Here is a 144,179-nt window from a genome sequence, read left to right on the forward strand (position 1 = left end):
TGTGACCCCTCTGATTCTCCTGTAAGTGAATGCTAAGTGAAATGAGTAAGGCCAGCAAAGTTTCAACAGTTTGTTTTGCATAATGACAAATAGGAGTGATTTAATCTCCTATCTGGAATGGGGGACACAAGCACTTTTTGTTCACATTCAGAGTCACCTCTAGAAAAAGAAGAAGTGGGCAAACATTATATCCCTACTATTGGTTCAGTTCAAACATCATGTTCCCAGTCCTCTAAATTATGGTATGCAGGACCAGAAACATCCGTGCCCACCTGCCAATCATAGAATCATAGAATTGTAGAGTTGGAAGAGACCACAGGGGTCAACTGGTCCAACCCCCAGCAATGCAAAAGTCTTTTGCCCAATGTAGGGTTCAAACCCACTACCCTAAGATTAAGAGCATCTTGCTTTACTGACCAAGCATGGTGTGTTGTATGCTTTAACATCTGAACCAAGCAACCTAATATATAATACATATTGCTTCAGAAAGTGCTTTCTGAAACTCTTTAAAGTGCTAAATGAACAAAAAAACCTCCCTCATTCCTAATATAGGCACTTGAGACTACAGTACTGGGAAAGAAGATGCAAAGGTATATTTATACAATACCTTGAGCACTTTTACAAATAAACAGTAGTCACTGTTGTAGTGAGGGTGGTAGTCGGGTAAAAACACACACACACACACACACACACATCCCAAAAACTTGCTTCTGTAACTACTATGTATCCCATGCAGAGTTAAAGTGACATCCTTCTTTCATTTATGGGATTTTCACTCTGTTCTTGAATGCACACAGACTTTACAAGAGATCTTGAAAGATCGCCTGCTAGTTACAGTGTGTATTAAAGGAAAAAAGAGCAAGGCTATAAAAGATAAGAGACAAAAGCGTAGCTATTCCTCTGAGAATAAGCAATAGCTCTGTACAGCTAAAAATTTTATAGAGAGAGATATATATGCACAATGACATCTTTCAATTAAAAGACTGTGGTTTTGGTATTCTTTTAAGTTTGCAAGCTGTGCTGATAACACCATGATGATAATCTGCTATGAACATCATGATAGATAGATGTCTTCCTCCTATTCTCTGTTGATTTGAATAAGAAAATATTGCTTGAGGACATACTCCATTGCGCTACATGATACCAGAGAGCCTGGACCCATCTCTATTTATGTAAGTGAGATCTAATATTTCACGACACATATTTAAAAACAGCTCCAAAGTCAAATAAAAATACTGAATGTGCCATCAGCATGTCTGTTCAATGTATAAATGACATGCTAGCCAGTTTTCTGTCATTGATATCTGTCTATATTCTCTCTCTCTTTCTCTCTCTCTGTGTAGACACACACACACACATCTATTGCTTGTATCCTTTAACCATCTACAAAACCCATTATTGTTTGTTGTCTGTTCATATCCCCACACAGAAGACCAGAATCACATAGTGACCAAGTCTTTACTAGAGGCACAAGCAACCTATGGCCCTGCAGATGTTGTTAGACTCCAACTCTTATCAGTTCCAACCTGCATGGCCAATGGTGTGGAATGATGGGAGTTGGAGTCTAACCACCTCATTGGAGGGGGGCAGTAGAACTCTGCTTTACTGTCTGCTCTGTTTCAAGGAAATAGGATGTCAAAGCCTGCATTTATTTACTGCATTTATCACCTTCCTTCCATCATGGGACACAAGGTAGCATACATGGGTTCCTTCCTAGACAATCTATCTCCAGTCACAAGTCCAAGCCTGCAATGTGGCTGTAAAACTCCTGGCTGTTTCACCATCTCTTCTACCCCTGCAGCCCTGGCAAAGATGAGGGGGAGTCTGAGATATGGCCTGAAATATTGTATGGGGTCATCCAGGGTTATCACTCCAATGGCTCTTCAAAGTCACTGACAGTGTGAAGATCTTCTGTGGGGTCCTACACATCTCCTAAGGAGAATTCAGGTTCAAGGAAGTACCCTGCTAATTTATGCCCTCAGACCATGGCCTGGTAACATTATGCCCATCATGTGAAAGTCTACCTGTAGTGTGATAAAGTACAGCTCAAAGTCAGGCTGACCACTTAGTGAGCTTGGTATACCCCTCCTCCCCATTAACACCAGAATTCTTTATCAGGCTAACTAGCATGTGTTATAACTTTATCTGCATGTTCCATCTCAACTTATCTTCCTGCCGCAAACCTCAGACTCCCTGAACTCGAATTCTTGCTTATTAACAGCAACATACTTTAGCGGTGTCTCAGCACAGCAGGTTCCTCAACTCTCATCACATCACGTTTGAAAGCAGAGGCCAATAAGTGACAGCAAGCATATTATGTAAAGCAGCTTCAATATACAGTACATCTGCAGAAGCAGAAAAATTAGTAATAATTGCATAGTTGCAAAATGAGAGCCAGCTACAGGGATTCTTGTTCCAATTAATAGCTTTAATCAGACAGCTACATATTTGTTTGTTTGTTTGTTTGTTTGTTTATTAAATTTGTATACCACCTTTCATCAAAAGATCACAGGGTGGTTCACAACATAAGAATGCAATTTTTACTATTTAATCAAGTTGTATATGTATTGTAGAATTTGCTACCTGCTTAGACTGTAAGTTTGTTGTTTATATGTATTCTAATAAACCAACTTTCCATGCCGATTATCCCGGATCAATCCATGATATTTCCATGCAGGAATGGGAAAGACTCATGTATGAAAACCTGGAAACCTACTGTCAGCTACTGTAGACAATACAGAACTAGATGGAGCAATGTTCTGACTTGGTATAAGGCAGCTTCACGTATTCCGAACTTTATCCCACCTTGAGTTCCACAGAATAAAGGTGGGCTCTAAGTGTAGTTTGAAGAATCAATCCCCATTATGTCCGGAAAATAAGGGCCAAGTTCATTCAAGAGCAAAGCTATTTAGCATCAAGTGGAAGGCTATAATCAAACAAAGTTCAGGAGCCATTTGAGATTCACCGAGTTTGGCAAGCTCTAGGAAGTATTAAGTGTCACTGAAACCGTGTGATGGAAAAGAAGGCACTTTCCCATGGCAGAGAAGAAATCAATACATGCCTTTAGTTTTTCCCCTCTCTTCTTCTTCTTCTTCTTCTTCTTCTGAAAGGCTATTTGGTGTAGGCACTTCCAAGATGAAAACAAAATGCATCAGTTAGTCAATCAGGAAGAGGCCAAAGAGTGAAGCCCAGGAGGGGGTGTGCATTGCATAACTTGCAGGAGGAATGTGAGGCAACCTTTGCAGACAGCAAAAAGGAAAGGCTGAATTCTTCTATTGGTATTCACATCCACACTTGAACTAAGTGCACGTAGAGAGCACTAACAGCTACCACAATCAATAGGGTACTTTCTCAGAGGGACATGACCAGAAGTATTGGTTGTGTGTATGTGGATGGAGGGGGGGTGGAGTGAGGGAGAGAAATAATTGCTATTTACTTTGAAAGAGAATGTATGCAGGGCACCCGAAAGAAACTGATTGTGCAACTTCCTTGACTGCCATTGTATTAGCCCAAGGCCATTGAAGAAAAAGCAGGCATCTTCAAGCCTGCTGGTTATAGTGCTCCGGCAAGGATGTAATTTGTGTTGTGTCATTTGACACAACGTAACTTTCCTATATCTTTTTTACCCCTCTAGCCTGTGTTACATATATTGGGGAAAGGAAGGTTGACAGGATATTGCTGCTCAGTCTCTTTCATAAATGCAAAACACAACGGAGTTCTTGGTGTGTATTTTTAATAGCTGTGTTATACTACAAGTTGTAGGCAATCAATCCTGTGGAGCCAAGTGCAGATCACAAAGAGTAAGTATAAGAAAGCCACACACTGAATCAATGGCCAGCATGTGGTGCTTGGAATTTTTCAGTGTGGTCCTTGCCAACAAATTATCACCTGCCACCTGGAATGTTTGTAGGTTAGTTTCTCATTAATCAATGAGAGTTTCAGAGGAGATAAGGCTTTATCATTAGAAAATTGCACCTAGTCTGCTGAAGATTGATTGGCACATACAGAATCTTTCAGAATCTTGATTTGTGTCATCATTTTTTGGGGTGGAGGGGAGGGATTGGTGATGTTTGGTTTTACCAGCATCTGATATCAAACCAAAGCAAACTGTACTTGATAATTCCATTAACAGTTGACTCCAACTATAAGTTGCCCTGGGACTTGAGAGTTGAAAGTAAGCACAAACAAGGAACTAAGGTCCACTGGGAATTTGCAACTCCAGTCTCTCAGGAAGAACTCATTGGCAAATAGAAGGCCGGTCTGGCCCCAACTATCAGCCCAAGAGAAGTGTTACCAGGACAAGAAGCATGTTTCCCTTCCCTCTGCCAGAAAGAACACTTGGCTCCAACTGCTATTTGCTTCAGGGCTGCAGAAATGAGGGGAAGCATGTTCTGGCCTTTTCTATCAGCCAGGGCACCCAAAGATATTAAGCAACCCACATATCTCTTTAGAGAGCTACAATGACCACAGTTCTGTTGGGAGAATTTATCGCTAAACAATTCTGGGAATTATCATTCTGTGAAGGGAATAGGGATCACCAACAACTCTCAGCACCCTTGACAAACTGCAGTTGCTAGGATTCTCATGGAGGAAACCACAACTATTTAAAGTGGTATGATACTGTTTTAAATGTATTTAATTGAGGTGCTTTGAATACAATCCTTTAAAGGTGGTTGTGGTGGGGAGAGGAAACTTACCTGTGGCATTCAGGTGGCAGTTCCTAGACCAAAACAGAAAAGAGAGTCTGGCATTTGAAAGGAAAGGAAAGGAAAGGACAGTACAGTACAGTACAGTGGTACCTCGGGTTACATACGCTTCAGGTTGCATACGCTTCAGGTTACAGACCTAACCCAGAAATAGTGCTTCAGGTTAAGAACTTTGCTTCAGGATGAGAACAGAAATCGTGCTCTGGCGGTGCAGCAGCAGGAGGAGGTCCCATTAGCTAAAGTGGTGCTTCAGGTTAAGAACAGTTTCAGGTTAAGTACATGTGAAAAGGATCTAGGAGTCTTGGTTGACCACAAACTTGACATGAGCCAACAGTGTGACGCGGCAGCTAAAAAAGCCAATGCAATTCTGGGATGCATCAATAGGAGTATAGCATCTAGATCAAGGGAAGTAATAGTGCCCTTGTATTCTGCTCTGGTCAGACCTCACCTGGAGGACTGTGTCCAGTTCTGGGCACCACAGTTCAAGAAGGACACTGACAAACTGGAACGTGTCCAGAGGAGGGCAACCAAAATGGTCAAAGGCCTGGAAACAATGCCTTATGAGGAACGGCTAAGGGAGCTGGGCATGTTTAGCCTGGAGAAGAGGAGGTTAAGGGGTGATATGATAGCCATGTTCAAATATATAAAAGGATGCAACATAGAAGAGGGAGAAAGGTTGTTTTCTGCTGCTCCAGAGAAGCAGACACGGAGCAATGGATCCAAACTACAAGAAAGAAGATTCCACCTAAACATTAGGAAGAACTTCCTGACAGTAAGAGCTGTTTGACAGTGGAATTTGCTGCCAAGGAGTGTGGTGGAGTCTCCTTCTTTGGAGGTCTTTAAGCAGAGGCTTGACAACCATATGTCAGGAGTGCACTGATGGTGTTTCCTGCTTGGCAGGGGGTTGGACTTGATGGCCCTTGTGGTCTCTTCCAACTCTATGATTCTATGATTCTATAAGTACGGACCTCCGGAACGAATTAAGTACTTAACCAGAGGTACCACTGTACCTTGGAGAGTAGTGGAGAAGCAGTTTATTGCTATGAGCCAGCAATCAGGAATGGTAGCAGGTTTGTGTCTCCCATGCTAACTGTTAAGTGTTTCCTGAGCAGGGGGAATACCAGGATTCTTTGAAAATGTTCAATCCAAGACTTGGTACTGTAATTCTTTAAATTATAACTGCTGAACTTGCCATGGAATGAAGACTGTGAAAGTATTGAGGTGATTGTTGTTAACCAAAGAAACAGCAGCAGGAGAAAATGAAAAGGATTGCAGCCTTACAAAGTGACTGGCTCACAGAACCTTCAAGCACTTCAGTCTGTTTACTTTCATTCACATATATATATGACTTGCACATGACAGCATGGGTCAAGTTAACTCCCATCTTCAAAGGTTTGGATACAGAGATGTAAAATGATGTTCAGGAGCAGTGGCTACATACCGTGGAGACAGCATGTCATACATACAATGGTGCAGCAGGTCTGAATTGCTTCTGAAAGCAAAACCTATGACATATGTTATCTTTGAGTTTCCAAAAGTCTCACATCAGCTTTTGAAGACATGTTCAATAATAAGATACAGACTCCAGGCAGGAAATGATTCAGTAAGGAGACCAAATGGAACCTATGGGACAAAGAGTAATGTGAGAGCAGAGATGGCAAGCTCAAAGCTTAATGAAATGAGGGATCTGAGGGAAATGTTTTTTTGTTGTTGTTGTTGTTTAGTCGTTTAGTCGTGTCCGATTCTTCGTGACCCCATGGACCAGAGAACGCCAGGCACCTCTGTCCTCCACTGCCTCCCGCAGTTTGGTCAAACTCATGCTGGTAACCTCGAAAACACTATCCAACCATCTCGTCCTCTGTCGTCCCCTTCTCCTTGTGCCCTCCATCTTTCCCAACATCAGGGTCTTCTCCAGGGAGTCTTCTCTTCTCATGAGGTGGCCAAAGTACTGGAGCCTCAGCTTCACAATCTGTCCTTCCAGTGAGCACTCCGGGTTGATTTCCTTCAGTATAGAGAGGTTTGATCTTCTTGCAGTCCATGGGACTCTCAAGAGTCTCCTCCAGCACCATAATTCAAAAGCATCAATTCTTCGGCGAGCAGCCTTCTTTATGGTCCAGCTCTCACTTCCATACATCACCACTGGGAAAACCATAGCTTTAACTATACGAACCTTTGTTGGCAAGGTCATGTCTCTACTTCTCAAGATGCTGTCTAGGCTTGTCATTGCCCTTCTCCCAAGAAGCAGGAGTCCTTTAATTTCGTGGCTGCTGTCACCATCTGCAGTGATCATTGAGCCCAAGAAAGTAAAATCTCTCACTACCTCCATTTCTTCCCCTTCTATTTGCCAGGAGGTGATGGGACCAGTGGCCATGATCTTCGTTTTTTTGATGTTGAGCTTCAGACCATATTTTGCGCTCTCCTCTTTCACCCTCATTAAAAGGTTCTTTAATTCCTCCTCACTTTCTGCCATCAAGGTTGTGTCATCTGCATATCTGAGGTTGTTGATATTTCTTCCGGCAATCTTAATTCCGGCTAGGGATTCATCCAGCCCAGCCTTTCGCATGATGAATTCTGCATATAAGTTAAATAAGCAGGGAGACAAAATACAGCCTTGTCGTACTCCTTTCCCAATTTTGAACCAATCAGTTGTTCCATATCCAGTTCTAACTGTAGCTTCTTGTCCCACATAGAGATTTCTCAGGAGACAGATGAGGTGATCTGGCACTCCCATTTCTTTAAGAACTTGCCATAGTTTGCCGTGGTCGACACAGTCAAAGGCTTTTGCATAGTCAATGAAGCAGAAGTAGATGTCTTTCTGGAACTCTCTAGCTTTCTCCATAATCCAGCGCATGTTTGCAATTTGGTCTCTGGTTCCTCTGCCTCTTCTAAATCCAGCTTGCACTTCTGGGAGTTCTCGGTCCACATACTGCTTGAGCCTTCCTTGTAGAATTTTAAGCATAACCTTGCTAGCGTGTGAAATGAGTGCAATTGTGCGGTAGTTGGAGCATTCTTTGGCACTGCCCTTCTTTGGGATTGGGATGTAGACTGATCTTCTCCAATCTTCTGGCCACTGCTGAGTTTTCCAAACTTGCTGGCATATTGAGTGTAGCACCTTAACAGCATCATCTTTTAAAATTTTAAATAATTCAGCTGGAATACCATCACTTCCACTGGCCTTGTTATTTGCAGTGCTTTCTAAGGCCCATTTGACTTCACTTTCCAGGATGTCTGGCTCAAGGTCAGCCACCACGCTACCTGGGGTATACGAGACATCCATTTCTTTCTGGTATAATTCCTCTGTGTATTCTTGCCACCTCTTCTTGATGTCTTCTGCTTCTGTTATGTCCTTTCCACTTTTGTCCTTTATTATAGAAATCTTTGTACGAAATGTTCCTTTCATATCTCCAATTTTCTTGAACAGATCTCTGGTTCTTCCCATTCTATTGCTTTCCTCTATTTCTTTGCATTGCTCGTTTAAGAAGGTCTTCTTGTCTCTCCTTGCTATTCTTTGGAAATCTGCATTCAATTTCCTGTATCTTTCACCATCTCCCTCGCATTTTGCTTGCCTTCTCTCCCCCGCTATTTGTAAGGCCTCATTGGACAGCCACTTTGCTTTCTTGCATTTCCTTTTCATTGGGATGGTTTTCGTTGCTGCCTCCTGTATAATGTTACGAGCCTCCATCCATAGTTCTTCAGGCATTCTGTCCACCAAATCTAAATCCTTAAACCTGTTCCTCACTTCCACTGTGTATTCATAAGGGATTTGACTTAGATTGTATCTTACCGGCCCAGTGGTTTTTCCTACTTTCTTCAGTTTAAGCTTGAATTTTGCTATAAGAAGCTGATGATCTGAGCCACAGTCAGCTCCAGGTCTTGTTTTTGCTGACTGTATAGAGCTTCTCCATCTTTGGCTGCAGAGAATATAATCAATCTGATTTCGATGCTGCCCATCTGGTGATGTCCATGTGTAGAGTCGTCTCTTGTGTTGTTGGAAAAGCGTGTTTGTGATGACCAGCTTGTTCTCTTGACAGAACTCTATTAGCCTTTGCCCTGCTTCGTTTTGATCTCCAAGGCCAAACTTGCCAGTTGTTCCTTTTATCTCTTGACTCCCTACTTTAGCATTCCAATCCCCTATAATGAGAAGAACATCCTTCTTTGGTGTCACTTCTATAAGGTCTTGTAAGTCTTCATAGAATTGGTCAATTTCAGTTTCTTCAGCACAAGTAGTTGGTGCATAAACTTGGATTACTGTGATGTTAAAAGGTCTGCCTTGGATTCGTATCGAGATCATTCTATCATTTTTGAGATTGCATCCCAGTACAGCTTTCGCCACTCTTTTGTTGACTATGAGGGCCACTCCATTTCTTTTACGGGTTTCTTGCCCACAGTAGTAGATATGATGGTCATCCGAACTGAATTCACCTATTCCCGTCTATTTTAGTTCACTGATGCCCAGGATGTCAATATTTATTCTTGCCATCTCATTTTTGACCACCTCCAACTTACCCAGGTTCATGGTTCTTACATTCCAGGTTCCTATGCAATATTTTTCTTTACAGCATTGGACTTTCCTTTCGCTTCCAGGCATATCCGCAACTGAGCGTCCTTTCGGCTTTGGCCCAGCCGCTTCATCAGCTCTGGATCTACTTGTGCTTGCCCTCCGCTCTTCCCCAGTAGCATGTTGGACGCCTTCCGACCTGAGGGGCTCATCTTCCAGCGTCATAACTTTTATATGCCTGTTGTCTTTGTCCATGGAGTTTTCTTGGCAGGGATACTGGAGTGGCTTGCCGGTTCCTCCTCCAGGTGGATCACGTTTGGTCAAAACTCTCCACTATGACCTGTTCATCTTGGGTGCCCTGCTCGGCATAGTTCATAGCTTCTCTGAGTTCTTCAAGCCCCTTCGCCACGGCAAGGCAGTGATCCATGAAGGGGAATGTTTTTTTACCTCATTTTTAAGAACAAGCATTTCTGATGAAGCTAGGGGGTAGTGTTTATATTCTGCCTTTTGGAATGTAGCATTTCCCATTGAATTTAATGTGTTTCCTGGAATATGAGTGCAAGCCAGGCGTAGCAAACCCTTTACAGCCTGAGGGCCACATTTCTTCCTGGACCACCTTCTGGGGGCCACATATCAGTGGAGACCAGGGCCAGAGGCCAAAGTGAGCAGAACAGTACATGTGATTCTCCCCCTGGTCCCCACACAGTAGGCTAGTGTCTTTCTACACTCTCACTCCCTCTTGATCCTCTACCCACCTGAGAAGGAGCATTATCCAAGGATGCACTGCAGCCAGGAAAAAACACTGAAGGAGGGTACAAAGCAGGGATAATGTGGGGTGTGGCCTGGGAAAGTCCTGAAAGGCATTTGGCTCCAAGGCCTGAGGGTCTCTATTCCTGCTCCTAAAGCAAAATTAAGTAATGTAAATGAATCAGGGCTGTCACACAACTAAAGGAATGTGCAGTGATGAATAACCTTTGTTTTAGTTAGGGCTGCAATGATGAATCAATTAGTTTGAGGAACTGATTCAAGAATTTAATCGACTACAAATGAAAAACACACTTTGAAGCCTCCATGTGATTGGGAACCCTCATAATGCTGGCTGAAATCATCTTAAACTGCTTGGATTATAGGATCTTTATGCTGTTCTATCTTGGTAATAAAGAAAATAAAAATAGTAATAGTAATAGTAATAAATAATATGCCACCTTAAAAACCTCCAAGGGAGGAGAGTCCACTACCTTTTGAGATAGTCAAACAGCTCTTACTACTGAAAGCAGAGATGCTGTATGTACACTGTAACCCAAGAAAATATTTAATAAAAATAATTTTTTTAAAAAGCTCTTTCTGATGTTTAATTGGAATCTCCTTTCTAGTATCTTGAATCCTGCTCCCTCCAGAGCAGGAAAAAATAAGCTTGCTCCATCTTCCACGTGACTGTCCTTTAAATATTTGAATGTATGCAACAGCAGCAGCAAGGATACTCGTCGCTAAGCATTGGAAAACCCAAGATCTACCCACACTGGAAGAATGGCAGACGCAACTGATAGACTACATGGAATTGGCTGAGATGACTGGCAGAATCCGAGACCTGGGAGAGGAGACGATAGAAGAAGACTGGAAAAAATTTAAGATTTATTTGCAAAAATATTATAAATTGTATGAATGCTAAATAGGATGCTTGATTATAATTAACCTGGCACCACTTAAACAGATGAAGTGAAGTATGAAGATAAGTTAAATTTAAGAAAAAACAAACTTTTAGATAATGATTAGGCTAAAATTAAATTTTTCTTTTAAGGAGTGAAACAAATGTATCTAAAACTTGAGAGATAATATTGGAAAATCAGATAGAAAGAATGGAGACAAGGTGATAAATTGCTGGTTTAATGTTTATAACTTGGAACGCAGGAGCGGGAGATGCGAGGAAGTCCAAAGGAATTAAGAAAATATGTTATGATATGCAACACCTTTGTTTGTTTATTTATATTGTAATTGAAAAACCCTGAATAAATATTTATAAAAAAATAAATAAATATTTGAATATGGCTAGCATATCTCCTCCCAGTCAGTCCCACCTTTTCCAGGCTAAACATAAACTCCCTCAACTGTTCCTCATAAGGCTTGGTTTCCGTCTATATCAGGCATAGACAAATTCGGCCCTCCAGATGTTTTGGGACCACAGCTCCCATCATCACTGCCCACTGGTCCTGTTACCTAGGGATGATGGGAGTTGTAGTCCCAAAAAATCTGGAGGGCCGAGTTTGCCTATGCCTGGTTTACACACATGTAATGCAAGTAAAATCCCCATGTAACATAATACAGTGATATACATGAATGCATAAACCTAGATTAAGTGCTGCAATTTCAGGAACCAATTTCTACAGTCACTCTTATTATATTTTTCTACCCTCCTGTTTTAATGCAGATAGAGAACTGCTAAACCATTTTTTTTAAAAAGTCATTTCTGTATTGTTCTTTAAAAGTAAGCTTTCCCATCACTTGAGGATCTGCAATCCAATTATCCTTGTTCCTCATTTGAATATGAAGAACAGTAAAAGAAGCGGATGACACTATTGTCAAGCTGTCAAATGGGAGTTAAATTTTTGATGCACACTCCCAGTGCTGTGAAATGATGACTCCTTGGAAAGCTCACCTGCATGGGTAGGCCAGATGGTTTGAACTGAAAACACTTTTCAATATCACATGCCATCAATAGGTATACAGGGTCCGGGGGGGGGGGGCTTTCTAGCATGTTCATCAACATAAGTCAACCCAAACAAGTGCATAGCCTGCATATTAATGCAGACTACTTCACTGTACATTTTCTTACCCACACAATAGTGTACAGGTCATATAACCTCAGCAGCTTCAGCTTGTAATTTCACACACTATTATATATGTATAGTAGACCTCTTTTGGGTGTTTCTTTTTACTCCAATGTTTGGATTTTTCAATTTAATCACCAAGCTGTTATTTTCTGTGATCTCACGTTTAACCAGAAATTCTTCAGTTTCTGGCTCAGTTTCCTATGATGACCGTATTACTTGCCTAATAATATAAGAAGAGCCCAGCTGGATGAGGTCAAAGATCTGTCTGTTCCAACAGACTGTGGTCAGCCATATGCCTATGGGAAGCTGCAAGCATACCCCAGAGTGCAACTGCACTCTCCAGACAAACACTTCTTCAAACAATGTGTCAATCGAAATTCAACTGCCCTTTGAAAATCACACTTCTTTGAATTTTGCATAATGTGCATAAATATATGTATATTATTGGAAAGTGTACAGAAATGCACACATCAGTGAAAATGCACTTTAAATTGGAAAAAAATAGACGATCAGAGAAACTGACAGATCCATCCCTGCCGCACTGTCATACTGCTTCTCTCATTTTAATGTGCATGCTGACCCTCTGAACTGAGAACACAGGTAACTTGTTTTTAATCAGGTTTGTATCCCAAATTACTTACCCCACCTCATTTTATCCTCACAACAAATTTTTGAACCAGATTAAGCTGGCAGGCAGCAACTAGCCCCAGGTCACACATTGAGGCTTATGGATGAGCAATGTTTTGAACCTGGATCTTACCGATCCTAGACTAACATTCTAAGCATTGCACCGCACTGGATCTCAGTGCCAATTTGGTTTTATTCAGCCAACTCTTTACAGTCATATCTATTCTTTTGCAAACAGGAGAGTCATGTGTCCATTTTGTATACCAGAATGTCTCCTGATTCTACTGCATTGATGTTTGGTGCATTTTCATTCTTATTATTATGCCTGGCAAATACTGGAAGGAAATTGCAATGCAGGTGTGATTGTAGACCTCTCCAGAGAATTCAAACCTTTCTTTATAGATGTGCTTTATTTATGCTTGCTGGAACAAATAGTAACTGGTATGAATGATGTATAACATGTAATTGCAAGTTGTGGGGGAAGAGATTTGACCTTTCTCTGTAGTATAGAATGTCACTGTGTAAATTCTTCACGTGGGAAGTTTCAAATTACAGGCAAATGCAAAATGTGTAAGACTCTAATTGAGGGGTGGGAAAATAGTTCTGGCCAGTGGCCTTCATCCTGACCTCCCCAGCTCCTGTGTGCCAGGTTTGGCAGGTGGGTGGGGCTGTCCACTTGTCAATCACCCAATGTCATTATGACATCAGTTAACAACTTCAAAGGGGCTCACTCTCAGCACTGGTCAACTGATCAGCACTGAGAACAATCTTATTTGAAAGCATGTTATCAGTGGCCAATCAGCATGATTTCAAAGGAGCCATTTGATGTGCATTTGCAGGTGCAGTTTGCATCCAAAACCTGGGGACAAACATGCATTTTCTGTACAATTATCTTTGAGAGCGATTTATTGTTATCAAGTCCCACGGCTCTCAGGGGGACTTGCACATTGCAGTTTGGGTCTCATACATTTGCTGCCCCAGACTGTGGACTGTTCTGTGACTTGTTTTGGAGCACTTGTCAGTATTTAACTTAGTGTTTCCATGTGGATTTTGAATAATTTCCCTTTTAAAATCTGCATGAAATGGGAGAGATGAGACTTTCATGGGTACATCCAATCCTGTTCTTATCTGATGTTTTTGTGGCCACTTAGTCTCTTACTTTATGGCAGCATTGTCCCAGGCAAAGTTATAACACCCTGTTGATTTGAAAATTTTCACATTCATGCAGTTTATAACTAATCATATGACACTAGAGAAATTAAAAGAGGAATAAGCAAAATGTCAGGATATAAAGCACTTGAGGTAGGTTAAAAGCTGAAAGCTTTCTAAAGATAGACCACTCATGATGGTATTACACCCATTATATCTGGTTCTGTCCTCTGAGGCAACAGCAACAAGTTCTGTGAGGATCTATTGATATTTTAATGATGCCCTCATTGATTAAAGTGGATAAAGATTGCCATTTTAAGGACCGTTTCAATTCAGTCCTACAATATCACAACATTTACAATGAACACAATTCATTAGGTGTTTCTGATGCATAAGTTCCATTGAAATTAATGGGAATTGCACTCAGCCACAATGGGGCTTTTGCTGAAAAGCCATTTATTTCAGTGGGGCTTCTGGTGAATATACCCAGCAATTAAAGCTAAAAGAAGGCTGTGGAGGAGGTTTTTCTATTTAATTTTCAAAAAGGTCCATCTGTCCTCATAGTCAAACATTATGTACAGTCCCATGGGGGTTGGGAATAGATCAAATTCTGATTCTTTTTTTTTTTTTTTTGCTACATATTTACATGCATGTTCATCCTTGATATTACTTAACAACAACTGTAAGTAGGAGAGGTGGAAGAAATAACACCAGGAATGTTCAGCGTTCCTCTGAGTATTTCACATTTAATAGATATTTAAAATCAAAAAGTAAGCTGTGAAATTTCAGCTATGGCTGCAGGGATTCCCTTCATCAGATTGGAAAGAGTCCAAAATCCCTCCGACTAGATGGTGATTTAATATTGCCTCATCATAATCCTGTAGGCTGGAACCTTAGGGAGTTAATCAGATTTCTCCCCCTGTCCTGCCCACTTTATTTAATTAAATCGCTGAGGGTTTTTTTTAAAAAAAACAAAATAAAATTAATACAAACGATAATGAAATATGCTAAAATGAAAATAGCAAAGGAAAGATATTGAAGTATACTTTTGCAGAGCTTGCTGTATTGTGTACTATTTACGTGTGTGTGTGTTTTCAGGAGAGAAAGGACTACGCTTATGAACATCTGTGGTTTTGATCATTTGTGACTCTCCTACATTTCTATTATGTCCCTTAGGGCTTCTTTGGATGCTGCATAGAAGCCTCATCATAAGCTACTGTTTTACAGAGGTGTTCAAATATGTCGCAAAAGGTAGATTGTCCCATCACATGCATAATTCCCATACCATTGATAACATAAGGCAGGGGTAGAGAACCATTTTCCAACCTGTGGGCCACATTGCATTCTGAGAATCATAGAATCACAGAATTGTAGAGCTGGAAGGACCCCCCAAGGTCATCTAGCCCCATCTCTGCACTGCAGGAATGTCAACTAAAGCATCCATGGCAGATGGCCATCTAACCTCTGCTTAAAAACTTCCAAGGAAGGAGAGTCCACCACCACCTGAGGGAGTCTCTTCCACTGTCGAACAGTTCTTACCATCAGAAAGTTCTTCCTGATATTTAGTCAGAATCTCCTTTCTTGTAACTTGTTGAAGCCATCGGTTTGAGCCCTACTCTCTGGAGTAGGAGAAAACAATGTTGCTCCATCTTCCCTGTGACAGTACTTTAAATATTTGAAGATGGCTATCATATCTCCTCTCAGTCTCCTCTTTTCCAGCTGAATGTAGCCAGCTCCCTCAACCGTTCCTCATAAGGCTTGGTTTGCAGATCTTTTATCATCTTGGCCACCCTCCTCTGAAAATGTTCCAGCTTGTCAATATCTTTCTTATATTGTGGCACCCAGAAATGGACACAGTATTCCAGGTGGGGTCTGACCAAGGCAGAAGTACTATGACTTCCATTGATTGGGACATTATATTTCTGCTGTTGCACCCTTGAATAGCATTAGCATTTTTTTCTCCCACTGCATCACATTGTTGACTCATGTTAAGTTTGGGGTACTACTGTATTACTGGCAACCCAGGTGTCCCAAACCTCATATTTGTGCAGCTGGTTATTCCTGCCTAATTGCAAAACCTTACATTTGTTGTTTTTTGGTCCAGGAGCCATATGTCAGTAGTGGGTGGGGCTGGAAGCAAAAGTAAGTGGAACAATGGGTATAAAGTTTACATTTGTATGCCATGGTAATGTTTATACCCACTCCAGCATCTCTTTTAACTTCCACCCAGGCAAGCAAGATTCATTATCATAGCTCAATGACACTTTCCAGCCAAGCAACAATACTCAAGGAGGATGTGAAACAAGGTCACTGAAGAGTGTAGCCTGGGAGAATGTGGCTGGGGAGAAGGGTGTGGCCTGGGCATAGTCCCATTGGTCAGATAAAGATCCCTGAAGGTGTACATTGTCCCCTGGGACTGAAGTTCCCTACCCCTGTTCCAAGTGGAGGTGGTTTCTGGTAACTTGAAATGAGATTCATAGTAAGTGGACTGGCTCTGTAAATTAAAAAGCTGGAATGCTCTCCTAAATGCATTGAGTCCAAATGAAAATCCCACCTCCAGATTTGATGTATTTTAGGACAGGATCATCATCCATGAATAAAGTCAGTCATTGGGCCCCAGTGGAAGAAAGGGACTAGGATCATGAATATTGCAATTTTCCAGGTAAGTGAATTTACACTGGATGAATTTACACAAAGCAATGGTGACTAATCACCCTGCTTTGCTTCCTGTCTTTGCCCTCTTCTCTTTATAACCAGCTAGATTCCCCATTCTCTGTTAGTATTATTTTATTAGAATCAATGGGACTTAGGGCTCAGACACACTTCTATTTGTCCCATGATTTTTGGCATGGGTCTGAGAGGTTCTTCTTTAGTCTCAAAACTGACTTCTCCATACCATAGACTTGATGACCTTGCTGGTGAGTTACACAAAATGGTGCCAGTATGGTTGTCTGCCCATTCCACCTCAGCACCGACGAATGAGGCAGATTCAGTGTTCCCTCAAAGCATATGCCATTGACCTGGACCAACCCAGGAGTACAGCTGATGTTTGTTTGTTTGGTGGGTGGTGGGGTGCGGAATTGTAGGCTGCTTCTGTTACACTGTTCTCTCCACGTGTATCTGTCTTCATTGTGATTATAATCCTGGGTGTTAGTTATGAATGTGACAGGCAAAAAGAGAAGAAAGGATTACCTTCCAGCCAGCACTGAAAACTTTGCTGGAGTTCTTAAACTATATACATATATATAGTTATATATGTACAAATGCTGTGAAAATACCTTGCCTTTGTAGCATTTAAATCTTTAAGAGCAATATCCAAGAGCAAACTTTTATATATTGCTCAGAATACTGCCTCACTAACTGAAAACTCTTTATTCCCCTTCCAACCTCCCATCTCTACCACCATCAGGATCTAACTTTTGAATATGTATCTGTTTTCACAGGGCACAACACTGCTTATTTATTCCTCTCAAAATATTTCTCTGTATCCCCAAAGTACCATAACTCCTATGGCTTGCAGGAAGTGCCACATGTTAGATACACATTTCTTCTTTCAGTGCTAGAGTAAACAGATGCTCCAGCAAGTGAGCCTTCCATTGACACAGGGTTTTCTTTTCCTTTTTTTGTCATTGTTGCTCTTGGTTTAGCTGTTGTCAGTTTGTTACTGCAGCCCTGGGGCCTAACTTTCATTTTTTGTCCTAACTTGATGCTTCATTCAAAGCAGTCTTCCCTCCCTCCCCAGTCTCTGTCATTCCATAGGTGGAAATAAAGTTTTGCACACAAACTGGAAAGGTTTCCCTGCTGCCAAATAACAAAGAGAATTGGTGGTTTCTATAAAGTATAGAAGGAAAAATAGTGAGACAAAAGTATAGTACCTGTTTTCAGTGCTAGGGTCTCATTCCCATCTGGGCATTGGTGGGAAGGGCATGTTAACATTTGTGACTGTAAACACTGTTTTATAAAATTGAAAGGATATATACCCTGCTTGTCATGACTATTTTTTACCTGGTGCTAGATGCTGTGCACTTGGCAGACACCCCACGGGCCAAGAAATGTGAGGAACAAGGATGTCCTCCTGGATCTAATGTTGAAGGAGCCTCTGGTTGATACCATATGAAGGGCCCTAGGATTGTCAGAGGAGGTGAGAGAGACACTCCCTGGTTCTTGACAGCACTGGCAGAAAAAGCTTTGGATCCAGGCAGAACATCTGTAGTTAGGGCGTGGTTTAGGAGGCCAAAGTAAATAAGATCTCCTTTTTGAGATACTCCAGTTGATTGAAAGAAACAGGTCTCTGTCTCTGGTTTGTAGCATTCCCTCCTTGCTGAACTCTCTGTGGTATTGTCTTTGGCTTGTTGAGACTATGCTCAACCTTGGTTGCTTTGGTAGAAGGCTTTGCCTTCTTTGGACTGAGGGCACCCTCATTCCCCCCTCCCCCATCAGAGTGCCACTGTATCAGCTTGGCCTCTTTGAGAACAGGATAATCGCCTAGATGGGTTTTTGATTTGAGCCAGAAGGGGTGCTCTTATGGCACAGAGGTAGACACAGAAAGGAGCCTGCCCTGTTTGTGTAGCGAATTGTTGCTAAGAGCTTGTAGAATTGTTGGAAAATGTAACATATGTACCCTCTGTCCCACCTAATAATCCTGCCCCATAAATGTTCCCCATTGTTACAAGGGAGAAATGGGATTTTAAAACATTTTGTCTAGTTACATCAAGTAGTTCTTCCTCCTCAAGTGGTTAAGTTTTCCTGTGATTTAATCCAAAATAATATTCTTGACCTCAGCTCTCCTAATTGACTCTAGTGGTGCTTTACAGGGGTGATTTGGGCCCTGTGTGGGTTTTTTTTTTAAAAAAAATTGCAGTAATTGAGTTTTATGGCCTAGGTTAGCTAATGATGACTCCGCTAGTAAGAATATGCATACTTGCCAATCTGTGATTCCCTTAGTTCATAACTAGAAGTAATTAGGCTATAGTAAGTTGTCTTAAAGGAGCTGCATATTGCATAATTAATTGAGCAGAGTGTTTTAAAATGAACATGACAATTTTTTGGAAGTTCAGTTTTCTTGTTTTTTGTTTCCCTCGTCCATTCTGGATAGTTGGTCATTTGCTGCTGGCTGTATTTCCTCTTTAAAATGTTTGCTGCAGGACATGAATGTATCTACCAGGGTTCAGACAATGTAACAGGATACGGTACTTGGAAAATGTGGTGTCATTCTTAACATAACAGAAGTCAGAGATAGGTGCCAACAATTACCCCATCTTTACAGCACAAGAATAGATCTGCTAATGTGATTAGGCCTAATTAATATGAAAGTGCAATAAGGTTAAGATGCAGCTATGATTCACTCAGGAAAAAATAAATAAATCATGAGATCCAGTTGTCAGCATCGCCCTTGAGCCAGTACCACCAACTGGACTCATGCACTTCAGCCCTGACTGGGCTAGGCGAGCTGGGTAGCACTTCCAGAGACCACCTTCTGGACAGGAACAGGTCAAAGTGCTGTGGACTCACAGCTTAGAGTTGTGAGCACCGGATTCACTTCCACAAGAAGACAGTCGTCGCACAGCAGAGTAAAGCAGAGTACAGCAGAGTATAAACAACTCGGAGAGCAGCTCTGTAGAATATCTTCTTTATTCTATCTACAACTATTATACACAACTATATACAGAGCTAAATAGGTCTAAGCATAAATGAATGCTGCACTGCACTGAGTGTCTGCAGCTGCTCTTAGCAGCAACCTTATCTATACACACAATCTCTAACACTCAGTCTCTCTCTCTCCGACACGCTGACTGACTGACTCTTTGATGAGGTGCTGGAGCAGAATAAGTAGAGAGCAGAACACGCCCCCCCCTTCTCTGGAGAATCAGCAGACTCATCAGGAGATTCTTGGATATGGGAGGGATGAAATCTCCTCACCAGTTATAAAGAATGATACTCCAGCATTACATTACAGTCCTTTAACAAGGGCAAAACCAGGGACAAAATACGATCTGTGATTCATCAGTCATAGGTACAAAAAATGAAATAAATGAAAAAGAGTCTGCTGGACCGGGCCAAAGGCCCATCTAGTACAGCATCCTGTTCTCACAGTGGACCATCAAATGCCTGTGGGAGGAGGGCATGCAGGACCTGAGTGCATCGGTACCCTCTTTACTTGTGATGCCTAGCAATGGCTTACTGCCTCTGATAGTGGAGGCAGAACAGGGCCATTGTGTCTCATAGCTATTGGTGGCCTTATACTCAATGAATTTGCCTAATCCTGTTTTAAGGCCATACAAGTTGGTGCATAGTTTATGTGCAGCTGCATGAAGTAGTACCTCTTTTTGTCTGTCCTGAATCTTCCGGCAGGCAGGTTCGTTGCATGGCCCTGTCTTCAAGTATTATACACGAGGGACAAAAACCTTTCCCTGTTCACACCGTGCATAGGTAGGACCATAGGGGACACAAACCAAGGATCTGTTGATAATTTCTTGCTTGTTGTTTCAGTCAAACAAATAAAGGCCAGTCCTACTGATAAAGCATATAGAGGATATATCACAAATTGCCTGATAATCTGGAATTGGTTCTCTCTCATATGCATACCGCACGGACGCACACACACACAAAACATGCAAGCTCTGTTTTCCCCACCCTAGCCTGCCATATTCCTAATGAGATGAATCATGAGGGGGAAGAAAGCCAGGTTAATGTTCCAAAGGGCCTAATTAGAATCAGGTGAGAGCTGGAAAAGGCAACTAAGGTGATTTCAGTCACAGTCCATATGAAAAGCTCTAATTAAGAAGAATGATGTCCTTTGCTTCAAGATCCCTGGAGAATTTCCAGTGCTATCTTTAACTCCTTCTGACCTAATAGCAACAATGATACAAAAAACAGAATATATATCACGAACTAAAAGAAGGAAAATGGTTCACGTTCATTTCAGGGGAATGTTGTACAGGTAGGGTTGACCTAATCAAACAATTTCAGTTCCTTACATTACTTCCCCATGCCCCCACATTTCTCTCCACATTTCTACATCAGTTTGTGATTATTATTATTATTATTTTAAATCTCATGAAAATTAATCATTTCAGTCTTCATTTCTTCTAAATTTTCTGTGTGAATTTCTGTGTGAATATTTAGTGTTCATTTCTTCTATATATTGCCTAAATATATACATTTTTTTTCAAAGCATTGCATCAGTAACATCTGTATTTTCTCCAACATAAAGCATTTCTGTATGTTATTTTCACTAATATATGCATTTATATGGACATTTTATCCTAGTATATGCATTCTTGTACACATTACTTCGCTAGAGAATTTTGCAATGGAAAATTTGATAATATGTTTGGCTTCTTGTATCGTTTTGGAAAATGCAGATTAGGTATGTTCACCTTTAAGTGCAAACTGGAATGAATTTCTCCCCAATTGCTCTCTCCAGTATTAGGTATCAGCTTTTATGCTACGCTCTCTGAACTACAAAGCCTGAATTGTGGGCTCAGCTGCCTATGCATCCAGTTTCTTTACTGTGAGGTAGCTTCCTCTTCCTTCAGCTCCCAACATATAGCCCAACCATGAAAACCCCCATCAACCAAGGCCAATCAGACTGGCATGCAGCAAATTCATAGCTGGTCACGGAGCAACCAGTAACACCTACTACTACTTGTACTACTAGTAGTAGTAGTAGTAGTAATTATTTCTTGCCTGTGGGGTCTCAGAGTGTGGTACAACAATGCACAAATGTGAAATTGTGATCAGTTTAAAACAAATATACCATACTTTTCCATCTATAAGATGAGGGGTTTTTTTTACTCAAAAATAAAGTTTAAAATGGGGGGGGGTCTTATACATGGGTAGTGCAGAGGGAGGATGTGCGATTGGTTGCAACTGGGAGCAGGATCTTGCTATTGAGTGGGTGAATGGTGTCTGCTGCAAGGGCTGCTTTGGATTGGCTGCTGCTTTGTCAAATAGGTGGGTTATTTGCGGATGCAGCAAGTGCTTATTTGGATTGGTTGCTGCTTCGGCAATTATGCTTGCTTTGTGGTTGTTAGCGTCTGTCAGTTGGGTGAGTGATTTTCGGCAACCACACTGGTTAATCCTCCCCACAACAACTTTGGGCAATCTTCCCCAATGGGCATATTATACAGAGAAAAGTACAGTAGCCAGGACAGTTAAGTGGGTTCTAAAATCTACCCCTCCCTTAGGTGTCAAAAATCAGGAGAAAGAATTGCTTCTCCAGCAGACAACAGAAGTGATTTAATGAAGATAGCTCTGAAGTTAGGGGTGGGGGGTGCGGTGTGTGGGGAGTCTACAGTTTATACTACTTCCTCAAGGTCAGTACTTGGGTGGCGCCGTGGTCTAAACCACTGAGCCCAGGGCTTGCCAATCGGAAGGTCGGCGGGGTGAGCTCCTGTTGCTCGGTCCCTGCTCCTGCCAACCTAGCAGTTTGAAAGCACACCCCCAAAAAGTGCAAATAGCTAAATAGGTACTGCTCCAGCGGGAAGGTAAACAGTATTTCTGTGCGCTGCTCTGGTTTCACCAGAAGCAGCTTAGTAATTCAGGCCTGGAAAAACTGGCTGCGGACAAATGTCCGCTCCCTCAGCCAGTACAGCGAGATGAGTGCCACAACCCCAGAGTTGTTCGCAAATGGACTTAACTGTCAGGGTCCTTTACCTTTACAGGATCTGGAGGGCAGGTTCACACATCCTCAAAGGTGGGCTGGGTGGGGTGGGGTGGATTAATTTAAGTTCATTAATTTCTGAGGAGGAGTTAGTTCCAACCCATATCCTCTTCATTTGGCTGATTGGGCTTGGAAGAAAGGCAGGCTAAAGCAAGCAAACACACAAATGGGATCTGTGACATGAATGCTACTTGTTCAAGGTTCTAGCCAGGCAGTCATAACATTTTCCAGGATTCTCTGTCACCTCCACCAGGTTTGCCATTTCTCCAATGTGACTTCTTTTGGGGTTCCTAATATGATTTTTCGTTGTTTTAAGAAATGTTTGCTCCTGCAAACTTGGGGTGGGGGTGTTCCCCTGAACTTGCTCTTGTGGCTCTTTCTTGTTTGAGCTACATAAGGATGAAATGGCAGAGAGTGAATTTTCTATTAGTATATAGGATTATACTGTGCTCACCAATATGTAATGAATAGGGTGCTCTTACAGCAGAGCAAATGAAACAGAACACAGCAGGCGATACACAGAACTAACTACAAGCTCAGTGTTCAGAGCAAATTTAGAAAAGGCAATAAAATGAAGCAGGAAGATAATCCAAAAGTGATTGAAAATTGAAGAATATTTCTAATTACTAATATGGCATTTATATCAGAAAGCCAGTTTGGCAGATTATGAAACAGTTTACAGCTAAAGTGTGTTGGCATCCCTTTTTAATTTGCTTTAATACACAGCCTTGTTCTGAATTAATTTAGCAATTGCAGCCATCTTAAAAATTCACATAAGCTCTAAATGTACCACTCCAGTTAAGTTATCTACCCAATCCCCTGAAAAGGAAGTATACTGAGAATTTTAGAAGTGGGTGTGAGGGATATGTGCAAAAATATTTCCAGACACAATCTTCCGTCTTCCGAATAAATTAACTGCAAAAAGGAAGGGTGGGGAAATCCCCTGGTCACGTCAGTGTGTGACATTTCATTTTCTAATCTGTTTAATGCCATGGCTTCTGTGTGATGCATTCTGATGCACTTTTATGTTCTCAGACTAAAAAGGCACATCATAATTGCATTCAGGATTGTTTTACAGATAATATAACTTGTTAAATCTGCATTTCCAGGGAGAAAAATAATAATGAAGATCTATCTTTTATCAAAGGACGCAGGTGGCGCTGTGGGTTAAAGCCTCAGCGCCTAGGACTTGCCGATCGAAAGGTCGGCGGTTCGAATCCCTGCGGCGGGGTGCGCTCCCGCTGCTCGGTCCCAGCGCCTGCCAACCTAGCAGTTCGAAAGCACCTCCGGGTGCAAGTAGATAAATAGGGACCGCTTACCAGCGGGAAGGTAAACGGCGTTTCCGTGTGCGGCTCTGGCTCGCCAGAGCAGCGATGTCACGCTGGCCACGTGACCCGGAAGTGTCTCCGGACAGCGCTGGCCCCTGGCCTCTTAAGTGAGATGGGCGCACAACCCCAGAGTCTGTCAAGACTGGCCCGTACGGGCAGGGGTACCTTTACCTTTACCTTTATCTTTTATCAAACCCAATCTGGGTAAAATACAGATCGATCCTTCCCCCAATCTGTCATAAGTGTCTTGACATCATCACCACCACCATTCAGGGGTCTAAATAATATAATCTATTAGCTATTGCGTTTGTGTTGAATTGAATTAACACCCTAAAAGTCACTGCTAGACTGACATCAATTAATATCCTCATAATTGAAGACCCAATTTATGCAGTTTTAAAAGACTGTTTTCCATGCATTATCTGCCTTTTTCATGGAGCAAAAAAATCAATATTTTTATTATTATTCTTTTCCAGGATCCGGGAGAAAATCCGGCTCTAAGAAGAAACAAAGGGAATAAAGGAAATAACCTGTATACACAAGTAAGAGGTAGGAGAATAGGTCCCTTAGACCAGATACATACTAGGCAGGTGAGGGACAAAATGTCAGCCCTCCGCCTCTGAGAGGAGTGTCACTGCTGAAAAAGTGAATTTAACTCATAACCACACATATTCTCCTCCGTTGTGTAGGTTTATTATCATTATTTTACTATTTATTTATTTATTTATTTATTTAACCAATTTATGTTTTCACCTGCTGCCTAAAGATACGCAATGAAAGCACCATGCAAGCCTCCCTGAGGAGAGCATTCCACAAATGGAGAGCCACTACAGAAAATGCCCCTTGTCATTTTGCCTCTCTCCATATTCTTCTTGGAGGATGCGCACACACAAAAAGGGCCTCACATTGTGATCACAGGGTCTGGGTTCATTCATACGAGGAGAGGTTATGAAAGTGTAGGTGAGATGAGAAGGGAGATTTCAGCTCAGCATTTAGGGGCATTTGAATTCAGCATTTCTCCTTGTTCTCTTTCTCCTTTGTGGCTTCAAGCAACTTGTATTTAAAAACATAAATACATTACACCATATAAACAGCATATAAAACATACACATATGATTCATTAAAACGCATACACCTATAACAGCTCCAGGAAACTTTGGCAGCTCACTAACATAGTGTAGAAGAAAACAAGCTCATTCCATTACAGGCCTGAAGGAAAAAGTAAGCCTTTACCTAGTACTTCACATGTCAGTGAAGGCTCCGGGTGCCCTCACTGGAGAGGGAATTCCACACATGGGAAGTCACAACAGAAATGTAATTGCATACGGCTTCTCCACACTTTCCCTGCTGCTTTCCCCTGAGGAAATCTGATCTTTAGTGCTGAATAGGAACAAATGGAAATCAGGTTTTCAGCAGATTGCTGGGTCGGAGTCCCCCCCCCCCCAATTTATTGCTAAAGAGCAGTGTTTTTACTGGAAAGCAGCAGGTCAAAGACAAAACTGCTTGGACCCATGCCGAGAAAGTGTGGGACAAGTGGAAAACCTCTCAGACCCATGTTTTCTAGGCATGGGACAAAGTGGCAGTGTGCATAAGCCCATAGACGGAGCATGGAACATTGTTGTTGTTGTTTAGTCGGGTCCAACTCTTCATGACCCCATGGACCAGAGCACACCAGGCACTCCTGTCTTCCACTGCCTCCCGCAGTTTGGTCAAACTCATTCTGGTAGTTTGAGAACACTCTCCAACACTATCCCCTTCATGGATCACTGCCTTGCCGTGGTGAAGGGGCTTGAATAACTCAGAGAAGCTATGAACTATGCCTAGCAGGGCACCCAAGATGGACAGGTCATAGTGGAGAGTTTTGACCAAATGTGATCCACCTGGAGCAGGGACCGGCAAGCCACTCCAATATCCCTGCCAAGAAAACTCCATAGATAAAGACAACAGGCATGGGACATATAATGATATAAACCACTATTTTTAGCTGAACACAAAATTAGGTGGTTCATTTATGGTTACATTATCTGTTTGGCTCACATACTATTGGAACTGTTTCCCAATTAAATAAGTCAATTACTTCTATGAGTTTCAGCTTGTATGGGTATTTGTATTCTAACCAGGTGATGGTCCTGTGAGCTCCCTGAACCATTCATGATTTTCAAGGGGTATGTTTTCTTCCTCATACCTTCAAGTTGTCTTTTTTTTTTACCCTCTCTAATTAACCATTTTTACTTGAGGGAAAGAAACAAGAAAATTCAGGAAATGCAATGAAGAACATGTCCTATATAGAAGAGTCAACTGCATAATGCAGACTGCTTTAAACTACATCATAGGATCCTGCTCTGGGAGTCTGCTGTAGATTATATTGACTGAGAACCAAGAAAAATCCCACATAGAATTGTTTGATCAATCTTGCTAGGGGCAATGTGCCTCCCTTCCCTCAAGCACCCACACTACCCCCTGCTTAAAATCCCTTCTTTCAGTATTTACAAAGCATCTTCTTTCCCTTTCCCTTTCCGTTCTCTTCAGCTATTGATTTGCATAAGGTCTTTGCTGTAAATTCACATGAGCTTCTTCAGTCAATTGACCTTTTTATGATCAGATTTTCCTTAAGGAGAAAGGCAGACATGGCTATTTAGGGCCACAAATGTGGGCTGATTACAAAAGTAGCATCAACTGCGGTTTTTACATTACACTCAAGAGTGTCCTGTGGGCAGGCAAAATATTTTAGTAGCTTGGTGTGTGTGTGAATATATATCATTCAAGAAGGTCCAAAAGCACATTCTAATATGCATTTGAGGGCATAAGCATGCAACGTGGGGTGGCTGGTCTTGTTTTATAACACACCCTAAAGCTGACCATTCTGCCATCCCATCAGATATAATAATAATAATAATAATAATAATAATAATAATAATAATAATAATAATAATAATAATAATGTATACCCTGCCAATCTGGGTGGGCTTCCCCAGCCATTCTGGGTGGGTTCCAATTTATTTCCTTCCTTTCTATTTATTTCCTCATTATATTTCCTGGCTGTTGGAAGTGAATTGCTTCATGTTCCCTCCTTCTATGTAGTTTCAGAACAACTGAAAAGGCAGTAGATGTATAAAGTGACTACATAGAATCATAGTATTACAGAGTTGAAAGATACTCCAAGGGTCATCTAGTCCCATCCCGTGAAATGCAGGAATCTCAACTAGCTCATACATGACAGGTGACCATCTATTTGTCTTCTTTTTGAGAAAGCCATGCTCCATCATAGTAAACATAGCATCCTTTTCTAAGTACTCACAGACTGACATAGATATGTAAAGTTATTTTCACTTCTTTGCTAGGACAGTAACTGTATTGATCCATTGTAGTAAAACAAACAAACAAATTACTCGTCTACCACCCTGGGTTCAGAGGGCCTAAACCAACCTTTGGCTTAGCTGCCATACTACTACTACTGCTACTACTACTACTACAATAATTTATTTATACCCCACCCATCTGGCTAGGTTTCCCCAGCCGCTCTGGGCAGCTCCCAATCGAATATTAAAAACACAATACAGCATTAAACATTAAAAACTTCCCTAAGCAGGGCTGCCTTCAAATATCTTTTAAAAGTAGGATTGTTGCTTATTTCCTTGACATCTGATGTGAGGTTGTTCTACAGGGCAGGCACCACCACTGAGAAGGCCCTCTGCCTGGTTCCCTGTAACCTCACTTCTTGCAGTGGGGGGACCACTAGAAGGCCCTCAGTGCTAAAAGGATTGGGGAGGAGCAAAGTAGACTGGGGGAAGTCTTAGGAAGCCAGGACATTTGTGCTAAGCCATGGTTTGCCTTCGCATTGGGTGCAAATGCAGCCAGTGTGGAGAGCCCAGGTATTGGTAGTGTAAACTTGATATTTTATTAAACAAGCTGTCTTGTGCAGTGCCATTCCTGCTCCTCATGTGTGGGCATTTTTCCCCCTGACTCAAAGAAAACTTGGGAGATTGAATCCCGAACAGAGTGGGTTGGAGGAGGGAGTTGTGCAGGCTTTTAGGACTAATCAGCAAGGAGCTGGAGCCTGGTTTTATATGCCTGCTCTACCCCACAACTTGTTCTCTTCCATTTTAATGCAATACACGCTTGGGCTGAGAAAGATTCTTTGGTGCAGGGGAAGATTTCCTTTATTGGCCTTTAAAAGGTAAAGGGACCCCTGACCATTAGGTCCAGTCATGACCGACTCTGGGGTTGCACCGCTCATCTCGCTTTATTGGTTGAGGGAGCCGGCGTACAGCTTCCGAGTCATGTGGCCAGCATGACTAAGCCGCTTCTGGTGAACCAGAGCAGCGCACGAAAACGCCGTTTACCTTCCCGCCAGAGTGGTACCTGTTTATCTATTTGCACTTTGACGTGCTTTCGAACTGCTAGGTTGGCAGGAGCAGGGACCGAACAATGGGAGCTCACCCCATTGTGGGGATTCGAACCGCTGACCTTCTGATTGGCAAGTCCTAGACTCTGAGGTTTAACCCACAGCACCACTCATGTCCTGTTATTGGCCTTTAGGATCCCTCTTTTTGTCCTACACCACACGGTTGGCACATTCTGGCTTCAAAGGCTTCTGCTTTGTTTGACATTCAGTCTGGGGAAGAGAAGAACATAAGCATTAGGCACACTGACACATTTGGGTTTATGGGCACCCTTTAAACCTGACATTGTCTCCTAGGTGAATGCTGGACATTGGGACGTGTGTGTGTGTGTGTGTGTGTGTTGGGTCCACATAGTCCCAAGACTCACATACTAAGGAGAGACTATTTTTCTCTCAGTCCTTGGCTTGGGAAACAGCAGCTTCATACACATCCAGTGGAACACATGCTCAGATTTATACAAATTGTTATGTTAATATAGGCTTTCTTTTACCAACACTGCCTCATGAGTGGGTGCAGGGGCACATCAAACACCTGCATCTGCCCCACCCCTACCCACAACACAATTCTCCCAGCACCCTTCCTATGTGATGTCTCAAAATTCTATATATTGAGTGCATGAGGGCCCTTGTATTATTCAGGATGCGTAGGCATATTTAGAGAGATGTGAATACTCACAGCTTTGTGCCTATGTAAAGACAATTGAATGACTCTGGCAATGTGCATTGCAGCCAAACAGCAAGAGCACCTTCAGCATACTTCAGCTAGCAATCTTGCTCCATTGATTTTCCTTGTGACTTTTCTTTGCCATGCATGCAGGCAACACTTGGTGGCCATAGCTGGGGGAGGAGAGAAGGGAGGGGGAGGAAACCTACCTTTAAAAGAAAAACCATCATGATGAGTTAATCCCCATGGTTGAAAAACCTCTCAGACGAAAGTGACCCAATTAAAAATTTTATCTAGACAAAGTGCACTAGAGGGAGAAGCTGTCTTAAAAAAACCCCAGCGCAGCAGCACTAGGAGGTGAGAAGAGGAGGAGAGAAAGAGAGACTGAGATAAATCCCTCCCCAGCATGGCTCTTTAGGCTATGCAAGTCTGCCTCACTAACTGCAGCATTAAGATTTGCTGCCATCTTAAATAACAGGAATCACAGTGCAACATAGCAGTAGTACTTTTATGACCTTGAAGTATTTCTTAAATATTTTTTAAAAACTGGGATATGTTTGGTCAGAATAATTCCCACAGGCCTATCTGTCTTTGTCAGCACAAATATCCATATTTTTTAGTGTGGATTTTTCCTAAAATATACATTTTTTTCATGCAATTTGGCCTAACATATGCATTTTTGCAAGCATATAATACAGTTTTTCACATTGTTTCCATTAATATTTGTGCATAATTTTTGGTTGAAAAAGTGTACAGTTTGGGTTTGTTCATTGGTTCAGTGTGGACCTAATCAAAAAAAGTGTGGATTAGGTAGGTTTACGTGAACCGTCCTTGGCTGGAAATGAAAATGAACTGTACTGGAGCAGCAGTATCACTTGACTAAAACCATACCACTTACCCAGCTATTAAAGTGTGTTTCTGGACAGAAAATGAAAAGGTCTTATTTTCTGTTCAGAAATTGTTCTGCCAGATAAGATTGGCAGATTTTAGAGGATGTGGTGTATAAAAACATTTAGTAAGCAATCTTATACTATCTTACATAGAGTCCCAAAGCACTGTTGGAATTGGGGTTGGATTGGAAGGTTCTGATGCAGGAGGAGGAAGAAACGGGGGGTGGGGGTTGAATGGTAGACTTCCAGCACCCCGGTCACTGACCATGCAGTCTGAGGCTAATGAGAGTTGGAGTCATACTAATGCTAGTGTTCTCCCCATCCTCTTCCCTGCTGACTTTGGTAAGAGCAACAATGAGAATAAAAAGGAGTAAAATAACAGCCCCTGCTATTCCACGAACCTGTTGTAGGTAAGGAAGCAGGCAGGTAGGGACTAGCTGAGGATAGACCAAGGTTGATGGAGCAATGCACCAATCTCCCCAGTAGACCAGACTCCCTTGGTGGTCAGAGATTAAAGTTAGGTTTCCAAACAAGCTAGGGGATGAGATTTGAGCTGGATATATCTTTAGCGCTGATATATAATTTTTAATAGAGTTTGCATGAGGGGCATTTAGTGCGGAGTAAGGAAGTGGTACCCATTCATGTGTAAGCCAGACTTGAGATTCTTTTCACTGAACCCAAGGAACTTTGGATCAAAGCACTGAGGTGGGGTAGAGAAATTATGTGGTAAATGCATATCCTTAATTTCCTCACACATCCTCTCCCATAAAGAAAAGGCAGTTTCTTCACCATATAGATTCCGTCTATAAACATGTGATTCACCATTTGCTAAGTCATTAGCCACTAGATTGGCAATGCTCACAGTAATAGAGAATTTCTAAGGCAATGCGAAGGAAAAGAGAGTTTATTGGAATTCAGGAGAGAGAAAAATCTAATAGGGAATGTATAAAAATGGATGAAGTGATTGAAAACAGCTATTTACACAGCACTTTTCTCCTTCATTTTCTTTCCTATTATGTGTGGGGATTGAAAAGGGGGGGGGGGGAAATAAAACAATTTCATAAAAATCTTCTTGAGAAGAAATTAGGGTTGGGGTGGGAGTGGGGGAGAATGAATCACACCAAAGTCTATGAAAACTGCCAGAGGCTAAAAAAGGGGGGAAGTAGATGTGGAAGAGGCAAAGAATTGAGAAAAGAGTGTCCCCCAACTATTCAGCATACCGAGGTGTAAATAACTCTAAAAAAACTATATCACCAGTCACTTTTGATTGCATACATCCAGCATTTGATACATGCAGTCAGTTGTGACCATTAAAATAGTTCACTAGTAGGAATGATACATCTGCTTTAGGGTACTTAGGCTGGGTGAGTTCTTACCATAACATAATGTGTCAGGAACTGCTGGTACCTGTTTTATATAGCACAGTGCACAAGTGCAGCCTCTCAATGCATATCTTTCCAAGCTCTGAGTTTGATCCACCTATCAGGCCATTGACCCTACTCTGGCAGGAAAGATCAGAAGTACCTCAGCTCTGCTGTTTTGTGTTCCTAGTCTTGCTCTTTGGCTTTGTATCCTGGTTTCCCTCTGAACCCAACTGCTCTTGGGTCGTGTTCTTGTCTTGTGTTCCTTGTCTTTGCCTTTTGGTCATGGCTCCTTAGTGCCCATGGCTGAGCCCTTGTACGCAGAGAGGAGATATGGAGACTGCTACAGTAAGCATCTTCCAGGATCTGTCTTGAATTTCCCAACATTTAGCTTCATTGGCTGTCCCTGTGCTAATTAACTGTATGTCTGGCCCCACTGGAGGGCAGTGGACAGTTGATATTCCCTGAGTTGACAACTGTGAAGACAAATAAAGAACTGATGGGAATAGTGGTAGGGTATAACAACTCACTATTCCTGGGACCTACAAAAATCTGGAGCATTGCCTATACTGACATAAGGCGAGTCTGCTACATCAGACCCATCTAATCCAGCATCCTGTTCTCAACAGTGGCCAACCAGATGCTCTAGGAGAAGCCCTTAGAAGGACTTGAGCACAACAGCACTCTCAACCCATTATGATAGCAGCTCATTATATATATCTTCTATTCTAAAACTTAAAAGGAGCAGGAAACTAAATTCCATTCATGCTGGTTATAGAAGTCTATGGCTCACCTTTACAAAAAAACATTTTCTATTCAGTGAAAGAGCATTGGTGCTAGATACACAGTCAGGGCTAGCCTCTGTTTGTAAAGTTAAAAGGTCATGCACACACATGCATGTATGGGCCTAGACAGAAGCCCAATAATGTTGATCCCTAGCACCAGTCCTGACTACAGCCATTCATCCTATCATCTCCGCAATGCAAATGCATTTTTGAAGCATAATCCATTCTGAAGAAGGCAGGGACAGAAGCTTCTTAGAAGTTCATGCATTGTATGGTGGAACACACATGCACATATAGAATTGCAGATAAACAGCCTTGTTCAGTGCATAATTTCTGAAAGAGAGCACAGCTTAGAAGTGACCTCGAGAAAGACTCTTCCCATTTTGTTGTTTCATACTTTTCCTGAGAACTATTGCCTTTGAAACAGAATATAATTTGCATTTCTAAATGCTCAACATAAATGCTTCCAACAATTATCTGGACTGCCTAAGTCACCTAGAGGGTTTTGTTTTTTAAGCACATTGTTTTTGCCATCTGTTTTGGTTTGTTTTCCCTGCTTTCATATCAGAAGTTCCCCTTGTAGATTTCTTGATTGCAAGACCCTCAACACGCTTCAGGTAATGTTGATTTTTAAAATAATGTTGGTGATCTCTCCCTGATGGCTTCTCCTGTCTTGTTCACTGGCAGTTAATCTTAAAGTTCTGGCTTAGACTTAAAACCACCAGTGGGAGGGCAAAGTCAGGAGTTATGTGGTTATATTGTAGCCAATTCTTGCTTCAGTTAAGGCTCTTAACATTCCAGTTCAGAACTGCCAGAGACTCCGGGTAATTCCTTTAATTTTGCTTTTCCACAAGCAAAAGTCTCACACAGGTCCAGTCATTTACATGTAACTTTCAATAAGTGTACAGTTTGTGTAGCTGTGTACAAAACAGGTGAGCTGTAAAAATTATCAAGTGTATACTTTTCCCCACAAACACCCATACATGTCTAGAGGCATATTGTACCTGGGCACAGTGTATATGTGAGATAGTGATGCAGGATAAATGCATTCATTTTGTATTTTAATGCATTTCTGAAGCAACATGTGAACTAAAACACAACCATTTTTGAAATTTGTACTTCTCTGAATTTTACACTAGAGTTCTCCAGTCAAGTAACCTGTACAAGAGAGCAAATACTAACAGGGAATATGAATATAAATGCATTTATTAGTGAAAATGGCATGGGGAAATGCATTATATTATGGGAAACTGCCTTGTAAAAATGTGTACAAATGGCACCTCGGGTTACAGATGCTTCAGGTTACAGACGCTTCAGGTTAGAGGCTCCGCTAACCCAGAAATAGTACCTCAGATTAAGAGCTTTGCTTCAGGATGAGAACAGAAATTGCACAGTGGCAGCAGGAGGCCCCATTAGCTAAAGTGGTACCTCAGGTTAAGAGCAGTTTCAGGTTAAAAACAGACTTCCAGAACGAATTAAGTTCTTAACCCGAGGTACCACTGTACATTGGACAACACTGTATACATAATGTTTCTGTTAAGCGAAATTCAAACTAGAATGCTGACGAATTTTCACAAGGTCATTCTTTTAAAGCCAAACTTATATGAAAATGTAGAGAACTGAAGTTAAGAGTGGAAAATGAAAACTAAGAGAAATGAAAAGAGACAGATTCACTCATCCCTAATTGGATGAGCCTATTATCTTGGATCATCAAGGAGGTTGAAAGTTTTCTAAGCAGCATGCACTCATGACAATATCTCTATTTAGATGTTGTAATGCCTCATTCATTCAATGAAAGAAAGTGAGACAAGCATATGATCTATCATCACCCTTTATAACTTGAAGGCAAATGCCTTCAGCACAAAATGTTTTCTATTTTTGTAGGCCCTTTGTACAATTTAGAACTGTGATCTTCCAGGTTTCTAGATCACACAGGAATCCTACATGAGTAGTGCAGGCCTCCAAAGCAGCTTCTGCAAGGAAGCAAATGAGGGCAATGAAGATGGGAATGGGGATAATACATATCTCCACACTCTCTCACATGCTTCTACATCTGTGGGGAGGATAGGTCTGCCTTTGGGACCACTTTTAGTTTATTGATTGTGATACCCAAATACATCCTAAAAACAGGTTGGGCACCATTCAGAAATGCAAAAGATGGTTTAACTTGAAGGTTTGAACTACTGTCCTCTATCATGTGCTGTAGCTCAATTTAGTTTTAATTTTAAACTGGAGTTTTTTTCCACATTGGCTGCAATTAGGCCACTGGAAATAAAGTATAAAGCAGCTTGAGAGATCTGTGCTCTTTTTACCCTGAACTTGTGCCCTGTGGGACAAATTAGACTGCCAACAGTATATTTGTTAATTGCTATCTGTGCATTCCAAAATGCTTCTTGGAGCTTATGTTGAGCATCTAAATATAATTCCCTTTTAGTACTGTGAAAGGTGCTCTCATGAAAATGGCAGTGACCTTCTCCTTATCAAGAACATTGTCTCTGAAGGATAGTGATAAGTGGTTGAGGGCTCCTATGCCACTTCAGAGCCTATGACCACAACCTTTTCCATAGAGGAGGGGGAGGCTCACATTCATAATTATATTCATTTAACTCTGTGGAAATTTAATACTTGATCATAACCTCGCATATGAGTTTAAATTGCTACCACACCTAAAAGAAGACTCGGGACACAGTATTATGGAGAAAAGGTTATATTTATTAAATATACCAGCATGGAGGATCTGCAAATCAAATTAGAACTAGCCAAATCAAAATATATTTCAGGCAGGAAGTTCCCTAAAACAGAAATAACCAGGTCACTCGCCTCTCCTTGGCATCCTTACATGCAATGCCTGCAGCCTCAGAGCAAAGGGTTGGGAAGAATACTTCCTCTTCCTTCCATGAACCTTGGATATGTGACTTGACAAGCACACAGTGGCCCTGCTGGCTAGGTATTATTATTCCTCTTATTATTTATTAAATTTGTTTTCTGTTCTTCATCCTAAGATCCCAGGGCAGTTCACAATAAAAAACAAAACAAAATGAGAATACAAAATATGCACTAAAACCAAAGAAAAGCAAACCAATAACCCCCCTTCCACAAACACATTTACAAAACCATAGAGTGTTAATCAAACTAATGCCTGCTTGAAGAGAGAGGTTTTTGCCAGGCATGCTCCTGTAGGCGGCGCACGTGTCCTGGGGGGAGTGCTGCCTGCTGGGGTGGGGCGCCCAGCGTGGGTGGGGGACAGCCATGATGGCACCCCACCGGGATCGTGCTGCTGGGGGTGGTGCATTCCCTCCACACTCCTCTTCCTCCTCCAGTGAGGCACCCTAAAGAGAAGACTGGAGTGCTTGGAAAGGAGCAAAGCTTTAAAAGTGTCTGCTCCTCTCCCTATCTGATTGGTCCATGCTCTCACATGGGCCTCCTAAATTCCTTCCCTGGAAGAGACCACCTGACTTTTCTTTCCCAAGGGGAATTTGGATGTGCAGTATGCCCCCCCTATTGGCCATGCTGATGTGGTCCAAAATAAAACAAAGCAATATGTTTGGCACCAGCTTGGTATCAGAAGTTGCTAGAAGTACACGTACAAGATACGATCCAACCATCTTAGGGATTCAATTCCATATTTTTGTAGAATTTACTCCTAAGCCTTTCCTTCCTCCAAAGATATCCTGCGAGGCTGTGGGGATTTAGGATAAGAGTTTTCCTTCTCCTAGATGGGCTACCTTCCCAAGTTGATGAGCCCCATTTGCCCCTCACTTGCAAAAACCACGTTCTTGACCATTGGTCACATTATTGGTCTTATCCACTCAATCCACCAGAACCTGCCTACAGGGGAAGTCCCTAATTCATCAAGAGTTTGAGACTTGTTGGCTACTCTCACCTGGTTTAGTTGGCCAGTCAAATCCACACCCAGGGTGTGGCTTTTGTCACATGCTGACAGCTTCTAGGAGCCACAGGTGAGAGCCGAGTGCAGGGTGGGGACCAAAGGTGAACAAACTACTACTCCAGAAGGAACATGGTGTTTTCCCCCACCAGAGGTACTACCCCTCCCCTAACACACCATGCATTGAAATTAATGAACCTAAGCTAGTAATTACCATTAACTTCAGTGGTCTACTATGAGTAGAACTAACCTTGAATATAGCTTCATACCACTCTCTGTGGTGCCTTACATCATGTGCATTTAAGAAAATGATTGAGTTAAGCAACAAGTGTGTCCAGTGCTTTTTATCTGGGAATATGCAGGGGTACACATACCCCTAAACATTTTGTGAATCCTTGTACTTTTGTCCATTTACTGTATTTCTTTTCCCCGATCTGAACTATAAAATGGTGATTTTCTTGAGTCAAAATGAGAGTACCCCTAAACATTTTAAAGAAAAAAAGCACTGGATGTGTCTCTTGGTGTAGTAGACTATATTCCAGCAATGCAAAAGTCAGGTTTTAACACTACCCCATCCATCCTGCACCCAGGCAAGCAAGATGCATTATCACAACTGAATAAAACATTCCAGTGGAAAAGATTCTTATGCTCCGGTCACTCAAATGCTGATAACACCTCAGGTTTTGATTGCAAGAATGCGGAGAGCAGATATTACACCAACAATATACCTCACAAAGAGGAAAATATGGGATATAAAAATAATGAAAAGAAATCACAAGATATAAACAGATATGGGAGAGAAGGATACAAACAGATAGAGATGTTTAGGAAAGATTGGAAGCCATTTCTGTTGCATTGGAATCAATATAAACCAAATGAAGCTGTAACCATGGATGCATTACACATGATATAACTAACTGCAAATTTCCATATGCTTAGAATCATGAACTGTGTGAAAATTCTTCTTGAAAATTCTTTTAAAAGAGCCACATTCCAGCCAGGCAAAAGCACTTGAGGAGGGTGTGGAGGGGCATGGTCTGGAGAGAAAGTCATGGAGGCATTGTGCCATCAAATGCAATTTGCCTTCAGTGAGATCCCACCTCCCTGCCTTCTTATTTACATCCAGTCCAGGAGGTGACCCTGCCTACCAGCTTCTTCCCACTTAATCTTAGTGCTGCCCCTGGTAAAAAGCAGCAAGGAGGAGGAGGAGGAGGATGTGGAGGGCACAGTTAGAATTGGCTGGCTCTGCCTGTCATTGACTCTGATTCCTCCTACAATTGGTTTCAATGCGTTCAGCTCTACCAGTCCCAATGGGAACCATGCACCACTGGAGTCAAGGACTGAGCAGAGAGGCCTTCAGAGTCACAGGCACCTCACATTCCTTAGGATCTAAGGGTGACCAAGGATGCTTAGTCTTCAAGACCTCACTGTTGAGTGCACAGCCAGGCTTTAGTAAGCTACTTTTACAAAATACACTCGTTTTCTCCCATAAAAGGGCTGTTAACCTCTACAAGTTAACAGACCCCACATGATTCACTAAAAGATTATTCCACTGGTGCATAACCCAAACTTATTAAAAGGAGTATCTTATTTCCATTTTGATTTTCAGCAAATATGTTATCCCCTTTACAGATCAGACACTAATCTCTTTTATTTTGTTTCTACATTGTTCCACATAGAATAAGGTGTCCATTAAAATCTGGATGTGACTTTGAATATTGTTCATTGCTCACTGGTGAAGTTTTTCTTTTCTATTCTATTTTTCATGGAAGACATTTAAAGTGTCCTCAAGTGCACCATCCTGCTCCTGCTTTCATTAAGATGGGGAAATCTAGGGTGGGAAAAGGAAGATAAAAATTTGATTGTATTTCTATATAAAATTCAGATGTTCAAAGGTGTTGTTTGCAGGCTTCCCACGGGCATATGGTTGGCGACAATGAGAACAGTGAGTTTGACAAGATGGGTCCTTAGTCAGATTCAGCAGGGCTGTTATGTACCGTATTTTTCGCTCCATAACACACATTTTTTTTCCTCCTAAAAAGTAAGGGGAAATGTCTGTGCATCTTATGGAGCAAATGTGTGGTCCCTGGAGCTGAATTGCCCAGGGGCAAAAAGCAGATCGTGCTTTTTTTTTTTTTAGAAAGAGGGAAGGGGGTGTTGAAACAAAGCCGCTGATCAGCAAGCGATCAGGAGGGGAGATAAGGGACTCTAGTGATAAAGGAGGCTGCCTGGGAGAGGGGAGGTAAAGACAGAAAACTTGCAAGGAGAGGAGACAGGAAGATTAAAGCAATAAGGAGAGAAATTAGAAGAAGAGGAGGAGCAAAAAAATTGCTCCAGCTATGGAAAAGACACTAAGGCAAACAAGAGGGCAGGGGGTGTTGAAACAAAGCCGCTGAACAGCTGATCAGCAAGGGATCAGGAGGAAGATAAGGGACTCTAGAGATAAAGGAGGCTGCCTGGGAGGGGTGAAGTAAAAGCACATGGATCCTCAGGATTTTTGCTCTGGGTCACCCCAAATTCACCATCAGTTCGCATAGCATGTCCATGGCTATAGCCTGCATCAACCCCACCCCCCACATGCACTGTTGCATGCTGCCGCAATGGTGCAAAAACGTGGTTACAAAGCACGTATCCACATGGATCCTCAGGATTTTTGCATTGGGCTACCCCAAACTCACTGTCAAATTACATAACATGTCTTTGGCAACATCCACTATTTCATTCAGAATATTTTTTTTCTTGTTTTCCTCCTTTAAAAACTAGGTGTGTCTTATGGCCAGGTGCGTCTTATGGAGCGAAAGATACGGTACTTACATCATTTTCATTGCGAAGAGTGGTATTTAATGCTAGTCCTACTAAGAGTGGACCTGTTGAAGTTAACAAACATATTTTCTGTTGGTCTGCTCAGAGTATGACTTACCAGTAGCTGAATACCACCCAATGAACTTTATGTTATGGGGTGGCATATAAATGTCAAAAGCAAATGATAAGACATGATGCTTGAAGTGGTGTTTTGTTCTGTTTTTATTATTAACAATTGCCACGGTGGGATTTCCTCTCCCCTTCTGCTACATTCCCTTTGAAAATTACCCTCCCCAATGGTGGGCTGTTGTCCCGGAGGTCATGTGTCACATTTAGGGTGCAGTCCTAACATCACCCACTGTCTGATGATACTTAATGGAGCAGCAGGGCCACCACTGAAGGGGAGCAAACAGACCAGAGATGGTTGCAGAGATGGGTTCTGAATCAGGCCTAAAGCTGCCATGTGACAGTAGTGGAATTGGCATTCTTGATACAACAGATTCTGGGCTGGTTCAGCCCCTCCCAGAATGCCCCATTGTGAGGCCTTCTGCTGCCTGATGACAGCAGGAGACTTGCCACTGGTACTTCCCTCTACCCAGATTTACATTGACAGAGGCTGGCAGGACTACGTGGAGGGACTCCTTCACCTAATCCAAAATCCTGCCTCTCCCTCCCCAACCTGGTACAAAGGGGGTGTTGGATTGCTCTGCCAATTAGTGAGCATTGACTTTCCCCCCCCTTTGGAAAAATACCAAAGTGAATGTTGGGCATAGGGTGAAGTTATAAATTCAGTGTATCTGGGCTTATATGATGACGAATTGTCCCCCCCTTTTTTTTGCTGGCATTCCATATGCCAGCTATTATTCTGAAGTTGATTTTGAAGCCCTGTTTAAAAAACAAAACATGAAGTATTTTGATGGCCACAAATCAAATAAGTGGGGAAATCAATTCATTTAACTGAGGATGCTTGCATAAACTACTAATCCTTGCCGTGTTTCCCCCTGCAAATAACCCCAGCCATCAACATATTGTGCACTGACATGAAAATGGATTACACTATCTATGAAATTAAAAATGGATCTGTATGTATGTTTTCCCCAAGATATTCGCTTGTCATCTAGCCTTCGATCAATCTTCACCTGCTTTTTATTACTATTGATGGAGCAGCACATTATCCAGAAATAGCTGATCAATATTAGCATCAGCTCCTAAGCCTCTCTTGGGGGTATCCTGTTGTCATTTGCTTTTAAAAGTTCAGATTACAAATGGTTATCAATGAATTTTCAGGTTTCTGCTCCTAGAACAATGCATGTAGCATGCACAGGAGAAAGTTTACAGATAACCTCCTGTGGATGTTACATGCATTGCTTCTCTTAGGAAGCAATGCTTTTTTTTGGTTGTGTAATATTCAGAATATTGCTCTCCTGGAAAAAAATAGCATGTTACAGCAAAAGCTACTTGGTGGGACTTTATTTCATACACAACTGCAGAACAATTACAACAGTCCTTGCCACTTGCTCTATTGGATGTTTGGAATATATTAGTCTTATTTTTATTTTTATGTTTTTTAAAAGCATTTAGGGAAACTATTATTTATTTGCTGTTTATTGATGCCCTTGACAAATATGTTTATGATCACCTCTCTTATTATTATATTTTGTTTCTTGCTGATGCCACTCTGCCTGTGAGTCTTGGGGAGGACCGCTCCCTCTTGAAGCCCATCTTCCACCTTGGGCCTTGGGGCGAGCGCCATACGCACCACCACAGCCTATAAGGCTCCAAGGGGGCCTCGGGTGTGTGGGGGGGGAGGTGGGGGTGTTTAGTCGGGTGTGGGAATTTGTTTAATTATCATGTGTTTCTAACTTTTACTGCTTTTGGTTTTTATTGTTTTATTGTTTTGTTAGTTTGTTTTTTGTATAGGTTTTAATTTGATTTTAAGGGGAGGGGTCAGGGCTGCCTGGGAGTGGGTCCCAGCAAACAAAATGGCTGGGGCATGTTCCAAAGGGGGGATGCACTGGGACAACTGATCTCAGTGATCATGGCTAGGAGGAGTAGTTATGCTAAGACCAGACCATGTCATTACCGAGAAAGCAGGCTTAGTTGTTTAAGGACTAGCCCTGCTTCCGGGTCTGGTCTTGCCTGGATGGATACTGGAATCAGCAAGGGATATCCACATAACCTGAAGGTGCTGCTGTGCAATGCCAGGTCAATGATCCATAAGACGATTGCCATCCATGACTTGATTGTGGATGGAGGACTTGACCTGGCATGTGTAACAGAGACTTGGTTGGATGAAGCAGATGGGCCTGTCCTTGCCACTGCTTATCCACCAGGTTTCTCTTACGCACAGCAACCCAGGCCTTGTGGGCGGGGAGGGGTGGTTGCAGTGATTTTTAGGAAGTCATTAGTTTGCACCAGGTGTCCTATTGGGAAGACCCAGTTCTCTGAGTGCATGTTCTGGAAGTTGGGCAATAGGGGCAGTACAGGATTCCTTTTGGTGTACCAACCTCCTCGCTGCACCAAGGATTCCCTGCCCAAGCTGCTTCAGGTCGTGGCGGATGTTCTCCTGCAGACACCGAGTCTGGTTGTCCTAGGGGATTTTAACATCCACACCAACATGACCCTACAAGGGGCCGCTTGGGACTTCATGGAAAGCATGTCCTCCATGGGGCTGTCCCTGAATAAGTCTAGCCCACCTCATAGCCGCGGACATGCTTTAGACCTGGTTTTCACCTAGTGATCTGACACTAGGTAAAAATGAAACTAAAGAAGTGCTATGGTTAGATCACTTCCTGGTGCAACTGGACTTCTCCGCAATTCAAAGTGTTGGTGTTGACCTTAAAGCCCTAAACAGCCTCAGCCCAGTATATTTGAAGGAGCATCTCCACCCCCATCGTTTTACCCAGACACTGAGGTCCAGTGCCGAGGGCCTTCTGGTGCTCCCCTCACCTCGAGAAGCCAAGTTACAGGGAACCAGACAGAGGGCCTTCTCGGTAGTGGTGCCTTCCCTGTGGAACGCTCTCCCACCAGATGTCAAAGAGAACAACAACTACCAGACATCTGAAGGCAGCCCTGTTTAGGGAAGCTTTTAATGTTTGATGTATTACAGCATTTAATATTTTGTTGGAAGCTGCCCAGAGTGGCTGGGGTAGCCCAGCCAGATGGGCGGGGTATAAATAAATAATAATAATAATAATAATAATAATAATAATAATAATAATAATAATAATTATTTGGGGGGATTTGTTGTTTCTTGAATATTTTTGCTTATCTGAAAATCAATAAAGATATTTTTTTAGGGAAGCCTGAAACACATCTAACTTATGGGACTAAGGACTGATTATTGCTATAACTTTCTGCCATCATACCGCTCCCCTCCAGTGCTGTAATTCCTGACTTTCCATTTTCACTTAGAAGTGAATATTTGGTCATTCAGTTTTCCTTGGTCCTGCTGCTGCCTTGGAATTGAGATGGGGAAGGGGACTTACTTGGTTAGCATTTTAATGCAAACCTACCTGGTGTGCACTTCCCCAAAGCAATATACAAATCTAACTGGAGTTATCCTTCAAAAATGGCACTTCTCTAAATTTTCTGATGCAGTGCTCTAACCTAAAGAGGTGTATGAAAAGGCATTTATTAGGAGAAAGTGCATTCAGTCATACCTCGGGTTACGAACGCTGTGGGTTGCAAGTTCTTGGGTTGCGGACCACACCAAATCTGGAAGCACCGGAACGGGTTACTTCCGGGTTTTGGCACTTGCGCATGCACAGAAGCACAAAAATGACATCACGCACATGTGCAGAAGCACCGAATCACGTCACACACATGCGCAGGTGTGGCTCTTCAGGCTGTGAATGCTGCGGGTTGCGAATGTGCCTCCCACACAGATCACATTCGCAACCCGAGGTATGACTGTACATGAATACATATATTATTGAAAATATACCATAGTATAGTATTTATTCATTACATTTTATCCCACCTTTTTCTTAAGAAGCCCAAGGTGGTGTACATGGCTGTCCATCTCCTCCTTCAGTCCCCATAACAACCCTGTGAGGTAGGTTAGGCTAAGAGGCAGTGACTGGTTCAAGGTTGCCCAGTGAACTTGAAATGTGGGTTATTATATTTGGGGAAATTGCTTTTTAGAAATGTCTGTATAAGAGGAGATTGTGTAAAAATAAAAAGTATACTAGGAGATTTGTGCATGAAAATGTGTTCAATTTACTCTTTTTTGAAAATGCAAGCTGATGCAGAAAAATGCAAGCTGAATTTAAGATTAGAAAAATGAAAAATGGAGAGAAGCTGAAATTGGCAGCCTTACACATGATTATCACAGTCAGGACCCCGAATTTAATGTTATTACTGACAAACTTACTTGTTTGTTTATGTTTGGAAATCTGAATTGCAACTGAGATAAAGTATAGTCACTGGGTTTAAGAGTTTTCAGTCCTCACAAAGCAGATTATGAGTTGATTCTTAAGACAATGTTCTGTAATCATATTTCCTTTATGCTGTTATTCTCTACTTTTATTTTTTTACTTAAAAGTAAATGGTTTGGTTTTTTAAATTTCATTTGGTGCTAGTGCTCTAATGTCCAGTAACCTCACCTGGAGATTCAACACCTCCCCCTGTCACATGGAGATGGCCAGGCAAACTTGGAAACTTCAGGTCAGCCCTGGAGGTCTGGCAGCCCTAAGCTCCACCTCCTTGATATCACAGGGCTTGGTTTCCTAATATGCTGAAATCATAACACTTCTCCTGATTAAGAGGTGGTGGGTCGAGGAAGAGAAGCCCTGGTGCCACTCCTAACACAGTGTAAATGTCTTGCCAAGAAGTGCAGCCCTGTAGATGTAATTAAAAACCATCCAATCCCAAGTCAGAAAGCAGGTAGGGAGAGAGCTTCCCTGCCTGAAGAAGTATTTCTCCATTGGCCCATCCATCTTGCAGATAAAAATTAATTCCTCTGCTCCGTGGTCATATATCACTTCTATTGTGACCTTGGGGGCTGCCTTTTGTGTGCAGGGCAGGAACAGGATTCCAAAAGAAGCGAACAACAGCCACCAAAACAAAGACCATTTCTTAGGCAAAATTTCCTCATTGCTGAATCTCATCAAATGAAGCGCCTCCCATGGCACACTGTAAAATGCAGTTCAATTGTCTTATAATGATAATTGTCTCCTGGTTGTGTTCTATAATTGTTTTGTTTCAGATCCTCCCAGCTGTTTCACTGTTGTGAACCTGCCCATTAAAACTGACCATTTGGAAAGAACGTGCTGCCTTTTTGACCCAGGCACTCCTCAATATTACATCAAGCACTCCGTTTAATGTAGCACTTTCCATATTAAAGACTTAAGTTATTATTCAGAATAATCCATTTGCATCTGGGAATGGGATTCCCCCCCCTCCCACAGACAAAGTTAATTGTTGGCACAAAGGACTTGGGAGGAGTTCATATTTGACTCCCTTGCTGGTCTGGTCACCCCAATTTATTTCCATGATGAAGATTGTTGGGAAACAATGGGAAGGGGGAGGACTGCAAGCTGTGCTGCTCTGAGCAGATGAAGGATTCACACAAACTCTAAATATTGCAATGATGGCATCATCTACTGAAGGCTGCTTCTTCATCTCTCTCCATCTCTCTGTACTCCTCACATGCATAATGTCAGGTATTTCCCTGCTGGTCTGCAAACACAAGCACAACCTCACTTGGTGTGAGATAAACAAATGTCTCAGCTGTATTTACTGGGCTGCAAAGTAAATAGGGGCATAGGGTATCCCCTTAGTCCATTGGTCCATTGATTCTATCTCATTCCCCAGGCAGTTGCATTATGTGACCCATGAAGGTAGGAAAGTAACCAGACTGTACAACATGGATGGGATAAAATCAAGTCAAATCTTTATTGACAGCAGCAGGCAAAGTAAGGGTTGGCATGACATTGGGACCGGATGAGTTCATTGTTCCACAAATCCCACGTTGATTGAATGAGTACACTGTGTTTGGACTGCTCCAAACCCGTACTATGGGAGTCAGTCTGTGTTGAACCTTGCTGTGGTGCAAACCAAGAAAGCAAAGTCTTAATGGGTGACCAGGGTACAGATTCCAACCAGGCAGATATCCCAATCCAAGCTTTCAGCTGCCATGGACAATCCTCCCCTCAGATTGCATGTCGGGGGGGGGGGGGCTATACTATGTTGATAATGCCTAATGTCATTTCTGCCCTCAACAAACAACATTCTTCTGCTTAACAAAAGAAGACCATAATTCCACTGAGGGAAAGGCAGAAAAATCCCCTAGCAAAGTGCCAATCAGGTTAAGATAAAAAAAAAATCCTTTCTGGATATGTCAACCAGTGACCCAAAATTGCTCAACTCAAGCCATTGGCATAGCCTGGGGGGCAGCTGCCCCCCCTAAATCCAGTAAATAAAATAATAATAATACTTAATTAACTGAGCTTTGCCTCCCTAACATAAAGCCTCCCCTTCCCAACATAAATCCTGGCTACACCCATCAGTAGGAAGCTCTAGGGCATGGGTAGGCAAACTAAGGCCCAGGGACCGGATGTGGCCCAATCGCTTTCTAAATCCGGCCCATGGACGGTCCGGGAATCAGCGTGTTTTTACATGAGTAGAATGTGTCCTTTTATTTAAAATGCATCTCTGGGTTATTTGTGGGGCCTGCCTGGTGTTTTTACATGAGTAGAATGTGTGCTTTTATTTAAAATGCATCTCTGGGTTATTTGTGGTGCACAGGAATTTGTTCATTTATTTTTTTCAAAATATAGTCCAGCCCCCCACAAGGTCTGAGGGACAGTGGACCGGCACCCTACTGAAAAAGTTTGCTGACTTCTGCTCTAAGGGCAAATTGGCCCTGAGCTCCATAGGAAGTAGTCTTATATAGGCTTTCCCCTCCCTTCTGCAAGGGCTCATGGGACTTTTCCCCCATGAGCCCATTGTGCGGACAAGATACTGGGCAAATCTCTTCTAGAATTTTGCTGCAAACTATGGGTCCCAGTGCCACAAGGCAAAGGCCTCTGTGACAAGTGGCTCACAGCCCCTGTTGCCCTTATATTAATGTAGATAGAATTTTCTGCACATAACCTTCCCCACTTCAGATGTTCATGCTAACACATGGGTGGGAGGTTAGGTGGATTGTCATTGGGGCATGGGAGAAGGTGCAGAGGCCTGTCATGGACTTGTTGGATGCACGTGAATGATGGAAGGAGCCAGCTGGGGAATCACAAGAGAAGAAGGCTAAGAGCCCAGAGAGTGGTGATGGAACTATGCTGATGGGGAAGAGGGGGAAGAGAAGGTGTCAGAAGCTGTAGGGGTAACAGGGCTTAATGATCTGGGAGAGTCTGTGGCAGAGAGAATCCCAGGATCAGAGTCAGAAGCTGAAGCAGATGAGTGGGAGGTGGGAGGTCAAGAGGCAGAGATAAGTCAGGCTGGTGAAGAGTCACGGGTGTTTCCCCCTCCTGCTGTGACAAGCTTCCCTCCCCACCTGACTCTCAGAACCAGAAGAGGCATAAAATGGGAGGAGCAAAGACAGGCATACAGGCACAGTCTCTGATTGCTTGGAAAAAGCCATGGAGAGGAGGAGACACAGATGGCTGTGGGGAAACAGGGACCTTTAGTTTCATTAAGTAAGACCTACAAGGAATTAGCTGCTGTGCCTGACACTCAGCCAAGAATGTGAAAATAGTGTTTTTGCTCATAAAGAGTTAACTTAAACTTTGAACTGTGTAATTTACTGGCTGGCTTGCTCTGTGGCAAGGCCCCATCCAAACTTCCTTTAATCATGTGATGTCTCTTCCTGTGAAGAAGGTGAAAAGGATGTGCAGGCCACACCTATTTTCCATTCCTTCAAACTCATCTTCATATTCATGACCTTGCTCACAACTATTTCAGGCACTGGTGCTTCTTTTCATCAGTGACAGGTGCTGGGAAATTCCTTCTACGGTTCATTCTACAGGCCACTTTTTCTTTTGCACCCTTTCTGCTATAGACTCTATTCTTATGACGCCTGGCCTCTTTGTATTGGAACTACACTAGCAGGGATGACTAAGTGCACTCAACCTGCCTTCTGCGCCTTCATTGAAATAAGATATTTTATTAGATAGCATGCAAAATTGCCTTTGCTGTTCTTTGCATAATCTTACTCAGTTGTCTTGAGAAAGTCTTTAGACTTGCAATGCCTTGAACTCCAAAACAATCCAAGCCGAACATTCTCTGGTGAACCATATTTTCAACTGGATTGCACTTTTGAGGTTTTCCACCTTCTGTTGTCTCCTGTAGCAATGCTTTCCTACGATACTAACAACACAAACACACAAACCACAAAGTACATTTACTTAGAAGTGTTCAGTGGAGTTTATTCTTGGGCAAACGTGCATAGGATTGCAGCCAAGAAGAACTCATATTTTATCAGATATTATATATTCAACAGCTGTTCTTGAATGTGCCCCCTTTCCTGAAATATCTTGCCTGCATTCCAGAATCTGAAATGGAAGCCTTGTAGGAAGAATAGATTTTCCCTTCTTCACATCAGAAGACTGTACAGACGCAACAAGAAATGCCACAGGTGGGTGTTCATCAGTAGCGACACAGATGTCCTCCCCAAGGAATGCTGAAGCAGGTGTTACTGGCTTAAAAAGGCTAATGTTTTTACAGAAATAGAAGAAAACAACACTCAACGACTGTGTAACTGTGCAACAGCCCATGTAAAGGAGCGACTACTCCAGATGGTTTATTTATTATTGTACTGGCGAGTTCCCAATTAGACAACTTGTCTAATTCGTAACCATATCCCAAAGGTTCAGGTTGGGTATAGCTATTATATAGTCTGTAGCAGTGCAATAACTAGAATAGTCATTGTATAACAACTGCATAATAGATCTACTCTCTGGCAATTTTAATATTAGTCTAACATAAGAGCTTAAGAAGAGCCTGTTGAATCAAGCTGATGGCCTGTTGAGTCCAGCATGGTATTATCACAGTGGCCAACCAGATGCTTATTTGAAGTCCATCAATAGGACCTGGGTGCAATAATGCCCTCCTCTCTGGCCAGTTTTCAACAACTGGTATTCAGAAGTATAATACTGATTGTGGAAGCAGAGCATAGCTATTATGGCTAGTTGTCAATGATAGTCATTGGGACCCTTAACATCAAAATCAAGCGAGTGAAGTTTGGTCTGGTATGGAAAGAAAATGGTGGGGAAAGTTTGGCCTGAATATTTTATCTTTGTTGGACTGCTGATAAAGGCACAGAACAGGAAGAATGCCTAGTTTAGAAAATGCACCATCTAAAAGTAAGTAGTAAGAACAAAGGAGGCTGAAAACAAATAAATGCAATCACTCTGAGTGTTTCCTTTCTCCCACTTTATGGATACTGTTCATTAGTTCAGCAAGAAGGAAACTTGTTCTCACCTTCCAATATCTTGGTCAATGTATTCAACAGCATTGGAGTAACAGATAAATAAAACACCCTTGAAAATTAAATGTCATCATACAGATATGTAACACATTTAAGGCTTCTACTCTGTATCCAGTTATCTGGGTGTAAGCTGGATGTGGAAGTTACTTCTCAGCAGAGCTCATAGGATTGTGCTGTAAATAACTTTCAATGCAGCCAGGAACTTTTATTCAAGTTCTGGATGTTCAGCATTGATCCTAACCTACTCTGTACCCTTGCTCCTCTGGTGCACCCTTGGGCCTCTTAACCACAAAAGAACTTTGTCCATCAGTTCATGCCAAGCCCAGAAGTCATTCACTGCCAGTTTCCCAGTATTATAATCTTGGCCCATTCTTGGTGGCTAACAATTTATCCCTGATGCCAGTTTATTAGATCAATTATGCAAGGTCAGTCCTAATTGGCAGGATTGGTCATCCTTCACTGCTCTGAAGCATAATCTTCCCCCTTCAGTATTCAAAGTTCAGTGAACTATGTAGCTGATAAGATTCCTAACCTATCTCATGACAATAGCAATGTGATCATAGCTTTATGAATACATCAGGCATAGCACTTCCAGCATAAAAATACAATTTATGGCTCATCAAATTTTATTGATAAAACACAGATGTAGTTATTTCCACAAGGCTTGGAAATCTAGTTTTCCAGGACAGGAAGGGAAGAGGGAAGAAAGATTGCCTGTTTAGCATAATCTTTATGTTCTTCTTATGGGATCAGTGATTGTCTCATATAAGTTTTAAATGCTCCAGGAGTTGAGATGTTGATATTGTTTGTTTGTGTTTTTTTTGTGTGTGTGTGTTATAATAGCACATGTGATGCTGCACATTTATAGCTACTGTAGTTTTCTCCAAATATGACATTTCATGGGAACAAACTGGGATGGCATAACAATTTAAGCTGGAAGTGTATAAACAGAACATGAGAGGGGGATGTACCTGCTTAATGCCTATCTTTTCACAAGTACCTTATATTTCTGATTGTCTCCAGCTGGTGGCTGGAGTGCTGGACTGAGGCCTGACAGGTCTGGTTTTGAATCACTGCTGGTCATCAAGCTTAATGGGTGACATTGTGAAAATCATGTGTTATTTGCCTAGCCTATCTCATGCTGTTGTTATAGGGATACAAACGGGTTATAAAATCGACATTTTATCCAATCCCATCACAGACAGAACTTTTATCGAGAGCAGGACCAAATCAGTGCAAATGTTTCAGAAATCATCTACATTGTTCTTTTCAGCAAAAACTAAAGACCTATGCCTCTGCAGAAGATAGCAGACAGCTTGATAAGGTTCTGGATGGAAGGAATTCATTGTTTTGCAAAGGTGTCCCCCCCCCCAACAAAGTGTGGCAAAAAAAACCCCACACCCCTTCATTAGATCAGGGGATGAACATCTGCTGAAGTAGACAATGTGATGATATATACTAGAGGTTTTTTAATGGAGATTGTGGCCATCTATCTGTGATTCCTGCATTGCAGGGGGTTGGTCTAGATGACTCTCAGGCTCTCTTCCTACTCTATAATTCTAATAGATAATTAGATGATAGATGATAGATAGAGAGATAGATAGATAGATAGATAGATAGATAGATAGATAGATAGATGATAGATAGATAGATGATAGGTAGGTAGATAGATAGATAGATAGATAGATAGATAGATAGATAGATAATGGATAGATAGATGATAGACAGATAGATGATAGATAGATAGATAGATAGATAGATAGATAGATAGATGATAGATAGATAGATAGATAGATAGATAGATAGATAGATGATAGATAGATGATAGATGATAGATAGATGATAGATAGATAGATGATGATAGATAGATAGATAGATAGATAGATAGATAGATAGATAGATGATAGATAGATAGATGATAGATATAGATACACACTCCTGATGACATTAGCAGAGGAGCTCATGGAAAGTGCCTGCGAACAACATAAGGAGCTAGGAACATTCCTCCCTGCTCTTCCTGCAGTCTTTGAAACTCATTTGAAGCAGCTTAAATCTGGCTAGTTCACAAATGTGATGGTGATGATGTTACTCATAATATTCATGACCCACATAGATTTATAATGAATTGAGCCTATGTATAACATTGCTGTTTCATATGGCAACTAATTTGCCAAATATTTTGCCCATCTACCAGCAAATGTTTCATTTGAATGTGAAATGTAATTGCATTCCTCTGGAAGTCAGGTTGCCACAATGTAGTTTTGAAACCTGCCACATTGGAAACATTTGAACTCTTGCTTATCCATCATCCTTTCAACAAAGGGATTCATGGTAGTGACTCTGCAATCTTTTTTAACATTTCACATTACTGGGGGGACATAGAATCTTGGAGAATGCAACTATAACATTCATGGCCAATGGTCATGTAGATACTATTTAAATAAACTCATGCTCAATAACATTCCCACAAACAACCCCTAAATGCTGAAGTGACTGAAGTGAACAATTCATGATTTCAGTAAGCACCGTGAAGACTGTAATGTGGATGGGCAAGTCAGTCAGTTTCTTATTTTTTCCTGTCTTACATTAAGTTCTCTGTATTTCTGCATCACTTGCATTTTTTAAAAAAATACTTCATGACAATTCATCAGCAATTTTCTCCCAATATACTGCATTTTAATTAATGTTTTCATCAATATATGTATCCTTATGCACACTTTATTCTATTGTACTTTTTTTTTACATATGACGTGGCTGAAGAACTGCACTGCAAAATTCAGAAAAGAGTGAATTTTGAAGGATGTTTGTGTTCCAGTTCTCCCATTGTTTCAGAAAGGGCAAATTCTATAGGTTAGCCTTGAAATGTGAACTGAATTGAAGTTCTCCTTCATCCTTTTAACATGCCATTATTTTAGTATCCAGTATTCAAGACCCATTGTGCAAAAGGAAATGAAGAAATGATTTAATGATATAATACACTGAGTTCCATAAAGCAGAGAAAGAAGAGATTATTTGCATCTCAAAGTTACTTGGAGTGCCCAAGTGCAGAGTCTGTTATTTGTTTATGATCATCTTTAGAATGTCAAGGAAAACACAAGAGGTTCAAACATGACATATTTGAATTGGTTTATATTTTATTAAACTTTGTGAGAGAGTCTCCTACTGATATATGTATTCTTAAACCAACCTAAAAAGAGCATATTCTGTGCTGAACAAACATTAAATTAATCTTCAGTCATATATCCAGTTTTGCATGGATTGGCAGTGTATTTTAAAAGTGTAAACTGAAATAACTTTTCCACCCTCCTGGAAGGCCAAAAGTATATGGAATTCATTTGAACTGCAACTTTGCCAGATGAAATCAAATATGCCAAAATTCAGCTGGTTATCCATTGGATCTTTGGTTCCCCTCTCAATTCCAAACTCACAGTTTATTTCCTGATGTCATAGGAACAAATGGAGACATTATTTCCTGCGAGGTGAAGAAAAGGCACCTAAGATGGATGAAGCTCAGATTGACTCAGACAGTTTCTTCCCAATTTAACTGATTTTTTAGGAAGAGTGTTGACAACTTTCAGGTTAAGCTGGGGGCAATTTTGGAGACCTCACCCATCTCTAATGAAAAAGTTGTAGGCCATGAAATACCTCAACCTGAAACGTTTGAGAGTTGCTGACAAGCAGTAGACTACAGCTGGGCAAGTTTGGCTTGGGGACTGCATTTGATCCCAACCTCATTTTATCCTTGCCCCCGGAGCCTCCTGAAGCAGTTCCAGTAAGAACTCAAGAAGATCCCTGCTTGATCAGATCAAAGGTCTATCTAATCCAGCATCCTGTTCTCACTGTGGCCAAACAAGCAGGACCACAGTGCAATAGCACTCTCCCTTCCAGCAACTTATATTCAGAAGCATACTGCCTCCAGCAAAGGAAATGGAGCCCTAATTCTCCCCCCCCCCCACCGCCCGTGTGTGTTTAAGCTATCCAAGTTGGTGGTCATCATTGCACCTTGTGGTAATGGAATCCATAGATCTGTGCTGGTTGAAGTAGTACTTCTTTGCTTCCATTCTTTTAAGCTACTTGGTTCCCACTTGTCTCTATTTTTCATGGCTTTTAAGTGTTTCTCTTTCCATGAAAGCTGTTTCCGCAATGGGCATTTACTTTGGAATAGCAACGCTTTGTTGACTCATGTTTTACAAAGGATGTGTGTGACATGGTGGAATATCTCAGTCAGTAGAGTATAAGACTCTTATTCTCAGGGTTGTGGGTTTGAGCCCCACTTTGGACAAACCATTCCTACATTGCAGGGAATTGGACTAGATGACCCTTGGGATCCCTTCCAACTCTACAGTTCTATGAAGAAAATAAGTCCCCCCCCCCCATATTTTCCTATCCTGTTTACAAGTATTTACCTTTTTTCCAGCTCTCAGAAAATTTTACTTCCCTTAACAAAATGGAACAGATTCACAATTTCCCATGATACAGATGACAAAACACCATGCACCTATTATGTCTGTATATATTGCTCTAGCTATTTCCTCTCTGTGGTCTGCTTCTACTCTCTAGGAATCAGCTCTGTCACTTAACCACTTAAACCATACCTTTCCAAAGAACATTGTATTTATATCAATTTCTTTCCCCTCCAAATTACAGTTGTTGACGTGAGAAAACATGACCAGTGGTGTAGTGAAAGAAGACTAGAGATTTTACCAGTTTCCCAATTATAGCCTCAATGAAAACTATCCCCCTCCCTGATACACAGCCCCTGAAAGATGACACCCACTGGAATGTAGTCATCAGCAGTAGAAACCAACACTTGTCCACCCCTTTTATTGAGTTGGATTGGCCAAATACATTACTGAATAAAATGACTTTTCATATTTGAGCGCTACAATTGGACATGTTCCTATGTTCTAAAGTGCGTTTGGTTTCACTGAACCATGTGGATTTATTTCCTGTGGTGGAGGGAGGACTATAATGGTAGGCTAACTTAAAACTTAGCATATATTTATATTCCAGTCATTCGTGTATGGAAGCGGCCAACTCATCCCTCAGGCATATTTTCTTGTGTCTGAGAAAGTATGTAAATGGTCAAAATTGGATAAGTGCCTGTCTTCCAGCTAGCTGTAATTGTAAGTTCTTTTAAGCCAAATCATAATGAATGGTAGATAGCAATTGGCTGGAACCAAGTTAGTCAAATATCCAAGGATATGGCTGAATTAGCTCTGAATAATTGGCTATAGGAGCAACTTTGTTATTCCAAAACTCGAAGATCAGGTGTTGCATTAATTTCCTAATGCAATGGCCAAAGGGGGAGAGGTAAATGGGAGAGGAAGCTGCTCCTTTCTAAAGGTTATGTTATAACTCAGATGCTATTCTGCATGCTGTTTATCATAATGCAGAATATAATGTGATTGTTTCACAATGCCATGGCTTTGAATTTTATTACTGCAGTGTTATTACATTCAGCAGAGAGCAAAAATAAAAAATAAAATAAAATTTACTGTTAAATCAAAGCACTTACTGATTCCATATTTAGGAATGGGTTAGAAACTGGCACCAGACTCCATAAACACCAACACTAAAAGCGTGAGGTTCATAATTCTTTGGACTTTTATATCTCTCCAATGCAAGTTTGGCTGGTCATATTAGAGAGGTGGCTGCATTTTGTCTAAAGAAGAATGTTCAGACAAATTCTGAATGTTCTTTCTTAGGAGAAAAACCCAAACATGGAAACCTCACAGGTAATCATACAAGCTTTTTTCCCCTACTCTCTTTGCTTTGCTCCCTTATCTGGATACCTTCCTTATTAAGATGAACTCAACATACAATAGCAATCACAGCCACCACTCCAACTGGGCTCTTGATAACTCACATTTTTTTATGATGATGGTGATGGCAATGAATTATTCTAATTCCTATTATCAGTGGCTAGAAAAGGAGTGGGGAACCTTTTTCCAGCCCAAGGACCACATTCTTTTCTGGGAAACATTTTGTGAGACACATGTCAGAGGGAGGCAGGGTCAGAGGCAAAATGGGCAGAACAAATAACATACCATTTACCATTATACAGTAAGCTAGTTTCAATGCACACTCTCACACCCCACTCTGTCCAATGTCCAGATAAGTAAGTGGCATTGTTAAGAGTTCAAGGGCACATTCCAGTCAAGCAAAAACACTTGGGAGGGTGCAGAACAGGGCAAGTGAGGGGTGTGGCCTGAGGAAAGAGTGTGTGGCCTAGAGATGGTGCTGAGGGCCAGACAGAGAGGCCAGGATGACTGCATTTGGGTCCCATCCCTAAGGTTGTCTATCTCTGGGATAGAGCCCAAGTAGCTTTTTACTGGAAGCCCATAATCTCACCTTGTCTCCTTTGTAAACTAGGGTATGGGACTATATCATCTTGCAGATGGCACAGAGATTTTGATGAGTGAAAGGACAGATGAAGCTGATTTTTTTAAAAAATGGCATTGCTGTCTTCTCTGTCTCTCCAGGATTGCACCACAACCTCACAAGAAGAACCTAGGGTAGATCAGAGCAGGCCTCTGCATTCTCAGTGTTGTGACACTTTCTGGATATCTAAGAGCAGACTGGCCAAAGCATAAGAATTCGAGATGTGGGCTTTTGGGAGTCAGTAAATTAGTTGAAGCAGAGGTTACATTTTAGCATTATGGAAATACAGCAGCAAAAATACGTACTCCTTTGGTTGGGCCACATAATGTAACTGAGGAAGAACACTACATCATGCTATGGATCCCTTGCAGAGCACAGAAAATTGTTCCTGTCCATTTCACCCAAATGTCCCATTTCAAGACAAATGATGCCACAAATTGGAGGGGGGCACTTCTAAGACCAATCACATTCTGTTGGTAATTCAGCCATATGAGGCTCAGCAATGTTTTTGGAGGACTATTGTTTCCATGCCCTATTTATTGTCTTCTGAGTAGTATCTGTTTGGTCACTGTGCAGAGCAGAATGCTGGACTATTTGAGTGATTATTTTGATCCAGTGGGGCTCTTTTGACTTCCTGGAGCCTTTCATTGTTTAGCAATCCATTAATTAATTTTATTTCATTTTAAGAGCCCTGCTGGATTAGAACAAAGGTTCATCTACTTCAGCATCTTGTTCCCACAGTGGCCACCTAGGTGCTTATGGGAAACCCACAAGCAGAACTTGGTTGCAAGAGCACTCTCCCCACATGTGATCTTCAGCAAGTAGAATTCAGAGGCATTTTGCTTCTAACCTGGTGCTACATTAATTTGTCTAATCCCGTTTTAAAGCCATCTAAGTTGGTGGCTAGTGCTGCATCTTGAGGAAGTGCATTTCATAATTTAACAATGTGCTGTGTTAACTATGCTCATGCCCGCAATTGTTTTCCAAAGTCACACCAGGGTGCCCATAATACTATTTGGGAACGGCTGTATTACTGGGTTTAATTTAGTGACAATGAATTTGTGCCATCAATGACTAATGTTCCCTGGATCAGGGACTATTAAGCCTGCCAGCTGATGGTCATTGTGATTTTTATTTTTTGTCCAAGGAGAACACAAGTTTAAGTTTTCCGGAACATTCTCCGTTTTGCATCCATCCATTTCTGTGGTCTTTCATTCATCAGTACACGGTCATTGGTTTGATTTCTGAACAATACAGTGTTGGAGTGGGGCAACCTGAATCCAGAATGTTTCTTAAAGCATCATTACACATCTGAACAGGAGCATTTATATCCCAAGGAAAGGCCAGTCCTGGGTCAAGATTTACAATTTGAGCTGTCAGTTTATCAGGTTGGAGCAGGTGGCAGGGGCAGTGAGAAATCAACCCTTGCAGAAGTAAAAAACCAAAACCAAAAAACACCCAAACACACATAAATAGATGGAAGAGGAGAAGTGATAAGTGATGGGTGAAACTTTAAGCTGCAATTGACAAATAAAAAGCTGGATGATGTATACAAATGCAATATTCTTTTATGAGATGACCCCATCACAGAGACTTGCCAATCAAAGACAAAGAATGAAATTTCCCATTACATTTTCTGACATTCAGAATAGTGTCTCATATCAGATACAAAAAACACACACAAAACAAAAGCATATTTATATTAATTATGTTGTTCCTGGTAGGCATTTCAAAGGTGATCTTCATATATTAAATCAGTATTGTCAAGAAAAGACACCAGAGTTAAAATAGAACAAATTAAGAATCAAAGAGACAATATACATGAGAGCTCAGTGGGGCTTACTCTCAGGTGTGGATGTTTAAATAGTGAATAAAATATAGGTAGGCCGGCTACTTATTGATGTAATGTCACTCTACTGCCCCCTGTTTTTGCAAAAGTATTTCCGCTGTGTGCAGGAGGCTTGTTGTTGTGTGCCTGTCGGACAGAGCAAAAGAATATGGGAGAAAAGTCAAGGGTGTGTGTTGAACTTAGAATCTTAAATGAACAAGGTGAACAGGTTTATTTTTTAATCCCTGTTTGTTTGTTTTTTATACCCTCTAAAATCTACTCAGTGCAGCACAGGAGTTTTCTCTTTATCTGCCAGTGTTTCCTCCAATGATTATGTGAGATACAGTGTGGTGTAGTGAATAGAGTATCTGACCAGGACCTGGAAGACTAGGGTTCAAATCCCCACTCATCCATGAAGCTCATTCAGTGGGTGACCTTAGGCCAATCACTGCCTCTCAGCCTAACCTAATTCACAGAGTTGTTGTGCAGATTACATGTGGAAGGGGAGAACCATGATGCCCAGGGCCAGCCCCAGGATGGGATGTAAGTAAGAAGGCAGGCAGGTGGGGTTGGCTGAGGGCAGACTGGAGTTGATAAGGCAGTGCTAATACACTAGCCCCGATGGGGCACAAGACTCTTCTGAGAAAGGCTTTGGTCTGGTAGCACCTCCTACCAGCATGTGTGTGTTTGTGTAGAACTGGGGACCTGCCTCAATCACAGATTTGATTAGTTATGACACTGCTCATATCAGCATGCATTGACCCCCTTTATCAAAAAGGCATATAAATAGAATACTCATTTGAAGTGGGGAAGAGAAACCAAATGATTCCCTCTTTCTTCCTCCATATCCAGTAATGTTAGTGTGCAGTTTTTGTTTCTGTGCCGTGTCTACAACAAGGAGGGCCAATAATAAAATGTCTAAATCTCTCATATCCCATGAATCACACATGACTCTTTCTGACTCTGTGGACAACAATGACCACAATGAAACAAATGGCCAGTTTGGGTCAAAGGTATTTGGATATCTCCACTGTCTTTCTCCACTGCATTCTATGTTCTACATCCCCTGTTGCTGGGAATCACAACTGGAGAGAGTGCTGTTACACTCAGGTCCTGCTTTCAGACTTCCCATAGGAATCAAGCTGGCCACTGAGAGAACAAGATGCTGGACTAGATGGGTCATTAGCCTGATCCAGCAGCCTCTTTTTATATTATTCCTTAGCTCCTTGTCCCTTTAAGTCATTGTGTGTGCTGTCTTCTATTGCTTAATTTCCAGATAACAAAGAAGAAAATAAAACAGTTGAAAAACTCAGAGAGAAACTAGGAGACCTTAACCACCCCATTTAGCACTTATGCACACAGTCCCAAGGGAATTATTTAGGGCTTAGCATTTGGAGTTTCTTGCTACGATTTTTGACTGTCCTTTGACCAGCCATAGCAATTGATAAAAATGGCATAGACCCCTTTAATGGCTACTATTTTTTTATAATAAAATATAATTCTACGTGGGAACTTCCCCAAAGCAAGAGACAATAGCAAGTCCTATGAAATTTTAAAGCCAGCATTATTGATTCAGAAAGCCAGGACTTTAGGCTCCTGTTTCAAGCAAACCAGCAAAAGCTTGCTTAAAAATGTTGCAGGTTACACTGTTGCATTGGCTTAGTCCAGACTAATCGTCTTCCTTGACCTCTGCAGAAACAGTCCTTTCTCATTTCACAGCCTCATTTCCCTCTGTTCCTTCTGCCTCACTCTCCTGTCCTCCTATCTTTATTTTATTTAGTCATCGGGAATTGGTATGATGAGGCCACTGCCGTTTTGGTTCACCGTTGATAGGTTTGTTGTGTACAGCCAGAAGCAAATCCTATTTCTCATTCCGTTTCCATTGCAGACTCATTTTCATCTCAATAGCGTATTCCTCAGGAGCTCTCCAATACTTTTCTTTTCTTTTGTAAAACAATGAATTTATTTACTCTGCTTTGCCTTTGCCTCCCCCCCCCCCAACTGAATGGGAGGATAGGGGTTGGCTGCCTTTTAAAAAATCTTCTCACTCACCTTCCGTTCCCAAATAACCCATAAAAGCTACAAATGAGTGTCATTTGTGAGTTAAGTAAGGAACTGTATATGTGATGGATCGGTGTGAGTGCCGTTGCTGTAAAGATTTTGTATTGGCACTAATTGCGGGGAGAAGACTGGGCTTGAATAGAATATCCAGATATGAATTAAGAAGAAGAGTGGGAAAGAGGTAATCAAGGGAAGTGCAAAGTTGTGAAAGGCTTTTTGTACTCAGTTGTTTTCTGAGAGCAAATCACACCTCCGACAACCACAGGATTGTTGTTGTGCCTGTGGATTCTTCTTAAGTTATGACAGCAGTGTGGGAGCTAGTTTCTGTTGCTTCATCCTACAGATGGTATCTCCAGGTAGGGGACCTTCCGCATGCATGGAGAGCTGCTGCCAGTCAGTGTAGACAGTGTTGAGCTAGATAGATTCATGAGCAGTTAGCATCCTATGTTCTAGGTGTGCAATAATTGGATGGTAAGAAGAAGAAGAGTTTGGATTTGATATCCCGCTTTATCACTACCCTAAGGAGTCTCAAAGTGGCTAGCATTCTCCTTTCCCTTCCTCCCCCACAACAAACATTCTGTGAGGTGAGTGGGGCTGAGAGACTTCAAAGAAGTGTGACTGGCCCAAGGTCACCCAGCAGCTGCATGTGGAGGAGCGGAGACGCGAACCCGGTTCCCCAGATTGCGAGTCTATCACTCTTAACCACTACACCACACTGGCTCTCCAAGTGCTTAGCTCTGCCTGTCTGGGGCTTTGCATTCCAACAGGACTTTTGTGGGATGGAGCAACAGAAGCCAGCTCTACCATTGAGTCACAGTCCTTCCACTACTGCTGTTTCCCAGCCACACAGGATTCAGGTGGTAACGACTAGCACGATTGGCACACCTGACCTTCTTCCAGGATTTTAAACGTTAGCACAGCAGTGTGAAGCCTAATCTGTTAACCAGTGGTCTTGGAAAATCTTGGAAAAAGACTGCTCAGTCGCAGCCTGCCCTTAAGGCTGGTGAAGCAGGATGGCAGGCTCCGGACAGAAGGTTCTCCTAATTTAAAACAGATATCTACCCCACCCCCCTGAAAAGTTAGGCTGACAGCAGTGTCCAGAAAGGCCAGATAGCAGTGACCTCCTATCACTATGGCTTACCAGGAGGGGCAAAGCTTTCACATCACACATTTAAAGCACTACTGTACCACTTGAAGAGTCACTGAGAATCATGGGAACTGTAGTTTAAGGGTGCTGACCTCACAGAACTGTAATTCCCAGCATGCCTAACAAATTTACCCATGGCTGTTAAAGTACTTTAAATGTATGGTGTAGATGTGAGCTGTGTGAAAGTCCTTCAGGTATTTGAATATATAGTTATATAAGCTTATGTTCTGATCTGACAGTTCAAGAGGTGCTGCAGGGAGATGCTTGTGCTCAATGGTCAATAAATGATGAGTACCATTATATGGGCATTAACCTCAAAAGGGCTTTTTCTCAGGACTATAGCTTGGTGGGAGAATAGTTCCTCTTGCAGCTGTAATTTAAATTTAAAACACAAACACCTGAGATGTCAAACTACCTGTTTTATATAACATGCATTTCTGTCCCTTGAAGAGTGGGAAGGAAACATTTACATTGGAACCCCTTTTTGTTTCTTTACCCATATTTCTAACTTTATGAAAATGCATGCCCCCCATTGCTGCCCTGCAAAGTGATTTCATATTTTGCACACAAAAGAAAATTGCATCCCAATAGGATTATCCTTCCAAATACAGCATTGTATTCATAATAATTTGCCCAAATTAATGCAGCTTAATTGTTGTTCTTGTTATATTGTAAACTGTTGTTCTTTATGATTTTCATACTCACTCTGAAGAACCAAACCTAATCTTTTGTATCGCATAGTTTCTGCCACGTCACTGGCTATTCATGTGTCTGCAACCTCTTCCTTGCTATCACTAAAAGATTTTGTTTTCTCAAAAATTAGCAGTCCCATAAGTCCTGAGATCCCTTAAATTGAAAAAACCCCAAAAACCTTAAACAAAGATAAGGAACATTCTGGATTTTATTTATTTATTTGCTTTTAAATGCACAGTTTATTTCCACTACAGTGTATGTTTTCTGATTATACCTTTTATATTTTTTACAAATTCTCCCAACAAGCATTCACTAGCAATTGCTTTCAATCTCAGCATCTTGTTTGGGGATAGTCTTCTTGACCATTGCAGTTACACACTTGAGGTAATCTGCAGGGTTCATCATTTATCCACCATTGAGCAAAAGCCTCTGCCTGTTGTAATTTGTCACGAACAGCTTTAATAGCAGAAATCATTTCACTTCCATTTAGTATTACAAGATATTGAATTTGTTACCTCAGTGGTCTTGTAAATAACTGCCCACCAGCCCATTAAATGGGAAAGACTAAAAGTCTGAAATTCTGCATGTTACAACACTTCTCATTAATTTATCATGATGATCAGTACATTCCTACTGTTTTTTTTTTTTTTTTACAAAGTGATCTGAGATATTTACCCTGCACACACACACAAGCAACATTTTTATCAGCTGAATTATTTAATGTTTTGGATCAAAGCTAATAATTTCATGTGGTCATGGGGATGGACACATCAGTCAGTTTCTCCTTTTTTTTCAAATCTCCAACTCGCCACATTTTAACACCAGTTTGTGGTTTTTTTTAAAAAAAAAAACAAAACAAAAAAAAACAATTCAGAGTATCTGCCTTGAATGCAGAAGTTTCCAGCTTCAGTCCCTGGTGATTCCAGTTAGGAATGGAATGGAACCTTGTGTCAGGTGTGTGAGCAGGAGCCAGGCCCTGTGACCAATAGGACTTTGCAGGACTGGGGCCTTCCTAAGTTTGTTCTGAAGAGGCAAGGCACGGCCTCACAGGTGAGGCTGATTGGTAACGCATAACCCTTCCTAGGTCTTGCCACCAGGTGCTGTAAGGTCAGCTTTCCCCTTCAGCTCTTTGCCACAGCAACACACTTCCTGCCTTGGGCTTCTTGCTTTCTGATCCTTGAACCTTGTCTTCTTGACTCCCTGCTTCTTAATCCTTGGTCCCTTGTCTTCTTGACTCCCTGCTTCTTGATCCTCAGACCCCTGACTCCTTGCCTCCTGACCCTCGGACCCTTGGATTCCTGAATCCTGGCTGCTGGACCCCCGTTCCTGCCCCCACCCCACCATCTTGCCCCCGATCCTGACGTCACCTGCTGGGACTTCGATCGCCCATGAACCGGGCCGTGACACCTTGTCTGATATTCTAGACAGCTGCTGTTAGTCAGTGTAAACAATACTGAGCTAGGTGGACAATTGGTCTGACACAGTATGCCAGCTTCCTATGTACCTATAAACAAAGAATGTCACCATAAGTGTGAGCCTAACACTGAACCTTAGGGACATAGCCAACAAAGCTCTATGTTAGGGTTATTAACTTCAGTGTGTCTACTTTGAGATGAACTTAGTTGGCTACAACACTCTGGGTAGTCTTCAACTAAATCCTACTCAAGGTAGGCCCATTGCAATTCACGCACCTAAGTAAGTCAAATCCATTACCCTTAATGGATCTACTCTAAGAAGCTGCTGGATACAACCCATTGGTTTTGTTTTTGTTTGTTTTTAAAAAAGAAATTGCTTGTGAAAAAACACTCTCTTCCAGCATTATGCTTCTTTATCTTATTCTTCCCCTACCACCAACACTGCTGCCAATTCCTCATTTAGGATTTATCTCAGCATTCCAATCTGAATTCAAGACAGTGAATCATAGTCGAGCCCCCATCCAATTTAATGAACTGCCAAGATTTGCTTCGTTACCTCAAAGACTGAAGCAGAAACACAAGGAAAAGGTAATTATCATGTTCCAGAGTCACACTCTTTCTCAGTTAACTTTTACCTCCTTTTTTTTCCAAAGGTGGAAGAAGTTAATTTACTGCAAGTAGAAGATGCTTTGTAGCCAGAGGGGATGAATATCTCTTATTAAGGGAGAAAAGAGAACCCTCTAGTTTACTTCTACAGACCTGAGGCAGATGCTTGACTGTTTCTCTTCCTAAACTTTGGGTGTTAAAGATCTGGAGAAATTTCACCATGCAGTAGAAAATAGGTTCACCGTACAAAAATGTTGGGCGAGTAACTACCTTAGTATGATTTAGGATGCATTCAGATGTGAGGATTATTGCCTTACTTTTCCTGGTTGCAATGTCCACACTTCTGTTTGGGTTTCCAAAGTTCCTTTTACATTGCATTACCTGTTGCATTCTGAACTGTGGCTTTTTGATCAATATACTGCCACATCACCATAATTCATACCAGTGTGTGTGGTGTAGCACAACATGTCACCACACTTTATGAATGTGTGTGTTTCTGTTCCCCCTTGATTCACCCATGAACGCACAGGAAAGAATTATATGCTAGAATACCACCACAAACTTTGCCACGTGGCGTGATCCATGAAAACGAATGGGAGTTAAAGCACAAACCCACACTGTTTTCTGGGTTAAAAGAGTTGCAAACTGATTTTTTAAAGAGTAATAAACATGCAAATGAACACTTAACTTCTTCAAGATTTCACTAAACTTGCAGGAGTGGCTTTTATGCCTTGTGAAATATCACATAAAATGCAAAAATTAAAAGAAAAGGAAATGGGTTGAAAATAAGCCTGGGAATCCAAGCTGACTGGCTGCAGGAGTGGTTACCAGGCTATGAAGGATCACAGTTTACTGCACTGATCACTTGTTTTTTTTTGGGGGGGGGGCACAAGGGGAAATGGGTATCAGAATACTTTTATTTTATTAATTAATTTATTGTATTTATATTCCACCTTTCCTCCAAAAGACAAGAAATATGTCAGTAATAAAAAAAAATGCAACTGAAATATCTAAAAGCATTTCCAATGCTAAACTGAGATAAATATATCTACTTCAAAGGCATGTTGAAAGGGGAAGGTCTTCAGTAGGCCTTAGACAATAGATAGCACCCATCTAATTTGGATTGCCACTTGGATATCCAAGTGGATATTCATCATAGCTAACTGGTCAATTGATCCGGATTTGTTAGGAGCTGATCTGTATGTGCCCAGGCAACCTTAACTTCCTCCATGCAACAAAGCCTCAACAGTGCATAATAACAATTTTGGCATAATAGACCCTTCCACAACAGATATTGAAACTTCCTTACTGTGAGAACTTTGATGCAACCAATGTCTGTTGATAAAGCAAACAGCAGAGGAAATCTTTAGCAGAATTGGCACACTGGAAAATGAAGTTTCTGGTTTGAATGCTGTAATTGGTACACTGGTTGTGTTAGAGACAGAAATTCTGACAGCAGCCCTGCAGAAATTGAAGTTGGTGATGATTTGGAGGTACATCAAGATGGAGATAGCAAGGGATTGGACTAGATAATTCTCCCTTCCAACTCTACAATTCTGCTATTCTGTGATGGCAGTATCTCTACATAAGTTTTATCTTCATTTCATAAGGAGACCAGAGAAGAAGTGGAGGACTATCATACCTCTCCCATGTTTAAAAAAAGCTGCCTCTGCCACCAGGTACCTCAGGGGAACCTGTGGCCATCAGATGTTTGTTTGGACTCTTACTCCCTTCAGTCCCAACTAACATGACCAATAGTCAGGGATGCTGGAAAATAGACCAGAAGGGGCACAGGTTTCCCACCCACATGATGCCTCAACCTGGCTCCCAAGGTGAGATTTATTTACACTCCTTCAGGGCAGGGATGATGAGAGCAGGTGTGCATTGGGTCATTCAAAGCCAGATTTTCACTTCATTGTCAAATGTTTATCTGCATCCTCCCCTAATTATCTTGTGAATTAGATCCAAGGATGAAGTACCCACTCCTTAATATGGACAATGTATATGCACTGGATGGGAAACAGATTTAGAACTAGAAACTCACAATCATTTTCTTCCTCTGGTTATCCCTGATCCAGAGACCAAGGCTCTTAGGCTGTCTTGACATGCCCACCAGCTCTTTGATCATTTCCTGCATCCTGGAAGGGTGAACTCCTATCATAAAGAGGATGGTTATTGTCGGCCTGCTTTTAGTACCACACAGCTCAAAGTCAGCACATCTTTCTGATAAGCTCAGAAGTCAGGAGAAACACTGCTGCAATCTTTATGCTCTTCAATACCGCAAATATATCAATGCAGTACACACTGAACAGCTTTGGGCCACTGATTGCCTCTGCTTCGAGGCAGATTCTCCAGGGCTTGCAATTCTTGCACAAGGAGTGTCGCATCATCCATGCAGACATCAAACCGGAGAACATCCTGCTCTGCGTGGTGGAAGGGAGCCTGCAGGCGCTTGTTAGCTTGTCAAATGCCCAACTTGCATTCCAGCAGCTAAAACTAGGATGGTCAAAAAGTGACTCTCCAAAGAAACACTTTTCCTTGTCGATATTGTCTAGAGCTCTCATGACAGCTTTGAAAGGAGGCTAAGGTGAATGTTTCATGTAGGATGCTGACGTATTATTTTCTTGTTCTCTTAAAAATTGTTCAGTTATATATAAAAAGCATATTGATATTTTGATCAAATTTAGGTAAAAAATTATCATTACTGTGGTAGTAAAAACAAACAAACTAAAAAACAAGAAATCCCAAAGTTTTGGTGTTTTTCTCATCAATTGTTGTAGGTAATCTTAATGAATGCTACCGTGACCTTTTTGCTTCTGCAAAAAAGTATGTCCTTCTATTATACTCTCTCATATTTCTTTTATATGTGTTTCAGATTAATTATTATTCAGGTTTATTGTACATTTAAACTGCAGCTGTGGTGGAGCTTTATAAAATATTTATTAATAAATGTAAAGTGTTCAAGGCCTAAAAATAATCTCCACATGAATTTATGGAAGAATAGCATTTTTTTTTTTTTTTATGAAGACCTTGATGGCCAAACATTCTGCAATAAATTTTTTTTTTTTTCCGTGGAAAAAGGAAAGGAAATAAAGAAAAAAGCTTTTAGTTAAATTTCTGACTACCAGCCCCAACTCCATCTGAGTGATTTTTATTCTCTGGAATTTAAATGATCTAAATCAGGAATTTAAACCATCAGTTGTGGATGATTTAGAAATCTAAGATCCCATTATTTGTGTCAAACCTTTCAAGGTTGAATTGGGTGAGGGGACACTGGGAAAGCTAATAGTGGCTGGGAAAGCCTTGCTCTCCCTATGAAATAATTTATCCAGCCCTCTATCCATTCTTTTGTTATCTGGCCCCATTGACACTATATTTTTAAAGCACTACGATACATTTAAACAGTTATATCTTTCCCCCAAAGTATCCTAGGAATTGTAGTTTGTTAGCTGTGATGAGAGTTCCCTAGGAAGAAGGAATTATTGTCAAACCACCAGTGCTATTTTTCTAGAAAAAGAGGTGCTGGAATTCACCATGGATGCTTCCTTTGTTCTCTTATAATGGAAATGGTACCCACCTGAGATTTGCTGGAGCTGAGTTCCTGTGAGTTCTGACTGGAAGAAAAGCTCTGCAAACCACTTTGGAAATTGTGGGAGTAAGTATCTCCTACCAACTCTCAGCACTCTTAAGAAACCAAGCCTCATCCATTTTCTACAAGATTTTCCCTCCACTTTCCAGAGAAGCTTTGGGGTATGCACAGGCAGCACTGGGGGGGGGGGGGAGGGAGAAGAAAAGGGCAGGAAACTACCCTTTGGTGAACTTCTTTAACTTCTATGGTTTCTTCTAGTTTTGCTTAGCCCCCTTCTCCACCCCACAACCAATGCTGGCATTCTCAAGCTGCTTGGTCCTAGGTGACACTGACCACAGCAACATATGTAGCATAGTCTCTAACTATGACTGCCACTTGGGATCACCCAGACTTTGGGAAAGCAACTAAATTTGCTCAAGGACTCTTGGTGCTCTTCTACAGAGCAGTATAGTCTTGTTGCTGTTTGTGCATGCAAGTATTCCACAGCATCCACATTACATCCTCAACAAAATACCATCCCATAATATTTTCCACTGTAATTCGGATGTGCTATTTGTGTGGAGAATCTGATCAATTAAAAAAAGACCGCCACCAGGAAAATGTTAAAACCAGATTAAATTAGGTGGGGGAGGATTTGACATGGTATTCTGAAAAGGATAGTGTCACATGGATGTTGTGAAAAACTTATGTCCATGAGAAACACAGAGTTCACAATTAGGGATGGAGAAGAAATTCTATTCAGTTTACATGTAAAGATGAACATACCTCGTTTGCACTTATCAAAACATCCATCCTTCAAAAATCACATTTATCTGAATTTTCAGTGCAGTTCTGCAGCCATGTGATGTGTGAAAAAATGCCTCTACTAGTGTCAAGTGTGCATATATTACTGAAAATAACATGAAAAAATGCATTATATTAGGGCAAGTTGGTTTTGCAAAAATGTTTAGACAAAGATCTATACAAAAAGTTGTACTTTCAGGAGAAATTTGTGCTTAAACGCTGATGAATCTTCATGAGAACTTTTTAAAAACAACTCTTACAAGCCGATGTTGAAATGTGGAGAACTAATTTTCAGACTGGAAAAGTAAGAAACTGAAATTGACAGATCACCCAACCCTATTCACAATAAACTATAAACCCCAGAAGAAGCTCCCCCCCCAAAAAAAGATGCTGAACCCTATGGTGCAAAATTGAATATACAAGAACAAGAAACATTCCATTTATGTTTTAATCACATACAGCATGATTACAGCTTTGACTTTGCCCTTCCTCTGTTTTCTACTCCACTTTGAAAGTTTCGCCTTTTTTTTAATCTTAAGCTGTTCATCCACTAAAAGCATATTTATCCACCTCTGTTGTTTACTGTCATTAATAGCAATTGCACTTTGCTGAGTGTCCTTGAAATGACATAACTACTCTCTCTTTCACACACACTCACTCTCATGCAAAACAGCATAGAGGGGGGAAACCTCTGGAAGACTATAATTTAATAATGCAGTACAGTGTGAAGGAAATGGTTATGAATCTTAGAAATGCTTCTAAATATATGCATTATGTATCTGAAACTTTTCAAGAGACTATGTGACCCTGTTGTTTATTTCCCCCTTTCTAAAAAAATTCCAGCAGCAAAATAGAGCAAGCCTATTACTTTCCTTCAAAACAGAGTCTGGTGTTGTGATAAAAATGCCATTTGAGTAGTGAAATAAATTAATTGCTTTGAGATGTTTTAATAATTCCTTACCTTACCACAACAGGTTCATACATTTGCACATTTTTGTGTTTGTTTATATAGTGAAAACATTTGATGCAAGGCTACCTATTTAAAAAGAAAAGAAAGGTATCGGATTGATTTGTAGAATGTGACACATCAGTGGAAGGTGGCAATGTTGGCATTATCTCTAAACCTATCACTAATCCCACAGGGGCAGGAAATGGCTTTTGCTCAGTTTCAGGCATATGCTTTGCAGAAATGGTCACAAATTCAATTCCAGCATCTCCAGGTATATCTGAGAAAGACTACCCTGTCTGAAGGAGTCACTGCCAATCAGTGTAGACAATACTGAATTAGATGGACCAGTGACCTCACTTTTGAATAAAGCACCCCAATACTTTCCTCAAGTTGTGATTGCCAAACATTTGTTTATCTTATTGAACAACATATTCCTAATACAATGCATTCTTGTATGCTCTTTCCAATAATATGTATGCATTGTAGAAATACTTCCCCCTAACATACACTTCATTGCCTTATCTGAAGAAGTGTGCATGCACACGAAAGCTCATACCAAGAACTGACTTAGTTGGTCTTTAAGGTGCTACTGGAAGGAATTTTTTTTGTTTTTTCATTGCATATATTATTTAGGTGTAAAAATGTCCTCACAAATTTTGGAGAAGCATGAACTCTGAAGGATAGTTGCATTTTGGTTTGCAAATTATTTCACAATATGCAAATTATGCAAAGGCATACAAATTACTCCACTATCCCTACTCCCTCCTGATACAGTGGAACCTCGGTTGTCAAATGTAATCCATTCCAGAAGACCATTCAACTTCTGAAACGTTTCACAACCGAGGCTCAATGGACATTCGGCAAATTCTATTGAAAAAAATGGAGAAACTCACCTCAGAAACCATTTGACTTCCAAGGCGCATTTGAAAACAGAAGCAATTACTTCCGTGTTTTTGGCGTTCGAAAACTGAGATATTCAGCTTCTAAGATGCTCGAAAACCAAGGTTCCACTGTATACACCTCTTTCTTAACAAGGCTATATATCCCCTTTTTTTTATTCTACCAAGTTGTCTCTGCTTCTTCTCTCAAGCAACCTTTCTTCATCCTTCTTCATCTATCCTCTTCTTCCTTCTCAACATTGCCTCACCAATGGCACTCCAATGCCTCCCCACTCTCCTGTCCTCAGTATCTCATGCCCTTCTCCATACAATTTCCACTCCTAATTTGGGAAAATCCTATTTTTCAGCCTTTCAGTATATTCTTGGAACAAAATGCTGAAGGAACCTACCAGATTCATGTTTTAAAGCAAGCTCTCAAACCTACAATCCATTCCATGTACCAGAACACTGTTCACCTTTAGAATTTTCAAAACAATTCCAAGTAGCAATAGGAGAAGAATATGACCAAGTAGAATATGACCAAGCAGGAAGATACAAAAAAGTGTGACAACTTGTCATGAACATGCCACTGTGTATAAGGCTTGAATCTCTGAGAGGGCATCTGAAAATCTCATTTTCCTAGAGGTCTACCTGTATATCTGTTCAGAAGTTGTTTTATCCTCCTCTGTGTTGCATTGTGTTTCATAAACCCACTAAGATAGCCCCAATGGACATGCAAGACCTTTCCTGAGTCAGTAAGTGAAAGAGGCAGCCCCTATGTGTGGAGTGCTCAATGCATACATAAAAATCCCATAAAAATCTGGTCTGACATGCATGATGCAGTAACCTTGTTGATGCTTGGAAGATCTGCATTTTATCAGTGGCTGGATGCCAGATTGCCTATGAATCTTTTTGACTGCCACCTAGAGTCCCATCATGGAATAAATGTGGGATTTACATGGGAATCAAGACTCTGCAACCCTCAATATATGGCTAGACTCCAACTCCCATCAGCCACCCATCAACATGACCGATGGTCAGGGATGATGGGAACTAGAGTCCCATTACATCTTGAGTGCCACAGGATACCAGTCCCTGGAGATAAATGTAATAAATAAAACAAAACAAAAATGACCAATGGCAGCTATCTGTCTTGGGGTCTGCTTTGACATATGTGCTCTCTAAACTTCCAAAATAATGTTATTAATTAGTGTTATCCTTTTGTAGTAGTTCTAAAACTCTTACTTGTGTGTTACAAAGAAACAGGGTTGCATGAAGAAGTCCTTCCAGTGGGGATCTCAGGGGAAGAAGGCATTTCCCTTACCAAAATGAAGCTGTAAACAAGAGCAATGATGTGGCTTGGTATATAGATGCAGAGTCACAATGCAGCAACTTTTCACTAGAATTAGAGCATTTAGAGACAACTATATTATAGGAGCATTGGGCAACAGTGGTACAGTTAAGAGTCAGCTGTCAGCATTTTCATTATAAATCCAATTTTTCAGGAGTTTCTAACTGTTGGATAGACCTACTCAGGAATGAAGTGTGGCCATGAAAGGCTCAGCAAGGGAGACATATTTTAACTAGTGAAAGTTGGGGAAATAAAGGGGGGTGGAATCCAACTCCTTTAGGGCTCTGACTAGTAGTATATTTCTCATCTATATTTTTGTGTAAAAGGTATTTCAAAGTAGTAGGGGGAAATGTCATTGCAGTTAGAAGACATATTTGGAACTCCAAAATATGTATTTTGAAGTGGTTCTAATGATGTGGGATTGGGTAGGACAGAGACTATCCTTTCTGAAAGCCATATGCATTGCTTTTATAGCCTATTACTGTGTGTGTGTGTGTGTGTGTGTGTGTGTGCCCAGTGGGTGATACAATTAACGTAACACTGTAAGAAACTCCAGCCTGATGATCACATCCCCTTGATATCCAAATGAGTCCTGGGTTCGTCCTAAAAGAGAATATCCAAGAATTGAGATTAATGTTGATTTACATATTCAAAATATTTTTGTTCTTACTTCCCTACTGTGTGAAGTGGTTTCCAACCAAGCAGAAATCAATAAACCTTGAAGTCCAATAGCAATGAAAACAACGATTAAAGGCAGTTTTCTTTAAAACAACAGCAACAACAGCACACACAAAGCAGTGAGAAAAAAGAAATAAAAACTTTAAGAATAATCACAAATTGAGCAGGATTCACACTTCATACCTTCTTGAAAACCAACTCCAGGATTTCCTGGAGGATGAACATTATAGTGCCGGGCAATAATTTTTGGCAATAATTTACAACTGGGGAGGAGGTCAAAAGAATTGCCTCAAAGCTTGGCAAGGATGGGTGAACTTTCTGAAATTCTGGGGATGAAGATATTTGTGCTTACCTTATTTGTAGATACCATGGGTTATATTACAACAGGCAAATATATAAAAATCCTTAAAATAACACAATCCTCTGAAAACATGTAACAAATGACTAAAAAATAATAATGAACATCAGCTGCACCAACCAGGTCTCTCCTTGTCCAAATGCCCACCCTAAAGGATACCTCTTAACAAATCTCCTAAAACTGCAGAGAGATGGTGCCAGAGACGCCTTTGTAGGGAGGGGTACCACATAAAAGGAGTATTCCAGTGGGACCAGATCTGGTTCCAGAAAAAAGGAAATTGGCAACATCAGGCAGTGAGGACAGCACTACTACTGTATTGCTAGGAGTGATTTTTGGAGTAATGAAGAAGGTTATGTGATTAAGTTTCCTGAAGCGTACAGTGCCAGCCGTGTGCACTTACTGTGTATTGTCAGTCTTCTGAGTCAGAGAAGAGTTTTGCTCCATTTCCAGAAGAAGGATCAATAGGATTAAAGGATTTGCAATCAACGCTTACCGGTGCCTTCTTGTTAAACATGGAGGGCGCTTTTGAGCTATCGTTAATGACTTCAGCACAAAAGTTATCACTCTTTTCCTGATAGTTAACTTAATCATTTATTTATTTTCTCCATCAAGATGCTTTGAATAATGGAACAAACATAAATTTCAGGCTTAAGATTTCCCAATCAGATTCTGAATGTTAACATGGGCTCATGTTTTGTTATGCAAATAAATTGCCTGCTCCTGTGGCTGCATGGTTAGGAAGGATGGATGGATCAGTATTTTTCTTGCTTGTGTCAGTTTCGTGTGTGTTCAGTCATATGTCTGTGAAAGTTTCCTCACAAGCTTTGATTGCCTGATAACTACATGTAAAGATGTGATTGCAAAGACATAATGGAATCATTAGAAAGGTTGTGCATTGGATTTGGTAGAATCCTGAACTAAATAGGTTTCTTTGGGGGGATTCAGGCTTGGGCCAAGTTGGGTCAAGACAATCTTGAATCACCCTGGGTTGGCCCACCCAATCTGGGGCTGTCAGAGGCTAGAATATCAAGCAGAAAGGCTAAAGGGGTCAGCTTCACCAGCATATTCCCCTCAGCATATTTCCCCTCACTGGGAAAGCAGATACCAGCAGAATTGAATCCTACTCACTGGTTGGTGATCAGAGGATTAAATTCAAAGGGAGCTCTTTCACAATTACCATCAGAGTTGACTCATATTCCAGCTGTCAGTCAGTTGGGAATGCAGCACACATTTAAACCCCCTTCCTTTATGTTCAATTGAGTTTTTTTAAAAAAATGTGAATTAATGATTGAGCCTGCCCTTGAATGGATTCATGACCATATTCAAGGTAGGTGGTTTCCCAGCCAGCCCAGGGAGGCTCTGCATAGCCCTATTTGACTGTGCAAGGTGGGCAACAGATTCTTCTACTCATGGATACTCCCTGCACAATTAAAACCCCCAATATGGTTATAAATACTGACCACTACTGGCTAGTGGGTCAGAAACATCCTCCCCAGATCTGTGTCACTGCAGCTTACCTGGATAAAAGTATCAGTTTGGCTCCACCATGGCATCCACACATTCTCAACCTTGATGCTGCCCTGCTTCACCCCCCAGTTTTGTTCTGGATAGCTGCAGTGACAGTGCTGTTGGGAGGACTGCAGTTCTGCCTCACCACACCATGCATTACTGATCCTTACTCTCCTATAGGTACCTCATGGTTGCTTAACTTCTATTTGAACCAAAATGTTCAGCATAGTGGCATCAGCACATTGGAATACACTCCCTATTGAAATGAGACACACAACTACAAGTCTGACATTTCCTCATTTGCTGAAAACAGTCTTGTTTCATCAAGTGTTTTTTAGATAACTGTGTTGCATGCTCATATCTACTTAATATGGGAACCTAGGAAGCCTCTCTCCCAGCTCTACCTGGATATGCTGGGGATTAAATCCAGTGCCGTCTGCATGTAAAACATGCTTTTCATTCATATATATTATTTACACCTGAGTGGCATGTCTGAAAAGGACAACCATGTCTCTCCATTTCATAGAATGCTAGATCTCCCAGACAACCTATGACAAGACACACCAATTTCATCTATACTCTTTAAGTTTAAACCTGTGAGCTAGAGGTAAAATGTTTTTTATCCCTTTTTCAATACCCACCCATCAGGACTTTTTCTTCCAGTCCATAAGCTCTGGACAAGGTTTCTCACATCATACAATAATGAAGGTCATAGAAGCTGAAAAGAATACAGAGTCACTTATCTGCAAAATATCTTACTTGGGAAGCATCTTTTTTTCTTATTTATTTCTCTTTTGTACATCATTTGTGAACCTTTTTTCTCACTGAAGAAGAAAAGGCCAGTTAGTGCAAAAGGAAGACACAGGAAGAAAATCTCTCTATCCAAGAGGCCAAAGAAATCAACTGAAATAACTGATTGACCACTTATAACTCTTTACAGAGAGGAAGAGAATGAATCTTTCCTTCTTTCTTTTTCCCTAAGGAGGAAAAATGGTCCAGCAAATTTAAAAACATCAAAAACTGCTGGAGGTAAAAAGCCTTTTGAGGGGCAGGGAAGTTATTTTTTTTCTTATTATTATGCTTTTTATTTTATTTTTAAATCTCTATTAGCTGGAGAAAACTGCCTCCTCCTGCTGAGAAGAGTAAAATTGACTTGCTTTAGAGGTAAGCAGCAGTCTTATTGAAATTATGTATTTTTCCCTCTACATATGTTGTTGCTAGGTGAACATTAGCTTATTCCCCAAGATCTTGACGCAGCAAAAACCAAATAAAATAATAAAAATGCATGCCATACATGGTATATTGTGATGTGAGGCCTGCTAGAGATCACACAAGTTTACAGTTGGAAGGGATTTTGGAGGTCATTTCAGAAACCCTAGATTCATTGCAGGAATCTGCAACCAGTGCACCTCTGACAAACAGCTTCTGCTTAAATACCTGCAGTGAATATGGCAGAAGGCCTTATTATACCATTGTAAAAATTTCCATCTGCCAGAGGTCTGGCTAATCTAAAGCTGAATATTTTTTTTTTTTTAAATGTGCAGTAGCACCTTAGAGACCAACTAAGACCAACTAGCTTAGTTGGTCTCTAAGGTGCTACTGCACAATTTTTAATGTTTTTATTTATTTTGACTGTGTCAGACCAACAGGACTACCTACCTGAATCTAAAGTGGAATATGTTCTTAAAAATGCTGCTAAGATCCTCATTGGATCCTATACTCAATGACAAAGATCTGTGTACTATACAGAAGTCTTCCATGCTAGGCTTCGCCCCCTTAGGAGAATGGAGGCCTGGGCAGGCTGGGTCATCTGGGATTGCCAAGGCACCTGACCCTTGCCTGAATCTCATAGCTCTCTTGTAGCTGCATCTGATTAGTTGTCATTTAACTCTTGGGGGAAATAATTAGCATCACACATCATGTACATGGAAGTTGCTGAACCAATGAACCAAGTTTTCCTATAACTTGATATTGCTGGGTAGTTTTTATGAACTGCAAAAGCATTTTTACTTTGCTTTCTGTTGCCACCCTGGAACTTTTCTTTATTAGTGCCATTTTGTTTTGTACGATTCCTTGCAAATGAAGGAAAATAACTTTTCTGCTTGTATATGTTGATAATATAATTTTGGTTACTGAGGACAAACAAGATTGTACAAAAACAAGATTGGGTGCAGGCATAGGCGCCCTGACTGTGACAAAGGTGACCTGTGTGCTTGCTTGCTTGAACACTGTTGGGAACTCTGAATGGTGATACCAGGGACATAGAAGGTACAGGGCTTGTCAATCCAACCCCTGCACAGTCTCATCAGGGCTGACCTTAAGGCAATTGGAGCAGTTGGGCCAAATTGGGCCCCATGGGCTGCTCCTAAGGGGGCCCCTGCACCAGGGCAATTTAGATGGATTTTATTTATATCTATAAGATTTTGCAGACTTTGGCTGTGAACTGGGGCCATACAAAAAAAAAAAATCAAGTTGCACTTCAAAATGGGCCCCACTGGCTAGCCCTGAGTCTCATAGTTGCTGGGCCTGAGTTGCCCTGCCTTGCATGAAGTCTTGGGTTTACAATTTTGGGAGAGGGGAGACTGCCCGCTGGGGAGTGGGAGGGCTGGTGAGGTCCCCTGGATTTAGAAGCCCTAGGCTTCAGCCTATTTAGCCTATACATAAATCCGGCACTGCCAACAAAGACTCACATAAAGACCAGGCCAGGCATCCTGTTCTCGCAGCATAGGAGCCAACTCCAAGGGGCCAAGGTCCCTTCAGTCCCCCCCCCTAGATTGAGGGGGCATCCCCCAAAGATGATGGCCATTGCCATTCAAATGGTGTAGGTGAGCCCTGTCATACGATCGATTGTGTGGTGCAGGGCTTACCTGCCCCCCCCCATTTTATTCAAGTTGGCCAGGGGCCAGCAACATACCCATGAGAAGCCCACAAGCAGAGCACTTTATTCCAATGACACTCTCACCTCCTGTGAGAGTCCCCAAACGATCGACCAGGAAGGAGAGAACATGCCCGTAGGGCATGTGTCTCTGCCAGGGTCCTACTCGAGTGTAGGACTCCTGACACAGGCATAGAGTAGTTGCTTTGGATCAACAGTCATCCACACAACAGGACCAGTCCAACGAAGCTGATGCTGAAGAATCATGCTTCTTCCAGTACACTGGTATTAGTTTGCCTGTCTTCCCAATTGATGTGTATATTTTTTCGGAGACACTCTATTCTAAACTTAAAAATGGAAACTGTAATGCTGGTGGTCAACAAAAGAGGTTTAAAGACTGTCTCAAAGCAAATCATAAAAAATGTAGTATAAACACTGACAGCTGGGAAACACTGGCCTGTGAGCCAGTGAGTTGGAGTTGGAGTTGAACTGTGAGTTGGAGAACAGCCTTTACCAAAGGTGTCATGGGCTTTGAAGATACTTGAACTCAGGACACAAGGGAGAAATGTGCTCAGAGGAAGGCACACTTGGCAAATCCACACCATGATCAACTCCCACCCAGAAACCAATGTCCCCAGTGTGGAAGGACGTGTGGATCCAGAATTGGCCTCCACAGTCACTTATGGACTCATTGTTAAAACTGTGTTTATGGAAGACAATCTTCCTCGGCCAAGAGTGATCACCAAAGAAGAAGAAGAAGGTTAGCAATCCTAGGAAAGAGGTCTTAAGTCTGCCTGCAAGTTTGCTGAGTTTCGGGAAGAATTGGCAAGCTTATACAGCTAGTGGGTAGCAGCACACCATGGTTGCCCTAGCTGTGTGAGGATTGGATGAATCCCATGAGACTAAAAATAATGGTGCCTGTAGGGCACATGCTTTCATACCAGACATTTTCCAGGTAGGAAAAGAAAGGCATCATGCTAGTTTTGGAAGAAACTCAAAGGTGTATGTGCTGAAGTTGAAAATTTTGAACGATAAAACACAGAAATGCTGCAGTGGCTGAAATTGCTGTAGAGATGGACATCAGTGCTAGTTCACTGGAAACAAACGTACTGGAAAAAATTCACTACAAAAAAAAATCTTGGTTATATAGGAGTCCCTACATTTTCTAAAGGACAAAGGGATGGAGGCAGTGAAGTCACATAGTCAGACTTAGAAGTATTTGAGCTGAATCTGATTATCAGTGTCTGAAAGAGTAGCTGTGCTGTAGGTGTGCTTTTTTAAATGATAAAGAAGTGATAAAAGGTAGGGACTGTAGCTAAAGCTCAGGTATTTCTGAGACCACAGAACACTAAAGCTAGTCATATTTGATATTATTACACTATGTACACCATGGGTTTGACTCAACAGAAGTCAACCATTTACATCTAGTTATGATGGCAGCCATGAAAAAGGCAAATTGCATGCTAAGGAGCATGAGGAAAGGAATAAAACTGCCAATATCACAATGCTGTTATACAAACAGATGATGTGAATGGACCTGGATTATGGTGTACAGTTCTGGTTTTCTCACCTTAAAGAAGATTTTGTTGAGATGGAAGAGGTTCAGAAAAGGGCAACTGAAATGCTCAAGGGCATGGAGCAAATTCCCCATGAAGAAAGGTAGCAGCATTTGGGACTGTGGCAATCACACAGGGCCCCCGGACGTTTGATGGTCTATTGACCCTGTGCCGCCACTGCGATTGCTTTTTCCACTGCCACCACCCCGTATCTCACGGGGACACACAGAGTCCAGTCAGTTGTTAACATAAACAAATAATTAAGTTTATTTTTAAATGCAGGAACTAGCTTATGGTTTCAGTTAATTTTTCTCCTGTCATTTTCTTATTCTTAGCTCCTAACAACTCCAAACTGATTATTCCAACTATCTATCTGACTCCACCTAACAATTCATCTCACTCTCTCACAATACAACTCTACCAACCCACACCTAAACCTCCCTCTTCCTTCTTAAACTCCCAAACCTCAACCAACCCCCAAACATCAACTCACTGACTTTCAAAACCTCTCACTCTAACTTTTATTCCCCCCTTGCATTCTCACTGGCCAATCACATCACACCTATTTTAACCCTTTCCTTATGACCCATCCTAGGAGGCAAACGCCACAGGGACTTTTTAATTTAGAGGAAAAGTGAGTAAGAGATGACATGCTAATTTATAAAATTATGCACAATATGCAGCAAGTGGATAGAGACCCCACCCCAACACTAAAACTCATGGATAGCCAATGAATCTCAGTTTCTATCACACCCTTCCTCTCAAATGAGTCCATGGCAGCAGACACAAACCTATTAAAATATTAAATTGAAACAAAAAATTATAAAATTAGTCAGAAAACTTTACAGCTAATATTTACAAATTTGCCAGGAACCATATCTTACATCCATCAAATGCCATGGCAAAGAGGGATGTTTTTAAGTTACTCTTGAAAGTTAATATTGAGGAAGATGGGTGCACCTCCCAGGGAGGGCATTCTTCAAATGGGGAACCACTGCCGAGGAAGCCCTGTCATGGGACAATGCCAACCAGGTAGCACCCAGAGGCCAAACCAACGACACGGCTTCCCTGGTTGATCATAAGATCTGAAATATTTCATATTGCTGGAAGCATGCTTAACAACATGAAGCACAAAATATTGATGAATGAAGTGGGTGGGAGGAATATCTATATAGTGCCCCACCTACAGGATTTTTCACTATTTCTGAAAGAACACGCCCACAGATGGCTCTTGCTAGGATAGTTCACACTTTACCATGTGCTGTGTGTATGGACAAATGTGTCAGTTTGTGTTCATATACATGGAGATTGCTTTCCCCTTCAAAGACTGCAAAAAATGTTTGACCAAACAACTGGTCAGCAAAGTCACCCTGGCCTTAAGCAAATCTCAAGAAAGGGCTACAGTAATAAACACACAGAGAATGAACCAGCTTCAGTAAGCACAGAGTGTATCAGAACTTCATAGCATAGCAAAAACAGTCAGATGCATGTTAATTTTATTTTTAAATGACAGCACTGGTCATGAGATCAGAGCCGTAGCAAATAAATTTATTGTATATAAATTAGCTGGAGCACGAGAATGGAACCGATAATGCCATCAAATAATATGTATGTGCTAGGGAAGTGGTTTTACCAGAAATGTTGGTTGAAACAATGTGCATCAATAGAGAAGTCATCAAAAATGTATACTGCTTCATTCCAGATGATAAAAAATGTTATTTTGGCATGTCTCACACATACAAAAATGCAGTCTAACAATTCACTGCAAAGAAAAAAAGGCAACGCAAATAATAAGGGATGGACTTGTGGGGGCAGTATCCCCCATCCATGCATAAAAGTGAATGTCTGTAATTACTGAGCTACAATCCCTGCCCATCATTGACTATAGCTCCCAGTTGAGAGTGCAGATGTGGTGGCAAAGCCAGTTTGACTCTGCATAATGTATGAAACATCCCTCTGGAGCATGCTAAAACATGGCCTCCTCTTTTGAAAGCATGGTTGTCTAAGAGGTTGAGACTGGTGTGCAGAGTGAGCCAACTATCCTGGCAAAGTTCTTGTGACTTTTGTTTTTGTTTTAGAAGTACAAACTGAAAACAAATGTCCCTGTCAAGTTTCTCCCATGCCTGATTAGGGAGGCCTGTGGCCTTCTAATTGGTAATACTACGCTGTTCCCAGGGCTCTAATAGTGACACATGGCTAATTACTGACCCTTTCAAATGTTGAGTGTGCTGACCTTATCTTGCTCTCGAAAGTATCATTTGTTGTTTAATTACAGCCTTCAGTGACTTTAGTCCTGGCCTGTTTTGAGAGCCAACCAGGTCCTAAGGGAAAAGAGAAGGAGATGCTGGAATAAAGCAACCACTGGATATATTTTGTGCCCCAATGAGGGTCCTAGTCCACAACTGCCAGGTCTGGGTCTTGACAAAGTGCCTATACTTTTTAAATTCATAACCCCCTATGTGTGGTTGCAGCTGCTGTGCCTCTAGCAGTCTAGGGATAGGGGAGAAATTTGGTTCACATTTTAAACCAAATTTACCTAATTTGTACTACCTGAACCTAAGAAGTTGTCTTATACTGGTTCAGCCAAAGCGGTATTGTCTGCTGTGGTTGGCAGCAGCTCCACATGTTTTCAGATGGAAGACATACCTGATCCTACCAAAGATTGAACCTGGGACCGTCTGCATGCAAAGCAAATACTCTAGCACTGACTACTGGCCTCCCCCAATAGGCACTTCACCAAATATTGTGATGTTTTTCTCCCAGCAGCAACAGAAATGTGTGTATTACATGCAGGTGTGCATAAAAGGTGTACACACGGGGGAAAAATAATTAGTATATGCATTCTATTACGTGAAACTGCTTCCAAAAATGGGCAATGTGTTCTTAGGAGACATGGGCCCTAAAATGGTGGCCAATTTTTGTGAAGACAAATCTATGTGAATGTGTGACAAACTGAACTTTAAGACTGGGGAAGTGAGAAACTTATATAAAACTGAAATGGAGAGATACAGTGGTACCTCGGGTTAAGTACTTAATTCGCTCCGGAGGTCCGTACATAACCTGAAATTGTCCTTAACCTGAAGCACCACTTTAGCTAATGGGGCCCCTTGCTGCTGCTGCCGCCATGCCGCCAGAGCAGGATTTCTGTTCTCATCCTGAAGCAAAGTTATTAACCTGAAGCACTATTTCTGGGTTAGCGGAGTCTGTAACCTGAAGCGTATGTAACCTGAAGCATGTGTAACCTGAGGTACCACTGTATGTCCAGCCTTACTCTCCTCCTGCATATCATTGCAAAGGTGTGTAAAATATGCTAGGTGTGGAGAAAGTGGAGGAAGAGAGGTCCCCCCCCAATATTAAAAAAGAAAGTACTTCTTCACATAGTCCATAAATTATAGAATTTGCTCCCACAAGAGACAGAGATGGCCACCAACTTCAATGGCTTTGAAGAAGGATTTGAACAAATGCATGGAGGATAAAGCTTCCTATGACTACTAGCTATGGTGGCTAAGGTCTGCCTCCACTGTAAGACACAATGTGCCCCTGATGGAGAGGAGGGTGCTATGTCACTCAGCTCCTGCTTTTTCATCTTCACCAGGCATCTGGTTGGCCCCTGTGAGAACAGGATGTTGGACTAGATGGGCCATTGTCCTGGTCCAGCAGACTCTTCTTACGTTCTTATTTAATGTAGGACAAACTTAAAGGCCTGATCTCCATAGCAGAAAGACTTGTGGAAAAGTTGATTAATAGAATAGCACACCACAGTCATGTTCTCCTAAGAAAGAGACTTACTGTTTTTTTTCTCTGGAATGGTGGATCTTTCATAAAGTGGCTTCTGCTGACAATCAGAGAGGGGAGGGGAGCTTGCCTTATAAGCTCTATTAACTCTCTAAATCCTGCCATTTTCTGTTCACAAAAATACATAGCATAATAAACTAAACGATAACACACACACCCATTTTAAAAAGCCATAGATTATTTAATTAGCCAAAGGCCTGGGGGAAGGCATTTCCATCAGAAACATTTCCCCCAGAAAATTTCATTAGTTTGCTCTTTTCCAAGTTGGAATATATATATATATATATATATTGGGAGGGAGGAGGGTTGTAGCCATCACAAAAGACCACACTCTGTTGTATATAAATAATCAACAAGGTATTTCTTATTTGATTTTGTTTCATCCTGGGGTTTGGGGAAAGGGTAAAAAATTGTAATTTATAAATTGTGACCCTGATGCTGCATTTCCTAACCCCGATTTCCCCTTTGATGGGGATATTTTTATGAGCCATATGCCAGGGATGAAGTGGAACTTCAGAGGGGATAAAAAAGAGATCTCATTAGAGTGTGCCTTTTTACTTATTGTCAGTGTTTAATTAGTTTGACTGTGTTCATGTTTATACAGAAAATGGTATGGCCTCAATATAATTAGAGGTCAGCAACAAATGCCATTTAATTTAGTCATGTTATGAGTAGGAAAAAAGAATATGTGGGACGAAATGTCCCCATTTCAGAAACAGATTGGCTGCAAAGCACTGAGAAAGAAATCTGCTTGTTTATTTAGGATTTCTTCATGTTCAGTGTCACACACAACAAAGTCCTGCTTTGTAAAGGAGGCAAACTTTGGGGCAAAAAGAAAGAGCTGCTTAACCCTTTCAGAGTCAGGCATTAGAGATAGAATTTTCATTAAATCTCAATGTCAAGTTTAGCTGCATGGATTTCTTTTCTTGAAGTTCCCATCTCACATTTGATATGGGTGAGAAGTGAGTTGGCTTTTTGTTGTTGTTGTAGTAGTTCCATTAAAAATAAGAACAATATTTATATAATATATGCATTATATTGCTGGTAATATTATATGGATAACATGCACATATACAATCCAGATTTTCTAAAGTAGTGTGTGCATGAACTGATACATGCAAGAATGCAAATAACTATAGGAAATACTTAAATGGAATAACACTTACAATATATCTGCAGCATCATTTTATAATGCATGGGGCTTTACCATTTTGGATATGTAGTGTATGCACTTCTGCATATAATTTTGCATATAATTAGTCTTTTAAAAAAGTAAACACAACAATGCATGAGTGGCACTGACATAACAAGATGCTTAATGCAAGAGATGGTCCATTGGGGCTAATGGAAGTTCTATTCCAAAATATCTGGAGGGCATCAGGTTGACAAAGGCTGGCCTAAGTAAATGTTGTTGAAAAGTGAAAAGCTTGCTTGATTTTTGCAATCCAGGAGGATTTCACACAAAGATGTACCCAGAAACATCAACAAACCAAGAGAGATAGAGAGAAATAACCTTTATATAGGATTCAGCGAAACATGCAGTCATCCAATTGTTGAAAACCATCCATTGTATCAAACTGTCAGTCAATCAGCAGACAATAAAAAAATGAAGTATCAGTTTGATCAACACACCATATTCTTGGAACCAACTTCTAGAACTTTTTAATCCAACTTTTTATTTTTTATTTTAAGAAATTCATTTTAGGAAGATCAAACAAAAAACCTACAGCCTACATGGATATAAAAGGTGGGCCATAGGATGCAGTCTTGTGAGAGACAAGAGTCTGGAACTAGCTAATAGTCAGGACTCAAGAGTAGGTCTGCATTGAATGAGAAACCTGGAGGCAGAATTTGATAGAATAAGCAATGACCCAAGGACTAAAGAATAACCAAGAATGCAGTGACCCAAGCCAGAGCTTGGGAAGCTTTCTCCTCAAGCCAGAAAGCATGGCTCAATTGGAACAGGAAGCCCTTTAATACTCCTTCCTGCCCACAAGAATACAATGTATAAATTGCATAAGCAAAAGACATCCTATGGTGTTTCACTGGGAAACTGCTGTGTGCAATTCAATGATTCATCACATGGAGCAACTGTACAAATATCCAGCAATTCCTGTCAATGGGTCACTCCAAAAGACAAATAAGGAACCTATGGCCCTCCACATAAAATTGGAATTAACTCTCATAATCCCTGACCATTATCCAAGCTCATTGGAGATGAAGGGAGTAGTAGTCCAATGAATGGTAAACATCAGTGAAGGTAGTAGAAGCACAATGGAAAAATTCTCTAGTGGATGACTTTTTACAGGACAGCAAGTGAAGCTAAGTTTCAAGGCCAGGAGACAAGAGGATGAAAGAAGACATAATGGGAAACTCTGGGGAAATTATATTGATTTTGAATGCTATAGCAAGCAAGGGTCTAGAAAGCAACCCTTATTAGAAATAATTGAGAGAGTTGGGTATGTATAGCCTGGATAAGATGAGACTGAGAGCAGATACAACAGCCATCTTCAAATATCTTAAGGGCTGCCACATGGAAGATGGAGCAAACTTGTTTTCTCCTGCTTCAGAGGGTAGGACCAGAACTAATGGATTCAAGTTACAAGAAATAAGATTCCAATTAAACATCAGGAATAACTTTATGACAGTAAGAGCTGTTCAGCAGTGGAATGGACTCCCTTCGGAGATGGTTTTTACAGTGGTTGGTTGGTCCTCTGTCATGGATGCTTTAGTTGAGATTCCTGCATTTGCAGGGGGTTTGACCACATGGCCCTCAGGGTACAACCCAACTCTACAATTCTATGAGTCTATGACATCTGAAGGGGTGTCTCCTGGCTCCAAAAGATGTTCTTGGCATATTATATGGAAAGGAAGAAACATCCATTTCTCTTTCTTTTAGCACTACACACATTTCAAAATTACTGACAATTAACCAGTGACTGACATATTGAGTTGTATTCAACTAAAACCTAATTAGAACCATTGACATGTGTCTACAATGACCCTCTGTATCCAATAGGGCTTTAAAATTCAGTTTTTTTGGCAACAGCTTTCCCTGGACCTCATTAGAATAGAAAAGTTTATGCAAAACTGTTTGGGTGTTAATGGTACATTGCTATAAAGTCATCCCAGTGCTGACAAACATTCAAAGTAAGACATATAAGACTAAATGACTAATTGACTGACTAATATATAAGAAAACAATCCCATCTCACTCCTAGGAGTCATTGGGACTGAATCATGGAATTGTAAAGCTGGAAGGAACCCCAAGTGTCATCTAGTCCTACCATCTGCAATGCAAGAATTACAACTACAGTGGTAGCTCGGGTTACATACGCTTCAGGGTACATATGCTTCAGGTTACACACTCTGCTAACCCAGAAATCAGTGCTTTGCTTTAGGATAAGAACAGAAATCGGGCTCCGGCGGTGTGGCAGCAGCAGGAGGCCCCATTAGCTAAAGTGGTGCTTCAGTTTAAGAACAGTTTCAGGTTAAGAACGGACCTCCGGAACGAATTAAGTACTTAACCTGAGGTACCACTGTAAGGGCAGAAGGCAGGGAGGATGGCAGTAAGTGTAATTATAGCTTGTGATAGGCAGATTTAGAGATAATGGCAGCTAATTACAGTGGTAACTCAGGTTACAGACACTTCAGGTTACAGACGCTTCAGGTTACAGACTCTGCTAACCCAGAAATAGTACCTTGGGTTAAGAACTTTGCTTCAGGATGAGAACAGAAATCGTGCGACGGCGGTTCAGTGGTAGCGGGAGGCCCCATTAGCTAAAGTGGTACCTCAAGTTAAGAGCAGTTTCAGGTTAAGAACGGATCTCCAGAACAAATTAAGTTCTTAACCCAAGGTACTACTGTATAGTTTTCTCCCTCCTGAGTTCCACAAGGGCAACACCGAGTGTAAGGAGAAAGAAGAGGATACAGAATTCCAACCCCTGGACTTGTTCATGTATATAGGAAGGCAGGCAGGTGGGGCTGGCTGAGGGCAGACTAAGGTTGATGAGGCAGTGCCCCATTTCCCTTAACTAGGAAGTTCTTCACTGGTAGTTTTCCAACCTTTGAGAAACAAAGTATGTCATTATCACATGTCAAGAACTATGACACATTAAAACACAAATTGTTTTTAAAAATCATCACCTTGACAGATTAAACAACTGGGCCAAAACAAACAAGATGAATTTTAACAGGGAGAAATGTAAAGTATTGCACTTGGGCAAAAAAAATGAGAGGCACAAATACAAGATGGGTGACACCTGGCTTGAGAGCAGTACATGTGAAAAGGATCTAGGAGTCTTGGTTAACCACAAACTTGACATGAGCCAACAGTGTGACGCGGCAGCTAAAAAAGCCAAAGCAATTCTGGGCTGCATCAATAGGAGTATAGCATCTAGATCAAGGGAAGTAATAGTGCCACTGTATTCTGCTCTGGTCAGACCTCACCTGGAGTACTGTGCCCAGTTCTGGGCACCACAGTTCAAGAAGGACACTGACAAACTGGAACGTGTCCAGAGGAGGGCAACCAAAATGGTCAAAGGCCTGGAAACAATGCCTTATGAGGAACGGCTAAGGGAGCTGGGCATGTTTAGCCTGGAGAAGAGGAGGTTAAGGGGTGATATGATAGCCATGTTCAAATATATAAAAGGATGTAACATAGAGGAGGGAGAAAGGTTGTTTTCTGCTGCTCCAGAGAAGCGGACACGGAGCAATGGATCCAAACTACAAGAAAGAAGATTCCACCTAAACATTAGGAAGAACTTCCTGACAGTAAGAGCTGTTTGACAGTGGAATTTGCTGCCAAGGAGTGTGGTGGAGTCTCCTTCTTTGGAGGTCTTTAAGCAGAGGCTTGACAACCATATGTCAGGAGTGCTCTGATGGTGTTTCCTGCTTGGCAGGGGGTTGGACTCGATGGCCCTTGTGGTCTCTTCCAACTCTATGATTCTATGATTCTATCTTTATTATCTGCAGCCAAACATTTACAATGCATCAGTAAATTTCTGGGCTTTCATAAATGAGCAAATAGCAGAACTAATGGTGCAACTCTATACATGTCTACTCAGAAGTAAATCCCACTGACTTAAATGTGTATAGGATTGCAAACTCAATCATCAAGGTAAGGTTTTTGCAGAGATTATTTGTAGGCACAGCGTGGTTCCTTAAATAGTGGAGAGAAACCATTGCTTTTTATTAGCAGCAGGAGATTTTTTGGAAAAGGGGTAAACAAAATATTTCAAAGGTACAAAAGGTACAAAATATCTTGTCTTGTATGTGAGCAGAATTCCAAAATTCACCCATGTGTGTTGCGATTAAAAAGAGGAATGTGCAGAAACAAGGCCAGTGTGATCTATTGATACTTGAGCTCCATGATTTAAATATTCTGCTGGGCAACTTTGTTTTACCAGTATTGGAAAAAATGAAATAAATGTGAGGGAATTCCTGTTCTTTGCCTCACTCTAAATGATGATAGATTTTTGCAACTATCAAAGATTTCAAAGACTCAAAACTCATTTAGATGTAATGGGGAGTCAAATATTCAATTAGTCTAGGTCAGAGGTCGGCAAGGCTTACAGGGCATGGGCCGGATCACTCCTGCAGAGATCCTCTGTGGGCAGGGCCGGCACAGTGTGACACCAGAAATCACTTCTGCGCATGCCCAGATGCCGAAAATCGCTTCTGCGCAGAAGCGATTTCCAGTGCCGCAGACATGTGCAGATGCAATTTCTGGCATCTGGGCATGCACAGAAGCAATTGCCAGGGCTGCAGAAGAGAGTCCCCATGCTGTGCTGCGCAGGTTTAGCACAGCGCGCGGGGACTCACCGAGTGGGTGGATAGGTTTGGGGGCGGCTCGTGGGCCGGTTAAACAGTCTTCATGGGCTGCTTCTGGCCCATGGGCCTTAGGTTTCTGACCCCTGGTCTAGGTAGAGCTCTGATCAGCAAATGCAGCATAAGTTGGTAGACTTGTCGGCAGTGCTTTAGGTGGGAGACACCACTTTAGGAAAACACCTGCATGTAGAAAGCTAATGCATCAGGACAGAAACACTTAGACTGCTGCCTGCTGTGTTAGTTTTCCATAGTCCCTATAGACAAGCACATACACATACTTGTTTACTCAGCACCAGAACTCATGGTGATTCCATGGAATTCCCAGTCTGTCACCACGTCCAAAGCAACAAGGTTGGGGGTAGACTTTGCCACCATGCACTGAAGGGTGCAAGGGCTGCTGCAGGGTGGATGTGTAGCTGTACATTATATTGATGTCAAGGAATATGGATGTGGGGCTGCCAACCATGAGGCCTGTTGGGAGCCATTTGACCTGTGCTTTGGCACATTAGTGTTCATTCTCTCCCTGGGCTGGCATGTCTGTTGGAAAGTCTGTGGCCTGTCACTTGGACAGGACTCCCCACTTTCCTTGGTGGTGGCAGAAATTATAGGATGGGGCCCTCCTATCTGGGCAAAAACATCTGGAACAGTGTGGTGCTCCCAAGCTATTTGTTACATGTATGGGGCTAACTGGGCTGGCTGGCCTGGTTAGCCAGCAGGAGTGCCTGGCTGAACAGAGGTAGGCCAATGAGCCCACTTTCCCACCCCACCCCAGAGAAGAGTGCATGGGATAAAGTGTAGCATGAGGGACGACTTAATTTGGTTTGGAGCAGTCAGTATTCGAGGGTATCCATTGAGGGTTAGGCTGGGCTTGAAGACACAGAATTAAGAACTTGGTCTGGTGGTGGGTGGGCTTTGAATCTGAGCCCCCTGCCACTACTGGCTTGATATTGGGTCAGTTCTTTGGTGGGGGTAAATCTGCTTTGAGGTTTTTTTTTTTAATCAACCCACCCTTTTGGATTCCTAATGAACAGTTGAGTGGGCTCTTGCTCCTTGATTAAGCAAAACCATTGATCATTTGGGGTGCTGGCATTGTTCTCGAGTGGCTTTCCTGAAGCAGCACCCACAGACAGTGTAAGAATGCTTAAAACTAACCTTGCATCATCCAAATTGTTTTGGGGAAAGATTCAGAGTGGGGAGGGTGGCCCCCAGGGCACCAAAGGGCAAATTGCCTTGATCCAGGGTTGAATAGTGATATTCCTTCACAACTCCAGCATCTATGAATGAATTGGGAAGGGTTTGTCAATATTTATTATTTCAGTTTCTCATTTTTCCAGCCTTCTTTTATGACTGGAAAGTCTTCACATTTTGCAGCAATTAGCAAATGATTTTTTATAAAAAAAAATCCTCATGAAAATTCATTAGCATATTAGTGTCACTTTATCCTACTCCATACATTTTTATGTGCAGCTTTGACTAATGTACACATTTTTGCAGGTCATTTCCCCTAACATGATGAATTTGTGTATATTATTTCCATTAATATATTCATTTCAATGCACATTTTCTGCTAATTTATGCATTTTTGTAAACATTATTTAGTTGGAGATCTGCATTGCATAATTCAGATATGTATGAATTTTGAAGTATAGCTGCATTTTGGTTCACATATGGTTTCGGAAACTGCAAAGTTGATTGATTCACCTTTAAATTTCTTCCCCTGCCTATGAATCAAGGAGGATTTTGCACATAAGAATCCTTTTCTGCTTTTTGAAACATCACCCTCTTTCTCTTCCTTTTCATGAGTACTTAGCAATAATGTCATTTAGATGGCCAAAGCAGATGGAAGTCTACACTTGACATTTTTAAAATAAGAATACCAAGCTATGGTAATTAATATTCCATTTCATAACTCAACACTGAGTAGCATCAGGCTTTTATTTTAAAGCCTAATTAGGTGTGGGCAGAAAAGCGTGTGTGCATGCACACACACACATTACTAATCTTATCACAACTCCTTTTTGCTTCCCTTGAAACTGCACAGAAACATCTCCTGAGTGAAAAGATACAAATCTCACCAGTGTTACATTGGAGGCAAAAATCTGGGGCAAATCTAGCTCAAAGTCTTTTCTACTTTGAGTGCTACATGAAAGTTTCTTCATTCATCTCAAATCCAGCCCTAGACTCAAGCTGACAATACCTACACCATTTATTTATAAGCAACTTGCATTTTTGTTTTCTGTGGATTCTAGTTATGGAAGTTTGGACATCTTGTGTATCATACTCGTGCATACACACACACACACACACACTTTTTGCTTCCCTCAAAATTCCCCATTATCTTTCCTTTAATGAGATTTGTGTGCCACACCATCACATAACTTTTGGCCATGTAAAAAGCTGAAAATTGGCCATAAAGACCTGCATTGTGAACTTTTTTGGCAACTCTACTTATGAAGAATGTTGTTTAGGGATGTAACAAGGAGGCAGTTTCCATTTTGATCTGTGTTCATCACAATCCATATTGTTTCCATTCTCCAGCAGCTTCCTTCAAATACTATGTTATTCATAACAAAAAAAATTCCTTCCAGTAGCACCTTAAAAGACCAACTAAGTTAGTTCTTGGTATGAGCTTTCGTGTGCATGCACACTTCTTCAGATACAAGTGTGCATGCACACGAAAGCTCATACCAAGAACTAACTTAGTTGGTCTTTAAGGTGCTACTGGAAGGAATTTATTTTTTTGTTTTGACTATGGCAGACCAACACGGCTACCTATCTGTAACTATTCATATTGAGGTCTGTTATTAAACATAAGTTACTAGGTTACAAGGACATGAATGGCACTGTGGTCTAAACCAGCCTCTTGGGCTTGCTAATTGTAAGGCAGTTTGAATCTGTGTGATGGGGTGAGGTCCCATTGCTCTGTCCCAGCTCCTGCCAACCTAGCAGTTTCAGCAAGTCTTGGAACACTACAGGAGTAGTGTTTGTTAGGAGTGCCAGTTTGGCCCCATGATTGTGGATATCCAGGACCGTGGGTGCCATGCAGCGTGCATGGCCCTAGCACCAAAATTTGTGGGTGCCCAACCCCTTCATGGGGAATTCTGTGGGTGCTTGGGCACCCAGAGCCCCAGGGAGATGGCCACTATGTCCTCTGCTGCTGCCACTAAGTAATTTTAGTAGCAAAATGAAGTCAATGTGTTAGTGATAAGAGGGTTTTGGGCTGAGCTGATTCTGAACAGAGTCCAAACCTTCAGAGATACATGGGTTTGACTTGTAAATAGTTCAGAAGTGCTGAGCTGGGGGAATTCATACCCTGAACTGCTCAATTTCAAATTTCAGCAGCATCATTTATTATGATACACTTTTACCCATAGTGGTTTTGTGCTTAGAACCACATTGTCATGCCTAAAATAATCTCCACATGATTCTTCTCAATTAGCTCTTCTAAATTTGACCTAATAATGTAGCTCTGTACAGAACACCTTCCTTCTATTGCAATTTTTGTCATCAACACCTTTAACTTCCAAATGATATCACTGTGTGGCTGCTGTTGCTATTTGTGAGTATTCACAGATTCCTGAATACAGCATGGCTCATAAAGCCTAATGAGAATAAGTTCATTAAATTAATCCCAATAATTAACAAACTTGCTGCCTGCTTCTCAGATATCTAATTTGTGACACAATCTTGGCATCCAGCTTCCACCATGGAAGCAGGAAATGCATCCAAAAAACCTCTTTAAGAGAAGGGGATATTCATCTTCATTAGAATTTCATCGTCTAATTTACAATCCATTGCTGGTATCTATTAGCAAGGCGACACTTCTGCCGTATTTTAAAAACAGAGAGTTGACCAAAGAGAAGAGAGTTCATGGAAGCTATTTTTCATTCACACACAGCTGTCTCTAACATAGCCGTGATTTAGTGAGCATGGTTTGTGCTTGTTTTAACCTGTTTCATGCCTGATAATATTCATTGTTACATGCCAACCAATCAACAATTTTACCCCATCTTGGATAAAAGAGATAATATATCACTTCTCTCCTCTCATTTAATCCTAAAAGGTAGATTAATTTGAGAGATAGTGACTGAAGTGAAGTAACCTTCATGGCTGACAGAGGATTTCAACCTGATCTTAGTCCAATACTCTAACCCAACAGTAGCCAAACTAGTGCCCTTAGATAACTTGGACTCCAGCTATCAGCCCCAGACCACATGGCCAATCATCAGGGTTGATAGGAATTGTAGTCTACCACATCTGGATGACACCATTTTGGCTACCATATAACAAGCAGCTCACCAAAACTTTGCCTGAAGTGAATTTCCAAGTGAATTTACCACATTCAATTGAACCAAATGGGAATTTTGAGGGAAACCAGAAATATTTGCTAGGACCAGCCAAATTTTCCTGGTGGTGAGGCTGGCAATGATAGCATGGACTACTCATCCTCAGACTTTCACTCATACACAATTTGTCACACTGTTGCACATGAAGCATTTTTTAAAAAAAAGCCTTTGCAGATTACATATCTAGGGAAATCTGTAATATTGTATTCTGTCTATTCCATATTAAGGCTGATCCTAAATACTAGAGTCATCTGCAAATGGAAGAATGGCTTGCATTCTTCCATTTCATCCACCATGCTTTGGTGTTGTTGTTGATGATCTTCATGGGCACACATGTTGATTGTCAGACTGTACAGAAGAACCCTAGCATAATCATTTTGCTGAATTAAGGACAAGAGGCCAAATGAGAGGCACAAATGAAGTAGTACCATATGAATAATCATAGAGATGGAAGCAGTAGGTGGGGATGATGAAGGCACCTCTAAGGATGCAACCTGAGCAGGAGTGCAACATGTTAATTAACATGTTAATGATGGGGGAAGGCACTTACATTAATGGGGGACCTTGCTGTGAACTGGGCACACTCGATTCTGAAGCTGGCCCTGAATGAAGTAGTTATTAGAAGGCAGAGACCTGTTATGGTAGAATAAACTGTAGCACTAACGTAAACAGTAAATGGAGGTATAACATTAAAAAAAAAACTTGGCCTTTTTCCTGTGCTAATAAAAAAAACAGCACAACAAACTTTCATTTCTGGTGTGCCAACTTGATGTAGAATATCACTGTCTGATGTATTAGGTCCATTTTTTTTCTCCTCCTCTTCCTCTGAATGCGTGAACCTGCAGTCCAAAGTGTTTCAGTTCAACTCTGTCACTTTAATTCCTTCCGCTTTGTTTTTTTTAATGTGAGGCACATACTTTAGTGAAAGCAGCATGTCATACAGCAGAGGTGACGAACCTTTTCTCCCACCCCAAGGGCCACTTTCCCACATTGTCAACATTCTGGGGGCCACATACAGGTGATGGACAAGACTCAGTACAAAAACAAGCAGAAAAACACATGTAACTCTTACAGTATGTTTTATTTCATGCATGCAAAAGTCAGAGTTTTGTAGACATCCCCACTGCAAAACTCTCCATCCTCCTTCCAGGCAAGCAATAGGCATTATTATAATTCAAGGGAACATTCCACCTGGACAAAAGCACTCAATGACACTTTGACCTCTGAAAATGGGTGTGGTCTGGGGGGAGAGTCATCTAATCTCCAGCTCAGCCTCTTTGATCATTCCTTTTGACTATCATCCACCTGTGCATCCTGTTAAAGGTCTGACGAAGTAGCATTCCATTCTTTGCAGTACAAAGTTATTTATTTTTCACCATGTCTAGGAGTAATTTTAGGTGTTACCAAATACATGTAAGGAAAACAATGTAGTATACTGAATAAAGCATAATTATGTTTGGGAAGGAAGGATTTTGGATTCCATTGTACGCAATTGATAGATGGACATTACAGTCATAAGGAAGGATGGGTAAATCTGTCACCTTTGGTTTCCCTCAATTTCTCATCCCCCAAACCTTAAATTCAACCCATTACATGAAAAGTTTGCAATTGGGGCAAGGGAGTATCACAAATTGTTGTCAGCATTTTGTTGTGCATATACATTTATGCAGGCAGTTTCCTCTAATATACATATCAATGCAAGTAAATATATGCATTTTTATGCACACTTTCCCCTAACATACTTAGTTCCATACACATGCTTCCAACTGGAGAATTCCATCATAAAATTGGAGGTATGAATTTTGACGATAGCTTCATTTTGAGTACATATACTATTTCAGTAAGTTTGGATTAGATAAAAATTTGAACCAAACCAAACTTTTGCCTCCATCTCTACTTGCAAGCTATTCGACATATTACTCATCAACTTTAAACTTTGTTTGTAACACCAGTGGTGTCATGTTTTCATCTCAAAAATCTCCAGTGGTCCAGAAATGATCAAATCAAATATATACGATTTCTTCTCACACATGGTCAGTTTCTGAAGTGAGAAAAAAATGAGAGATGAAATTGGTATATGCCAAGAACAAAATGACCTATTGATAAAGTTCTCACACAAGTAATAGCAGAGGTAGATATGGGTTTGAGCTGTAATTCTAGATCAATTCAATTTTTGTGACTTTGAAAGAATCTAAAGATTCTCATAAGCCCTCTCTGCTTCTCTGGGGAAAATAGGAAATATAGGGTAAGTGGATTTCTTTTTTAAAAATGTAGTCAAGATGAGAGGACTCTTGAAAGGAATTCATGAATAACTGAGAAGTGAATTTTAAGCATGGATAAACATGTTAGAGTTTGTAGCCTCGACTAATTGATCATGTAATATGGACACTTTCCTTTCAAAGTTTAATTGCAGCCCAAACCACAAACTGATGAAGCCAGCAATAGAAGGATATAGCTAGTATGAATTTCAGAAATATTTGACAGTATGGGTTTGTGGATCACAGTGTGAATGCTTCCTTTTTTGTTTGGTTAATGGGGCTGTGAAGTGGGTAAATAAAGTACAGAAGATATTTAGAAGTCCTAGGCTCAAACTCCTGAAGAAGTATGAAATCTACTGCTCACTGGGAAAATTTACCATATCAGTCTAAATGTTCATAACATTTTGTGCAGCAGTTCCACTGCTGACTAAAATTAAGAAGCTCTTTGTTTATGATTAAATGTGTATCCTTTGACCATCATCACAGACAGCACAAGCAATCAGTTAAAATCACAAAAGGAAAACAAAAAAGAAGATATTATCAATACAAGATAAATATTGGAAAATTGATTTTTGAAATTTTTAAAACCTGGGAGAATGAACAAGGAAGAGAATGTAAACAAAATGTATATTGTATAAAAATGCATCAAACATGCATATTTCACATAAAACATTTGTTCAAAATGTGTTACACTTTAATGTAGACTTCTGTTCAATTACAAAAAATCAACACAAAATGGATGGAACAATTATATTCTGTTCTATCCAATAAGGAACATTTCACACCTCCTCTTGTACCATGGACATTACACTTTCCAGCTTAAGGACTTGGAAATTCCACTTTTCACAGACTCCAAGGACTAGTTCCTGCAGTTTCTCATTCTAATCAAACTTATAGAAAACAGCTAGAACAGAACAATGCAAGAACCTTTAAAAACTGGATCCACTCCTCCAAGGCTAACTGAAGACATGGTCTTTCTAGCCTTCATAAAGCTTCTTTGTTTGAATGAGGCATAATAGTTTACAGAACTATGGCCAGCACTGGAAGTTGTCCATGGTCCTGAAAACGCCTGCCTGCATCTCAACATGTCTTGTCAAGTGAAGATACACTCTCCAGAACCTGAATATCTGTTTGCGTTGACTTTACCTGACATGATCTTACTTGATAAGATTTTATTCAATATAAGCTTACCTAAATAAACCTGCTGCCCCATCCCCTGTCTCAGGAGACTTGGGACAGTGCTCCAGTTGTGCTATACTAGCCAACAGTGGCCTGGGGGTGGCTTCACTATGGACATCTTCCTATGCATTAAGATGAGCATGAATGAACCAGGGCAAGACAAATGATACATTTTCTTCCCACATTAATGTTTCTCCAAGCATTGACAAGTTTGGTGTGGGAAGGAATCATGCCATTCATCCCTCTTCAGCCTCACCATGGTTCTGTATGAAGTGAAAGAACTCTCCTGCAGATTCATTACAGGAAAAGATGCATAGTGGTGGGATAGCTACTTTTCAGGAAAGATTGTGTGCTGTTACTGATCTTCAATTTAGGAACTCAGGATGCCAATTTATTTTTATTTTTATGGATAAGAGATGAAGCAAATTAACCCCTATTCATTTCCAATTCATTTCTTTGAGAAGCAATTCTAATATAGAAACAAAGGAAAAATCTCATTGTTTTACTTCTCCCATTCGTTTCTCATAGGACAAATTCCTGAAACTGACATGAAACATTGCTTACAAAATTGATACATTCTGTCATGGACTGGCTGGATGCAAAGGAGTGGTGGGAGGCATGAGCTGGACAACCTCCAAGGGATCCCTCAGGGGAAGGTTTGGAGTCAGGGAGTTGGTGGTGGGACAACAATGAGTGGTCAGAAAGAAAAGAGGGAGCAGACTGGGAGGAGGATTTGTTGGAAGTAGAAGAGATAATGGGTTAATGAGCAGGAAGAGGCTGTGGCAGAGATCAGTCCAGAGGCAGAAAAGGTGGCTGGAGAGGGGGTCAAGAGGGAGAGTGGAGTATGGCTTCTGATGAAGCTAGAGAGTCTCCCCCTCCTGCTGTGACCAGCTCCCCTCTCCCGTGGTCTCCCAGAACATGAAGAGGAATGAAGAGGGCAAAGAGGAACCTCAGGTTGCTGAGAAAGACCCAGGGAAGGATTCTTAGAGAGCTGTGGGAAGATAGGAATTTTAAGTCTTCATAATTTCCTTATTGGGACAAGGCCTACTAGGAAGATTTGCTGTGATCACTAGGCCTGGGTTGTTTTGGTTTCTTTGAATAAAGAGTTAACTTCATTGACACCAGGTGTTTTATTGCTGACCTACACCTGACTACAGCTTCTGACACATCCAGGGACTGTTCTATACCATGGGGAGGATCTTAGAATACTCTGAAAGTGTAAGGCCACAAACCAAAGCATAAAGCAATGGGAAGCTTGCTTAGATAACATCACCTACTTTTTTATTGCCTGAACAATGCCTGAAACCTGGTTGGCATGATGCCTTAGGTGAGTAGTACTTATTCTGAAAATTGCATCCCATTTGGATGGGAAACACCAAAGTAATAAGCATCAGAAGGCAGAATGGATCACCATTGTAACCAAAGTGGAAACAAAATGAATGAGCAACTAAAATGGAACATAACTGTAATGAAGGAGATATAAAATTAATGACGCAACAATGATTTTTTTTTGGGGGGGGGGAGAAAAAGACATGATTTGCCAGAAATGAGATGAAAAATGAAATGAAACAAGTGCATGTATCAAGTGCACATTCCTGTTGGGAACCCCTGATGAGCTCCTGAGGAACTTGGGTTCTCTGGAACATAGAAAGCTGCCTTGTCCTAAGCCAGACCATTTTTCATATTTTTACTCTGGGGAAAGGGGTGGAGTGGAGAGAAACAACTATTAATGCAAACATTTGCAGTTCTTTCCAATAAGTTACTCTGTGCTTACAGCAATATTTGAAACCAACCATATGAGGTCAGCGTCAAAGGAAGATTATGTTCTTTTTAGAAATAACCCTGTATAAGAGTATTATTCCACAATGTTATGCTTATGAATCCAAAATAACAGTGGGTGTCAAATGAAGAGTATATTATCCAGAGTTAGCTAAGAACATGAATTATTTGAACATCATAGACATTGGAAAGAGAAAAGATGCATTTGATCAGGCTCTCCAGCTGCCTGCTGATGTGGATTAGTTTCCTGCTGAGCACTTCCTACTTTTAGCTGCTTCTCCCCCTGCCAAGGAACTTCTGGCAATAAAGGTACAAAGAACACAGTTGTTGAGAACACACTACGATTTCAAATAGCACCAGCTATTTTGATTCAGAATGTTTCTTAGCACTGCAATGTTAGAACTACAGTCAGAAAAGTTCAGAAGTGTTGAAATTCCCATTGATGGAAACAGAAATTGTGTCAAGATTGCCCTTTCTAAGTTCCTGAGGATCATCAGAACTGCAGGAGCTCTTTTATCTTCAGAGACACTCTGGTCTATGAGAAAATCTGGTTGTCTCCGCTGCCCAGAGCCTGGTTGGCCTGACTTCATCACAAGCTGTCTTTCTATGCAAATAGAGTTTCTCTATGAACTATCGTTCCCCTTTCTCCTCTCTTGGTTCACCACTGGAGTTAAGAGCCCTAGAACCTTCCATTTTTCTTCCCCTTTTCTCTTCCCTTCCAAGTTCCTTAGACCCCATTAAGGTAAGGAAACCTTCTTCTAACATTCCATTCCTCCCCTGTCTACTCCTCTTTCTTTCTATACATCACCGTGCTTTACTCCTCCATTTCCTCCACCATGGTACTTGACTCTAAGGCCACCATATAATGTGCTCTATTATTTATTTAGAACCTTTATTAATAAATCTCCAAGCTATGCTTAAAGCCACAATTTAAAACAAAAATAAGATCAATAAAACTTTTAAAACAAATGTATCCAAAGAATGTGTCTTGAGTAGCTTGCTGAAACAGAAACATTTTCAATAGGCAGGGAGTTCTGGAGCAGAATGCTGACACTTTCAAGGAACGACTCCTCACAAATGCAGAACAAACATTGTGTGACACTTGTAAAAGTGCAGGTTCCACAGACTAAAGTGGTCCAAAAGGCACATAATGGGGTAAAGTGATCCCTAAAGTAAACTGGTCCCAAGCTAATAGTGTCATTTTGAAATTAGCCCCATAATGAATCAGCAGAACAAATATAGTGTGCTGACAGACTTCCTGTGGTGGTGCATGCATCCTTCCTGTGGTGGTGCATGCATTGTAGCATCTTTAAAGAACTACCCTAATGCATCTCCACTTCCACTCTAGATGCCTCTGAATCCCATCAGACTGGCTAGGGTATTGCATGGAAGCAACCTGCAACAGCCCTGTTCCATTCAAAATTTGTTATATGTGAATTATCCTTCTGGGTCAGAGCAAAAGTCCATCTAACTCAAGCACCCTGTTCCTAACAAAGGCCAGTCTGATACAAGCTCACAGCAAAGTGCGAAGGTAAAACCATTTGACAGCACTATATTTGTCTCAGAACATATGTGTTCCATTTACATATTGTGGATAAGAATGGGTGATTCAGTCTATAAGTCTGTTCCATATCATCTGTGATCATTATTTTAAAATAAAAATATGCATGCAATTTGCATTTAACTATGTATTTTTAGATATATTTTCTCTTTAAAAATGTGTTTCTACATGCATTTTTAAACTTTTAAAAGCAACAAACTGTACTATAACATTTGAGAACATTTAGTAAGTGTGAAAGCTGATAGATAATGAAGTTCTGATCCATATATTAGTCCAGGAGGTGCTGATCAGATCAGTTCTTATTTGAAGCCTAAAAAAGCAAATTTCTCAAACAACCACAATTCTTGCTAATATCTACTATATCTTTTCCAGAGATTTATCTTCTAGGAGTTTGTCTAACCTTTAATAAAGTCCTATATTAGTAATGTTATTATGTCGTAATTCCAGGAAATGTATTTGTACATGTGTGTGGGGAGTGGGGATTGAACATTTGCTTTCTCAACACAACTCAGCTGATGTCTGAATCCTTTTGAACTGGACTGATATGCCTTGGGACACAGTTGAATCTATTGCACAGCCTTAGCTGGCACACTTGCAAAGGCTTGACCAATTTCAGGATAAGTAGTGAGACATTAGGGTATCCCTCATAGGTGTTGGCCTGTTCATATGAGCAGGATTTCAACACTATATCGAATTGTGTGTGTGTGTGTGTTCTCTCTCTCTCTCTCTCTCTCTCTCTCTCACACACACACACACACACACACATGGAACCCTTTTTTCAACACAGCAGCTGCATTTGCCTCTGGACAAATTTCACTGTACAATGAACAAAATGCCTCTGAAATGAAAATAACCTATCTTTACTAATTTTGAGGTGCTGAACACAAAAATGACAATAAAACTGGTTGTTTGGCTCCTCTTTAGGAGCTACAAAGATGGTCATATATAAACAACCCAGTCCACATTGTGTACCCAATTTTATTTAGCATCACTGTATTTCAAACTCCTGACTGTGACACATAACATCCTATTGCATCTGCCCATCATACACACCACCTCCAGGACCAATGGCATGCAGCTGAGTAATGCAGTTGAGTCATGACATCGTGGCTTTATGATTGCTTACATAAGATGATGCAATTGTTAGTATAAAGCAAAGTCTCACATGGTGAGCAAGTCATTTGTGCGACTTTGTGGGCTACTCCCATTTACCCCAGCTTCATAAGTACTACACAAGTGATCCCTGCAATGTAAATCCAGCAGATGTGATGCCTCATAAATGCGTTAATAGTGCAGTTAACTTTAGTTACATTTGCAGGGAAGTGAAATTTGCAAACCAGAAAAGGGGACATGTTGTCTCTGTATCACAAACGTGACTTTCCATTCCCATTTGGATTTCTTTCCCAACAATTATGGTATGGTTAGTGAATGTTCTCATCCAGAAATCACAACAATGGGGAAATGATACCATGAAAGTGCTCTACTTCCATGCTGGCTGACTACAGTTGGATGCAAAAGCAGGCTTTGCAGTACATGTTGTATGTAGGTATTCCTCAATTATATAACAAACAATTGCAGATTTCTGAGAAACCCTGGCCATTTTTGTTTTCATTGTGCACCTCAACATCTGTAAGAAATGGCTACTTTAATTACAGAGGCATGACTTTTGTCAAAATTTGTTGTGCAGTATTTCTGTGTGCCACCTGCCAGTCATAGGCAAGGAGAGGGGCAAGAGTAGGTGGAACAATGAATGTAGATTTTACCTTTCTACACACAATAGAGATTTCAAGAGCATGCTCCAGCCAGACAAAAAACACTTAAAGAGGACCATTTAGGGGGTGTGCCTTTGGGAGATGGGGTGTTGTGGGGGAGTAGTGAGGGCCAGGTGGAGAAGCTTGGAGGACTACAAGCTGGGCCGCAGATCGCCCAGCCCAGATCTACAGGATCCAACAGTAGCTCTCCATATGTTGTTCCCCTCCCAACCTGTGTTGGATATTCCAGGGATCTATTTTTTCCCCTGGGATCTTCTGCATACAAAGCATGTGTACTGGGACCTCTCCTTGAATAAGCTGCAAATTCGAGTGGAGAAATGACAGGTTGGGAAGGGGTGCTTCACCTTTTCTCCTATAAACATTTCATTTCAGTAAGAAACGTTGGTTTGTTCTTAAAGGTAAAGGGACCCCTGATCATTAGGTCCAGTCATGGCCGACTCTGGGGTTGCGGTGCTCATCTCGCTTTATTGGCCGAGGGAGCCAGCGTACAGCTTCCGGGTCATGTGGCCAGCATGACTAAGCCACTTCTGGCAAACCAGAGCAGTGCACGGAAACGCCGTTTAGCTTCCCGCCGGAGCGGTACCTATTTATCTACTTGCACTTTGACATGCTTTCAAACTGCTAGGTTGGCAGGAGTAGGGACTGGGCAACGGGAGCTCACTCCATCACGGGGATTCAAACCGCCAACCTTCTGATCGGCAAGTCCTAGGCTCTGTGGTTTAACTCACAGCGCCACCAGTGGCTGCAATTAAGGGAGTTAACAACTACTTAATCGATTTTATTGCATTAGCCATGTGGCCATAGCATAATATCCATAGAAATAACAACATAAAATGGGGGTGGGGAGATAAAAGTGGATGTCGTCCTGGGCGAATACTTCGAGAAAATGGGGATAACAAAAGTAACGGGGGATTTAAAACATCGAGTGACAGAGAATACAAAAACAGGTTCGATTGTGCGGCGTATCGACTACATCTGTGGTATTAAAGAAGAAGTTGGTGCCGCTTTCTTCTTCATCACACTAAGCAGGAAATTAGCTGTCATCTCGGTAATCCAACAGTCAGAATCCTGCAGAAGAAGGGACACTATCCAAGGCTGGATTGGGAGATGAAGCTTGTTCACGAGAGGAGTTAGAAACCAAGATCTTTCATCTGTCCAGTTGGGACAGAAGAGCATTACATGTTCCATAGTCTCCAGAGCCGTGTCATTGCAGGTGCATGTTCTATTTGCGATGGAAACTCTGGAGTAACGACCCGACAGAACTGCTGTAGGAAAACAGTTGAGACGGGCACAGGTAAAGGCCCTTCGCTTAGCCTCCGAAGTAATTGTGAGGCAGTATAGAGGGATCCCTTCAGGGGCTGGAATAGCTAGGGCTAAGCCTGAACACGGCCCTCTTGCATGGGAAGCTGTGTTAGAGAAGTCACGTTGCTGTAGCTTCTTTTTGATTGGAGGTAGGGCCGCCGGGCTAATACACTCTAAGTTAAAAACAGTTTTGCGGTTCAAATTGAGAAGAGAGCGGAATTTGAGATTAATTGTAGTTTTCCAAGGAGAATTATGAATATCTCTTAGGATCAGATTGGAGAAACCACCTCTAATTCGAGCATCCGATGCTAGTAGGTGGGAGCTATAGGAAATGGCTCGACTCCATGCTCGTTTTACAATTGAGGGCTGGGCGAACTCAAGTCGTAGGGCTGCACCTGAGACACATCTCGGGACTCCGGAAAGAGATCTCAGAAACATGTGAAGTGGGCGATCCAAGTTACCTGATATTGCTGTAGTTAGGGACAACTTTGGCATTAAATATTTGAATTGCTGCTGGAAGGTGTTTGCCGCCCTTCTGGTGATAAAATCGGACAATGACATTAGCGGTCGTGGTTGCAGCAAGAGAGGCAGATTGTAGATGGGTGGTCCAGGAGAGATTATAAGTAAATATTAAGCCTACTTTGTTACCCAGTGGAAAGTTTGACATTGTCATGTGGCCAAACCTTGGAGAAGGAGCTGGATCATCCTACAGCTTTCTTCTAATTATATTACTGAACTGATTTAATTATTGAAAATAAAAGGACATCTGGAATGCTGTTCTCTGATAGAGAGGTATATTTAAGATGGGGAAAATCAGACTTTTTTGACAGGTTAATCTTGAAGAGCACAGAACTATTTTTTGCATTTGAAAATATTATATTTATTTCAGTCAACCCATCTGCTCTTACAAAACTTGTCCCTTCTTGGCTTCTTTCCATTAAGATCCTTGTTGTGCATTAATGCAATTATATAACTAGAACCAGAATGTGATATCAACTTCTTATCAGCAGAATATGAATATTTTCCATGATGGAAATTCATGTTCAATCCTATTGAGTCAGAAATAATAGCCAACTACGTTCTGAAACAACTAAGGATCTTGAACTCAAGGGCTTGCTTGAATTATTCTCATCCTTTCCCTTCTATTATCACTGTATCTATGGTGGGCAACAAGGTCCACCTTATTCCTTCTATACCCAGTTACATTATGTTCTTCAGGAGAGTTGCTCCTCCAGATCCCTAAAATATCAGAAGCCTGCTCCAAAATAACTCAGAGCAAGGCTTTCCGTGCCCTTGTTTTGTGGAACAGCATTCCTGTTGGGAGATGACAGACGCAAGCTATCTGTGCTATCCAGAAACAATTGAAAGCATTTTTGTTTCAAGGAGCTTTTCCAGGTGGATGGAAAGGACTGTGCCTTGGGGGTTCATTTTGCCTTTTTTTAAAACCTCTCTGTAGCTGTTTTGTAGTATGTTTATAACTATTTTTTTGCTGTTTGCATGATATATTTGTGAATTACCTTGAGACACATGTAAAAGGTGATTGAAGATCATCATAATCTCCAACATAGTCATTATCTATTATGCTCACCTCCATTCCATAGAAACCCAACCCTGGGTAAGTGCAGGCACCCCTGGACTCTCTCACCCAGGGGTCAGTAAACATTTTCAGCAGGGGTCTGGTCAATTGTCCCTCAGTCCTTGTGGGGGGCCGGACTATATTTCTTTTTTTTTGGGGGGGGGGAGAATGAATTCCTATGCCCCACAAATAACCCAGAGATACATTTTAAATAAAAGGGCACATTCTACTCATGTAAAAACATGCTGATTCCTGGACCGTCCACAGGCCAGATTTAGAAGGTGATTGGGCTGGATCCAGCCCCTGGGCCTTAGTTTGCCTACCCATGCATCTCACCTCTCAGAGATTGGTATCAGTTTGCAAGAGCCAGACCACAAAAATAGAAGGAATAAAGATGAACCATTAAAAAGAAAGCACCAGGTTAAGAAGATGAGTGTTGTTGATTATCTTGGTGAATAAACAAAAATAAGAATTAGTATTGTGTTTGTGTCTAACCCCCTATACAGGACCAATTTTGTAGCAGGCGTTTCTAATATGTTGGCTTCTGGTAGCATCCTTTCCTCCTGGCTTTATTGGACATTCCATCAGTCTGTTGGCACAGAAATGAAAACACCATGATAAAAGCATTATGATCTCTTTCTCCTTTCCCTCAATAAATATTAGCAGGTTATGTGCTTTCTCTCTTGTAGTCTGTTCAACAGGTTTGTGATTTTACAAGCTTCTGTAAACCAGCCCAAAGGGTGTACTCTGGTCGGCTTTGGAACACTATTGAACACCTTCCTCCTGCTCCAGGAATGGGCTGTCAAATAATTTCCCTTGTGTCTTAGCCTTGAAATGAACATGTCCAATGTGACTTACTGAACCTTACATCACTGACTTTATGGTATCTGTTATATTTGATCCTGTCTCCCATCACATCACCGCTGAGTGCAGAGAAAACGCTGTTGTTGCAAACTCCTCAGATTGCCAGATGGCGAGAAGTTCCTAGGATAGCCCTATCTGGATCTGGTTTCCTTTGGATGAGAAAGAGTACTGGAGACTCGTAACAATTTGTAATGCTTGATTTGTTTACAAGCATGCATGTACAGCATGAGTGGGGACAAATAGCAAGTAGCAGTTGCTGAACAGCTTGGTAGGTTTCTGGATGAAACATCGGCTCTCGATCGATTCTAGTCTGGCTTCTGTGCTGGTCATGGGACCGAGACAGCTCTGGTTGCCCTAACAGATGATCTCCGCAGGCAGCTGGATAGAGGCGGGTCGGGGCTGCTGATTCTTCTAGACCTGTCAGCAGCCTTCGACATGGTCGATCATGAACTCCTGGACCACCGCCTTGCCGACGTGGGGATCCAGGGCACAGTCCTTCAATGGCTGCGCTCGTTTCTCTCTGGTCGGGGACAGAGGGTGGCTCTTGGGAGGAATTGTCATTGTGCCACTCCTTGGTGTGTGGAGTGCCTCAGGGTGCGATTCTCTCCCTGATGCTTTTTAACATCTTTATGCGCCCCCTCGCCCAGCTTGTCCGGAGTTTTGGGCTAGGTTGCCATCAATATGCCAATGACACCCAACTCTATTTGCTGATGGATGGCCATCCTGACTCGGCCCCAGACACACTGACCAGATGTCTGGAAGCTGTGGCTGGATGTTTACGTGGGAGCCGGTTGAAGTTAAATCCTTCGAAGACAGAGGTCCTCTGGCTGGGATGGGGTGATATGGGATTGAGGGGGCAACTCCCATCTCTTGCGGGGGTGCAATTAGTGCCAGCATCGTCCATTAAGAATTTGGGTGCAATCTTCAATACCTCCTTCTCTATGGAGGCGCAGATTACAGCTATAACAAAGGCGGCATTTTTTCATCTCTGCCAAGCTAAGCAGTTGGCTCCTTATCTCTCTCGCCCTGACCTAGCCACTGTGATCCACGCGACGGTCACCTCCAGACTGGATTATTGTAACTCGCTCTATGTGGGGCTGCCCTTGAGACTGACCCAGAAACTCCAGCAGGTGCAGAATGCCGCGGGGAGACTCCTAAGGGGGTCTTCGCTGCAAGATCATATTCATCCGGTACTATACCAGCTGCACTGGCTTCCGGTGGAGTACAGGATCAGGTTTAAGGTGCTGGTTTTAACCTTTAAAGCCCTATATGGCCTAGGACCCTCGTACCTACGGGACCACCTCTCCTGGTATGTCCCACAGAGAAATTTATGGTCTGCAAATAAAAACATCCTGAAGATCCCAGGCCACAGAGAGGTTAGGCTGGCTTCAACTAGAGCCAGGGCTTTCTCGGCCGCGGCTCCAATCTGGTGGAATGCTCTGTCACAAGAGACTAGGGCCCTGCGGGACCTGACATCTTTCCGCAGGGCCTGCAAGACAGAGCTGTTCCACCAGGCTTTTGGTCAGGGCACAACCTGACCCCCCTCCTCTGGCAATCTGCACAGACTTTTGCTTAATGGTTGCCATCAATTTGATTTTAATTAATTTTATAATGAATGTTTTTAGAATTTTGGATTATTTTGATTGTTGTTAGCCGCCCTGAGCCCAGCTTCGGCTGGGGAGGGTGGGATATAAATAAGAATTTATTATTATTATTATTATTATAAGTACTCTTACAAGGCTGCAGGTATGTTACTCTTATCAGATGCTGGGGAAGGAAGGACTCAGTGGTAGAGCATTGGCTTTGCATGCAGAAGGCCATGGGTTGAATCTGTGACTTGCCAGCATATTCAAGAAACCATTACTATAGTGAGAAAGGTTTATTCAAATATAACAACACAGAGGATCTACAGACAACAAAATAGACATAATTAGCCAAATCAAAATAGAGTCCAGGTAGAGAGGTTCCCCAAGGTGGAAGGAATCTGGTTCCTCTGCACACTTGGGCACATTTACAGGTTCCACATGTGGCCCTGAAGAAAAGGTTTGGAAGGAATTGTTCCTTCTTGCTACAAGAACCTTGGATACGTGAACCTGACAAGCACACTGTGATCCTGCTGGTTTGGTGTTCATCCCCATGTGCATATTCCTTAGCCCAATAATGTCTCAGATTTACTTCACCAGATCATGACTTGTCTTTCCTGCCCTAATGGAAAGCCAATTAAATCAATAAAAAATGTCATTCCAATAACAGGACTCCCAGCAATATAGAGAAAGTGAAGAAGAGGAGCCCTAAGGCCAACCAGGGTCACCCACAAAAAATTCCACTCAGCTTCCAAGCAGGCAACTAGCAAATCCTATACAGCATAGGAAGGGAAAGAGAGAGGGCACTGCAAATTATTATTATTATTATTATTATTATTATTATTATTATTATTACGCCGCCCATCTGGCTAGGTCTGCCCAGCCACCCTGGGCAGCTTCCAACAAAGTATTAAAATACAGTGGTCTGTTAAACATTAAAAGCGTCCCTAAACAGGGCTGCCTTCAGATGTCTTCTAAAAGTCTGGTAGTTAGTTGTTCTTCTCTTTCACATCTGGTGGGAGGGCATTCCACAGGGCGAGTGCCACTACCAAGAATGCCCTCTGCCTGGTTCCCTGTAACTTGGCTTCTCACAATGAGGGAACTGCCAGAAGGCCCTCGGTGCTGGACCTCAGTGTCCAAGCAGAACGATGGGGGTGGAGATGCTCCTTCAGGCATATTGGACCAAGGCCGTTTAGGGCTTTAAAGATCAGCACCAACACTTTGAATTGTGCTCAGAAATGTACTGGGAGCCAATGTAGATATTTCAAGACTGGTGTTATGTGGTCTTGGTGGCCGCTCCCTGTCACCAGACTAGCTGCCGCATTCTGGATTAGTTGTAATTTCCAGGTCACCTTCAAATGTAGCCCCACATAGAACACATTGCAGTAATCCAAGCAAGAGATAACTAGAGCATGCACTACTCTGGTGAGACAGTCTGCTGGCAGATAGGGTCTCAGCCTACGTACCAGATGGAGCTGGTAAACAGCTGCCCTGGACACAGAATTGACCTGTGCCTCCATGGACAGCTGTGAGTCCAAAATGACTCCCAGGATGTGCACCTGGTCCTTCAGTGGCACAGTTACCCCATTTAGGACCATAGAGTTCTCCACACCTGCCCGCCTCCTATCTCCCCAAAACAGTACTTCTGTCTTGTCAGGATTTAACCTCAATCAGAGCCAATCAGGCAAAGAGATCAGTGGAGTGTTTGAGGCAGAGTCGATTTATAAATCCTGGCTTCTTCCCTATCCTGATTGGCTTCATGGCCCACCTGACCTGTCCCCAATTCCTTCACAGGCAAAACCATTTTGAGTCTTCTTTCCAAGGTAGCTGTGGTGTGGCAAAATTGTCCCCACTCAAGTGTGGGAGCAGTAGTTACCAGGTCAAGCTGAAATTCTTTATAGACATTGCCAGTCTGCATAGACAATACTGAGTCAGATTGACAAATAGTCTGATTCAGTATAAGGTGGCTTTATTTATTTGCCCCTTCCCAAGGTACCTTCAGCCTTTACTCAGCTCATAGTTATTTATATACCTCTGGCCCTCTTTATGTGTTCAAAAGAATCAATGCTGGCATGTAGGAAAGGAGTGGAAAGTCTGATCTTGCTAGTGGGTCCAATCCTTATTTTACCCTACCCCTCATGAGCCAGATTTTGCCAGCAGGGGGAGACACGAATCTGGCCTGCCAGGAAAACAAGTTCCACAATACTGGCATGGCAACTATAGGACCCCATCTTTAGTCAGAGTATCATGGCTGCCTCAGGCGGCAGAGGTTGGGGTACTGTGCAGTGGTGCCATGTGGCCTTCCCCACACCTCCTAATCTCACCTGATCCTCTCAGATGCACTGGAATTCACCTTCCTGCAGTATTCACCTGTCAGTTTGGTTGGCTATTGTATAATGAATGGGAGAACATTTTGTCCTTGGTCTGTGGCATCAAACTGGGTAGGACTAGCCCTGAGCATCCAAGAAAATGTTTGGTAGCCAAAACAAGTGAAGCTTACCAAATATCTGTCTGCTTCTCTCAGTGTTCACTTACAGAAAGATAAATGCTGTACTGAAGTGTTTGATCTTCTCTCTCCTGAAACATGTTTATGAGACAACATGGTGTGGTCCTTTCATCTACCTTGTTTCCTGCAAGGCAATGGCTGATAAAACAGCAATTCCCTAAATTCACTATTTCCCCCCCAGTGAGATGTGTCTTTGGCACTATTACATTACACTTATAGGGAGTTCTGAAAAATGACAAGAGTATACAACATCCTTTTTTTAAAAAAAAAGACCTCCTACTTCAAAACACAGGGAGCTCTCTAGACATTTTTTGGAGATAGTAAGATCTGACTTTATAAGCAGTGGGCTTCAGGCTTCCCAAAGAGCTTTTCAGTGGCTGTTGAATGGCTTTTAAACAGTTTGTCTTTTTACGACTAGGAGTATGTGAAACTCTCCTGAGAATTTCTTCCAGTCTTATCAAACCTAAAATAGAGCTGAAATTACTCAGAGTTGTTCCCCCCCCCCCTCACAATACCCCTTGGGGGGAGGAGAGTGGCCTATTTCTCTTGTTAGTTTCAGTTTCTTTTTCTCAGTGACATCACTACATAGCCAGTTCCGATTGACTATTCTTTAGTATGTAACATTGTGACACTCCCCATTCACTTTATGATCCTGTTTGGATGGGATAATCGATGGAACTAATATAATGTTGCCCTCAGCCTCAACTGTCCTCATTTGCCTCAGTGATACCAACGCACAGTCATATCAAATGGGCTGCGTAGCATCACAATGTCAATCTGTTTATGAAGTGAGTAGTAACCAGTAGGGACTGGTTACACATGTAATCTTGGAGGGAGCAAAGAAAATGTTGCTGCTGCAGCAGCAGCCAGGAAAAATAATGGTGTTCAATCAGAAAGGATTCTAGAAAGGTGATTATTCACAGAACGAAATTATTGGGGGGGGGGGATAATATCACTACTCCTACCCCCTCTAGGGGTGGCGCCGGGAGGGGGACAGAAACTTGTTGGAAAGGGGTGGCATTGGAAGAGAAGCTGAAGTGAGTGCTGCTGCCGTAGGTGCAGCTGCCGTCGGCACATGGCAGGGGCCGAATCTGCCAGCCCTGTGGATCTTGCCACTTGAGATGGTCACTTCATCTCACCTCATGGGTTGGCTGGTTCTTCAGTAAGCATCATTAACCCCACTGCTGGAAAGCTAGAACTGACACTCCATCTCACCAAATGAGCTGCTTCTGGTTTTGACACAAGCTCCCCTGTTTTCTTCAGTCACAAGAAAGCAAAAACAACAAGCTCCTGGTTGCCTGCCATGTGCAGCTGGATTGCTGTGGTTGACTTGATGGGTCATCAGTTATGTGTACCCAATAGAAGTAGGCATCTAAATGTCATACTGAAGCATTATTTCAGCTGCTCCAGATGGCTGTCTTAGGAATACAGCATTCCTGGTTCTTCCTATCTTTTTTGGTTTCTCTCTTTAATTCTGAGGGGTTTGTTAAGTCAGAGTGCAGCATGTATAATTTCCTCATTAAGTCAATAGACAAGGTCATTATATGTTAAAAGGAGGAAATAACAAGTTCACATATGTTATCTTTCCCAAAAATGAGCTACGCATTGGCCTTTCAATATCATTCAGAATTAAATTCCATCAACAATGCACTCCGGCAGCCCTTTTCTGATGTTTTGCAGCACAAGGCTAGCTTTTAGTATGTGGGGGAGGGGGATTCCACACTACGACCATTGCTATGTGGCTTTTTGGATATAATTCTGTGTCTTCACAAGACTGTTTTATATCCACATGGTAAATATAGACTTTTTAAAACAAAATAATAATATGAGAATAAATTCATTTTCTCAAAATGCATTGGCCACAGATCTGTAACAAAACTACACTTTGAAATCAAAATGGATCATTGCTTGATCTAGCTGACGGGCAGAAAAAGACATCAACTGTATATGAAGCCCCGTGAAGGCTTTGCATGGGCTATATGAATAAGCTTTAATATTTACAATGCCTGTTGGACAAATCTTAAAACAGAAACCTGAGCTTGGAAAAATGAGGACGAAAGAATTATTGCTCACTGGTAGGATGTTTGCCACTCAGTGCTCAGGGTAGATGGACCAATGATTTGAAACCAGCTACAGTTTTGAGAAGGACCATAATTTGGTGATAAATCATCTGCTTTGCTTGCAGAAGGTCCCAGGTTCAATCCCTGGCATATCAGAAATCAGAATGTCCCTTGTCTAGAATCCTGGGGAGCTGCTGTCAGTTAATGTAAACAACACTAAGCTAGATAGGGCTTTGGACTGACTTGGGAACTGGACCCAAACTAACAAAATGAATTTCAACAGGGACAAACATAACGCTCTACACTTAGGCAGGAATAACCAGCTGCACAGATGTAAGATGGGGGACTACTGGCTTGCCGGTAGTACATGTGATCTAGGGTCTTAGTTGACAAGAAACTGAACTTGAGTCAACAGTATGATGCACCACCACCAACAAAAGAGCTGAGTTCATATTCCTGCATTGCAGGTGGTTGAACTATATGATCCTCAAGGTCCCTTCCCACTCTACAATTCTATGCTTGTAGGATGCATAGTGGGGGTAGGTCTTCAGAAAGCTACCAACAACTCACCCCTGACACTCTATAATAATTCCCCCTCCCTTATTCCATTTGTACTAAGGAATGTCTGTCTCAGTCAACTCAAGATGACACTTCATGCATTTTTGGCTCATGAAATATTAATTTCAAATAAATATTAATTAATATTAATTAATAATATTTGAAAATTAATATTTGGATTCATTGAAATAAATAGATGTGATGATTTAAGTCCATTCCTTTCAATGGGTCTGTTGTAAGTAAAGCTTAAAGGTAAAGGGACCCCTGACCGTTAGATCCAGTCATGGACGACTCTGGGGTTGTGGCGCTCATCTTGCTTTAATGGGTGAGGGAGCCAGCGTACAGCTTCTGGGTCATGTGGCCAGCATGACTAAGCTGCTTCTGGAAAACCAGAGCAGCGCACAGAAACACTGTTTACCTTCCCGCTGGAGCGGTACCTATTATCTACTTGCACTTTGACATGCTTTCAAAATGCTAGGTTGGCAGGAGAAGGGACCAAGCAACGGGAGCTCACCCCATCGTGGGGATTCGAACCACCGACCTTCTGATTGGCAAGCCCTAGGCTCTGTGGTTTAGACCACAGCACCACCCATGTAAAGCTTACCTTGACACAATCCTTAGATTTTCACAGTGCCACAAGACTTTTTGTTGTTTCAGCTATGTCTTTAACATGCTTCCTAAATTTCTTCTTCTTATTACCCAGTTACACTTCCGATTTACTTCTGTTACCAAGCTATGGTTCCCTGAACTCATATTTTCTTGTAAAAACCTGCTTGGTGTTAAAATTTATTAATCTGCTGTTTTGCTTGGACATGGTTCATTTGGCTACAGATATGACTTTGTATTTACTGTTTATTGATTCTTGTTTAGCTGAGCTAAGATCTACATAAAAAGAAACATTTCATTTTTAAAGTCGTCCCAGAGGACACTGGCAGGTTAGCATTATTTATGAGGTAAAATCATTGTGTTAATTGACTCCATATTTAGATATTATGTATGCATATTTTAATCTGTTCTACATGACGAAGCCTGCTGCAATGAAGATTTCATTCTATCTTTTAAAATAATAATAATGACTTGTCTTATTTGAAGGAGCAAATTGCTTCAAATTGATTTGACCTCAGTAGTAGAAGGAATATTTTTATCTTCTAACTTCTGAAGTTCAACTGCATGTCTTTCAACATTAATGGGATCATAGGATTGCTTCCAACTTTGCAAGTAGGGTGGCCTTTAGAATAACAATAACAATAGTAAAAATACTGAAGAAGATACAGATCTGTATCGCATTTGAATATGCTAATATATATATGCAAATTTAGAAATAATTAATATATTGTAATTCAAACATATACGCAATACGTTTTCACCATAGTGCAAAAAATTGATTACATGACCAGAGCTGAAAAGAATCTGACAAAGAACAACCAAATATGATCAAGCAAATGGAGCAACTCCACTATGTGGAAAGGAAAGGCTACAACATTTGGAGCTTTTGGGTTCAGTAAAATTGGTGTGTAAGAGGCAACATGATAGAAATACATAACATTATGCAAGGTGTGGAGAAAGTAGACAGCAAAAAAGTTTTTCTTTCTCTGCCTCTCATAATTTTAGAAGTGGGGGTCATTCAGTGAAGATGAGCACTGGAAGATTAATGACAGACAAATGAAAGTTCTTATTGAACTAGGGCTAACTTAAACTATGGAATACATTCCCTCAAGATGCTGTCATGGCCACCTACTTGGGCGGCTTGTAAAGGAGATTAGATTAATTTATGGAGGATAAGGCTATCAATGGCTGCCATCCACAATGGTTATGTTCTATCTCCGCTGTCAGAAGCAATATGCCTCTGAATACCAGTTGCTGGTGGGAAGATTGCTGTTGCACCCAGGTTCTTCTTGCAAACTTCCAAAGGGCCACTGTGAGAACAGGATGCTGGACTAGATGGGCCTTTGGCCTGATCCAGCAGAACTCTTCTTATGTGCTTAACTGCTGTTAATGGGGAACCTCACAAGGCTCTGTTGTCCCATTTTATGACACTCTAAAATGGACTTGAGAATTTCAAAATAGAGAAGTGTCCACCATTGAGAAGTGTCTACTGAAAAGTAGCAGCCATGTTGATAGTATTTATGCCAGCCCATGGACTTCCATTCTTTCTTTGCAGAACATGCAGAAGCAGTGACTGACAACAATTGATGTGTAGAGATTTCCCTATAATCTTTTAAAGGGGACTACAGGCAAACCTCTGATAACTGCAAAACATAGAACAGAATCACCGAACAGAAGCATCATTTCAGTGTGCTTTGGTGGTGGCATTCAGAATTTGGCACAGTCACTCAACACTGTCACAATCACTGTCATCACTTCATTGTCCATATTCAGACTGTTGCTTTTTAAATGGATTCTGCTATCTGCTTGCCAATCTGTATAACTATTTTAGATTGTTTTAAGTGTTCAGATAGTAGCCAGGCCAGGCCCTACCGTTAGGCAGAGTGATGTAGCTACCTCTTGTGCTGGATGCTAGCCATGGAGAGGCATAGAAGGGTGCTGGAAGACAGGGCTGTGTGTGCCTTAAAGGGACTTCCTTCAAATGGTAGTTGAAGTCACTTTCCAATATTAGACTAAGATTTAAGCTTAGTGTAACATCTTGCCTTTCACCTGAGGCAGTAAAGCACCTCCCCCTTGCTTCTGGGGTGATTTTTGTTTGTAAACCTTTTTGGTTATATTTTCTAAAGAAAGGTGGACTTAAAATCTGAGAAATAATAATTAAAAACTCTGTATGTTGAACAATTCTTAATACAGTTTCACAAAAACTTCCCCCACTCTCACTCCCCCTGCATGCATCCACTTCACTTCCCAAGTCTGCTCTGGAGGGTCCAGGAAAAGCCCCAAACAGATTTAGGGGCATAAGGGGGTGTAGGTAAAGGTAAAGGGACCCCTGACTATTAGGTCCAGTCGTGGCCGACTCTGGGGTCGCGGCGCTCATCTTGCTTTATTGGCCGAGGGAGCCGGCGTACAGCTTCCGGGTCATGTGGCCAGCATGACTAAGCTGCTTCTGGCGAACCAGAGCAGTGCATGGAAACGCCATTTACCTTCCCGCTGGAGCGGTACCTATTATCTACTTGTACTTTGACGTCCTTTCGAACTGCTAGGTTGGCAGGAGCATGGACTGAGCAACAAGAGCTCACCCCATCACAGGGATTCAAACCACCGACCTTCTGATCAACAAGTCCTAAGCATAAATTATTGCAGTAATGGAACAAGTTACTTAGTGCTGCTTTGGATACAATCTAAAGTTGGTTTAAAAAAATAATCAGTTGGAGTCATTATCAATTACACTTCATAAAAACCACAATCACTACCCCACACATAACTGTGACTAATTTGGGGTCTCTTTGATGCCAATGTCAATTTACTAGAGCGCTTTTTAAAAGTGGAGGGTGATTTATCATTCCAACATTCTGTTCTGTTGACACAATTCTCTTACACATACACAAGCCATTCTTTCCTTTACAGGATTAAATATAAGATTTACCAGTCATCTTGGACTCATGATTCATGAGTGGAGGCGTTTGCCTTACAGCACAGAGGTATCAATAAACATGCACATGTGGGTGTCTCGCTTAATACAGTTGCCTCTCCAACAAGGGCAATCTATTGTGCTGGTTAGAAGGGAACATGTGCAACAAAAAGTATGCCAATTTAAATATACTTTGCCTGTATGTGCACTTTTATGTAGGCTAATTCAAAGAGGCATGAGAAAGGATTTAAAAAGAAGAAAGGTAAATGAATGCCTCTTGACTAGGAAAGCCAACTTTTCAGTCAAGCTTTTCCCTGGATGCCTGCAACTTGCAGAGCCGCTGAGAATCCCAGCAGTAGAAAGTCTATTAATTTGCCATGTACTTGTTGATGAAAAAGCTATCAGGATTATGGGCTGAATATTTCTAGTCTAGGGAAAGGAAGGAATGCAATTAATCTCTGTGAACTAAAATATACCTTTTTTTCATTAATCTTTTATTGTAAATGAGCAAAGTAATTGAACCAATACCACACTGTCAGACTGAATGCAATGCCAAGTGGGATATGCATGAGAGAGCACATACTGATTGAGTATTAAATATCTAACGGCAATAATTTATGGTTCATTACCTCTTTTTGGAGTTTCTTAGTTGCAGAGTGCTTGAATTTTAAACATCCCGACTTTCATGAGAAGCTGCTTTCAAATGCCGAAGACAGCAAAGGCACAAAATACGCAGACAATCTACTTAATTTGGATCGTTTCATACTTAGTTGAACCAGGCTCTTTAAGCCTGCCAGAAAACATGTTAAAAATTTGCAACTTGGATTAATACAATTAAAGATATAGCAATGAATATTTCAGGGAACATCATCAGTAATGTTCATTTCCAATATGACTCAAAATTCTTGCCTTGTGGATAGGAAAAGAAAGGAGGTTGGCAGCTCTGTCTAATGGGTAGGGGCATAGGAAGCTGCCTTGTGCTGAGACAAACCATTGATCCATTTGGCTTAGTATTGTCTATAAAGACTGGCAGCATCTCTCCAAGGTTTCAGATAGGAATCATTCCAGGAATCCCACCTGGAATGCTGGAAATTAAATGCTGGACCTTCTACATGTAAGGTCTGATCTTTTATCTACCTCTGATCAATGGCCCTTTTGCTGTCCCAGGTTTGCCTAGATCATAGTGTACTTTGTCCAGGAGCAGATGGCTACAAGACTGGTTGAACACAGGTCAGACTATCAAGGAACAAATAAAACTGGACTATTTGACCATCTTGTGCTTAGACCCATACCGAGCTCCATAGTGGTGACTTTCCAAGTTTTCAGGTATTCAGAAGTTCTGCCTTATACAAAATCAGACTATTGATCCATCTACTCTAGTATTGTCTACACTGACTGACAGTGGCTATCCAGGATTGCAGACAGGAGTCTCACTCAGTCTTCTTTGCTGGGAAAGCTTTACTACCAAGCAGTTTACATCTATTAAAATAGACATTGAGGTGGGAGGGCTTGCTACTGGATTTGAGGCCTCCTTTCTTCCAATCAGTTCCTCACTTTGAACACATTATAGAATATTGTGTGCTTGTACTGGGGATCAGAACAAATTCTCTGAGAATTTTTGTAGTATTATCTACCTTGTCTTTCCTCATATCTGTTCAAACATCTTCCCTCCCACACTGCACCCTCCATGCTTAGAAATAATGCATGAAATGGGACAGGAGAAGCTACACAAGCCACATGGGCTAGCCCTATGCCTCTGGTTATTGTGCTGGCTGCCCCACACCCCAATGTCCTCACATTTTGTATACATCAGAAGGAGTTCTTTGTGCATACCTCTCATGATATTGGTGTAATATTCCTCACCTTCAGACACTGAGGAGAAGGACTGAGGAGCAGAAGGGGAAGAGTGTGCAGAACCAACCCCAGAAGCTCTTCCAGGTGAAACTCTGGGGACAGTTTCTCTGTTCCACAGCCTGAGGATATGGCATTGCCATCCTCTGACTCAGAAGGCTCCACTGCAATCATGTATATTGCTTTCATTGCCAGCTCCAGATTTTGGGCAACCTTTGGGCAAGATGGCCTTACAAAGGCTGAAAAAGGCCCAACTTTTAAAGTAATCTCCTACTGCAATGGAGTGGGGGATCACCCCAGGGCAAGCCCAAGACTTCTTGCTGCCTAAAACAAATAATAAACATTTCCATTCCAGGTTCAAACTCGCAGCTGAATCCTACTTCAGTCCTGGTAATGGAATAGAATCCTCCACCTTAGGCAAGGAGAATGTAGGTTTAAGTCACCAAAGACCAACTGTGTAGCACACAGAGATCTGTCCAAAAGATTGGAATGAAGGCCTTGGGAGGAACAGCCAAGGGGCTGCTGCTGCTCCTCTCCAGCATCTACCGCCTGAGGCAGTTGCCTCACTTTGCTTAATAGTAGGACTGTCCCTGGATCATCCAGTTTTTTTGGTTTTCTGCAGTGGAGTTCTCTGAGTAAGAGTATGGCAATGTCACATCACAGGGCATGCTAGAGCTCAAATAAAACTTTCCGCTCCAGCAAAGCTAAGCTGGGGGAAAAAGTTACAGATAGGTAGCCGTGTTGGTCTGCCATAGTAAAAAAACAAAAAACAAAACAAAAAATCCTTCCAGTAGCACCTTAAAGACCAACTAAGTTAGTTCTTGGTATGAGCTTTCGTGTGCATACAGTGTATCTGAAGAAGTGTGCATGCACACGAAAGCTCATACCAAGAACTAACTTAGTTGGTCTTTAAGGTGCTACTGGAAGGAATTTTTTTTGTTTTGACTGGGGAAAAAAGTTTGTATGTGCTCTTTCCCAGGAGAAACCCAACTCAGAATGGAGCTAGGCCCAGTCTGGAAGGTTCTTCCCTAAGAGGCTGCAGTTATGCAGCTAACCACAGAGGGCACCAGTGAGCTGTTCCTGACAGGCAGGGATAGACCATTGAGTGATCAACACCCAAAATACCTTAACTTTTGCTTTATCAAAAACTAACTTTTGTACTTCCATTAAAAAGAGAAAGAGGTTTGCATGAACACTACAAAACAATTGTATCCAATACTGTAGGGTGGTATATTATTAAGTATAAAGATAATAATTAAGGAGGATTTTTCTTTTGTAATTATCCTTTGGGGTCAGTTATGCCATCGTTGGAAGCAACCTCCTCTTCAGAAGTGAAGATAAAACTAAGCAAAACAGAGATTGTTAACAATTTTATTGTCAGGAATGTAAGCACCAAAGGAACAGGATGTTCTGCTTTATTTACAGTTATAGCTACTTTAACTTGATACACTGACCTGAGGGGGAAAGAAAAAATAGCGAAAAAAGCAAGTATTACTGTATGAATGTATATTATGCAGGGACAAGACTCTGCTTCTCAGCATGAGAATAGAAGCAAAAGAGTCAGAACAAAAACGATCAAATCTTGGCTTGCTGGAACGTTACAGTCTTGGGGGTAGTTCAGATTACTAAAGCAGAGAACGAGAGAAACTTGCTGTGCTATACAAGGAACATCATAAAAACATTGGGGAGTTACTGCAAAATGTGCTGCAATACATCTGCTCATTGAGCAAGCAAAGAACAAACAAGCAAGAGCCAAATCTCATGTGGACGGTTTTCTTTGATGTATTTTGGAATGTGGGGAAAGATGGAAGAGACTGTACCTACAGGACAAAAGGTTCCAGGCTCAATCTCCAGCATCTTCAGATAGGGCTTGGAATGGCCCATTTCTGACACCCTGGAGAGCTCCTGCCACTCAAAGGTAGACAATACTGAGTTTAGGAATGGAGTATAAATTAAATGTTGGTTACACTGAACTAATTCACACTTCTCATACAGAGTTGCAAACTTAATTGAGCTAGATAGATCAACAATTTGATTCAGTAAAAGGCAGCTTCCTATGATCTCCTAGGAAGAAAGAGGAAGGACCCAGTTTTTCTGCATGTGGATGGCTCTGTCAATGACAAGTTTACCTTTGTGGCTCAATGTAGTCAAGGAAGTAAATAAGGAAAGAGAAGGGGATTTATTCACAAACAGCAGAATGAGGTAGTAGAAAGAACTATCACACTATGGAGTACACAATGTATTTTTAAATGTTTCTCCAGGTTAAGGGAAATTCCCCCACTAAAGGTAAAAACAAAATAATTTCAACTGTATGTGGCTCAAAACAGGAAGCAACATGCATTTTAAAAATGTGTATTTTGAGAGAAATATTTTATTTATTTATTTATTTAATACAATTTCTTTTCTATCCTTCAAAATAACACCCCAGAGTGACTTCCAACAATTGCATATACAGTTATAAATCAGGATAGAAATGTAATCAACAAATAAAACATGAAAAAGTTGTATATAAAACTTCAAAGTGATATTTGGGGACTCAGTCTTTTATTTCAAAGTTATTTTGTACTGAGTTTGTTTCTTTTTTACTTCAGTGGGGGGAATAGGGATGAAACTAGTTTAAACTACTCTGAAAAAAATATAAGTGATGTTGTATAAATCAGGTAAAGTCTCAGAGTAACCGAGAAGTGGGATAGAGGACAATCTTCTATTTGAAGGCTGTTTTCAGTCCAAGTTAAGTTTAATGATCTAAAGATAGTGCTTTTTTTCTGGGGGCCTTAAAATTGTCCAACAGTGAGCACCTGAACAGTAGCATGAGCAAGCAAATGGGTAATATTGTCACTGTGTTCCCCACTATGGTGATATGAATTCTATTTCTATTTAAATTATAGCAATTATTTCTATTTTTGCACCCATACATACAAATTAGCATGTGCGAATCTGTGTCCTCTATTTAGGAAATGCATTTTGTCTTTTTCAAGAGTTGTATCCAACTTAATTCTAATCATAGTAAACCTACTGAAATTAATGGGCCTTAAGTCATATTCATTAGTTTCACATGGTCTACTCAGTAGCACTTGGTTTGGTACACATCTAAGTGTCTGTGTTGTGTTTCCTGGTCCTAAAAATATTCTATGTGGGTCACTGTGTTTGGAAAAGGAACAAATCATCACATTTGTTCTCAAAAAGCTAAATTAGGTCTATCTCATAATATATAGTACCTAAAGAGGATCCAAAGAGGAAAATTCAGCAGACTTTGCTGTGTCCCTCCATTTATGAGCACTATATTGCTGTTTATTATTCAAAGTTATTTCAGTATGGCTTGGGAGTGGAACTCCCTAATACTTCAGCAAAATGTCCAAAAGGAAGAGGCAAAGGGGTCAAGAGCTAAGAAGCTTTGGAAAAATAAAAATTCAATGCAGTTTCCTGAGCCAGATGCAAACATAAACAGAAAACTAAATACAACAGCAATTAAGCAACATAGTTTGAGCTATAGAGTTTGTAGTGGCCGGCAATATTGACCTGGACTTCCAATGGTGCTTGATTCAAATGGGGGTCAGAATTATAGTTATTAACCCTTCTTCAGATCTAGCAAAGGATAAAAGAGAAGCACTCTGCTTGAACTAGGCAACCAAATGGGAGATCCTTTGTGGAGTTTAGCTGAGTTCAGTTATTTCAATTTCACTACTAAGTCTTCTTGAACACTGAAATCTAGAACAAACTTCTTATTAGCATGATGTTATTAAAGAGTGTGGCTTTACACAACACAGTTGCCTTGTGCATATGCAGAAAAGTTAGTCAAATAGTAGTATTATTTGCAAATGCATTCTCCCTATTTCTTTGTGAAGGAAGCTGGAGTTTAAAAGAGGGAGCTTACTTGAACTAACTTGGGACTTTGTCTTACAGTGTGCATGCATGCTGTGGAGGATATCTTAAGTGGTGAGGCCCATTCAAATGGAATGGATGGATGAAGGATTTACATTGGTCAAACAGCATTGACAGAATTTAAGATCTTACCAACATTACTGAAGCGCTTTCTTGGTTGCAACTGAAAACCTAGCATTGTTAAGGAGAATTATTAAGAAGAAAGATAATTAAATGGATTCTCAAAATGTAATCCAGGCTTCCTCAAACTCAGCCCTCCAGATGTTTTTGGCCTACAACTCCCATGATCCCTAGCTAGCAGGACCACTGGTCAGGGATGATGGGAATTGTAGTCTCAAAACATCTGGAGGGCCGAGTTTGATGTAATCTGTCCTGGCTGGGTCTGGATACTGCTGTTTTAACAATGTTCATGAATCTATGCAGATTTAGCAAATGTGTTTATCTGGCTGTCAATGTCAATGTGAAATTTTATTTGCTAGTGGGATGGGCTTTGTCTAGATGGGTAAAAATTTAAGCAGGTTGCCAGAAGCACCCTTATCTGGACTAAATTGACCTTTCCTCAGACATTCATACCTTGTTTACATCCAAACTAAACTACTACAATGCACTCTCTGTAGGTTTGCCTTTGAAAACAGTTCAGACATTTCAGCTGGTGTGGAATGCAGCTGCCTGAGTACTTGCAGGGTCAAGAGATAAGACCTTATAACACTGATTCTGTACAAGTTACACTGGTACTAATAATTACTTTTACTGCAATGGTACAGCTCATTAAGTGGTGATCATTATGTCTAAAGCCCTAAAAGTTTTGTGCCCATTTGCCATCTCACACAGAGCCCCTTTCTTTGTTCTCCTTAATGGCCCATCACCCAGGCAATTGCCCCACCAGGAAGTTGCAGGATCTAGAGGTTAGAGGCGGCTCAGCATACAGCCTGCACCCCCCAACTCATATATGACATAATATGCAGACAAAGATTGCTGGTAAAATCCAGCAGTTTGCTTCAAAATCTAAATACAGCAAAACAATTTCCCAATGGTTAATGGCATTGTTGACAAAGTTGCCATCTTCATTTGACAATGAGACTTGTTGCATACACAACTGGAAGTGGCAATTGGTATATTTATAATCCATTCACTTCTCAGCTTCTGCCTTCTTTCACATACAGTGGCAATATTTTATCTTATTTTTGCATTGTCTGAATGGCATTATTATTTTTTTACTCCCACAATGTACATTTCTTTTCTTCCCTCCATTTTGATCAGAGGACTGGGGAGGGGATGGCCAGAGATAAATGTGGGAAGCTAGGCAATTTCACAAGAAATTTGATACAGACAGCAATTCAGCAGACTCATTATCACAGCATGAGGAAAAGAGAGCAAACTAAAGTGATGCCTGCATGTCTTTGATAAACATTCTTTAACTATTTTAAGTGTGTATCACATTGGTCTATATACCCCATTGTGTACTAGACATTTAGGGCAGCCTAAATATCTGGTGTGGGCAACCTGTGGCCCTTCAGATGCCACTGGACTAACAACTCCCATAAACCTTCAGTTTGGGGCATACTAGTTAGGGTTGATGGGATTCAGAGTCAAACATCTGGAAGGCCCACTTTGTATGGTTAATTGGGAAGTTGTAGTGTACTATATGCAGAATTCATCATGTGAAAGGCTGGGCTGGATGAATCCCTAGCCGGAATTAAGATTGCAGGAAGAAATATCAACAACCTTAGATATGCAGATGACACAACATTGATGGCAGAAAGTGAGGAGGAATTAAAGAACCTTTTAATGAGGGTGAAAGAGGAGAGCGCAAAATATGGTTTGAAGCTCAACATCAAAAAAACAAAGATCATGGCCACTGGTCCCATCACCTCCTGGCAAATAGAAGGAGAAGAAATGGAGGCAGTGAGAGATTTTACTTTCTTGGGCTCCATGATCACTTCAGATGGTGACAGCAGCCGCAAAATTAAAAGACGCCTGCTTCTTGGGAGAAAAGCAATGACAAACCTAGACAACATCTTAAAAAGCAGAGACATGACCTTGCCAACAAAGGTCCGTATAGTTAAAGCTATGGTTTTCCCATTAGTGATGTACGGAAGTGAGAGCTGGACCATAAAGAAGGCTGATCGCCGAAGAATTGATGCTTTTGAATTATGGTGCTGGAGGAGACTCTTGAGAGTCCCATGGACTGCAAGAAGATCAAACATGCCCATTCTTAAGGCAATCAGCCCTGAGTGCTCACTGGAAGGACAGATCGTGAATCTGAGGCTCCAATACTTTGGCCACCTCATGAGAAGAGAAGACTCCCTGGAAAAGACCCTGATGTTGGGAAAGATGGAGGGCACAAGGAGAAGGGGACGACAGAGGACGAGATGGTTGGACAGTGTTCTCGAAGCTACCAGCATGAGTTTGACTAAACTGCAGGAGGCAGTGGAAGACAGAAGTGCCTGGCGTGCTCTGGTCCATGGGGTGACGAAGAGTCGGACATGACTAAATGACTAAACAACAACAACAAAGTGTACTATCTTGTTTATAAGCAGGGTGCACACAGAGGAACTTTAGCATCTACTGGGTGCAAAATTACTGGGCATCAAATACACAGGAATTGCCAGAAGAGAAAAATCAGTTCAGTAGCCCCAAATCCATAGCAGCTCTGTAAATTCTAGTTTCTTTTCAGCTCCTCTACACATTGCACATAATTTGATCACAGGGTGTTATGGTAGAATTTTGGAGAAAGCCCCCTCACACTGCAGGCAAAGGATAATATTTTCATGTGGGTTTTTTGCAGGTAGTAAGTATGGCAGAATAAACTCTCTTGGTGGGCTGGAGTTGCTACACTAGCATTGCGGCAGGTGGGTTGCTTACCAGGAGGAAGAGTGTTGCTTACCATGAGGGAGAGTGGGAAGACAGCAGGAAACTCAGTACAATTCAAACACAGCAGCAGTGCACCTCAATTCCAGCTTGGCATGTACATCAGGGTGAATGCCAAACCGATGAAGTTATGGTTCTCTGGACAAGTTACATACCAGGGCTCTCACTGCAAGGAAGAACTTCTTCCAGTCCTTCATTGTGGTGCCACAGGAGGAGATTGTAGATCTATTCAGAAGTGGTGAGTCAGTTGATCCCTGCTGCCTCAGGGAACTTCTTTGCTCAGACCGTTTTGGTGTTTTGGCTGATCTAATTGGTTTATTTTTGTAGGTCCTCCAAGATGTCACATTTTGAACAGAATATAACAGTTTCACATTATGTTTACTGAGTGTTCTTTATGGGTGTGATGGGAATAGTTATTTCCAAAAATGCTTATTCTTGGAGAATTTGCATACAATAATGTGATATACAGGTATATATATATATATATCATTACACACACATATATATGTATATGTGTATGCATGTAGGCTTTTTAAATAAAGAAATAATGTGAATATGAACTGGGCTTAAGTTTGAAAAAATAAAATGAGAGAGCGACAGATTGAAATATTTGTCCATCTCTAATTTTAAGCAATGCATCCTGGGCATTCATGTGTGGCATCATGAATCACAGCTTGTGTGACTTCAGGTAAAGCCTGCTGGGAGAAATGGGGTGTTCAGCAGTTGCACCTGGTATACATTCAACAGCAGCACAGTTGTTTTGATTCTTTGTTGTTTCCCACACACTTTCCCCAAGAGGAAGCAAAGCATCATATTGATTAGTTCACAGAATAGTGCTTCCAACAGAGTTGTGGTTGTGTTTTTCCTCTCCCTTTCTTTTTCCTCACTTCCCTTAAATGTGCTTGGGCTTAGTATACAGAAATTGGTGCAGTCTTCCCTGTACCTTTATTATAATCATCATCATTATTATTACTATTGCAATGGTACAAAACATATATTGTCCATAGTAATTGGCCCTCTGCAAGGAATCTTTGTTTCCTGTAAATTTGGTCCCACATGACCTTTACATGGTTCCATTCTCCACCCTTCTCAAGGAAAAAAAAAACCCTCTTTCTTTCCCTGGAAGGGTCCTTTCTAAGGAGCAGAGAGAAACCACCCCCCCTTTAAATCAGACACCCTGTTAGAAATGGTGAACTGTTATTTTTCTCTGCCCCTTCTCCTTTAACTTATCCTGACTAATAGCACTGAAACATGAGCATTCAATACCCCCTAAGGTGAGACCACCTACTCATCTAATTTTAGACTTTTGGGGAACAATGGGTTGTAAACTGTCATTGATCATTCAGCAGTTTTACCACTGCTCCTGCTGCTCCCATGTCCCTGTATTTTCTTTAACTCTTGCTTCCTTTATTGTTCATTTTGTATTCTGCAGGTTTTGCACAGATGGAAAGAGAGAAAGAAAAAGTGTTGGATGGTAATCACAGCAGCCTATAAATTAGGTGATATACGCTTAGGACATTATGCCTTGCACAAACACCTCTGGTCAGAACATCATTTGCTGCTTCTCTTTCTCTAGGGAAGTTCCTGACAGTTCAGATGGTGAAGACTGGAAGGGCTCCTCTAAGTATTTCAGATTTCCACAGCCCAGTCCTATCAGTCGTAATGTCACTAATGTTCATAGCCTTATCCATGAATTTGTCTATTCTTCTTTTAAAGCCATTCAAGTTGGTGGCCATCACTATATCGTATTGAAAAGAATTTCACAGTTTTAAAATTGTGCTTTGTGAAGAACTACTTTCTTTGGTTTCTCTTGAGTCTTTGACTTCATTGAACGTTCCTGAGATATAATATTATGAAAGTGAGACCCTTGAATCCAGCAGCAACCAAGTTACTGACTGCAGAGTCACTGGCTAAGGAAACAGACTCGGTTCTTGCCACTGAATTCAAGGCCAATGGGCAGGAGCCACCTGGACCATATCTCACAGTGTTTGGGTCTATAGAACAAGAGCTGTGAGCCTCATGAGATCATTGCCCTGGGCACTGAGTCCCTTCCAACCTACCTCTGCAGTTTAATGGTGCATGAAGGACACTAGGTGAGTGGCCAAGAGGCATGGGAGAAATGTCTCTCTGTAGGTCCAATGCCCCTTGAAGGAATGTAGGTATTACAAAGTGGGTGGAACCTAAAAAGCTGATCTGGAAAGAGTGGCTCTAAAGGATACCACCACAGAGGAGTTCCTTTCTTGTACCATTGCACCATCCACTTCCTCTGGTAGTGGGACAAAAGGAAGTATTTCACCGAACTTAAAGCAGGACAACCACAACAGAGAAAATTGTGTTTTCTTGTTTTGGCCACAATTTATTCAGTATTTTCTATGTACCCTGAATTGGTCTCAGAAGCATGTGAGCTTGCAGGGACAGAGCTGCTTGCAGAGCTGAGGCAAGGGGAAGCTTCTTTCCCAGATGTCGTCTGTGCTTGTCCATGAAGCCATGCTGTCTCATGTGAGAGCCAGAGAGCCAGGGTGGCTTCCACAGCTGAAGGGGGGAAGCAGCGGCTGCTGCTGCTGCTGCTGCTGCTGCTGCTTTACCCCACGTCAGCTGTTAGGCAGTAGGCTTCAGCAAAGCCCTGTTGCACCCCTGGCTTGTGAGGAGATTTTCCCCAGAGCATGGAAAGGACATCCTTCTGAGACAGGAGAACTCTCCAGGGTGCTCCTTATTTCTGGAATCCACTTCCAGGTTCCCAAAACTATACATGCATTTGCAAGCAAATCCAGCGTGTGTAAATGGGGAGTTGCCTGTAATCCGATTGGGAGGTTACCAGAACATGAATCAATGTGACAAGGCTATATCTCTCCAGGGACAGACATCATAGCTGGATCCTAGATTACTCACAGGGAGCTTTATGGGAATAAAGAAAGTATCAAACATTAGACCCTTATTTTCTAGATCTTTTTATCTCTTGAAGTGTGTATACATTTCAAAATCTGTCCATGCCACACAGCAGCCATCCCTAACCTGTTGCTTCTGACTGTAACTCTTATCAGCCCTAGGAAGTGCAGACATTCTATGTTGCTTTCCATCATTGCCCCACCTACTTACAAACTTGGTCCAGGTGGTTGAGAAAGATAAGGATCTGGAGAGAATAAGTCCCCTACCCCTGTCCTAGAGTCTCCACTTCCACTCCACTTTCCACTTCTAAATCAGTCGGTGGCCCAATCAGAAGTGAGGTCTAAGGTAAATGGGGTGCTGGATAAACTCTCAGAACCTGACAGTGGAGATGGAAACTGCAGATAGAATCAATGAGGATTCTACAACAACACTTCGGAGACAGAGCAGAATTCTGACACAGTGTTTGCAAGCTTCCACTCTGCTTTCTCAAGCTCATAAAGAGAGTTTGCAAGGATGCTAAATGAGATTCAAGAGCGGCAACAGATGTTCACCTTAATGTCATTGGGATGTTCTTCAGTGCCAACATTTGCCACTGCATTGTGCCAAGCTTTTATTACCATCTAACGAGATTGGACAAATTAGCCTGAAGAATATTTACAATAGAAGTGGATGAAATTGGGGAGTAAGAGATGGGAAATTATTTTATAGAAAAATGATGGGTCACTCATTTATTTGATAACTGCAGCTGAGGCAGGAAAAAGAAAGGTAACTGTTTTCTTGCTTTTACAAAGTTGACCTCTGAGCAACATGAAGAAAAATGTACTTGTCTAATTTTTCCTTTCCCCTGAAGTTCAAGGCCACCCACTCAGCAAAGCAATGCTGAAATTGTATGGATGCTTACTCTTACATTAAGACCCACTGAACCCATTGAGACATCAGGATCAATCAGTACTACATTGCTTTTAATGAGACTTAATTCTCAGCAAACTTACTAGAAGGGACACACACACACACACACACACACCCTCTTGACCGTAGCTCAGTGGTAGAGCACATGATTTGCAAGCAAAAGGTTCCTGGTTCAATCCCTGGCAACTCCATGTAGAGATGGGAAAGACTCTTGTCTGAAACTCTAGAATCATGAATGGTATAGTAGTCAGTGGTCTCTGGTCCTGATAGCTATATACTGTGCCCAGGATCAGAGGCAACATGCCTTTGAATACTAATTGCTGGTAATAACAGTGGAAATAGGGTGGTGCCCTCATTTCCTGCTTGAGAGCTTTCCAGACTGTAGGGATGTCACACCCACACAATTCAGGGATGTCATCAAATTCTTAATTGGCAGGCCCCAGATACCCAGTAAAGTAAAAGTCTTTTGGAATTGAAGCCAAACTTCAACAGGCCCTATTGTTCGATGGATGGTTTCACAGCTTCATAGGTCTTGGAGATGCTGCAAAAAATCCTCCTGTAGCTTCTCAGAAAGCTTCTAATCTAGCATGGATCCTTAGTTTAAAGCAGATGCTGGAAATCTGGGATTCTCTAGTTGCTCTGGAATGTTGCATCTGTCATTCTGACCATGGGCCATGCTGGCTGGGATTGATGAAAGCTGTAGTCCAGAACAGCTAGAGGGCATCAGGTGGCTAAAGGAACAGACTGATCTGACATCAGACCACCCTTCCAGACTTAATCATCTGCTAGCCTCCCAGACTACCAGTTCTGCAATGGTATACACGGGGGGTGGGGTGGAGTTCTATTTTAAACAACATGTGTATATCTCCTGTGCTATAAATAGTTTTTTTAAAAAATAAAAATAAAAATATGACATGGACCATTTGTTGTTGTGACTGTAATATGGCAAATTTAATCAGTCAGTGTCAATTACATTGTGGCAGGATTGTGACTTCAACAGTAATTTACGAACTTTAATTAAACTGATTTCCAGCTAATTTTTGGACAATATCCCTCCAATTACAGAGGGCATCTGTTATAATGAGAGCTATTTGCTTAAAAGACTAGGTGCATGTACAATTAGGCTTGCATTATGTTTCAGTGTGTTTGGGAGAGCACTGATGGCCACGCTGTGTTACAAGGCATAGACAATTGTGATAATGAAGCACAAGAGTGCTGGGAAGAGGAAATAAATAAATAACCTGTACATTAAGGAAGCATTAAAGCCTATTATCTTCACTAGCCAACTGCATCTTTTTTTAACCCCCAAAATGAGAACCTGGCAAGTATAACCCCAGAAAAAGGTTTGCTTAATGTTTGTGGCCAGATTGCAAAAACAAAACACCTATTTTCACATCTAATCTGATGTGATCTAATAGGTGCAAGCTTTTATTTAAAAATATAGCTTCTCTTAAATAAGTGAAGAACCACTGTTTAGTGGTAGAGATTATGCAGAAGTTTCCAGAAATACTCACATGATGACAGAGGATGGCAAGGAGATGGGGGTCAGCGCATAGGAAGCAGAGCAGCAGGACCCATGAGGACCCGACAGAGGGGCCACTGTCACCACAAACATGGAAAGCTCTGAGGTGTAAAAAGCAGCAGGAGGAGGCAGAATCAGGCAAGAGCTCACTAGCTGGCCAGGTAGGGTTTGTTAGCTCCAGGAGAAAGTGTGTGATTCCTTAGCTGGAGTAAGCTTGGAACAGGTGAAGGTCACATGCCTCATCGAGCCCAGGTGCTGCAATCCGTTTGCAAAGTATAAAAGGGTAGCAGAGCTGAGGCGATGGACCTCAGTTTGGATGCTCCAGAATCTCTATGGGACTGTGCTTTGGACACATGGATTGATCCTGGACTGGGGACTTGGCATACTCACTTGTTGCCAGGTAGGCCAGGGGTTCAGGACATCAAATCTGCATTCCGCCTAATCCCAGTTCATCCAGATTTAGAGTTAATAGGTCTTGATTATGAAATAAAATTTTATGTGACTAGGGCTCTCCCTATGGGTTGCTCTATCTCATGTGCAGCCTTTGAGCATTTTAGTTAATTTTTGGAATGGACCATAAAGCGGCAGACAGGCTTGACACAGTTTTTTTTGTGGGGCCTCAGGAGTCAGGTCAATGTGTGTACTTAATGCAGGAATTCAAGGACTTTATTTACTTGCCCAGGGTTCTTGGCTGCTAACAGAGAAGCTATTGGTGTTGCAAGAAAAGATCCAGAGAATGTTAGTGGTTGGGAATGTTATACTGCAGGAGTTTCAGGAATTGGTTGACCAATTAAAGTTTGCATGTAAGGTGATAGTTCCTAGCAGAGCATTTGTAACCTATGGTTAGATTACTGAAATGCATTCTACCTGGGGTTGCCCCTGAAGATGGTTCAGAAATGACTCAGGACCACCTCTCCCCATATGAATCAAACTGTACCCTACAATCATAATCTGATGCCCTATTTTGTGTGCCCCCCTCTCTGAGAAGTTTGGAGGTTGGCAACACAAGAACAGGCCTTTTCTTTGATGGCCCCCCATTTGTTGAATTCTCTTCCCAGGGTGGTTTGCCTAGTGTCTTTGTTACATATATTTACATGCCGAGTGAAATGTTCTTCTTCAAGCAGACTTTGGACTGATTAAACTATGTATGGGCTTTTAAATGTGTTGGTGGAGAATGCTGCTGTTGTTATTATGTATTTTGTGTTTGCAATTTTGTTAAGTGGCCTGTGATCTTCAGATGAAGGGTGGTATGAAAATTTAATTAATAATAATGAGAATAATTTGTAAGGTCTGTATAATACTATGAGAGGCTCAAGAGCCGCACATCAAAGGGTGTGAGTCATGGCTGAGTGTCATAAGGATCTCAAGGTTTTGTTAAACTGATTGGAACTATTTAACAGGGCTCCATTTGGGAGGGTTGGGAATTGAGCTGCAGGTAGGCTCAAATACTTCAGGAGCATGAGGCTTCAGTTTTATCTTTAGGGCTAAGTGGCACTCTGAGAAGAGGAATTGTGCCAGGTGGAGCTGATAAAAGATCTTACATACTTAGAGTACATTCTAACTGTGGTGGTCCCATGGTTTAGCTGCAGAAAGTCATGGCAGTCATTGCAGCTTTTTAGTGTCCCGTGTCATCTTTCCACATACTGTTTCTGACATGTTGTATGCCAAGTTTGGATAATGGCATTGCGGGTGCTTTGTCATGTAATCAGCTGGGCATATTGGGCCACAGAGTTCAGAATCTGAGCCAGTGGCATTTTGGGAGCTAGGAGATTGTCTATGCTAACTGGCAGCAACCACTTTCAGGGTCTGAAAGAGAAAGAGCCACAAAGCTATCAATTTTGAGACATGGCATTTTGTTCGGGGGCACCAAAGTTGAGGAATTTTCTGCCTGAAAAGATCAAACAACCCTCCCCCTTTTAGATGGTCACTGAAAACATTTTTATTCCAGAAAGCATTTTACTGATTGCTGCAATTTAAAACTAATTGTGTCCCCTTTCTCATTATGATGGAGGGTTTCACTTTTCCATATTTGATATATTTTAAGCTATATTTTGATTGTTATAACACCCATGATTTTATTCTAAGGCACTTGTCGGGGGAGTGTTCCCCATGCCTGTCAAAAGCAAAATAGACATAGTTTAGTTTCAGAAGAGCTGTACTATAAAACGAGGATCAGATAAATATGGGTTCTTTAATGATTGCATATAAGAGAGAATTATTAAAATGTTATTAGCCCCCAAATTGAAATAGGTATACTCTCAGCAGAAAGTCCCTTAGTTATGTGAAGTAACTTCATGTCTTTGATTTTAGAAATCCTTTGAATCACACGCTAGAATGTGATTTTGAATCCTCCAAAACATAAAGCAAACACATTTTCCGACCACCAAGAACACACAGGCAACATTCTTGCTAATTTTCTCATTTCTAATTGCTGTGACATGAGCATTAACTAGGCCCAAGAAATGTTCAATGGCATGCTTGCAGCATGATCCCCCCCCCCCAGTGACTGCTGACAGTCATTTAAAAAAAGTCTGCAAATCCATTCAATGCAGAGTCATTATAGCTCATAGAAAGGGCAAACTACTTGACACCTTTGCAATGATGCACTGTGTAAAAAGCCAACTATCCTATTAAGCAGGGGGGAAACAGTGTGCCAAGGGGAAACTAGAAATGATAGCTTATGGGGATGACTCAGAAGCATATAATGAAATTAGGTCTCCTTCTCTAATTGCTTCAACATAGTGTATAAGCAGTTTATCACAGCACTGTCTGTTTTGTGTGTGAGAGAGGAGTAGAAAGTGAGAGGCGGTACATGTGTGCAAGTGGGAAGAAATCTGCATTGCTCCGTGCCTCCTTTTGCTCTAACATCACTGTTTACCAACCTTTGATTTCATCAAGCTAAAGGCAGCTGGTGCTTCACTTGCTACTGCTTAACTTGCAGCATCTTTCCCTGATTTACAGCCAAACACCCTCAACCAGAAAGCAATTTTTGGTAATTAGAAGCGGGATGCCTCAAAGACAAGAGCGGTTGAGTTCTTTTAATTTTGCAAAGTTGATTTTATTTGCCTGCCTCTGCTCTCCAAATAAACTTCAGTAATGTTAATGGTAGCCAAGCCATTTGCAATTACTGGGATTGCAATGTTGGGGAGGGAGAGGAGTAGAGGAATTGAGTTTCACACTAGATCTCCTCCTCCTCTTAGTACTTACAGCTTTTATTGAGGTAATTTAGTTGAAAGGAACTCAGGTGTTAAAAGAGATTAGCAAGTAATGAAATCGGCTATTGCCTTGGTCTTCTGAATAGGCCACTCTAATTTGTGAGGTTCTCTGAGTAGGAAGAAGGGATTGGCTGGGACGTTACTGTGGAGACTGGTGTCATATCTAGAGCTTCATCTTAGGATACCTTGGCTAGTACTCTAAAGTGGAGTTTAAAAAGTATATTGGAAAAAAGGTAGATGCTTTATCTACCATTGGTCCATCTACTCAGTACTATCTACTCAGATTAGCAGTTGTGGGGGCTCTCCCAACCTTTGAAGTGCAGAATGTTTGAGGACTGGGACATTTGCAGGGAAACCAAAATGCTTGTTTACAAAGCTATTGTACTGCCAACCTTACTACAAGCTTGTTAAACATGGACCACTTGGAAATGTCATCACCAGCTCCTCAAAAGATTCCATCAACGGTGTCGACAAAAAATTTTACACATCACCTGGGAAGACAGGTGAACTAATATCAGTGTACTGGAAGAAGCAAAGATCACCAGTGATGAAGCAATGGTTCTTCAACATCGACTTCATTGGACTGGTCATGTTGTGCAGATGACTGATGATCATCTTCCAAAGCAACTACTCTATTCAGAATTTAAAAATGGAAAGCATAATGCTGGTGGTCAACTAAAGAGGTTTAAAGACTGTCTCAAGGCAAATCTTTAAAAAATGTAGTATAAACACTAACAATTGAGAAACCAAAGGTGTCAAGGACTTTGAAGACACCCGAACTCAGGACACAAGGGAAAAAAATGCTAAGAAGGCATGCTTGGCAAATCCATACCATGATCAACTCCCTCCTGGAAACCCATGCCCCACTGTGGAAGGACGTGTGGGTCCAGAATTGGCCACCACAGTCACTTACGGACTCATTGTTAAAACCGTGTTTATGGAAGACAATCTTACTCTGCTATGAGTGATCACCAAAGAAAGAAGATGACTGTTGACTCAGATTAGCAATTTTGCAATGCAGTTCTCCAGCCAAATAAAGGCATATAATACGGTAAATCATGCAAAACAAACAAACAAACAAACTACAAAAAAACACAAAGCCCTGCATATATCGGGGGGAGAAAGTAAGTTATATAAAACTATTTTCAGGGAAATTGCTTTGCAAGAATGCGTATATTAGGCAACATTCCACTGCAAAAATGTGTGCATACAAGAAGAAATTGCAGTAAAATGCTAATGAAGATTCATAAGGACTTTTTTGTTTTTAAGTAAATTGATGTGGAAATATTGACAACTGAACAAAATCCGTAAAATTAGAAATTGTAGTTGACAGATTTTCCTATTCCCAGTTGTTTGTTACTTCTGCCTCTAGGTCTACAAATGGTTTCTGGTCTGTGGATCAATGTGTTGGGGAATCTCTTTTTAGCCCAAGGGGTACAGTCCTAGATCAAGAAACAAGAGGCATCATCACAACTCAAGGGCACTTAAGGAGGCTGTAAAGGAGAGTTGGTGGGTTGTAGTCCTGGAGAGTTCAAAAGCCAGATAGAGAGAGGCTTAGAGGGTCACAGCTGTTATCTGAGCCTGAGGTTTCCCATGTTGGTATATAAAGAAGGAGTGAAGTCAGATTCCTCCCCACCCGCTTCATTACTTGTTTTTCTTGTTCCTCAGAACATGTAAAGATTTTTGGAGGGTCAAAGACAAACTGATCTCTGACTATTAAACTTTGAAAAGGGTTTATTGCGTCTGATGTAATGGGTGGAAAAATGGTTCTAGGAAACCAATTCTTCCAATGAATCCATCACCTTGTAAAGGATTCACGAACTGCAGTAACAATGCATTAATGACCCTAAAAACATGGGCCCATGATGGAGTGTTTACCATTGATGTAGCATCAATACCATTACTTGCAACAATGAGTAGTTAATGTGGTGGCAAGTCCTGTTAATAGCATGAGACCTTGCTTCTGCTAATGTCAACGAAGGGCTAACACTGGATTTAGCTAATGTAGGAAAAATACCTTGTGTGGCAGAGCTTAGTGAAAGCGGAAGAGAGTGAAAGTGAGAGTGAAAATGCTTATCAGAAATAGAGAAGAAAGCTTTGGATTTCAAAGATAGATCTGAAGGGAACCAAGGAGTAATTGAAGAATAGAATAAAATAGGAAGCATGGCTTGAAGGGGGGGAGAGACTTCATAATTGTATTGATCAAGCCTCTCTGTGCAAGGTGATGGTATAATTGTTCTGAGTCTTTCCTTGACATTAATCACCTGGTGTTATCACATCAATGCAACATCCTCTTTCCTTGTTATGCAAAAGAAGCTTCAGAACTTTGGATTCCTTGAGTATCCTGTTTTGTATTAATATTTGATTCAGCGGATTCCCTACTGGGCGCAGCAATAATTATACAAATTGTAATGCTAATCCCTTGTATCAATAGTGCCATTGGAGAAAATAGCATTATATACTCCAGCTCTCTGAGAATAATAAGGATATTAATGGCACACTTGACACTTGGCAAAGTTGCCTTCCTTCAGCCTGTGCTCACTTGGCAACTGGAACAGCAAAAGAGCAACAAGAGCCGTGAACATTCTCTCTCTTTTTTGGCTGTGGTTCCTCTGCTAGAGTATCAGAGAGAGTTTGGCATTTAATGATATGCAAAGTGTTGTTCCTGCTTGATTGTAGCATACTATGCATGCCTTCGAGCATGACTTGAAGTAATTTAACAACAGGGATAACAGACATTTGGGAAGAAACTAATTTCATACGAAGGCAGATCGCAAGCATGAGTCTTGTTCATAAAAGAAGCAGCAGCATCTCCTTGTTGTGTTATACAGTATTGGATTGTAAGGAGAAGAAGGATTTCAGGCAACTGTCTTTGGACGACTCTCAGCAATCCTGCTGCCACTGTGGCTGGGGAAGCAGGTGGTTGTGGCTGCTGAGAAAAAAGAGCCCTTGGCAGCTGGCTCATGCATGCACACACATAATTTCTGGTGCTGTGGGGAGGTCATAGCTGGATGCTGGGATATTTGAACCTGTCCTGCCTTTCCCTCAGGCTACTGTGACTTTTGTTACACCACCAAATTGCATGACGATATCTTCAGAGGTTTCCAAATCAGCACAGTTTGGTCCACCATCTTGATCTATTATTTGGACTCCACCAGACTTCATTTTAAATCCTGTATCTAGCAACCAACGTAGTCCATAGCAAGGTTGTACCATCCACAAAACCCTAATCTGCCCTGCAGGTTGGGCATTTATCCTTGCCCTGGGCATGGTGCCAAGCGCTGCTACTGTTCAGTTGCCACCATACCCAGGGGAAAGCCCCCTGAATTCCTACAGCCATTGACCAGATTGGCAGCAGGAGGATGATTTGGACTGCAATAGGCCGGATCACAGGGGAAGCCCGGGTCCTACCCGCCAAGCCACCTGGCCAAGGAGGGCAAACAGACTTCTCTGTGAACATTTACACATTCACATCAAGTCAATGATTTGGCTTTGCATTACATGCAAACCAACACTTTGTAAAATGAAGATCAAAGTGACCTCGTCACAAATTGGGATATGCAAAACTCCCCTGATATTCTTATTAAAACTTGCTTGTCTTTCCCTGAAATTCCTTGGATAGTTTAGAGGAACCTTAAGATTTTATTTGAAGTGAAATCCAGTGACAACTTAGGGATTTGCAGTATCTCCCTGTGAATATTTTGCTTGTGCTATTGAGTCTCTATGGAACTTCCCCCAGAATTACTCAGATGTCTTGCCTAAGAAGGAGCCCCCTTCACACACAGAAATTTGCTTTGTGCTTTACTAACTTGACATTGAACATGAATGTGAATATGTAGGGTAGTAGCCATTGATAGCTTTATCTTCTATGAATTTGTTTAATCCTCTTTTAAAGCCTATCGAGTTGGTGGTGGACGCCACTGAGTTTGCATTTGCCCCTTCCATGCTTGAGGTGTTTAACTGAGGTGGTTTACACAGAGGCACAGGCTGAAGGGTCCAACCTAAAGCAATCTTGGTTTGAGATTATCGGCTGACAAGTCTAATGATAACTAGTTGTCGTCCTTGGAAATATTATTGTTTAGTGCAGAAACTACAGCTCCATTGGCAAATATGTATGTTCTCTTACATATTATTCTACATGGCCTGAAACCCCGGATTCTCTGGTGTATTTTTGCAGCTAATCTCTGATCACAGAAATTGTTTTTTTTAAAAAAAACACAATAAAAACCTGCAGTGAAGATTCCTGTAAAGAGTTTACATATCTCTTCCTGATTCAGCTATAAGAGACTATAACCACCAGTTTAGTGAATATGACTTAGTGCTCATTTTAATTTTTTTTAAAGTGCTACACTTTTGCAGTCACTTAAACAATATCCGATTTGCCAGTAATTTCCTTCTTTGTACATTAAATTACCATCCTAGTTTCTTCAACACCATGTCTGGATGATAGCTAGCAATAAAAAAAGAGTGTCTCATACATAATTATAGTGATTCAGACCAAAAGTGTGTTATTCCTGCAAAAAGAAATTAACATTGTTAAAAAATTTAAGTAGGCATTTCAATTACAAAACAGCAGCAAAAGTTGCAGGACTAAAATCATTAAAAAGTAGAAGAGAGAATCTCGGCAACAATGTGGAAAAGGAAATAAAGCAGTGCCGAACCCAACTGGTGGGATTCTGCTTCCCAGTGTACTGTGTATGCATTATTTATATCTCATTTTTCAATTTAAAAAAGCCATCACAAAGTGGCTTACAATATAGCTAAGCTCAATACAATTGAAAAACAAAAAAGCAATGGAACGAAACAACTCCCTAAAGTTCTTCTCAGGCATTCTTCCCCCAAGCAATTGCCACAACTTGTTAATTATGAAGCAGGAGTTTAATGCATTATTAGACTCTATTCATGGGAGTGGGGTGTTACAGTATACAGTGGCCCCATCTCCTTCATTACTGACCTTCTGGTGTAGACCAAAAAGGACTGAAGGGGAATTGTGAATTTGGTTTATTGCAGTGGTGGCTGGACCATAAGGGCATATGGGGCGCTACCTCACCAACCTTGATCAGCTGTCAGCCAGGCCCCATTTGCCTGCCTTCTTACCTACATCCAGTCCATGTGGTGGGGCTGCCTTTCAATTTGCTCCTCCTTGGTCTCAGTTTTGCTCTTGTAGAACTCAGCAGGGAGGAGGTTGTGGATGAAATTAGAATTAGTTGTGCCTGCCCCCCATTGGCTGTGGCTCCACCTAGCGTTGGACCCTTTGCCTTCCACCCCACTAGCCCCAATCGGCACCAGCCACCACTGGTTAATGTACCTACAAGGCCTCCATGTGGTTTTCCCACCCTGTCTGTCCCTCCATCCCATCTAATGCCCTAACCCCTGGCATTTTTCTATCAATCAGGACCATCCAACCTACCTGCAGCAAACCATCACCCCCAGCAACATTAATTGTCAAACATATCAAGGGTGTAGAAAGAGGTGTAAAGCATGGAACAGCAGCAGCGGGGAGAAGAGATGTTAATCGTGTGTTTTACGATTGAAGCAAATCATAGTCCACTACCAGTAGGGCTACTTACCACTGTCTAGAAATCAGCAATGCTCCTTTCCACCCCTAACTCCACAACTTACTTTCAACAAGTGCATATTTTGTTTGAGGGATAATTCTTTGATGTGGGCCAAAATCATCCCAGTGACCACTTTCAGATAAGTGATTCCTCAAAGGATTGTAGCCTAAATAATAAATTATGAGTTGGATCCAGATTATTTCTGTGACGGACACTTATATTGAAGTAAGATCCATTAGATTCAATTGGGCTTACTTCTGAGTAGGCACAGAGAAGACTGCACTGTGAGTTCATTGCACGTCTTCTCCATTTAAATCATTTGTTTGAATGTTAAGAAGGATGCTAGATTATAAATAATTGGCCACCACTAAATTAGATCTGAATTTGATTATAAGTGAGGTTAAAGAAAACACAAACCTTTTGGAGAATTACTAGATTGTATTTAAATGAGTGGATACAAGATTGTAAACAAGTTGATAATTTGCTTGGAAAAACTTTTTAACGATGTAAGTGGGAGCGGGAGACGTGAGGGAGTCCAAAGAAGTGATGAAACCACGTTTTGATATAAGCAATGTTGTTTATTATTTGGGTATTTATATCAAAAAACTTTAATAAATATTTATTTAAAAAAAAAATAAATCATTTGGGACCTTAAATCATTACTAGCTTGCAGCACTGACTTCAGTGGGAACTAAGTGTAACTAATTTTGGCTGGATTCAGTTGAGCAATGATAAAATAAAATCAACTGCCTTGGATTTCCATTCATTATGATTCAGAAAGAAATCTGCTCCTTGGGGTAATCTGCGTTCCTTTTCTCTATTTTCCCACTATTGATTTTAAATCTTATATTGTCCTAAATTACTATAGTTTGACCAAACTGGGAGGGGGGGCAGTGGAATACAGGAGTGCCTGGTGTGCACTGGTCCATGGGGTCATGAAGAGTCAGACACGACTAAACGAATAAACAACAACAACTATAGTATCACCTACCACACAAATTTCAGAGTTAATGTAGTATATACACACAAATCCAAAATCATCAAAGCAGGAAAATTACACAATTTAATAACTATTTTTTCTTGTTGGTTTGATATCAAATACAAGGAACATACTGAATTTAGCAACAAATCTTGAATTGAACAGTTTGGATCTTTCGAATAAGGTAGGCTAATTAATGTAATTTCCTTAGTTCAGAACCTTTATCTGATGGAACATATGGCTGCTACATAGAATACAATGTATCTTTTCTTATTTCTTTTTTTTTCATTTTTATAAGACGTGATACTTCAGGAGAGGGAAGTATATAATACATTGAATCTGCAAACTCTTATAAGCTTGTTACAAACTTCCCTCCACTAGGGGGCAAGGCTTTCTCATTTTAGTGCTAAGTAAACTACGATCAGTACCATTTCTGAGTTATTAAGACATTTTTTTCGGAAGCACCCTGGATTAAGTTAGCCACAGAAACCCATCATTCACCCTATGGAGTCACAGTGTATAGTAAAAGTTCTCCAAGTGTGTCACCTTCCACTTCCAAGAAGCACACAGAGTGTGTTCCAGGTATATGTAAAGAACACACTTAAATTGCACTAATTTTGCTACATGAGAGTAATTTTACAGAAACTTAGTTGTTGTAGTAGACCTTGTGTCATTTACTTCTGGAAGAGAAGGCAGCTTACAAAGCATATTGAACAAGAAAAAATATGCACAGGCCTAGGTGTGATCCGAGTGCAAGGAAAGCAAAATTCTGTACCAACCAGGTGTTTCATTCCTGAAATTACTCAGTTCTCAAGGACTTCTGCAGGTATAGGGAAGCTCAGGCCCAGAGGCAAAGTATCACACACACACACACACACACACACACACAGCTCTTTGTTTTTACTCTTCCTACACCTGAGTTTCCTCATTGGGGCCTTTTGAGGTGACCTCACCATTCTGCAGCACACGGCACATAGAGCAGTCTTCCTCAACCTCGGCCCTCCAGATGTTTTGAGACTACAATTCCCATCATCTCTGACCACTGGTCCTGCTAGCTAGGGATCATGGGAGTTGTAGGCCAAAAACATCTGAAGGGCCAAGGTTGAGGAAGCCTGACCTAGAGGGTGAGTGGACTTGCAGGCCCAAGAGTCATGCACCTTTATCTCCACCCCCCAGAATAATTGAAGGAAAACATAGACTGATTTGGATTGAAACAGGCCACATGTCCCAGCCCATGTATTACTGCCTCAGACCCACACCTGAAAGATGAAGATAGTAAAAAAATGAACTGCTTTACAGGGTTGTTGTAAGGATTGAGGATAGAATGAATCTGAGGATCTTTGAGCACGCAAAACACTATAAAAATGGTAAGCATGAGTAAATCATCTAAAGCCATTGGCAAACATAGGACAAATTCTGCAGTACATAGATTCCTTTGCAAGAGGACTTTTAAAACATTTTACTTGCTACTTTCAGAAACATTCAGCTCCTGCCTCCACATTCAGTTCGTTGATGAACATTATTGGGCACTGCTTTTGAATCAATGAGGGGTTTTATGGCAGATCCACTTGCAGGATTCTGAATATTAATCATACCAAAGAAGAAAAAACAAAGACAGGATCAAGGCAAAGTAGCATAGATGGTCAGTAGATATATCATCCACCAGTTGCACTCTGTTGGCACAAGCAGGTGGAGGGTCTCAGTTGATGGGGTGGGAAGTCTAATCTGAAGTATATGACCCACTATGCAACATGCAGATTGGGAGGCTGCAAGAAGCTCTCCCCCCTCCCTTTATTCCAAGTGCAGTCATTTAATTGTCTCCCTGAAATACTTGATCAAGTCAAGCAAACAAATAAACAAATGAAATCACTGTAAGCAGTGTGCCCAAGTGTCCCTCTGGGAATATATAATTCACACAGGAACATATCATGTATTATCTGAAGTGCCAAGAGAAACCATATGCTCTGCCAACTCGTATCTTCTAGTAGCTGTCCTTGGTAACTTATTGTCTCTATTTTTCCCCTCTAAAGTTGCCTTTGGGGATGTCTTTTAAAAATGCTATTAGTGGGAGTTAATGTTTCCTTTAAGAACATAAGTGTCCTCTGGATCGGGTTCTTCTAGGCCAGCATCCTGTTTTCACAGTGGCCATCTAAATGCATATGGGAAGTCCAATAGCAGGACCTGAGCTCAACAGCACTTTTCCCTCCAGTTTCCAGAAACTGGTATTCAGAAGCATGCTATACTCAGGGTATATCTCCCTCACCATGGTGACTAGGGAATAAGGCCATAAGAATACTTGCTTACCAGGGAGTATGCCCCGTTGAACTCAGTAACAGTAGGCACACAGCCATGAACCCCTGTATCTGCAACACTACTGCTTCAGTATTCCAGTTCCAGGAAAGAATGGCTGTGCTCCACATTACTGTACCCAGGCATCATATATGTTTCAAAGCAGAAAAAGTGGGTTGTGTGGGAGTGTTGTCTATGGATTCAGAGGATGAGGGGGAGGATGTCACCTAATCTACTTACTTTCTGCAACTGTCTTATTCTTTTCTTATGTGCTTACAAGGAAAGATTGCTAAATGCTCTTGGAAACTGTGGCAATCCAGGAGATCTTGCTGTAGATATGCTGAATCCAACTTGTGCACAGCTCAAATGATGTCAATATAATGGTCCCAGGCATCAGGATCCAATCTCATCCAGTGGCGTAGCGTGGGTTGTCAGCACCCGGGGCAAGGCAAGTAATTTGCACCCCCTAACCCGTGGATTTGCGCCCCCTAACCCTAACCCCCAGATGTTGCACCCAGTGCGGCCGGCCCCCCCTGCACCCCCCACGCTACGCCACTGATCTCATCTGGATGACTTTTCAGTACACTTAGTGGTTCAGCCTGTGTGCACATTCAGCTATTGATCACAATCACATCAAACCCTTAAAACACTATTATTCTCCTTTAACAGACATGGATTCCTCACATAATTGGGGACCTGGGTACTGTAGTGAGCTAAGGGTGCTGAGAATTGTTAGGAGATCCCTCTTTTTAGAAGCTAGGATTCCTATAGCGATTTAACAGTCAATCCCTCTTCCCAGAGAACTCTGGGATCTGTAGCTTTGTGAGGGGTTAGAAGTCTCCTAACTCTCAACACCCTTAACAAACTGTAGTTCCCAGGATTCTTTGAGGGAAGTCATCACTGTTTAAAGTGGCTTGATACTGCTTTGAATGCATGGTGTGGATGTGGCCTTAGATGGTGTACTCCTGGTAATTTCTGCACATGAATCTGTTGAGATAAACCATTAAGCAACAGCTATGTGAGTTCACTTGATTTCTTCAATGCATGCTGTCAGGGGTTCAGAAGGAGAGACACAGGAGGGGGAGCAAATGGAGAGTGAGGAGGAGGAGTACGAGGGGGGCGCAGGCAGTGACAGTGGCCAGAGTTATTCCACAAGCCTCTCTAGCGAATCGGAGGACTCACAGAAGGGAGCGCCGGTGGCCAGAGCAAGGGAGATTCCAAGGGAGAAACCTCAAGAGGGAGGGGCCAGCGGGGAGTCCCTGAACAGCAGCTGGAGATCAGGGCCAGCGTCTCCACCAGAGCGCAGTGGGGAGGGGGAGTCCCAGGAGTCGGGACCAGTGTCCTCACCACCAGAGGGAGGAGAGGAGTCAGGTTTGGCAACACCCACATCAGGAAGCGGGGAAACGGTCAGAAGGAAAGTCACCGGCTGGGCGCGCGCGCCAAGTTCAAATGTACAGGAGCGCGGCACAGCGGGGAGCCCGGGAAGGGAGCCAGGTCCTAAAGCCCGCCGGAGGGAGGGGCAAGACTCAGGAGGCTCCGCGTCAGAGGAGTCCAGGAAGGAGGGAACCCCAGAGGGCAGAAGGACCCAACGCAGGAAAGAGCAGCGCAAGAGGTGGAGCCGGGCTAGAATCTTAAACTGGTGTGGGTGGAGCAGTGAGTCAGAGGGGACTTAGCCGGTCTAGCGTTAAGACGTGGGCCTGCGCGCCCAGAGCTTGGAAATGGAAACTAAACTTCAATAAAGACTTTTGTATATAATATCCACTGGGCGTTGGTCCTCTGTGAGCTGGGACCTAGCGGCAGTCCTGACAGTAAGTCCCCTCTCCATTTTCACCAATTTTGCAACCTTGTGGAGTGCGGGAAAGCAGCGAGGGGTGAAGATTGGTGCTTCGCGAGCTCACGAAAAACAGGGAAATGACTACCGAAGAGAGGATAGCGAGTTTGCAAAACACAGTGACGCAGTTGACTGCAGAAATTGCGGCTTCCAGAAAGAAGGAACAGGAAGCAGCTGCTGCCTGCCAGGATCTGCGAACCAGGTTAGAAGTGCTAAGTACACAGAGGCTACCCGCCACCAGACCAGAAGGGATTGGGCTGGGAAACAGAGGAGGGAGCCTGGTATCTCACTTCAATGGGGACCTGCAGGAGTATCCTAACTTCAGAGCAGATGTAATTTATGCATTGCAGCTACTTGACAAAGACTTTAAAAATGAGGAAGAGAGAGTGGGATTTATTATTTCGCATTTACGGGGGGAGGCAAAATCGTGGCTGCGCAATCTATGGAGAGACAAGGATCCAGCCCTCCAAAATGCGGCTGCCTTCATTAAAGTGATGGATGCGTGTTTTTTATCTGAGATTGATGTGGATATCGCTAGGAGGGAGATTCACGGACTAAGACAAGGTAAAGCCACTGTGAGGCAATATCATTCACGTTTTTTCGGATTGGTGAATGTACTAGCCTGGGAGAAAGAATCGCCTGCCGTCAGAGACCTGTTCTGGGAGGGGTTGAGCGGAGCTGTGAAAGACGAGATCGCAAGGGGGGGAAGACCCCAAACCACCAAGGACGTGGTGGAACGGGCACTCTCCATTGGGGTTCGGTTGGAAGGACGCCCTTGGGGCAAGGAGGAAGGGCATTTGGGACGCACGCCAGCGAGAGGACTGCCTCCCTTCCCCAAGGAGGCGGCGCGCGCTCGATCCATGCCTCCGCTGGGAGGGGGAGAGGAGCCGATGGAGATAGGTGGTGCTAAGGCTCACTCCACAGTCGGAGCCCTAACTCCGGGAGCAGTCAAGATGAAGCCTCCTAGAGGAACCAGGAAGTGCTACATCTGCAACAGTGCTCAGCATATGGCAAAAGAGTGTCCCCAGCGGTTTCACAAGCATACTGCAGCCGCAGCGACAGTAACAGACGCAATTCAGCAGAGGGAGTCGCAGCAGGAAAACTCCACTGTCTGGCTGGAGATGGCGTCTCTGGGGACCAGCCAGACAAGTCAGTGAAGCAATCCCTAGGGATCTTACAGCCCACCGACCCCCTCCCACCCAAACCAGTAGTGCAGCTCACCGCATCCCTTCAGCTCCCCAATGGGCTACTTGTGGAAATTCCCATCACCATCGACTCGGGGAGCAATGCAGATTTTATAGACATGCAGTTCATCCAGCAACATGGCATAGCCCTTCTGCCAGCGGCGGTACCTCTGAAAGTCGTCACAGTGGATGGCAGGGAGCTACTGGGAGGGCAAGTGCTACAGCAGACGCCGCCAATGGTGATGCGCATTGGAAACCACCGTGAGGTCATCAGCTTCAACGTCACCCGCCTATCAGACACGCCCATAGTGTTGGGAATGAGTTGGCTGGATAGGCACAGCCCGGCATTAGCTTGGTACCAGCGGCAACTGACCTTCGGCTCCTCTTACTGCGCAGAACACTGCATCCTGGCGGACTTGGAAGATGAGGGGCACGAGGATGGACCACAGCTGAACTTGGGCATGTTGCAAGCGGTGCCTAACAAATACAAGGAGTTTTTGGAGGTCTTCTGAAAGAAAGAGGCGGATAAGCTGCCACCCCACAGACCCTACGACTGCAAGATCGACCTCCTGCCCGGGGCGACGCTCCCGACGGGGAAACTGTACTCCATGTCTGAGGATGAATTGCAAGAGCTCAGGGAGTTCATAGATCACAACCTGAAGCGGGGATTCATCCGGGAGTCCAAGGCGGCAGGAGGCAGTCCCGTGTTCTTTGTAAAGAAGCGGGACACGCCCCAAAAGAGGCTGGTCGTTGATTTCCGCTTCTTGAACCTCAAGACCAAGCCCTCAGCCTTCCCTATGCCCAAGATCGATGACCTGCTGGCGACGGTGAGGAAGGGTCGCATCTTTACCAAGTTGGATCTGCGCGGAGCGTACAATCTCATTCGCGTACGGGAAGGCGACGAGTGGAAAACAACCATGTTTACGCCGCTGGGCACTTATGAATACAGAGTTATGCCTTTTGGATTAAAAAATGGTTCCCACTGCTTTCAAGCCTTCATGCATCATGTCTTGGCGGGTCTCCTCTACAAGAAGTGCGTCTGCTTCCTGGATGACATCCTAATCTTCTCGGAATCGCCGGAGGCTCACGAGAGAGATGTTAGGGAAGTTCTGCAGAGGCTGCGGGAGCACAGGCTGTACGCCAAGCTGGAGAAGTGCCAGTTCGACAAGACGGAGGTGGATTTCTTGGGCTACAAACTGTCCGACAAGGGACTGGCTATGGACGGTGCCAAGGTACGTGCAGTACTGGATTGGAAGAGCCCACGCAATAGGAAGGAAGTACAGAGGTTTGTCGGTTTTGCCAACTTTTATCGCAAGTTCATCAAGGGTTTTGCCATGCAGACAGCGGCCATCACCGACACCCTCAGTTCCAAGAAGAAGAGGTTCATCTGGACGGAGCAGGCAGAGCAGTCCTTTCAGAAGCTCAAGCAGCTCTTCGCTTCCGAAGAGAACCTACTGCACGTAAATCCCAGCAGGCCCATGAGAGTGGAGACGGACGCCTCAGACAGGGCCGTGGGAGCCGTTCTGTTGCAGCAAGACCACCAGGGGGACTGGAGGCCGTGCGCTTTCTGCTCCAGAAAACTCAGCAAAGCGGAGCAGAACTACACCATTTGGGACAGGGAGTTGCTGGCCATACATGCAGCCTTCAAGGCGTGGCGGCACTTCCTCGTCGGAGCCAAGCACACGGTGCAGGTCCGCACAGACCATAAGAACTTGGAGTACTGGCGCACGGCGAGGTTCCTGAACCAGCGACACATCCGCTGGGCGGAGTTCTTTGCAGATTTCGACTTCAGAATTGAGTACATCCCAGGAAACAGCAACGTCTTGGCGGACGCGCTGTCCAGAAAACCACAGTATCTGGAGGCAGAGGCACCGGCGGCGGCCAAGCACATTTTCACACCACAGGCGTGGGCATGCGCGTCAGCCACGGTGGACCTGGACGCAGTGCGCCGCGCGCTGCAAACGGACTCGTTCGCCCGAGCCAAGATGGAGGAGGTGTGCAGTGGCAAGGCGAGGGGCGACGAATTCCAAGTGCGC

This window comes from Podarcis gaigeae (genome assembly GCF_964106915.1).
Source record: "Podarcis gaigeae genome assembly, chromosome: 8".
Taxonomy (NCBI): Eukaryota; Metazoa; Chordata; class Lepidosauria; order Squamata; family Lacertidae; genus Podarcis; species Podarcis gaigeae.